The sequence below is a fragment of the Myodes glareolus genome, chromosome 13 (assembly GCF_982192425.1).
Source record: "Myodes glareolus chromosome 13, mMyoGla1.1, whole genome shotgun sequence".
Lineage (NCBI taxonomy): Eukaryota > Metazoa > Chordata > Mammalia > Rodentia > Cricetidae > Myodes > Myodes glareolus.
In genome coordinates this window covers 23986934-24131112 of record NC_142038.1, presented here as the reverse complement: position 1 = coordinate 24131112, position 144179 = coordinate 23986934, and the positions used below count along the sequence as shown (strand labels likewise).

General features: G+C 42.5%; 1 protein-coding gene and 2 long non-coding RNA genes across 3 annotated transcripts; 1 reads left to right on the top strand and 2 right to left on the bottom strand.

Annotated features, from left to right (window-relative positions):
* The first annotated feature begins 72579 nt into the window (after positions 1-72579).
* Positions 72580-84072, top strand: St8sia3 (ST8 alpha-N-acetyl-neuraminide alpha-2,8-sialyltransferase 3). The gene is made up of 4 exons (XM_048419616.3): positions 72580-73132; positions 74466-74588; positions 76981-77538; positions 79004-84072. Exons 1-4 carry the CDS (start codon positions 72954-72956, stop codon positions 79284-79286), a joined length of 1143 nt encoding a protein of 380 aa, XP_048275573.1. The 5' UTR covers positions 72580-72953; the 3' UTR covers positions 79287-84072.
* On the bottom strand, positions 76937-139700 carry LOC146891704 (uncharacterized). The gene is made up of 2 exons (XR_015734689.1): positions 139580-139700; positions 76937-77510 (listed from the first exon to the last, which is right to left on the bottom strand). It is a non-coding gene; the product is annotated as an uncharacterized LOC146891704 (long non-coding RNA).
* Positions 109748-121367, bottom strand: LOC148119976 (uncharacterized). The gene is made up of 4 exons (XR_015734766.1): positions 121249-121367; positions 120033-120097; positions 115744-115908; positions 109748-110496 (listed from the first exon to the last, which is right to left on the bottom strand). It is a non-coding gene; the product is annotated as an uncharacterized LOC148119976 (long non-coding RNA).
* Positions 139701-144179: the final 4479 nt, after the last annotated feature.

Sequence of the window (144179 nt, the reverse complement as noted above, 5' to 3'; positions counted from 1 at the left end):
CTAGCTCCATTGAGGTGCAGGCTTTCAACAGACACTCATTCAAGTGTACACGCGCTGAGGAATGGGAAATTGGGCGTTTGTACGGAAAATGTAGCGGAGAGCAAAATCTTATCTCTCCTGAAAAACCTTTCCACTGCCGAAGGGCTACTTCTAAGCCTGATAGAGCCTGGGAACTGTAGGAAGGTAGGAAACCCAACTGTAGCCTATGCCATCGCTGGACCTTCTGATGAGTCTTCAAACACAGGTTTAGCCCTCGGGAGCCTGACCTTATTCTTGAAATGTGTCTTCCTACCTGTATGTTGTCCAATAAATCTTCCATACCTGTTTATATGTGTCTGGAAGGGACAAGGAGCACAGGATTTGTTTGTAACTAAAATATAGACGCAGGTTGTTCTCACTATTTCATCCATTTAGACCTGGGCCAAACATTTATAATAGGCTAGATTGTATCCTCAAAATTCATACACTCAAATATTAAGCAACAGTAAGTATCCCATAATATGCCTACATTTGGAGATAGGACCTTTAAAGTGATCGTTAAATGAATGAGGCCATTTAGCTAATCCTTAATTCAATAAGACTGCAGTCCTTGAAAGATGAGATCAGGATGAATTGTACAGAGTGGAGATGACATGAAGACACAGGGATGGGATTGCCACTCACAAGCCAGAGACAGAGACCTAGGAAGACACCAGCCCTGCTGACAGCTTGATTCCCAGCTACAGAACTCTATGATGAGGAGAAAATTAATATCCGGTGTTTAAGCCGTATTCGGTACTTTGTTGCAGGTGCTCTTACACAGTACTATGTAGGATTACTGTGCACCAGGTACATGGTTCAGCATTGGACACATGAGGCTGAGGAAGATACCTCACCCACCTCAGAGGGTTCACAATCCAGTGAGGGCTCGAGTACTTGCAAACATAGTGTGACCGAGAGCTCTGAGAGTTTGCGCACTGGAGTAGTGAACGGCGTGGGAGCTCTTGCTCAAACAAGTCAAAGCTGACGCTGCAGCATGACTTAGCTCATTCCTCAGCACCACAAGTTTTGTGTTGGTCAATCTTCAATCAATAGATCGCATCTGTTTGTGTGCTGGCTAGATTGCTGACGCGCCAACTTGTACTTTGGGATAGTAAATAAGCCCTAAATTCATGGGGCTGCAATAAATTGTTGAGGGTGTTGAGGGGTGTGTGGATGTGATTGTATATTCTATATGTGTCTGTATACATACATGTATACATGAAGGCCAAAGATCGATGAGAGGTGTCTTTCTTAATTATTGTCCAATGTAAGGTTTGAGATGGGACCACTCAATAAACCTGGAGCCTGCCAATTTAGCTAGGATATCTGGACAGAGAGCCCTGAGGCTCCACCTGTCTCTACCTTCTCGGTGCTAGGATTAAAAGACATGTTACCATGCTCATCTTTTGCATATGGTTTCTATATGGGATCAAAATTAGCTCGCATGCTTATGTGGCAAGCTCTTTACCAACTAAGCTATTTTCCCAGCCCCAGGATCCATGTTTTTAATAAGTACTAGATAATGCTCGCAGGCCACACTTGGAGGCCTCTACCCAGCAGATGAGAGCATTCAGGCTGTAAAAGCTGTAGTGATTTACCCAAGGTCACAGCACTGTCCACAGAAAGTCCAGCAGACCTCTGTCACCTGAGCAAAGCAGTGATGACATTAACTCAGGATGATCAGTTTGGAGCCCCATAGGACTGCCCACTTCCAGAATCCTCATTCTAGACCTCGGTCTCTCTTACGAAGTGCACAGACTAAGACAGAAACTCAAACATGGAGCAGGATTCCTTTACATGAACACTGGAACCATTCCAAACCCTTACATTTTTTTCTGTTCAATCGTTTTTGCTTCTTTTCTTTTCTGTCTTCTGCCCATCACATGTGTGTTCATGAAATATGTTGTAAGTGCAGCTGTTGGGTCGGACTGAGCCAACACAAATAGTCAAATAGCTAAATAGGTTTCAAACTTCAAATCAAATGCAAACTGAAATTTTGACCCAAGTGAACATTCTACGTAATTAATGCTTATATTTCTGCCCACCTTCATTTATAGCCAGTCAGTACATTAGCTTTATCTCAGAAGGACAAAGGACAAAATGGACTTATACATACCCATTTAAGGCTAAGGAAATAACCTTTTCAGGACTATCAGAGAAATCCAAGTGAGAGGTGATTTCCCCCTCATGGGCTTGAACTTGGGAAGACTTTCAACATAATGGTTGACATATAAAAGACATTTATAATAATTACTTGGGGACTAATGACAGTTCAGACAATAAGAAGCCTAGTTCCAAACTTCCTTGATCAGCAGTGTTTGCTGTGACTAAGAGCCAGGTAGACGGCGGTCATTGACTTTGCCTAACCTTTGGCTTGTAATAAAGATGCAATAAAGCAATTGGTTAAAATAGAGACATGACTGATAAAGAATGTTTGCTTTTTCAAGTAACTGGCGAAAATAGAAGCACACCTGATAAATGAGTTTCTGAGGAGTAGAAGGCCAGGGTGTGCTAATTAGTGGGGGGTTCTGTTTCCTACATGGGTTCGCTACTTTTCCTCTTTGAAGAGAAATGAAGCCACGGGAAGGTTCCGTGGTGGTAGCCGTCACTACACGAGAAGAGCTGGTTGCTAATGCGCTGCAACATGTCTTAAAACATGTTTACTTCCAGCAATGTAGAGAATGTGGAATTCTACTCCACATTTACTCACAGGCCTGTGGCTATCATCAGGAAACCAATACATTCTGACCGTCTTTGCAGAGAAGAGGAAGACAAACACAAGAAAGGGAGACTTTGTAAATCCTCTCGGCTCTGAATTCTCTACAGTCTATACCAGAGTGAGGGCTCATGGGGTGGGGAGAACCTGTGACTCTCTCCCTAACTTACTTCCTTACGAATTTGTTCTGCATTAAATTCCTTTTACCAAGTGCCAATTTTTTTAATTGAAAATTTATTTCTTTACTTAAGTGTCTGAAGGATGACATTTAGTACAATTATGAACAGGTCAGAATGTATCATATATCACAACCATAATAAGAATGACACGGAAAAGGGCATCGTGAGTAACCACACATTAGTCGCTCGCTTTTTGTGTCCCCTCCAATAACAGCTAATGGAGTTGGACGGCAGCCATGTTGATTCTGGGCACTGGATAAGATACCCTCCCTGCCCCTCACAACCCCACGACCTGATGGGTCCTCAGCAGTTCTTATCTTGCCCCAGTAACTAAAACTTCAATTTCGGTTCCTGGAGTTCCAATCTTTTCCTGCTGGGATAAGCTATCTCAGAATAAGAACGCTGACACCCCCAACCGACTCGGAGAGCGAGCGTTACAGCCGGGGAAGCAATCCTTAGAACCGGGCTCTCACTGCAAAAGAGCGATCCTTTGCAGAACTCAGCAAAAGCCCAGGGGAAATTACCCTTTGTGGTATAGTTGGCCTTGCCGACTGAACCTGAGAGAGTCAGGTAACAACTACGGGAGGAGGAAGGTTTTTCCATCTCTCACCAGCCAGTCAGGGCTTGGGGCACCCTTCTGTGGGCCTGACACCTCTGGAAACACCAGGGTCAATTTTCTTTAGTAATTTTTTAATAATTCTTTTATTTGTTTGAAATTATAACATGATTACATCATGTCTCCCTTCTGTTCTCTCCTTTCAGATTCTCTATACCCCTCGTTGCCCTCTTTCAAAATCAGGGCCTCTTTTTTCAATAATTGTTGGAGTTGTGTGTATATGTGGAGATTGGTTACCTTAATGGTCACCAACAGCTCTTATCAGACTTAAAACCCACTCAACAAAAGGAAATTGAGGGCAAACATTTAAATGTCTGATGCTTTCAAGGCTGACTATGCAGTGTGCTGTCTTTCCTGAATGGTGAAAATAAGATCTTGTTATTTAAAAGACTTGCCTATTATATGAATACGAAGTCATTTCAATTAGCCAGAATCCACCTAGTTACAGTCTTTGATGCCAGGATATTCCTCATGTTGAAAAAAAAAAAGTTTCATCTGCTCATCATTTATTTTAGGTCAGGAATATTTACAGTATATTCTTTCAGCAAACTTCACGTGCTCGGTCACTTTTCAAAAGTACAGATCACTATCCAAAAGTGCATGGTTACTAGATGCAAGTACAAGGTCACTAGCCACTGTACAATAAACACATCCCAAGCTTGTTTATGTTGAGCTGACATCCTTTGATCAACATCCCCCAAATTTTACTTCTTTTATTAACCACTCTCCTTCTCTCTTCTTCTATGAGTTCAAGTCTCAGGTTCCACACATGAATCCCATTGCGCACCGTCTGTCTTTTTATGCCTGGCTGTTTCACTGAATTCAGAATTCAATTCCCCTGGATTCATAGATACTGCTGCAGATGACAGATATCCTTTTCTAAACTCCAAATCGTCCTCCATGCTTGACAGTTCTACAGACATAGCCCTGGGAACACTTAGGCTGACTTCATGTATCTTGCCTGCTGTAAATGCTCTGCTGCAGCTCTCTTTTGTATACATTTGGTTTTACTTCCTTTGGATATAGACTCAGTGGTGGAATTTCTAGTTTATGTGACAGTACCATTTGCATATTATTTTCAGTCTCTTATCTTTTATACATTTTCATTAAAATGTAATTGCACCCCTCTCTCCTTTCCCTGTCCTCTCTCCAGCCCTTCCAAAATCCCTCCCTTCATCTTTCAACTCCTACCATGTCCCCCAAACTCTCAAACTGATAGTCCCTTCTTCCCCAGTTACCATTGTTGCATGTGGCATGTGTGTACAAATACATAAATATGATCTGCTGACCCCATTTTTGTTTTGTGTATGTGGTTTCAGGGCTGACCCCTTTGTGTTAGAAACAACTGGGAGCTTGTCTCTGGGAGAGGTTACCTCTCCGTCTCTCCGCAGACATCAGCTGCCTGTAGTTCCTTATCTAGGTCATGACCCTGTGAGGGTTTCCACTTCTGCATTTGCTTGTCTACTGATATTGTCATTGTTCAGACCTTGCAACCCAGGTTTTCACTGCAGACTTCCTGGTTTCCTGTCTCTTATAATCTTCCCACCCCCATTCCATGGATTCAAGACCTGTGATATAGATGTATCCACTGGGACTGGGCTTCCCATAGGCTGATCTCTGCATTTGAATTACCATACCTAATAGAATCTTTAGCGAACTGGATATCACCCATAAATAAGAAAATGTAGAGTTTATAATAGTTTATAATTACCATGTGCCCAGTACATTTAAGCCACATAGTAACTATTTGGGGCAGGTTTTATTATTCTCCCAGTTTTACAAGTTGGGCTCAGAGAATCACTGTGTCCGTGCCTGTGGGACTGGAGGCATGGGCCTAAAATCAAAACCACTTAAGTTAAATATGGTTCATTGGTCAAAATTTAATTCTGGCCACAGGCTAGACTTTTCCAAGTCTAGAGAAGACTTAGAGGCCCGGGACACTCTAAATGCATCGTGTTCATATGAATTGAATGATGATACCTTGGGATGTCAGGATGTGTACTACACTAATCACTGGGTTCTGTACATTGCCTGTATGTGGCAGCCAGCCAGCTTCATCTACTGCTCCACATCCAGAGTGACTTCTAGTAGAATATTCCCACTTTCAGACAGTCAGCACAGGATGTTTATAGTGGACACCGAGAACTCCAGACATCCTTTCCAGCCCTTGGAGCCGTTTGAACTTAGTGCTGAAACCAAGCTGGCCTGAAAGTCTCAACTATTACTTTAATAGAATCCAGAGGATTACAATTGAATTCTATTGTAATTAATATTCTATGACTAATTTCAAGATTTTAGTTTTACATTGTGTGACCCTGTGTGTATGTGTGCATGAGAGCACGTGCACATGAATCAGGTGTCTACCGAGGCCAGAAGTAGGGGTTACAGGCGTGGAACTAGAGTTGTGGGCACTCCCCTGTTGTGGATGCTTGGGATCAAACTCTGCTCCTCTGTAAAAGCAGTGTATGTTTTCTGAACTTCCAACCCTCCTCTTAGTCCCAACCCACTACTAATGTTAGAAGAGGTGATCTGACCGCTATGGAGCCATCTAGTGCATCACCAGATCCCAAAGGACAGATGGAGCTATTTATCACAAGTGAAAATAACTGAAGTCCTGTGAGGGAAAACTGAATCCTTCTCTACTTCATCTGACGGTCCCACTTTAAAGCCCACTTTCCATGGCCATGAATGAGCAGATAATGTAATATCACAAGGCAATCCTACCATCTCTGTTGAGAATTCACTATGAATGGAACGGGTTTCAGTTCTACACCTGCGCTCTCCCACCTGCCCCTCATGATAACCTCTGAGGCACCAGAAGTTTAAGTGACTCAAATTTACTTACTGATGAAAGATTTGGGCTCAAGGAGATGAACTGCAAGTCTAGGATAAAATTCCCTGTTTCATAAATGAAAACAGACTTGATCAACTGAGAGATGAGCAAGCTGCTGTTAATGGCCCTTGGACTATAAAATGTAACATCCTGATGTGTGTGTTCCCACCAAATTGGTATGTTGAAATTGATACCCCATTGTGGTGGTATCAGGATGCTAGGCTTTGGGGGAAGTAGTTGAGGTTGGGATAAATCAAACTCAACTTTGACAGGTGGCATATTAGTTAAGTGTCCATTTTCCAAATACAAATTTGTGTAGCTGGCTATGACCAAAAGGTAAGAAGTACATTAGAGAGGTGTTCTGTAATCAAATGATTGTTTCTATGGGGTTGCAAATAAAGACTATCTCCATTTGGTGATAAAGCTAAAAGAAATCATGATCTTGACTCACACTTAACTTAAATATTTTTAATTTTTTATCAGTTCTTTGAGGATTTCATATAATGTATCTTGATCATATCAACTCCTCCCCCAACTCCTCCCAGATCCCCCACTCCCTCCCCTACCCACACAACTTGCGTCCTTCTTCTTCTTCTTCTTCTTCTTCTTCTTCTTCTTCTTCTTCTTCTTCTTCTTCTTCTTCTTCTTCTTCTTCTTCTTCTTCTCTCCTTCTCCTCCTCCTCCTCCTCCTCCTCCTCCTCCTCCTCCTCCTCCTTCTTTTTCTTCTTTGTTGTCTTCTTCTTCTAAAGCCCGCTGAGTCTAACATATGCTGCCCACATACTCTTGGCTATGTAACTATCCTCTGGAACTTGGGTAACTTACAGGTTCACCTCCTTAAAGAAAAATCTCTTTTTCTCCCAGTAGCTATAAAATGCCAGTAGTTCCTCAGCTAAGGGACAGGACTTGGTGCCTAGCTCCGCTCTCCAAGTCAGGATAACATCTGGCTTGACCTTATGCAGATCTTTTGGCATGTTGTCACAACCATTTTGAGTGCCTATGTGCAGCTGCCTTGTTGTTTCCAGAAAACTCTATTTCCTTGTTGTAATTTACAGTCATTCCCCCCCAACACACAATGATCCTAGAGCCTTAGGAGGAGGGGTGTGATGTAGGCAGCCCATCTAGGGCTGAACTTTCTGCAATTTCCTCCTGCTCTCTGCACCTTGACCCCCTGTGGCTCCTTTGCTAATTGCCATCTATTGCAGGAGGCAGATGAGGGCCGAGAGATGTACTCATCAATGCCTTTTTAAAAATAGGTATTTCCAAGTTTATGAACTTGAGAATGTATATCTTTGTTGTTTTCTCTATGATGCATTTTTTCTTAAAATGCCATCGTACCAAATTCCTCATTTCTTCCCCAAGTTCCCAGTTCATAAGTGAAGTTAAAGATAGGGGTCTCACACATGGCCCCTGCATGAGTCTAACTCGAGTTGAAATGAAACCACGGCTTGCGTCTGCCAGGCCTCTGCTTTGCTCTACATCACAGAATTACCAGCTTTGTTGATACGGTTTACTAAATTTAATTGACCTCACACAGAATTGCCCTGCTCCAGCAACAACCGGGGCATGAAGAGTACATTAGGAGGAGTTCTTGTCCATAACTAGGTTAGGTTCACCCAGACGTTATCAGACCTCAGGATGGAACAGTCCCAGCTGTAAAACGTTTAACCCAACCATTCGAAATCATGCCCTTCTGCGACTGCTCGGAGTTGGTAGGGCTTTTAACAGCTCAGCTGTTCCATTGACCTATTTATTTCTGGGGTTTGGCTCCTCTGGTAGTAAGGGAAGGAACAGTGTCTCGGCGTCCTAGTGTGTTCAGACCGAATCCCTCCTGAAAAAGAAGCAGTAATGAAGCATTTCATTTCATGTTCATCTGCTCCTGGGCACAGGGAATCAGCGGCAGCCCGCAAGAAACAGAAGGACTGCTTCCTCTTTCTAGTCCTCCAATCGGAGACTGGTCTCCTAGGGATTCTCCAGGCTCTCAATGAGCCCTGGGAGAGTTTGCAGAAGTCCCCTGGAATGCAGAAATGGGTGGGGAGGCCACAGTTAAGGCTCAACTTTTAGTGCCAACATCAAGATATTTGGAGTTCAAAGTGCTACCCCGCCCCAACAGTTGCTCCGGTGGCAGCAACTATGCCAGGTGTCAGGTACCTGCCTAATTAGGTCAGGCTGAGCTGGGGGAGGGCAGCTGCTGGGGTGGGAGGACAGGGCATCTCCTCTCCCCAGCAAAGAGCTGCTGCGTGTTTTTTAATAAACGGTGGGGTGACCACGTATCTGAACATGGATTCAGAGGGAAAAGTAAAGCGGGGGCAGGCATCCCTCCTCTTGCCCCTATCACGTGCAGCGGGCTGATTTGGAATAATAACTTGCTTTAAGCATTATGGGATGGTACCATACTGAGACATGTAGAGAAAGTGAAAGAATGACATCCCACCATCACCCTGACACAACCCACCCAGGCTCCACCTGTAGAAAGAAGTTTCTCAGATGAACTGAGCCGTGCGCAATTCACGGACTGAGCCTCAACTTTTGTAATAAATACACATTCTGAGGCTGGACCTCCAAATGTAATTGCTCATCTCTTTCCATTTTAATGAGTACAGGAACCATACTGTTCACACCGCCATATATCTGTGACAGGTGACCCCGAGGAGGGAGAGCCAGTGTTCAGAAAACAAGGATCCCCAACTTTCCCAGCTTTCGTTCCTCCCTTGCTACCTCCTTCAGGAACCATCTCTCATGTTTATTTCTTTCAGTCTAAGACAAAGTAGGCACCATTCATTTATTAGGAGTCCTTGACTGATTGATTCAGGAAAGTTAATCCCATGGAAATGGGCTTGCCCTGTGCAGTTCAGCTATTGGTAGCTGGATCCTGAGGAAGTTATAGTGCATAGCCTGTACCAGCAAGCTGAATGCAGACTGTGCCATGTTTTCCTTGCATCCTGGGCATATGAATCTGATCAGGTTTGTCCATTATTTTCCTTGGCCTTAGTCCTCACAGCTTCCAAGGTCCTTAAGGGAAGAAGGAAGTATAAACTTGCTTGCTTGGTAGCTGAACCTGGGGACACTGGCACATTGGCATATAAGAATTTGAACGAGGAGCTGAGGCTCTGGCCCAGTTAATTAAGTGATTGCCACACAAGCAATTGGACCTGAGTTCAGTCCCCAGAATCCTTATGAAAAACCTGGTTATTGGAACCTGTGCTTGCAATCCTAGCACTGGGGAAGTAGAGACAGGCAGCTCACCGGAGCTTGCTGGTTAGCCAGTCTAGATGAAGAGGTGAAGGCCAGACCAATGAGAGATCCTATCTTAAAAGGTAAGCAAATAAATAAATATCAAATAAACAAACAAGGTGAGTGGCACCCTGAGGAATGACATCAAAGGTTGAACTCTGACCTCCACACACACAGGTCCCATCCACCACAGGCATACACATGTGTACACACATACAAAAATTTAAATTTAGACCATAAAGAAAGGAATCAGAAGAGATGGTACATATAAGCCCTTTCCATATTGGCATTCCCTGATTCCAGGGTCGTTTAAAACATGCATAAAAAACCCTTAAGGTATCAGGATTTGGGGGTTTGGTTCGGAACCAAAAACAAGGGTTCCAAAGCTGGTCAACGACAGAAAAATCAAGAGCAACCAACAGACAGCAAACATTATCTGAAGCAATTATCGTGTATCTTCTGATTCATCAGAGACCCAGCCATCCGAAGTAAGACTTCAAAGGGAATTTTAGATTGTTTTGTTTAGATGTTCATGTATAATATGAAATCAGAGAGACGAATTGTCATCATATCTCTATATCCTTGCTACTACAAATTAGCAGGTGCCCTTTTCTCCAAATATCCAAGGCTTTTCTTACAGAGTCAAAATTGATCAAAGGTTGCAACAATTGAAAAACAAAAGAAAGGGAGAGAGAATTCTCCAGTTGCCCAGTTGCTAAGCAACCCTGTCTGTCCTGGTAGCTGGGTCCCAGGGTCTTCCCTTTCACCTGCTGGTTTTGACTCCGTCTATAATATATACCAGCATGTTTATTTTCCTGTAAGTGTCCCGCAAACAGAAAGCAAGGCAGCCCTTTCACTGAAATTATTCATGTGCTAAAACCTTTTATCCACATCGCTGGTGTGACTGACAGTATCACACCAGCGAGCTTCCCAAATTAGTTCTTGTTCTGGTATTGTACTCCTGGGCTTTCTTTCTTTAATAAAAGAGAAAAAAAGAGCTACAGTTTTATTTAAGCTTTCTATAGTCTGGCATTATGGCTTCTTGGTACCAGTGATTAAGATGTTGTGCCTATTCTAGGCACTTGTTTCTTCTCCTAGTTGCTGTCGATTGCTAGAAAACATACCTTTGAACGATTCCAAAGCCCCCCCCCCCATTAAAAACTTTCAGCTTGCCTTTAGAGCTAATCTCACAAGAGACTTAGAATGAGTTGTTTGCATGTTCTGGAACCTTCCTGGAAATCCAAATGCAATGTGGCGATGACTTGTCCTGGGAGCTAAAGAGGATGACTCTTTTGGGTTCTTAAGCCATCTTTGTCCTCTGCTTCCCTGACTCCATCGCCCCCCTCCAGGTGACCAGGTGATCATGGTTTTAGCTTTATGAACACTTTGCAGGTTGCCCATCTCGCTCTCACTGGCCCACAGAAACCCAGACACTTGTTTAGTCTTCTCTTCCCCTCTCACTTCATCTCATGTCATTGCTACTCTGCTACTGGAAGGACTTATTCATGACCCTGAGTTCCAGGGCTTTGCCTCTCGAGAGACAGAAGTCTCGATCCACCCTCAGATTTCCAGACCTTAGCAGGAGCTCAAAAAAGGAAGAACCAAACCTCCTGCCATAGAACGAAAGTCTTCTCTTTCTTACTGACTTTTCCCCCTCTCTCAACTCAGAAGTTTCTACTTCCTTCTCTGGGTGAACATGGCATGGGAGTGGGATTGGGGGAGACACTGCTAAGCCCACAACTGACCGAGACTCCCTTGGGACGTTTAAAATTTAAAAAGATTTATTATGGAACAAGAAAACAATGACTATAGTTAAGAAATTTTAGGAATGACAATGGCCTTCCACAAAAATAGTCCTTTCCTTCTCATAAGGCCATCTATGTGCTGAGTCCCTAGAGGCAGACAAAACAAGAATACACAGCATATGTAATATGAATAGCAATATCTTTACATTCACTAAGCCTTTGGGAAAGACAGAAAATGCCCATCCAGGTGCCTCCGCCCTGCAGGTCAACGTTTTACTTATGTTGCTGTCAGCTTGTAATCATCATTAAAACTCTGAAATTGGCTCTTAATTGATTATACTCATCAAGGCTGACATAGCACTGTTCAAAGCCTACCCCCAAGCGACTTAAGCTAAAGGAGAGACGCATTAACTTGCATAATGGAGACTTGTGGGAGCTCCAGGCACAACCAAGACAGCCAGGGACACAGTTACAGCTCCATTTCTCCACTTGTCAGTTCTTCCTGTCCTGTCTGCTTGTTATACTGTGCAAGGCTGTTGCTGATCACTCCAAGTTGATGACCCCTTACTGAATAATCAGAGTAGAAATAGGTTCAAATAGACACATCCCTGTCAGAAAAGTTCTTGGTTTTCATTGGCTTAACCTGAGGCATATTCCAAACTCTACTGCATCTTAGTGGTCAGAGATGTGGATACCTGAATCAAAAGGACTAGGTACCACTCAAGGAGTAGCTCTGTGGCCAGATGAGAAGAGACACTCTGGGCAACTAACAGTAACAGCCACCTTGGAAACCCCTAGGGTTCCGTCAAGCCTTTACTTCAACAACCTCTGTACTAAAGCTCTAATAATAAAACCCATGTTATTTCCTTTGGAAGCTTTCCCACATCTGGTATTTATCAAATATTTATTGGATGTTGCCATGTTCCAGGTGCTCACTGGGTTTTGAAAGCAGTTGTGAGCAAGCAGGTTCTTGTTTAAGGGTACTTCCATTTATCACAGACTCTTCCTTCCACCAATTCCTGCCTTCTGCAGTGTCTTCAGCCCCATTTCCTCCTCTGCTCTACCAATCTGCAGTTCCAGCCTTAGAAGATGGCCCCGCCCCATGTCTGTCTCCAGTTCTTTCCATGCAGTTCCGTGTGACATCATTAGTCCAGGTGGGTTGTCCCTTCCCACCTGCTCCACCTTCCACCCGTCTCATCCTCTTGCCTCTCCGAAGTAATTGTTCCTTCCTCTGCACTCCTGCAGCACTGCACCACACACATCCCAGGTCCATTGCTCTGGTCATTGGCAAGCCTGCATTCTCTAAGGAATCCCCGGATAATGTCATGTCTCTTTAGCCCCTCCGCCAAGCTCAAGCAGATAGTATTTGCTAAGTGTACAATAAAACAAGAAAGACTTTTTAAAAAATGTTTAAAGTTATCTCAGTGGTATGTGCCACGGCTGAGTTCTCTCTCATCTTGGCCCCTGACTGGCGCTGAGTCAGCAGTTTGTTGGGTGACTAATTAAATTACATCACTGAGCTTCTCTGCTAAAGCAAATGTAAGGGTCATCATCACCGTCCCCTCTTGCAATCACTCTGTGTCACAATGGGGCAAGGTTCCTTCTGTTGTCCCAGAATCTTGATGAGTATCCAGAGCTGAGGGGGAAATATTAAAATAATGAGCATTCCATGGAGGGCTGAGAGGCTCTATTTTAAAACCCAGCCCTCCCACCTTCACGTCTATGGAAAGAAGTATTGCCCTAGATGAAGGGGTCAGCATCTGAGATGGCGGGCTTTCTACATTACTCAGGAAGGAAGGAAAATTCCATGTTTCACTTCCTGAGACTTCCTCAGGGGAATTTGAGGCGTCTTCAGGAAATGGGAATGTCTTTGCACAACAGTGATGTGGAAACACTCTGGAAAGTCTCCTGGAAACAAGTCTCCCCAGGCAATCCCATACCACCATCTCCCAGATCCTCTGCTTCTGGGTCCTTTTATGAAGTTGGGCACATTTGAAGATCTGGTTTCCCTCAACACATGAGAGGCTGACCTGGCCATGATATCCCTCACAGCCAACACTTAAATAGAAATGTGTATTTCAGAGGCTTCCACAAGAGCTGCCTATTTAATTCTCAAGTTAAATCTAACATACTCTAGATCAGACAATTTAGGATGGAGCACACTGGAATAATAGTGGGTCTAACTCCTGGGCTAGTAGATATTCTGACAACTAGAATATCCTCATGTGTTTTAGGGGATCTTTGTGTACTAAGATCATCTTTTTGGACTGGTATGGAAACAAAGCCAGGGTACCCACCTGTGCTTGACTGGTAGAGAAACAATCAAGATTTAGGGTTTTTTGTTTTTGTTCTTTTTTCAAACTTTGAATTTCTTTTTCTTTTAGCTTGCAAAATATCAAGTTTTCTTATGTCTTCCTCACACAACCTTTGGCTTGTTTAGCCCTTTCATCCTCTTTCCTATCTTTGTAGGAGGAGGGCAGCCCCATGTTGGGCACCAATCTGCAGTGTGAGGAGGGGTCACTTGTTGGTCCTGGCTGCCCGGCTAACTTAGACCCAAAATAATCACCCAGAAACTGTATTAATTAAATCACTTTTGGCCCATTAGCCCTAGCTTCTTATTGGCTAACTCTTACATATGAATTTAGCCCATTTCTATTAATCTGTGTATAGCCACATGGCAGTGTCTTACCAGCAAAGTTTCAGCATGCCTGACTCTGGTGACTCCATGGCATCTTTTTCTCTGCCTTCCTTCTCCCAGCATTTAGTCCAGTTTTCCCCACCTACCTAAGTTCTGCCCTATCAACAAGCCAAGGCAGTTTCTTTATTCATTAACTTATAAAAGCAACACATAGACAGAAGGACCTCCCATACCACTCCACTCCCTCATCCCCACTTAAACATTCCCATCCTTAGTACTCCTCCTTCACTCTTATACCACATGGGCTCTACCATCCTCTTCAGTCATTTTCATCTCTGCTACCCTTTCAACCAAATCTGATGACTTTATAAAAATGGCATGTCTATAGGCAGGATGAGTGACCTACGCAGCCACAATTTAGATACAAAATGCATCTACTTCATTCTAGGCACAAGACTGAGCCCGTGGCATTCACTGTTTCTTATTCTCTTCAATCCTGAGCAGTACAGATCCCAATTTATCATTCATAAATGAAAATAAATGGTTATTCAAAGAGGTCAAGCAAAATTCCCAAAAGCTCATGGGAAGATGGTGGTAGAATTTCCAACATGAGACCATGAAAACTCTACTTTAAAGCCCAACATTAAGCATGCTGTGATCACAGAGAACTGCTTGTTGAGCAGTTATAATTCCTCCCTATGAGCCACAGCTAACCTTGCATTGTTCTCTGCACAAGGTTGCTTTTCAGTTAATAAAGTGAGAAGTAACATAGCACACACAGAAAGATTCATGTCAGCGCGACCCTGGCAGATCCCCTGACTGGTGGGTGGGAGACCATGTGGTTGGGAGAAAGACAGACAGACAATGCAGAAAGAGCTTAGGTATAGAGTTTATTTAATGGGTAAGGGGATTATAGAGTGAAGAGATAAATAGAGAGAGGGGAGGGAGCTGGCAATAGTTACCTTTTCAGAAGAGGGGCGAACTTAGAGAGAGCATGGACAAGGAGATATCAACTTGCCTGGGTAGGGGGAGATTGGGGTGGATGAAGCTTGTCTCTTAAAGAGACAGGGTACCCCAGGTGACAGGGACGGTCAGGAAAATGATAACACACGCAATTCACAGTGATTAAGGTCTTGAGAGTGTAGGATGTGTTGGAGGGAAGAAGATAGACAGAAAAGGTGAGACTTGGCCAAAAGTGAATAGTATCAGAGGATGGGACCACGATGCTTGGAGGTTAATACAGGATGTGTGTAAACACAGGATACAGCAGAAGGACATCCTGGAAGATGCTGATGCTAGGAGTTTCCACTGGCTCAAGTTTGCCTTGAGACAGTTTTCTTCCCAACAGTCAACCCTTGAATCTGTAGCTTCCATGTATTCTTTTCCGTTCTAAATGGCTTTCGTAGTGCCAGCTTGGGAAAAAAGAAATCTTCTTCCCCAATGGGACCCTATTATAAGTGTTCCCAAAGAAAGCTTTGGTTGGTTTTCAGGTATCAATTAGTTGAGACAGTCATTATACCCATATACAACCCTTTTCTACATCATCTTTTATGTGGCATTAAATATTTTTTCCATTTCTTTCATTGAAAAAGCCTTCAACCATAGAGAATCCTAATTAATTTCAGACAAGAATTATTTTTCTTACATTTTGATGCTTCCAGCGTATGATTAAAAGGAGCAATTTTCAAACAGCCATCATCAAACCTCACTTGTGATATTGGTGGATCTGCTAAATAGCTTTTAGATGTGCTGTTCCCGTGGTATTTGATGATGCTGTTAATTTGTGATAGAATCCTACAGAATGTTGATGTGGGAGTCCCCTCTGTGTACTGTAATTACCATTAATGAATAAAGAAATGCTTTGGACCTATAGCAAGGCAGAACTTAAGTAGGCAGGGAAAGTTAGGCTCAATGCTGGAAGAAAGAAGGGCAAAGTCAGAGAGAAGCAATGGAGCCATCCGAGACAGACGCTGGAAACTTTAGCCGGTAAGCCACTGTCATGTGGCAATACACAGATTAATAGAAATGGGCTAAATTAAGATGTAAGAATTAGCCAATAAGAAGTTAGAGTTAATGGCCCAAGCAGTGGTTTAATTAATACAGTTTCTGTGTGATTATTTCGGGTCTAAGCTAGCCAAGCAGCCGGGAACCAACAAGTGACAAGTGGCTCTCTCTCTCTCCTACAGATTGTAAGTTCTATTTCTGACTAATCTATCTCCATGCAAAAAGAAGGCCTCCTGGATCAGATGGTTACCTCTTCTGCAATAGAGCTCATGACCTGTTTTTTTTGTTGTTGTTGTTGTTTGTTTTGTTTTGTTTTTTGCATACTCTTTTTGCAAACCATCCTGGGATGCCTTCCTTTCGACAGGCACATGCTTCCTCCCCCAAACTAGTGTAGAGGGGATAGTCTCCTTCAGAGTGAGGTTGGGCTCTCTTGATCAAAAAACTACTGATTCTGGGATAAGAGATGCCTCAGCATAGGTAGAGCGTTTGCTGTGTAAACATGAAGATTTGAGTTTCAGTTTCCAGAACTGGTGTAAAAGTTGGGTGGATAGTACACCTGTAATCCCGGTATTTCTTGACAATTAGGGAGGTAGAAACAGGAACATCCCCTGCAGCTAATGGATGCTAATCAGCAGCAAACAATGAAGAGAATCTGCCTCCAATAAGGTGGGGAGTGAGAACCAACATCTGCGTTTGGTCTCTGATCACAGGCGTGTGCACCCCACCGACACAATGCTCATAACGTTTTCTAGAGTATTGTATCAATTGACTAGCTTGGATAGAAAAGGAAGGTTATTTAATTTTGCAATGGATTGCATGTATTCTACAGCCTTTGTGGGGGACTGATACTACAAATGGAAAGTGATTCTGACCCTGAGAAGGGAGCGTGTACGGTCTGTCTGTGAACTAACCCTGAGTGTCGCTGATCCATCCATCCATCCCATGAAATCTGAAGACTGATCACCAGCCTCCTACATCCTGCACTTTCTGTTTCTTGGGGGCAGAAATCCTACAGTCAATTTTATGGGGGACTTTGCACCAAATATTTTGTGTCTGTTCATATGCATTTGTGTGTATATGTGCTCATGTGTATATATGCACATATGGATGGCAGAAGAAATTCTCAGTCATCATTTCTCAGGTGCCAATAGTTTACAGCTCCCTGAGTAGGACAGACTGAGTGACCCTCAAGCCCCAGGGATCTACCTGTTTTCACCTCCAAAGCTTTAGGTGTACAAACATGCATCACCACGACTGGCCTTTTCAATGTAGGTTCTCAAACTCAAACTCAGGATCCTACCCCTGATTGCAAGACAGGCACTTTATCAACTGAGCGGCGATCCCAGTCCTATACCAATGATTTTTAAGTCAGAATTTTGATTGTAATGTATGTTACTAGATCCCATGTCTCCAAGGCAGGAAAAGACTCTTCCCCCAAAATAGATACATTGCTTTAATTTCCCTGTCTCTTAATGACACTACCTTCTTCTTGGATTCAAAGAGAATTTGGGTTTATAAAGCACAGATAATTTAGTTTTCTACACCTGTACTGCGTCCGTGATCTATAGAGAAGGCAAGCAGAAGCCAGAGAACATGAGTGACTTTACCCAATGCACTTGCTATAAACCCAAGCCCTCCTCTGCTCAGATCGGCAGATTTGTCTGCAGTACACATGGCCATGTGTCACTGACAGGTTTCACTGTGTTCTAGTGGCCTGGCAGAAAGGAGAAAGGCCTCAGAGACTTGAAATTACCCAGTGTGTTCCCTCTGGAGAAGCGCTATGCGTCCCGAGCTATAAATATTGAGTCCTACGGGGATGCTTCTCAGAGCTGAAGAACAGCTAATGAAGTTTCAGTCCTGGGCTGACTTTGACCTGGAAGAAAAAGAGTTTGAACTCTCAGGCCCATCAAAATGAGAAGCGTTTCCTTCCCCTGATGCTAATGAGGCAATAGTGTTCTCCAAGCAAACCTTTGAGTGAAATTTGTAGAGGCATGAGTAGCTGCTTGTGGTCACCATGGAAAACCCCAAAGAACCCACCTGTTATGAGCGCCACTGCAAAGCCATCTTGCCTTCTTCCTTCAGCTTCTCCAAAGAAGAGCTGCCCCTGAACCTGCCAGTTTTTCTAACCCTGCCCCAGCACTCAAAAGTCATTTGTCCATAGTTCGATCAACTTGGTTCCTTTGTGCCCTTCCCTATGGCTAGGACCCATTTTCCAACCATCTTAGAAATTTCAGTCAAGACCGACATTTCTTTTCTAACTCCGCCCCTTGGTGGTCAGTTGCCCACTGTCACCTGCCATCCTATCAGTGAGTCCCACCCGGAAAAGTTTGAAGCACAGTTTTAGTTTCTGTGGCACCTGGCAGACATAACTCCTTGAAGTGCCTCCCTCTCTGAGGCCACTTCCACGTCTTAGATCTTTGTTTAAAGATTTCAGATACAGGCAAGGGAAGGGTGGCTGGGTACAGCGACCCTGCTCGTGTCCTTTGGGCCAATAGCTCTGCATCTTTGCTGCCTTTCCTGCCCCCCGAAAGCTTCATACTCTGCTCCGTCATCGTGGCGGTCTGTCACCATCACACTAACTGAAACGGGATTCCTTAAGGTCACATCTCAAGCGCTTTATCTAACCTCTCTGCCCACGTTTTCTACGGCATTTGACACATTTGACAACTCCCTCCCACCGTCATGTCACACAACGACCCCCCCCCCCATACCCACGCCCACACTTCTTGGAAATTCTCTCCTCCTGCCTCCTGCAGATTTCTCTGAAACCCTTCTACTACCTCTGTCTTCTTCAGTCGGAGCTGTTCACACCGCTCCTCTTCTAATTCTCTGAAACATATGTAGAACCACACTGTGGTCCTCTCTTCAGGCCCACTCTTCTATTGCTTGAATACCATTATCACTTCTCATGTCCCCTGGATTGGGACCCAGGAGTCCTCTGAGCCCTTCCTAGCCTAAACCCACACATGCAGCTAGTCTCCAGGTGCCACTGATTTTTCTTCCAAATATCCCGCAGGCTTATACCATCCCTTTGTTGCCACTCTGTTCTCTCTTTTCTAGCACCTTGGCTCATCACTGAAGAGCGAACCTCCTTCGCACACTCACTGAGCCTCAGCAACAGAGACTCTTACTTCTTGTGTGAAACCAAAGTTCTTTTCTTATACTATTAGCCCTGACCATGCTGGTCCCATCTGCTAATTTCTTCCAAAATTAGGGTCTGAATTACTTGTTATAGTCAAATTCTATCTGTTATGTTTCTACCCTAATGCAAATGAAAGTGTTTTGCTCACCCGGACTATTTACAGACGGGCATTACTTCCCTCCTCATCGGCAACTCCACTCCAACTTTTCACATTCGTTCCCCAGGGACCTCATCAAGCTTCCTTTCCTTCCTTGTGGTTACTTAGTGACATGTGACCACCACTGTTTTAGCTCTAATTCCTCTTACTTTCATTGTTGGTAGTTCCACATAAAAACATGGTGCTAATTATTTTACGATGGGCATAACCATAAATGCTATATATGTATGTATGTATGTATGTATTTTGAGTATACCACCAAACTTGGTATTACTAATGCTGGAGAATGTATTTGAAGATTGATTTTAATGACCTGTATTAATGACAAGAAGTATCTTCTGTTTTATTTTGGATTTATGTTTTCTATTTTAGTTTTGTTCTACAGTATCCTACGATGTTACCCAGGCAATCCTCAAACTTGTCATCCTTCTGCCTTGGCCTCCCAAGTGCTGCAACTACAGGTGTGGGCCACAATATCTAGTTCATCTTCCAGTCTTTAACACAAATGATTAATGAGGTATGCTAACCTAAAGGAACAGAACGGATAGAGTGAACATATATTTGTTTATTATTAAACGTGGCTCTATTAGAATGACTTCAAGACTGTGGTTCAACAACGACTGTCTCCCAATGGAAAGGTAGTTGTTCAGTCCATGAGAATGGTGGTCACAGCAGTCCCATTCTGGTGCTGGCATTCGAAAGGATTCCTAGAGAGTGGCTGGCCCTCCAGCTCCATTGCATCTGGAAGAAGTGGGTCCTAATACCAGTAAAGGAGTGCCTCAGCAACGGGGCAGATGAGCCTCCTAGGGAGAATGAGGGCAAGCAGGCAAACTTCCTTCTTCCGTGTCCTTTAATATAGGCTGCCACCAGAACTTGTGGTCCAGAGTTAGGGTGGGTCTTCCTGCCTTAAATGATCCATTGAAGAACTCCCTGGCATGCATGCCCCACTGCTTGGGACTTTGATTGGTTCCAGCTGTAGTCAAGTTGACAACCAAGATTAGACATCACAGGGAGTTTTATTTCCCTATTAAAGGTCTGTGGACAATAGAAACGGAACATTTCTTTCAATCCAGATGGAAGTTCTAGAAGCTCCCATATTCTATGAGGGCAAGGAGGATATTATGTAGGATAGACTTACTGGTAACCATGTGGTACACATGGAAATCTGAAACAAAAAGACAAAATAAATCTATACCTGCAAACTTTCAGATAGATTTGCAATGGGCTCTTAGGGCAAGCTTGTGAAGAAACACAAGCAAACCACAAACTATGTATGACTCAACAACAGCAGTCGTGGGATGAAGTCAAGGTGGTGCTCAGAAGTCAAGGAACAACACAAAACTCTAACAGCGCACCAGCACACACTCACACAATACACTCACACACACTCACTCACACTCACTCACACTTACTGACACTCCCACTCACACATGGACTCAAGTGCAAACTGAAGTTGAATGAACTGAACTCTCAAATGGGAAATGTAATAAAATAATCCAAGGAAAGTAGAAAGCAGAAGTACAATTTTTACAAAAAAAGTTTTAATTAATAAAATAAAAATCCAACCTTTAAGAAGAACCATATTTGGCAAATTTCACTAAGAGAGAAGTCAACTGAACACATGGTTCTTCAGAAAGACAGAAGGTTAAAACTTCACAGCCTGAATTTCAGTCGCAAAGCAAGTAAGTGTGCAGTCTTGGCAAGCTCCTTGAATTCTCAGCACAGACTTGCCATGTGCGAAGTGTAGATAGCAAAATAAACTCGCCTCACAAGCTGCTGTCAGAATTAGAGGACACGTGATATTCAAAGGAGACAGCCCAGTGCCTGGCTCACAGAACAAACAAAAAACAACCACCATTATAATGTCATGTTAATGCCACGGGCGTAAAGCGAGCAGTAGGCTTCAGTCTGGAATCTATGTTGGGATTCACTACGGGAATTTTCAGAATTCTGGTGGTTGACTATTTTCATTATAAAGGACAGTCAGAATTTCTCGTCATAGGAATCATTTTTGTAATTCTCTGAAACTAAATTGTTGTTGGAGTAGGCTGCTTATTCGTTCCTGGCTGCCCTGACAGGAAATAATCATATAGAAACTATATCATTTGCAATACTCTTTGGCCAGTAGCTTAAGCATATTCTGGCTAACTCTTACATCTTAAATTAATCCATTTCTATTAATCCATGTATCACTATGTGGCTATCGCTTACTGGCAAGGTTCTGGCGCATCTGTCTTTGGTGGCAGCTACATGGCTTCTCCCTGACTCTGCCTACTCTCTATATACATCTTTTCCAGCCTGGCTATATTCTATTAAGCCATTGGCCAAAAACAGCTTCTTTATTAGCCAATAAAAATAACACATATACAGAAGAACTTCCCACACCAAAGTGTCAACATAAGCATGCTTCATGATGCATCCAAACTTGGTGCTATCTGATCCTGTAACTTTTCTAGACAGTTTATGGATGTGTGCCTATGCAAGTTTTAAGTCTTTTCCATTGTTTAACTCTGAAAAAACCTTGAGACGTTTTTTCTTCTTTTTTCGTTTCTTATTTTTTAGGAATAGAAGTACATACTTCACTGTTAAAGCAACAAAAGATTTTAAGTTACCCTGCCCAATAACAATAAAAACAATAAAAAGTACTGTGCTTAGTGTGGGACAAGAGAAGGGTCTGGTACACATGGTTTACTTAAGAAGAGTTCTTAGGGGAAAGAGTAGGAAACTGAGACATGGAGGTGACAGGACCAATGAGTTATTTTAATAATGGGGTTGCCAGGAAACCAAAAGCTCAGTGCCTTTGAGGATGTAAGGTGCTGTGAAGAATATATCTCATAGTTGTGCTTTGAGACATGAGGAGGCTGAGTCATTAGCACAGCTCCCTTCCAGCCTGGGTTAAGGAGGGCTCTTTGGAAAGTCAATATAACCACAGAGAAAGCCTCAATCACACTTACCTGCAGGAGGAAGCTATTGGCATGTAGGTGACTAAGTGTGCCAAGGGGATATGGATTGTACTGTAAAAAAACAATAGTTTCAATCCAGCTCTCAAACTTTGGGTGACTTGTCCATACCCCCAGGTTTAAAATGAGTGAGAGGTGAGGTGTCATACTTGGGAAATTCTTTCTCATATCTGTTCTATTCTAGATGGCCTTTCAAGAATATATATATATAATATATTATAAAGTATATTATATATAATACAATACATTTTGATCATATGTTCCCCTCTCCAGCTCCTCCCAGATCCCTTCCATCTCCCTACCAACTTAACTTCATGTCCTTCTCACTCTTGAAAAAAAAAAGAACAATAGTAACAGCCAAAAAACAAAAATCAAAGCAGATAAACTAAACAAAAGAGAATCGATGATACAAAAAATACCAAAAGCAAAACCCAAATTGCACACACAAACACACACACACAAAGATAGAGTCCATTTTGTATTGGCCAAATGCTCTTGCGGTATAGGACCTACCCTGGAGTGTGGTTGACACATCCGTTGTCACTCCATTGAAGAAAACTGATTTTCTGCCCAGAAGGTATCAATTAGGAATGCTCTTGGTTAGGGGTGGAACTTTGTGATCACGTTCTTATTCAGAGCTGGGATTTTGTCTCTGTAAACCTGTGCAGGTCTCTCCTGTGCTGCCATATGTCCTGAGTTCATATGTGTATCAGCCTTGCTGTGTTTGGAAGACACGGTTTCTTTGGAATCATCCACAACTTCTGGTTCTTGCAATCATTCTGCCTCCTCTTCTGCACAGATCCATGAACTTTAGGGAACATATCCCATGTATGACTGAGTGCTTCAAAGTTTTTCAACTGTCTTCACATTGTTCAGTTGTGGTTCTCTGGGTCAATTCTCATCTATTGCAAGAAGCATCATCTCTGAGGAAGGTTGAAGATGAACTTATCCATGGGTATGGCAATGTCATTAGGATTTAGTTTATTGTTTTGTTCTTTAAGCGAAATAATAGTAGATTTTCCTTTAGGTCTATTACCTGTCCAGTCTTGGGTTCTTGGCCACTTAATGGTGTCAGAAGTATGTTCTATATCATAAAGTGAGTTTTAAATCCACTTTTAAAGAGTGATCGGTGTTCCCATAACTTTGTGCCACTATTACACCAACGTATCTTATAGACAGGTCTCTGTTGTAGGTCACAGGGTTTGTAGCTAGGTGAAACTGATAATTATTTTCTCCTTCGGTAATGTAAAAAGTACCTTCTAGCACTTTAAATGCTATTCAGTAGGGGATGAAGCTGCTAGCTGAACGCCAGTTTAATGTAGTTAGGGTTGGGCAGCCCACATTTACGTATTCTCTGAAATTTGACCAATTGTGAGTCTTTGTGATGGTCTCCATCTGCTGCAAAAGAAGCCTCTTTGATGAGGGATGAGAGATATACTTACCTGTAGGTATAAGGATTACTATTTAGAATTTGGTGGGAGAATTTATCAGTTTAATAAAATGGCAGTATTCTCCTTTTAGGGACTATTACAGGTACTTGGCTGAATTTATGATATCGGGCATGAATTCCCTCCCATTGACAACATGTAGTTGTGTGGGTTTAAAGTGCCAGGCATGAATTCTTCCCCACTGACAAGATGTAGTTGATTGGGCTTACAATGCCAGGCACGAATTACCTCCCATTGACCACATATGATTGGCTGGGTTTACAGTACCAGGCTTGAGTTCCCTCCCATTGATAGCATGTAGTTGACTAAATTTAAAGTACCAGGAGTAAATTCCCTTCCATTGAATGCACCTGAAGTCCATGTAGGCAGCTGTTAACCTGAGAGGAAAGTACCACTATTGCACCACTGGGCATATCTCCTGAGGTGGGATTCATAAACATTGCACCTGGGTAGGACTATTGATCCCTTTTATCCATTGGCAGCTTGTAGAGCGCCTTTGGATGAAAGCTAGTCTTCTTGGAGAAGACCCTAAGGTCATTTCCAGCTCAATTCTTCTAAGCCAGTGGTGCTTATTCTGTGGGTCATGACATCTCCAGGGGTCAAACAACAACACTTTCAAGGCGTTCACCCAAGACCTTCAGAAAATAGATATCTACATTATGATTCATAACAGTAGCAGTTATGAAGTCGCAATGAAAATAATTTTATCGTTGGGTGTAGGAAGATAAGGCCTACAAGGCTGAGAAATGAGCCAACCTGGAGTCTGCCTGAGGGCCTAGCAACAGGCTCTGTCAGAGGTCCTGATTGTGCCTAGCCAATGAGGGGCAACCACACAATGTCAACAAATTGGAGCACAGCCTGGGTGCTGGGAGGCAGGTGGATAAGGCTCTCCCCATTGCTGAGTAAATGAGTCTGCTCTTTGCCTTTTACCTGACTTCCAATGTCTGTGCTGGTGACATCACGCCTTCTCACCCCCTCCCCTGAGGAAGCCATTGGGACCCTACAATAGTTGGGGTCACCAGAACATGAGGAAGTACAGCAAAAGATCACAACATTAGAAAGGTTGAGAATATCTGTTCTAAGCCCTGAATCTGGATAATATTGTTTTACCGTCAAGTTTGGGGAAACAACTAAGAACAATGGCAATGTCATGTATTGGTTTAGGAGTCTCTTGTTTCCCTGTGACTTTTTCAAGCATCCTTAGTGTTATTTTCTCTCTGACCTCCTCTTCCTCTGTATTACCCTCATTTCTCCTCCCGAATTAAAGGTCCCCAGGTCTTACATTTCTACCTTCATAATACCTGTGTCCTACTAAACCACCTCACTACAGTCCCCACCCCTCTACAGTCCCCACCCCTCTACAGTTCCCACCCAACCCTCTACAATCCCCACCCACCCCCATTACAGTCACCTCTCTACCCCTCTCTTCATGGTTTTTTTCCACGCTCCTGGATTCTGTGGTTACTGAAGGTTATTTACTCAAATTTAAAGATTTGGAGCTAAGTTCCATAAATATGAGAAATAGAACAGGTGATATTTGTTTCTTCTGGGTCTGGGTTAGCTCACTCAGTACAATATTTTCTAGTTTACCTGAAAATTTAATTATTTCATTTTCTTTACAGTTAAATAGAATTCATTGTGCATGAATATAATCCACGGATCAATTGAAGAACATTTTGATTGTTTCCGTTTTCCAGCTACTGTGAATATGGTTGAACAAGTATCTGTGGAGTAGGCTCTTGAGTCCTTTGGTTAGATGCTAAGTAGGGGTATAGCTGGTGTGTATGGTAGATTCACATTTAGCTTTTCTCCATGTTGATGGCCGTGAATGCTGCTCTTTGCAGTGCTACCAATAGCGAATGAGGGTGCCTTTTCCCAGCGTCCTCTCTGGTATTTGCGGCTAGCTGTTTTTTTGACCCTAGCCATTCTTACTGGGGAAAGATAAAATCTCAAAACAGTTTTAACTTGCATGTCTCTAATTACTAAGAATTCTGAAACCCTTCTAAGATATTTCTTAGCCATTTTGCTCATTTTTAATTATATATTTTTAAATTTTTCGTATAATACATTCTGTTCATATTCTTTCTCCCCGGCCAGTCCTCCCCCAGAACCTACTCATCTCCCTCCCACCCAGCTTCAAGTTCTCCCTCTCCCTCACTCCCCCCCTCCATCGTTCTCTCTTCCTTCCCCCTCCCCCAACCTCTCTCTCCAGGATTATGGCAGCATCCCTGGATTTGCCTGTGACAGATGGAATGATGTTGTTCAGAGAGGGTTCGTGACTTGGACAATGTCATCCCACTGGTCACAGACAGAGGAAGGACTCCTGATGCAATCTGGTTTTTACTTACTGCATAGCAAATCCCTCCCCTGCCCTCTTTGCCATGACCTGTAAGACCTCAATGGTCTGGGAAGGAAAGGGTTAACCAGTAGCCACCTCTCCATCAAACAGCTGGTGTTCCCGTTCCAGAAGGGACCACGCTCAGGGATTCCTGAGCAAAGCAATCCTAGTTCTTCCACGTGGGTGAGGCAATTTGGGACATGTGATCCTTGGCTGAACAAAGGTCTGGTCCATATAGACAGCCCATGCAGTAACCTCTGAGCCTGCACCAACGCTGACTGACCTCGTCATCTGAGAGCGAGCTGGCAGCGTGGGAGTCAGCAGGCAGACAAGAAAATGGAGCAGGATAGGGAGTAGAGGGGGGAAAGATATTAACAGTTTCTATTTTTTACTATGAAAAGAGGTTTTTTTGACATGCTAAGTAAAAGAATTTTAATACATTAGCACACAGGGGGAAAACAGCTTTGCTGCTGCAACTCTTCCCTGCTCTGGGTGCTTCTTGGTGAGAAAATGGCTCACTCTTCACCCTGGCCTTTGTCTCCACTGAGCAGCTTAAAAACAGATTTCTTCTTTCTTTTTTCCTGTTCAAACAACCAAGATATGGCTTATGGGGCTTTCAAGTTACACAATGAATGTAGATGTCAGACATACTCACACACACACACACACACACACACACATACACACTCGCACACACAAAGACAAACACACACATACATACAGATGCACACGCACAAACACACACATGCACAAACACACGCACACGCACAAACACACATGCACACATACACACCATTATATATCCTTACTCATACTGCTTTCAGAACACTCTACTTTTGCCACTTTAGGAGATGCTGGTAACAAGCTTATCTCCGCTGTACCCATGCAAGTATACAAATTAAGATGCTCAACCATATCTTCGTTGTGTGGAAACTGGTTCTAAACCCAAAAGTAAGTCTGTCTGTCTGTATTTATTTATTCATTCATTTATTCATTTATACATTTATTTATTCTTCTCCAATACAATGCATCCCAACCACAGTTTCCTCTCCCTCCACTTCTCACAGCTCCCTGCCCCCGCCCCACCTCCCCTCTCCCCAGATACTCTCCTTGGTTCTCTTTAGCAAAGAGCAGGCCTCCCAGAGACATCAACCCAACACAGCATAACGAGTTACAGTAGCACTAGGCACAAACCCTCATAGCAAGACTGAGCAAGTCAACCCAACAGGAGGAAAAGGGGTTCGAAGAACAAGCCAGAGAGTCGAAGCACTTGGGAGGTAGAGGCAGGTGGATCCTTGAGGCCAGGCCAGTCTCCAGAGTGAGTTCTACAGGTCTTTTCCTAAGGAGTAGTAGAAGTTCAGTCAGAATAGATTGGACTACACCATTCTACTTTAGAAATTTACTATTTAAATTCTTCCTCCCATCCTATCTTTGTCTTGTTTGCATCCACTTCTGAAAATTAACTTGAATAAACTTAAAAACACTTGGCATGTTAAGCTAGAGGACAAATGCTATAACCTTTCAGATCAAAAGTTATCGCCCCACTTTAAAAATTTAACGTCGCCTATGACCAAGTAATTTGACTCTCTGAAGAGACAGACCCTCTGGAATCGTCACACGCATGTGCAAATGTTCATATACAGGGACTATATAGTGACAAAATAAAACAAACAGAAAAATAGGTATTAACAAATAAGCATAGTTTTCTGAGCAGTGACACACTTCTCTAAGAAGAAATAATGTGAAGTCAGTAAAGGTGGTGATGTTAACACAGAAAGTCAAGGAAAAACCGGCTGTTGAAATGGGATGCCAAGGATGTAAGCATTACAGACGTCTGTATGTCAACACCAGGAAAGGTCTGCCAAGACAAGCATGTTCATACATGGAAACACATGTGACAGAAATGCCAGTTGCTTATCGGTGTTATCTAATTTTTTTCATTAAACAAAGTATTGGTGCCTCAAAAGTCATGAAAAATTAACGAAAAAATTGAACTGAATTTTCCATCTCTTAGACCATTCCAACTCTTGGGCTGCCCACTCCCCACTCCCCACTATGGCAGAACCACTCACTACCATATCAGCTGCTTGGCATTAAGAAGAGCTTTCTGAACGGGAACCACCAGCTCCAAGCATGAGGTTAACACTGGAGATCCCTAGTGGTAGGCCTAAGCTTCCACAACTTATGATATTTTAAAAATACAGGCACCGTTATTGGAAGACACATCTATTCCACTCTTCTGGTCCATCTTTCCTGGGTAATAAAAGAGGGAGAGTCTGTACTTTATTTGAGGGGCTTTTCATTTTCATCAATTTTTTTTAAAGCATAGGTATAGGAAGAACACAGACTCATCTTTAGGCAGCTTGTCATTTGATGCCTGAGTCATTGGAGAGTGGCCCAGAGCCCCTTGAACCCTGGGAACCCAGACAACAGTTAACCAGCAAGCAGGACTCTGCAGCCAGGAGGTTAGGACCTGGGGCTCCCCCTCAGCAAAGGCAGAGGAGTAGTGTTTGTGAAGGGTTGCCAGACTCATTCGTTTAATCAGAAAGCTCCCAGATGATGCTTGGAGTTTGATATGGATCGGTCCAGCCTCTCAGATCGATCACTAAGTATTGACTGTGTGCTGACTGTTTGCTGGGCTTCGTGCTAGGCATTTGGGGAGATGCGCCATGAACACTCCGTCCTCCTCAATTAGCACCACAAGCCCGGGGGTAGCAAAGCAGGAGCTGTGTGAATGGAGCCATATGAGCTAAGGAAATGCAGAGAACCTGAGGGCAGCGAGGCCAGGAGGGTTTCAGAAAAGAGTCAGACATAAGCTGGAATTGAGGACAGGAAACTGTCTGTTGAAGAAATAGATGTGTATTAAGGAGGATACTAACTGCTACAGAGTCACACGGCAGTCCCTTTGAATCATAATGTATTCTGACACAGCAGTGAGGGTAGAGGCTGGGTTCCCCTCTCCATGCAATTGTTCAGGGTCCTAACTGCCATGGCTCCTACTGTCTTTAATACATACTCTTCAAGGCCACCTCGGGCCTCAACATAATGCCAGCAAATAGAGGGAAGATGGCCTAGAGTCTCAGAAGGATGCTTATGTGGTCCAGGCATGCCGGCAACTTGCATCACTTTTCACAGATATCCATGGACTAAAGTAAACATATGGCCCCAGCTAGGTAAATAACGGACCTGGTGGTACCCAGTAGGTCAGCCTCTTCCCAGTAACAATTCTCTTAAGGTATCTATGAAAGATGCTGGAAGGGCAGCCACAATAAACAAAGACCTATGCAGAGCAGGATGCCAAGTTTGCAGGGAAACAATGATGCTGACACGTCCAGCGACTAATATGGATGAACAAGATCCAGGATGGGAAGAAAGAAAGAGACATGAACACCAAGGATGAGACCAAGACCTCAACCAAGCTTCTAAGTCCTCTCCACACCGTCCTAGAAAGCTCTACCCAGGGTCTGCTTTGGGCCCTGGGATCCCCCCACTGACAGTCATTCACTCTGTCTCCTGCAGGGCCCCACACCCATCTGTACTGTAGGCTTGGTCAAGAAGGTCCTAGAGTGTGTGACCCCCTTCCTAACGTAACTCAGATGTTAGATAATGTTCGTGTGGCTGATACCAGTCAAGAAAAGAGCGAGAGGAGTCAGTTGTGACTGAGGCTCTGGGTGAGCCCTCAGCTGCCTTCTAAGATTCCACAGAAAGAGTTCCAGGAATGTGTGGATCCTCCTACCCCAAGGTCGTGAGAGCTGCCTGTGGATATTAACTCTAAGTCCCGCTGTACCCCAAATCAAGAGCACTAATGGGGTGGGTGCTTTCTTACAGGTTTCTCTAGCCAGAGCTTCATCTTTTGTTTTGTGTGTCTGTCTTTCAGTACAGAGGATAGAACCAGGGCCTAGCACACACTGCCACGGTGCTAACCCTTAGTCCTACTTTGTTTACGCTGGTAACACAGGGAGGGTAGCCCTTAGCAAGTCACCAGAGCCACCAGGCTCTGACACCACAACCCCTAAGCCCCTTCCCAGATGCAGTATCTTATGAGTATGTATTCTTTCCCTATAGAAAGCTAACATATTATTTAACAAGGTCATGGCAACTTTATAATTCAAAAGTATGCATGAATTGAGAAGAAGAGGGAAATAAAAGACACAATTACACAAATACTCCCTAAACTGTGTGTCAGGAAATTAGTGCTCCAATCTTCTTATTGGTCGTGTGTGTGTGTGTGTGTGTGTGTGTGTGTGTGTGTGTGTGTGTGTTGTGTGTATAGTATACCTCATTATTACATATTACTATATTAATGACTTTCACACGGCATGCCAATAGATACCAATCTCAACCCTCATTTCCTATATACAATAAAATTTGATATTTGTACAATATGTCAATATGCTAACCACTATTTAAAGACATGTCTTACTTTGTCTTTTTAATCTTCCCCATCCCCATTACATGCCTGAGAAAACTGATGCTTAAAGAGTTTGGGCACCTATCCAAGGACACACTGACTGAAAATGGAAGGGAAGACGGACCCAGCTATGCCTGACAAGACTCTACTTTTAGACGCCACAATCCCCTGCTTCCTGAGGGCCCTGTGCTCACAATGACTTGGGAATAGCTATTTGTTTGATGAAAAACTCTTCAGCACCCAGCCTACCTACCACATACATGCATGAAGAGTGGTACAGTGATCAAGAGTCCAGATTCTCATGCAAGTTTGCCTGGTCCTAAACCTCAGCTTCTTCTCTCACTGGCTGTATAGTCTCGGGCCCATCACTTCACCTCTTTGTACCTCATCTGGAAAAAAAAAAAAAGGATGTCAACATCACATGCTTGACAAGCTGCCTGAAAAGCTTAAATAAGCTATTGTATTATGAGAACAAAATCAAATATTCTCTTGATATTTGATAGTAGAACAGACAGCACTGCCAACTAGATGGATTGAGAGCCACAAATTCATGGGCATTCTAGATGGAATACGGCATGGCCAGGACTATCCTTCTCATGTAAAGATGAGAAAGCATGTGGTAAGCCTGGATCAGTGCCTCCATACAGGTTATTAGTGAGGGAGCCAGCCTGCAGATCCACCTTGCCTTTTTTCTAGCAGATTCAAATATTTTCTGAAAATCTAGTTACAGAATTCCAGATGATGGAAAACCTCACAGCTTTAGATACCCACCTCCTGAAGCAATCATGCGATGCTCAAGACATGGATTTGGATTTCATCAAAACCAAAGAAACTGACCTGAAAAACTTCTGCAGTAACCCCTGCCTTCCCAGAGCAGAGTCTCTTGAACAACCCTTTGAACTACTTTCAGTAAAATGGCACTGTCCACCAGGCATGCTGGGCACTTACAGCTGGGAGAAACTGGCACCCTAGAGCTGGGGTGGCCACCTCTGTCCTCACATATCAGAAGCTGTAGAGAACTGGACAGACAGGTCATCCTTCTTGTACCCCATGCCACCCAGAACAGCCTTTAGAAAACAAGATCAAATGTGACAAAGACCATGTACATTAAAAGTAAATTAGGAAGGAGATAGCTCAAGTGTGAAATCTACGTGATTCCCAGAACCTGTCAAAAGATGCTGGCTGTGGCAGTGTGTGCATGTAATCTCAGCACTTGAGAGGCAGAAATAGATGGATCTATAAGGTTCCCTGACCTTCTAGTTTAGCCTAATCCATAAACTCTACACACACACACACACACACACACACACACACACACACACGCACACACATCACACTCTTGTGAAAGTCAGCCCATTAGGATGATACTAATCTGTGTGATTTATGATACTCTCTATATCTCACTGCTCAGCTTTACATAACAGGAATTGAGAGACATAAGGGTACAGAGCCAAGAAGGAATCCACAGAACAATCAGATCAGAACTGTGACTCTTCATTGGGTCGAGGTATTGTTTCGCCTGCTCTCAATAGTACCATGATACCTGTCTGTTTAGAAACACTCATGGTAGCACCCCACTTGCAACCCTCTTTTCACCCTGACTATACAAGAGAGAACTCACTTCAGAGAGCATCCTTGCCTTGTGCTTACAATACGATAGCTTTCAACCATAGGTCATTGGTTACTGTTTGCTGGTTTCCAAGTACCACATATCCTGAGTACCTCCCTGAACCAAATGCTCAAATGGATATCATTTCTTCTGCAAGGCAGAAGATTCCGTGTGCTCACTAACTACTAATGGCCACAGGAATGGACTACAGACATTGGTTTTCTTAAAGGACTTGAGTAAGTGGAGTTTTATTAACGAGGTCTGCCAGATTGCTTCAATGTCTCTTTCCTTCCTGGATAAGACAAACACTTGGCAGACTTATACCAAAAAAGTATTTTCAGCCAATGACAATCTCTTAACTAGTATGACTAGCTAAGCATTGGCTTAGGTCCTTCTCGGGAGTTTAAATAAAGTAGTCTTAATTTATTAAGCAAGGAGAGACACTAAGTATGCATATTCTATTACTGCTTTTCCCGTATACTAAGGAACCTGAATTAAGTGATCTATCTTCTTAATATCTTGTGCTATAAATAAGTTCAGGCTGAGTGTATACAAGGTCTAGGAATGAAATAGATGAAAAAAGTGTCCAGAACATCTTCACTTCCTCAGTACAGTTCTGTCCACCTGCTATTCCTCTTCTTCCTCATCTCTCTCAAGAGGTGGTTTAGGCACAGCAGCAGCTGTCACACAGGGGCCATAACCAAAGCTGAGGATGCCCATTGACTTGTAAGTACCCATCCTCATCGAGTACCTAGTACCTGTTAGACACTGAAGATGCAGCTAGAAGGAATATAGCACTGTCTATGCCTCTCAGACTTTCCAGCAAAGGTCTTCAGAGCTGACACTTAACTCAGCTCCCTCTTAGACATGGATACTGATACCCAGAGAGGAGAAAGGTGGCCTGCAGCCACCTCACCTTATACGTCTGTGCTGGGACAGAAACCCACGTCTGCCAGCAGCAGGCTAGGTGGTATCAGGGCATACTGCTCTCTGGTTCCACTTGTTGGGTTTTCCCGGAGCTATGGTAATGGCTAAACAAACAACAGAGATGTCAGGAAGCTCCCATTGGAGAACTGTGATACTCATGGACCTTTGGCTTTTGTTTGCTATAGGTAGAGGTAGAGTAGCTCTCCAAGTACTTTTGGGCTTTCAGGGACATGTAGGAACTTCAAAGACAAAAATGGCCTCCAAATATTTAGAGAAATTGCTTGAGAAAAATCTTTTTTTTTCTAGCATGAGAATATATTCCACTGTAAGAATGTATAATTAAATAAACATTTATCTGGTGTAGGAGAATTGTCTGGAAACAATGTTGCAGCTTGCTTCCTGGCAAGGACCTTGAAAGGCCATAGGAGCTTTTGAGTGTTGTTTTCTCCATATTCCTTAGCAAATTAAAGACCCACATGGTCAAAAAAGAGAGAGAGAGAGAGAGATACAGTAAAGAGAGATTCAAAGAGTAAGAAAACCTCTAAATGGTTTATAATGTGTTAAAAATATATGCAGGCTTGAAAGAAAAAAGGTATAAAGCCTTAAAATAAAAAAGAAAGAAAGAGAGTAGTTGGGTGTGGTGGAATACACCTTTAATCCCAGCACTGGGGAGGCAGAGACAGACGGATCTCTGGGAGTTTAAGGATAGCCTGGTTTACAGAGGGAATTCCACGACAAAAATATACAGAGAACCTGTCTCAAAAAGCCAAAAGTTAAAAGTAAAAATCAAAGAAATAGAGGTTAAAATAAAGCCACAGAAAGATGGAAAATACACGGAGAATCTTGATACTGTTTGCTATTATGCTCTCTTTAAATTGTTTGACTGCGGAGGAAGGAGAAACATCTGCTAAAAGGTATTTGCTTATAAATGCTGCAAAATTAATCCAAGATAGGCATTTTGAAAATACCTTGGCTTCAAAATTGAAGTCAAAAGGTATGTTACTTTGGAGAAGAGATTTTGCTTTTGTTTCCACAGAAAATGAGAGGCTCTGGATTTATTCAGAGTTAAGAAAAATCATCTTTGACCAAGGGAGACCACCTGAGCAATCTCCAGTAGGAACAGATGGCCCAGATGTCTGAGTTCTTCATCCAGAACAGGTTCAAGACTGCTGCCTGAGATGATCAAGACTCACAGGATACTTCAGTCAGGACTTGATCATAACTCTAAATTTTCTTTAGGTCCCCATAAGATTATCAGCGCCCCCAACCAGCAGGAAGTAGCCTGGAATACTATGCCCACATTCCCAAAAAATGGACTATGGATATTTTCCTTTTTTAAAAAAAAAAAAAAAGAGGGGGGAAGTGGTGCAGGAGAATTGTCTGTATTCTGTCAATCATGTTTTAAATAAACGCTGATTGGCCAGGCAGGAGGTGTAGGCAGGGAAATCAGTCAGGAAGTGGAACCGATGCAAAGAGAGCAGGAGAATTCTGGGGAGGAGGAAGTTGATTTCTCCCACTCCTGCCCAGATCACGGAAGCGGCAGGATGTGATCTGCCCCACTGAAAAAGGTACTGAGCCACATGGCTAAAATAGATCAGAAAAAAGGATTAATCAAGATGTGAGAGTTAGCCAGTAAGAGGCTAGACCTAATGGGCCAATCAGCTTTATAACTTATAGAGATCTCAGTGTGATTTTTCTCTGGGACTAAACAGCTGGGGGGCCGGGCAGGACAGAAACACAAACAAGTAAGTCTCCATCATGTTACATTTATCTATAACTAACATACAAAAATTCTGAGTAAAGAAGCAGTTCAAGCAGTCCCTGGCTTTTATGATATAGAACAGATGACTATAGTAGAGGCCAGAAGCTTCACTTGTAAAAAATTAAGATTTTTACTAACAATTGATAAACAGTGAGAAAGTTTTTTCTTCTTGCCAACATAGGTTGCAGAAAAGCCTCACTGTAAGCAAAACAATCAGTTAGTAAGGGATGCTACTTAAAGAAATCATGGGTCTCGTTTTAAAGATGGTGTTGCGTCTTAACATCTTTTAAAAATTTGACTTTTCATAATAATGTTTTTAGGTTTTGAAATCATAATACAATTATATCATTCTTCCTTCTCTTTCCTCTCTCGGACTTCTCTCATGCACCATCCTTGCTCTATATTAAACTTGGGTCCTCTTTCTTTAGTGTTACATATAGATAGATTATTTTTAAATACATAAATAGAACCTTCTCACTTAGACACACACGTGAGAGTGTGTGTGTGTGGTCTCAGACATATGTATACAGTCTCAGAACTGACTACTCGGTATTAGATAACCGATTGGGAAGGGCTCTTTTCTGGGGAAGTGCATATCCCCCACTTTCAGCATTCCCCAGTTACTCGTAATTCTTTGTCTAGGGTTGAGACACCACAAGCTTCCCCACTTCCATGTTAGCATGTCCATTGGTGTCAACCGAAATATTTAGCATATTGTTAGTAATTAAGCTGGTTTAGTGAAGTAGAGGTTGTAGGTTCTCCTCCAAGATCTATGATTTCACTATCAACTAGTAGACTAGGTGTCCAGTACTGGACATGGTTTCCCTCTTATTGAACAGACCCAAAGACCAATTAGAGTGCTGTAGGTCACTGAGAAGGTATGCATGCCACTACTGCTGGTTATTGTTGTGATTCATTGGTTTCATATTTAGGTAGGATTGGTGTTTGCCTCCCTTCTTTGGAAGCTTGTATGGCACCTTCTGATATCATGAAAATCAGTGTTTACTAGTTCCAAGAAAGGGGCTTCTGGGCCTTGTACCCAAAGTGCATGGTATCTTAAACAATGGGGTCTTAACTTCCTTCTCTGAGAAGTAACCAAGGACAGCACCGATAGGACCTATGTTTGGGAAATCACTTGGACAACCCTAAGCAACAACTCGAAAGTGGTCTTCTCATGCCTGGTGTTGGGATTTTCATTTGACAGTCTTTGGCTCTTGGGAGGACCAATGTCAGCCCAGATAGGAGGAGTTTTATTTAATTGATGTATGTTTATGAATACATAGACTTATTGCATTATATGTGATTTTTATATAGATAGATAATAATATGCTCTTTATTACTTTTCCAGACATCCTCGGTGCTGTTCTAACGTCCTTCTTCTGTGTTCATTTCCTTTCCCTCTGTTTTTTCCTTTTCCCTCTTCAAATCATTTGCATTTTTCTAGTCCCTTCTGTTGCTCCCCACATGGTGCCCTTATACTTTTTATAAACTGTCTCTAAGGGGTTTTTTTTTCTAGATTTTTCTCTTTTTGGCGCCTAAGGAAATTACAGAGTTATAAGGCACGAATTAGCCTGAGGTAGGGGTGGGGGAAAACTCTTAGAGGAGAGATTGCGCTAGTTCAATTCTTAGCCTCTAGACATCCGTTTTGAAACTGAGATTTAGAAGTCAGAAAACCAGAGCCAGGTGTAGGGCACATACCTACAATTCCAGTACTTCATGGGTTGATATGAAAAGATTCCAAGAACTAAGCCATCCTAAGCTCTAGAATAAGACAGTGTAATAAAGAATAAGATAAAATATATCGTAAAAGCAAACAAACAATAGAGGACAAAAAAAGAAAAACTACATCAAAAGAAGCAACAGCAGCACTGACTTATCATTTATTACTCACTTTCTCCCTGGAGAGCCCCTGCATCCCACATGGCATTAAACCCCATTACAAGCCTAGGAGTGGGCATTATCACCTCCCTTCGTAAGTTACTCAGTCAGTGAGTGGCATTTGGCTCCACACCAAAGTCCATCTGAGGCTAATGATCATTGCTTGTCCAGCACGTAGCAATAAATGGCAGAGTGTTTCTGGGAAGCAGTGATGGAAATGAGAAAGGGGCCAAGACTGAAGCAAGGGGAAAGGAGAAGGACCAGGCAATAAAGCAGTGTTTAATGAGCACATTACACATGAGGCATTCTGGCAGGTATCCGCTATAAAGATGCCCAGTACATTGATTCTCCTGCCATCCCTCACCAGGATGTGGGCTCAGCTGTTACTTACTTCTCAAGCAAGGAGCTGAGGCAACACCTGTGCCTATTCCCTGACCCTCACCTTCCATGGCCAGTGACTTCCATACGATTTGCCTTACATGCCATCTGAGGATAGTTAGGTGCCTACATACATACATTTACATTATAAATTGTATGTAAAGCAGTTAGCATAGCCCCTGGTACATAGCAAGTTGTCAGCCAGTGTTAGTTCTCATTATAGTATTTGCTTTGCCGGAATATTGAGGTAACGGGGAAATTGTCACCAGAGCCCTCAAATAATTAAATCACATACAGGGAAGTTAGGTGGGTTTATGGGCAGCGGGACTACTGTCTGACCCTATGTATCGTGTGATGTCACATGTCTGCATTTTCCTTCCTGCCAAATTCCATTGTCCTATGGAACCATGTTTATAGGCCCTTCCACATCTAAATTTAACAGGCTTTCTGAGATTATATCTCAGGATAAGGTGTCTTTTAGAATAAGACTACACATTAGAAATATAATATGATCCATATGTATAATTTTAGTTTTACTCAGTATATCCCAACATTGTCGTGTCAGCGCATAATCAATACAAAATTAAAAGCATGGTTCTTTGTTTTCTTTTGTTCCACCAAACCTTTAACATCTGGTGGTCTGTGTTGTACACTCACTGTACACTTGAATTCGGACTAGCTACCGTTTCAGCTGTGCGGATAGTCAGATGGGACCAGGGACTAGCGCTTTAGCCATTCTGCCTTGAGAGCAAGCTGGTGCTATCCCTTTAAAAATCAAAATATCTGTGGCATCAATTGTAGTCAAAGGGTGACCATCAGAGTGGCAGGCGGTCCTGTGGTCTCTCTGCCCCCAGGGAATTTGGGAAGAAGGAGCCTATTTCTGCCCAAAGCAAATCACAGGAGGTCCATCTAAGGCCCTGCTGATGATACATTCATAGGGTTCACATCCCAGCACACAAACAGGCTCTGGCTAAACTGGCTTTTAAAGAAAACACCTTCGGGTCTGTAACCACCCCGCCCCCACCACCCACCACCGGGTTCACAGTCTACATTCTCAGCTGCATCCCAGCACTCCATCCCTTGCACACGAGCACCACACGGAAGCACATACTTTCCCTGATAATGGCACAGTTCTGAGGTTCTGAACAGTTTCTTCATTCTTTTCAAGTTTCCTGTTCACCCACTATGCTCTAAGTTGGAATAAAGGATGATCCTGACTGACTTCCAGAGGGACCTAGGAGTATTACACAGCATTTACTGGTCCCTTCTGGAGTTTGAATCAGAATCACCATGTACATATTCCTGAATGGGAGCATTGATGGCCACTTATGCCAGGAACTGCCTTTGCTCCTATTTTGTTTGGGTATCCATCAGCTGCCTGCATCCCCACAAAGGCTGAAACAAAAGGGCAACTGTGGCAGTCACACATCACACAGATGCTTGCAACTTCCAAAGTTCTAGAAATGATAGAGAAATCGTCCTTAGCTCACCCTTCCTTCCTTCCTTCCTTCCTTCCTTCCTTCCTTCCTTCCTTCCTTCCTTTCTGTCTTTCTTTCTTCTTTTTTTTGTCCCAAGGGGCAGACTGAAGCTCCTTCTGCTCTATTTATATGGAAATCACATACAGGCAAGGAGCAGCTCCCTTGGTCCTGACTGAGCTCTTGTATCAAAGGGTGGCTGGCTAACTGGGCTTGCAAACTAGCAAGAGGCTTACAGCTCCAGGTGCTGCAATAGATCTTAGCCTTCTGCAGTCTGTCCCTGGTTCGTCTCTCAAATGGCTTGGCGACTTTCTCACATCTGCCCAGGAGATATGCCCTGTTGACAGAGCAAGAAAGGGCATGTGACTTGCTTATACTCCCACTATAATTCCACCAATTACATATAGCCTTTCGAACACATGGTGCCCACTTCCACCATTCATAAGCCTTAAATATGCAACCATCATAAGCCTTGCTTGCCCCAGTCATGGTTTTTGGCTTCGTCACTGTGCAGATGTGGCTGGTGCCTCAAGGCGGTAATTGCTGAGTGGTAAAGGGGGAACCCTGTGTTCATTTGCAGCTATTTTAAGAGTGTGGCTGGGACAGAAGTTACTGGAAGAGAGGAGAGATCCAGAGTTGAGAAAGCGGGAACAGACAGTCTGGGTGTCTCTTTGAAGATAGCTGGTAACAGAAGAAAGGGGAGAAGCAATAGATTGCAGCACCCAGGAAAAAGGAAAACTCATTCAAATGCCCAAGTACTGAAGCTGAGCACTAATGAGGAGGAGCGGATGGGTGAAAATTAGACAGAGAAGAGGACCCAAACTCTTCCTCGGGGTGTCTGGCCAGAGTTCAATACTAGGAGAAGGCTAATTCTGTAGTAAGGAATGGCTGCCGTGGGCAGGGGCATCTACACGTTCCCAGAGTTTCCCGAGGCTGTTCTGCTAGGGACCTGGAGTGGTCATCGTTGGAATGAGGGCTCTGAGGCAGGGGAATCATGGCTTCAGCAACCTAAAAACAGAGGAAAACCCACTAACCTAGCACGAAGGCTGAGTTATTACAGGAAAAGTTTGGCAAGGACTGTGCTCCAGGAACGACTGTGAGTTCTAGCCCCTCTAGCTAAATCTGCTCTGCTAGACTGATAGGCTTGGTATCCTGGATCATAACCTGTTGTTTGGGTCAAGGCTGGGTCCATGGGTATAAGAGCCCCATCTTAGTATGCTGTGAGGTGACTCTGGTTGGGGCAGGAATGAGAATTATTATTATAGACTATCCTGACCTCTAACTGTACCATCTCGTCCAACATCCCAAGTTCACTACTGACCCTCTATCAACTCTCCTCAAGAATGGGAGGCAGGATAGGCAACCCAGACTGAGGCATCAATGACCTGGACAATGATTCTCAGACCAGGTGAGATGCTGGAATCTCCCACTTCAGCACCAAGCTTCTGGAATATCTACAACTGGATATCTGTAATTTTTTTCCATTTTATTATATCTTTTATTTTTTGGAATTATAAAACAATTGCATCATTTCCCACTTTCTTCTCTCCCATATACCCCTCCTTTCTTTCTTTCACATCTATGATAGCTTTTTACACACACACACACACACACACACACACACACGTAATTCTAAATACATAAATACAAACTTCTCAGTCTGTATAACATTACTCGTATGTATGTTTTCAGGGCTAGCCTTTTGGTATTGGTTAACAAACCATCTCCCCGCGGGCAATGCTAAGGTACTGCTAGGGTGGCAATCCTCTGATTCAGGGCACAGGAAGCTTCCTGGGAGGGAGAAATATTCAAGAAAGAAGACAAAGTAAAGAAGACACGGGAAGTTAAAAAAGAAAAAATCCTTCCCCCACACAAAGGGCTTGCCAGTATTGGCCCTGGCTGAGCCTCTTGAGCGACACTAAATCTTTTCCTTTCTAATTCCCACCACCCTCCCAAGTTCAAAGCAGTCAGCCAGAAAGGAATAAGCAAGTAGTCTAAACCAATTTTTCCTTGTTAAAAGTCCTCTATAAGGATTGTTTTATTGCTTTATTTGGAGTTTGATTTTTTTTTCAGCATGCCAAGCAGAAATGAGCATCAGTATTCCACACACCCACAAAGGTGACCTTTGGTATTCTAGGAAAATAGCGTAACAGACTGCTAACACTGGGATCGTGTTTGCTGCTGTTTCTTTCCCTGATAATGAGTCCATATTTCAGATCATTACATGGAAGCATTTGAGGGGCCCTTCAAGGCCATCCATCCTGCCCAGCACCCATGAGGGATCAACAAAGTGTCATTCAAGAGACATCAACTTGTCTTCTGATGAACTTGAGATTCTCCCTCAGGGTAGCCCCTTTCTAACACTAGGACTCTTATTTTACTGGTCCCTAAAATGTAAACCCTGAGTCTCACCTCCATGGTATCACATAACTGAGAAGGATAAAATGAGTCAACAATAAATGCCACTTCTCTTTATAGAGTCTAAAATCCTACAGATTGACATTTGACTTTTTTAAGCCATTACTACACACAAAAGCATTTTCACTACTAATGCCTGGTGTGCTCTTTGGCACCAATCTCATGTGGAAGTCGACTCAGGGTCCATCTTGGCAGGCATTTTCATGTGTCAAAATATTTTCTCCCAGCTGTTTGCTAGAGAGTCACAAGGTCATTATTGATATCCATTAAGGAGAAAACAGTATGATAAATTGGAAGGGGGCCTATGTTGTCTAGTTTTATGTCAACTTGACCCAACTAGCGTTGTTTTACAAAAGAGAACCCCAATTTGAAAAAAAAAAAAAGGAAACAGTAGATTGGCATGTGGGCAAACCTATGGTACATTTTCTTGATTAGTTATCTATGTGAAAGAGCTCACTTTAGATGGTGCCACCTATTGACTGGTGGTCCTGGGTGTTATAAGAAAGCAGACTGAGCAAGCCATGACGAGCTAGCCAGCAAGCGGCATTCTTCAGTGGTCTCTGCTTCAGTGTCTGCCTCCTGATTGCCACCTCGAATTCCTGCCATGACTTCCCTTGACAGTGGACAGTGATTGGAGCACACGAGATGCAATAAGTACTTTCCTCCCCAAGTTACTTTTGCCACGGAGTCTTATCACAGCAATAGAAACTGCAATTAAGACAGAAATTGATAGCAAGTGGGAGGAGCTTGCTGTGACAGATCTGGCTACATGTTTTGGAGAGGACTATGGAGGTGTTTAGGACTTTGGGTTGAAAAAGGCCATTGGGTGCTAAGAGCTCAATAGGCGGATCTGTGGGCGTTTGAAAGATAAACACTCTGAGGGCAATGTAGATGCTGGATACTTGGCTTGTGAAGTTTCAAAGGGAACTTTCGAAAGTTCTCTAAAGGCTCTATCAGGACCATGGATATTTTTACCTAAGAACCACCCACTCTACTTTACTGGAACAATGGGTCCTGGTCATCTGTGCCTGAAGAATCAGTTGCAACCAAGAAGGCAAAACTTTTTAGGAAGTGTTTCCTCTGCAACATCATACAAAAACTGTAGTCCAGAGTTGGGTGAGGCACCATCTCATGCCAACAGCCAAGTTAACAGTGTAAGAGTCAACCAGGTGGTTTGGTTTTGAAGGCATCAAGGGGTCATGGAGAGCTGCCAAGGCTTGGCACTATGTAGAGGATTGGAGTCCCTGTAGAGAGGCTTCAGCACTGTGAAAGTTCAGCCTCAGTTGCTGTAGAAGGGTCATGGGAGAGAAGTTCAAGCTTGGCACCACGCGGCAGGGACAGAGTCTGTGAAGAGAGTCCTGGAATGACAATTGGTCAAAGCACAACACAATTGCAGCAGGAGAACCAGAATTTCAGAGTTGCCAGTACCATGGGAGAAGCACCAAGGACAGCAGCGGATGTGACAATGGAGACATCCTGAGCCCAGGATACCATCTGTGTGTGTGTTGCAGAGGGCGAACTGGAGAAGCAGAACTAACTATACTGGTCTTGCTAGATGGGAGGATTGTGTGTCCCAGCCATCCAACACTGAATTTGGTAATACTGTTGAATTTTTATTTTGCTTTTTGTTTTTACTGTAATTATGCTCTGGTTCTTCCCTCTTTGAGTAAGAAAGTATGCAACTTATTTTTGCTTTACAGGAGTTCACAGTTAAGGAATATGGAGGTTTCAGAGAGGCTTTGCAGTTTTAGAAAGACTTTAAAAGAAACTGAACTTTAAAAGTCTGAGTTTTTAAAGACTGTGTGTGTAACACTTAAAGTTTTGAGTATGTGTTATATTGTGATATTGATATTAATAGGACATATTGGGGGCAAGGGGAAAGGGAAGGTTACAGCTGAACAAACAGTGATGTGTTTGAGTGTCAAGTTGACCAGGGGTCACTTTGCTGGCTTGTTTCGTGTCAACTTGACACAGGCTACAGTCATTTTGCAAAAGGAAACTTCAATTGAGAAAAAGTCCCCCACTAGACTAGCCTGTGCACAAGCCTGTGATGCTTTTTCCCAACTGACGATTGATGTGTAAAGGCCCAGTCTACAGTGGGCAGTGCCGTCTCTGGGCTGGTGGTCCTGGGTGCTGTAAGAAAGCCAACTGAGCAAGCCATGAGAAATAATACAGGAAGAATCATTTTTCCATTCCCCTGATTAAGTTTCTGCTTCCAGCCTTGAATTCTTGCCCTGAGTTCCCTTTAGTATGGATGGACCCTGACCAGAGCATGTGGGATGAGATGAACCATTTCCTCTCCAAGTTGCTTTTGGGGCTTTAGCACAGTAATAGTCTTAAGAGTCGTTCTGCCTACATAGGTATTACAAAGGTCAAATGGAATTGCTTATGGTAGAAATTCTCAATTAGTTATTGTGCTTTGCACAAACATTTGGCAACACGTGGAACTACTTTTTAACACGTGTGTAAGTGCACGCCTGTATGTTTGTAATGTAGGTATGTATATGTAAGCTCTTGTATATTTATAGGAAATCAGAGGATAGCCTTGTGTGTCAGTTTTTACCATTCACCTTGTTTGAGGACATGCTCTTGATAGTCACCCCCTATAAGACAGACTAGCTGGTCCATAAACTTCTGAGGATTATCCTGTTTCCCATCTCTCCAGAGAGCTGGGTACTGGTCTTACAGAAACATGCTACCACATCTCATTTTTAGATAGGTCCTGGGTATCTGAATTCTAGTCCTCAAGCTTGGGCAGCGAGTGTTTTATCCACTGAGCCATCCCTCCATCCCTGGAGATACTTTGGATTGTTACAAGGGACATGTAAAAGAAATAAACACTGCTAAATATTCTGCAAAACACAAGACAGTCTTCCACCACAGATAACTTTTTCACCTGAAGTATCAATAGTCCTAAAGTTAAGAAAGGGCTTGCAACTGGGAAGGACTCAGACATCATTCCTAAAACACAGGTCCTTGAGAGAAGGGCATCAGAGTATTTCAGAGCCATTGCTGTCTTCCTTCCAATGGTTGCTCAACCCTCCTCCCGATGGGACAGGAGAAGAAAACACCTCTCAGAAGCCTTGTTGGAGGCAACCTCACAGAACAAGGAGGTTGACCACTGTGGAGGGACAGGTCTCCCATAGCCTGAGAAGAGAAGGGTTAAGAATATGCAGAAACTGACCCAGTATCCCCAGCTCAGCATGGGGTTCATGCCACAGGGACCCTGCTTCATCTTAGTTACTCTCTCACCTTATTTTCCGGATTAACTTGATTTGTTTTTGTGAATTCCTGCTCGTTCTGTAGAGTGCAGATTCCAGTATCCAGGCACTGTTCTCTCGGGAAATTATTTCCTGGCCTCCTTAACTAAATGGACCCATTTTCTTATTTGTTCATCTTACCCTGTCTTCTGCACAGCACCTCCCAAACTGGTCATTTAACCTAAACAAACAGCAACAACAAACCACTCTTGGGTCAAAGTTAGTCTCCTTCAATTATGATGCCATTCCATCTGATTGGATGCCCACCCTTACATCCACCACACAAAGCACAGTGATGGGCACATACAGAACTCTACAGGTATCTGTTGAAGGAGGAAATATGGTTCCCAAGGTAAGTTAAAGGTATCTTTAAAGCAAACAAGCAAGAGCAAAGTAAAGACGGCAGAACTAGATGGAGAAGGATGAAAGCATCTTACTACATTGTGAGCCTCTCTTGGGCCGAGATCAGCTTTTGGCACATGGTGTCTTTCTGGTACATGTTTCTGGTGATTTCTGACTGTTTACCCATTCCTTGGAACACACACAAGTGTGCCACAAGGAGAGATTATCAGAAGATCTGTTCTCCAGAATCAAATCCAGCCTTCTTAGGTTTGGTCCAGCAGTCGCTGATAAGCACTGATAAGGCTTTTCTCTAATGCACAGCATCACTTTTTTTGTGCCCAGACCTCTCGAAGGCAGCCTCAGGCCATAGCAACCCTACGGCTACCTACAGAGGGTCTCTTGTCAAGGGACTCTTGAAAATTACAAGGTCAACCTCAGCTTTTCCGGACTGTGAAATCCATACCCAGCAACATGCCAGGGCCAGGATCTGCCTCTGAGGTCAGGGGAAGCTGACCTGCAGATAAGGAGGTGAAACCCATGCTCCCATCTCCTGCGCAGGGGATTCTCGGGAGCCCCTGAGGGGAGGACAGGAGTTCTTGGCATCACGCTCTTGTGATGTATTCTAGGACATGGCCACCTCGAGTCTGCTTTGTTTGTGCTTTGTTGTTTTTTTTTTTTTTCAGAAAAATACTGAGCTTTTGTCTAAATGATATTCAAGCCAACTTGAAAGGTGAAATGTGCTATTTTTTTTTTCTTTTCCCAAAGTCATCGATGTGACAGCCAGGTTCCACACACTGTAATATTTACCGTGCGTGCTTCTGTTTTGAAGTGGGGGTGGAAGGCACTGAGTAGAGAAAAAGAGGGAAGGAGGGGACACCAAGAAAGCAGAAAGAAGAGGGAGAGGAAGAGGAACAATGGAAGATTTTTTTTTTTTATTAAATTCCGACACCGGGAAGCTCTGTGTACATGGCTGCCCATTCTCTCTTGCTGAAGCCTGAAGGCAAACCGAGATGCTGTGTCAATTACAAAGAAAATCAATGAAGATGCTGTTTGGGAGTCCTTTCGCCATTCTGCACGGATGGTATCCTTCACTCTCCAGCACTGATTCATTTACTTTCGTCCTCTCTGGGGGCGACTGACATATTGCTGCGGTGAAAAATCGGAACGGAAATCACCTTTATTTCTTACCTTAACTTGTCTCTCTGAACAATTTGCTAAAGGAACGTCATATGACCTGGTTGGGACTACAGGGCAGAAGGGCAAGACCCCACTAGGCCAGCCTTAAGTACTTCCCTCTCCCAGCCTAACTTCTGCCTAACCCCAGGTGCCCCATGCCCATGAAGCCTCCAGAGTGGAGAACATCCATGAATTTCCACGTTTGTTCTTCTCTATCTCATATTTGTACAACTCTACACTAGTACCTGCTCCAGGGCTAGCAACTTCCTAAGTCAACAGTTTTGAGAGCAGAAACTTCTAGAAAGGTACCAGCTCCAATGCAGCAGTGTTGAGAGAGGAACTCCAGAAGAACACTTCTGAGCTTGCCCTGCCATCCCAAAAACTCAAGGAAAAGGAATGCAAATGAAGACAGCTAATAAAAACTCAGAAACTGGAACTGAAATTATACAAAATTGAAATGATTGAATAACACACACACAAAAAAAAAAACCAAAAAACTTCTGTAGTAGTTCCCCAAGATGGTGAAATGAATAATGTTTGTTAAAGCCGCTACAAAAATTACTGAATTGAAGAATGCAGCCACCTGCTTGTGAGGCTGAAACCCTTCCAATGCCGAGTAGTGTATTTGACGAAGTAATTCCCTTCTCCTTTGGTCCCCTGGTTGACTTCAAGTATTTCTAATAAGATAAAAAACCTTCAGCCCCTGTGTTAGTTTCCCATCGGCACTTCAACAATTTGACACAAGTCAGCTTAAAATAATAGAAACTTATTCTCTTGTAGTTCTGGGATGCCTGAAGTTCAGATGGGTCAACAGAACTGAAGTCTTTCTGGAACCTCTTGGAAATCTTATTCCTTGCTTTTTTCTCTTTTCTAGGAGCTGCTGGCATCTTTGCTTCAAAATCTTCTTCCATTTTAAAGAAAGAGAAGGCGCCTTGGGCCTCCCATCCTCCCCCTCCCAGTGTCTTCCTTCCTTCCCTATTCTCTTTCCTCCTTTCTGGCTCTTTCTTTTGCTACTTCTCTGGCTCTTTCTTTTCTCCTTCTCTGCTCTGACCTTCTCATGAGAACCTGGCATTTGCACTGGGCTCTCCCTGACTCTCCCAACTTCCAAAGTCTTTAACCACACCTGTAAACTCATCCTTTTGGATCTAAGGAAACAGGAACACTAAACGGATCACAGCCTGGAAACCAGAGAGAGTCATTTTCTGGTCATCACATCCCTTCACTTTTTAGTACCATAAATTATGGGATCAGATTCTTCCTGACTAAATGACTGGAAGAAAAGTGGGAAGCTGTTAAAAACTGGGTAGAGGGAATGGCGGTACCAAATAGGGATGGAAGAGTGGAATGAGAGGCAGGACTGACATAGGGCTGATTGCAGAGACTTATGTCCTGATTCCTGAGAAACAAGCCAGGGCTTTTGTTTGTGTCTGTGCTTTTCAGTCTCCCAAGCCCCATGCTTTTTATGGCTTTGCCAGGGGCTCTGCTGACACAAAGCTAAGATCTGGGAAACCCGGAAGAAGTAGACTTAGTTTTATAAATGCCTCCCAGGCTCAATGGTCCCTGTCGGGGCATCCTTAAAGTTACTGTGGCCTGAGATTCTTATGCCTACAATCCCTAAGCCTGGCATAGCTCACTGGCTGTGACACCCAGGCACACCTTTGTCCACATATCTGAAGACTCATGCTGCCTACACTACAATGAGTTCAATGTATTTTTCTACAATGAAAGACTATTCAGCTTTAAAGAAGGAATTCGCTATTGGCACATGTAATAAAATAAATTTATCTCAAAAGCATTTTGAGTGAAAGAGATAAGACTAAATAGATTCAGAATAGTCCTGTTTATAGGGCACTGAAGAACTGGGGAGCTACCATGGAAAAAATCGGAGAAGTTACCTGTGTGGAATGTCTGTGATTCTGAACATGTGCTTGACTGGGATTTCGTGGTCTCACAAGTGTCTGTGTACACCAAATTACACACGTGATGCCTATGAATCTCATTGGCAATAAATTTTGCCTCAATTATAAAAGCAAAACAGCAGTTAAAAATAGGATAGATTGACAGTCTTGTGTGCACATGTAGTCAGATTTCTCAACTGTGGGAACTGATGGGAAAGCAATTTTCAAAGAGAAAATAGCTAAGCATTGATGAGAGATGACAAGCCTCAGCTAGAAAGCATGCGCCAAGTGCCAAGAAGAATAAACAAAGATAAATTTCTGCTTAGACATTGCGTAGTGACACCGCAGAATATTGTCGATAAAAATATAAAAGCTGTGAGAAGGACAAAAGGAAAAAAATACCTACAAAGAAATGTTCATTAAACTGAACTCAGTCTTTTCGTCAGCAAAATCACCCATTCACTGATGTCAAGGCAACTGAACAGTATTTTCAAATTGTTGAGAGAAAAGGTAATAAAGCATATATACCCTGGCATATGATTGTTCAAGAATAAGGACCAAGGAAGGCATTTCAAATATGTTAAAAAAAAAAAACCCTTTTCTCACATACTCTCTCCTCTGACTGAACTACTGAAGGGTTTTACACAGAAAAATGATAGTTCAAACTGCACACAAGGAGGAGTGCTCCAGCAATCCCCAAAACTGAGCAACAGCTTGGGAACTTTTCCTAGTCAGTAACTATAGTCAACTGAAAACAACTTTCATTTTGTATTTTAAAAGATAAAATAGCATAGGGTCTGGGGAAACAGTTCAGTTGGCCGGGTGCTTGCTAGACAAAAATAAAGAGCTGACTCTAATCCCTAGCACTCACATAAAAATGCTGGACATAAATGTGTGTGCCTGTGGGGTTGGAGAGAGGGCTCAGCTACGGGTGGCTCACGACCATCTGCAATGGGGTCTGATTTTCTCTTCTGGTGTGTGTGAAGATAGGTCACTCATATACATAAAATAAATAAATATTTTTTAAAGACTCTATGCTTATAATCCCAGTACTAGAGAACCAGGTGAAAGGCTTGCTGGCCAGCAAAGTCTAGCCAAATCAGTGAGCCCCTTGTCTCTCACTAAATAAATTGAATTAATTGAATAAATTAAAATAAACTAATTAATAAGATGTAGACTGATTGGTTGAGAATATCAACCTCTGGCATCCTCATTAGCACCTGCACTTATATAAGAACACACACACACAGCATAAAAAAAATATAAAGTGAATATACCTAATTCTAAAATTCAAAATCCAGAATACTCCAAACTCAGAAACTTTTGGAGTACAGATATGAAGCTATAAATGGAAAGTTCTTTATCTGACCTCACATGCCAGATTATAATCAAACATAATCACACTAAAAATATATATAAATTTAAATTCCAGCCAGGCTATGTGTACTAGAAATATATGAAGCATAAAAGAATTTGTGTCCTATCCCCAAGATGTGTGTGTGTGTATTTTTCTCTCTCTAAATATACATGCATGCATATATGTATGAGTGTAATATTCCAGAATATGAAAAAAAATCTAAAACTCTTAGGGTTCTGAGCATTTTAATAAGAGGTACTTAACTGCTGTGGGACAGTGGTCTTGTACCCTGTAAAGAGTTGTCACTTGTGCTGGTTTAATAAACAGCTTCTTAGCCAGCAGTCAGGCAGAAAGTACAGGTAGGGTGACCAGCACAGGAGAATTCTAGGAAGAGGAAGGCTCAATCATCACCTAGACACAGAGGAAGCAAGATGAGACTGCCTCACTGATAAAAGGTACTGAGCCACAGGGCTTACACAGACAAGATTTTTGGGTAAATGGAAGATGGAAGATTAGTTAATAAGAAATCCTGAGCTAATAGGCCAACCAGTTTATAATTAATGTAGGCCTCTGTGTTTCTTTGGGACTGAATGGCTGCAGGACCAGGAGGGAGAGAAACCTCTGTCAACACTTGATGAATACAATGAGTGATCAGAGAAAGCAACTAGAAGTAACAGAAACTGGCAGGAGATTTCAATACCTAGCTTTTTCCAGGAGAGAGATTACCTGGGCAAAAAATAAAGAGAAGACTCTGGATTAAATCATATAACATGGACCTAACAGAATATTCCATTTACAAAGAACATGCATTCTACTCAGCAGCCCATGGAAGCTTTTCTAAAATAGATCATACACACACACACACACACACACACACACACACACACACACACACACACACACACAAATTGCAGCGCACAACACCTGTCTGTGCTCTATGCGCTACCATACAGTTTGCAAGCTTCAGGCAAGGGGCTGGAGGTTTAAACACACAAAGACACACCAACAGAGAGACACATAGACAGAGAGACAGAGATACAGACCTCTAGTCACTGGTAAGAAGCCCTTTATTCAATAGCACTACAGAGGCTTATAAACCTAATACGGTCAGGTGGGCCAACAGGTGAAAACCTTATCCTCTGATTCTCAAGGCCAAGACAACATGTGCTTGTGAAGCAGAGCTGGTAAACAACTTTGACACAGCTTTCAGTAACTCAAATCAGAAGAAAAGTAAAGATCTCTAGCAGGGAAGAGCAGCTGGAGGCCAGGACTCCAAATGGTCCCAACAACAAATATCTTAAATCCAGAAAATCTTGAATGACTTTGTGTATCCTATCTAACCACAATGAAATAGAGCTTAAAGTCACAGCAAACAAATCTCTACTAATAACCTGAACTCACAGAAATTAAACAACACACTACTTAATGAAGAATGGGTCAAAGAAAAAATTAAGATAGAAATAAGAATTTTTGTAATTAAATAAAAATAGCAACACCACATAACAAAACCTCACAGATACATTAAAAACAGTTCTAAGAGGGAAGTTTATAGCCCTAAGAACCTACACTAAAAATAAAAATAAAAAAATCACAAATAAATGACTTAATGATGCAACTCAAGAATTTGAAAAAAGAATAAACCAAAACCAAATGCAGCAAATGGGTAGATATAATTAAAATCATATCAGAAACTAATTTAGATGAAACAAAGAAAAACAATTATCAGATAAAAATCTAAGGTTCTTTGAAAAAATAAACAATCTTGACAGACCCTTAGCCCATCTAGTCAAAAGAAAGAAAAATATGACCCAAATTAACAGAATCATAAATGAAAGGTAAAACATTACAACACCACCAAAGAAATTCAGAATGTTTTAAGAGAACGTTTTTAAAGCTTATACTCTATTAAATTAGACAATCTAAAAGAAATGGGTAATTTCCTAGATTAATCCAAAGTTAAAACAAGAAGCAATCAATAACTTAGACAGAATTAGAACAAATAAGAAAACCTAAGCAATAATAAAATCCCTCCAAATAAAAAAGCCCAAGCTCAGACAGATTCATAGAATAATACTGAGACTGAAAAAAGTCTAGTCATATATAATATGTGTGTGTGTGTGTTTAAAAATGGAAGCAGAAGGAACACCACCAAGCTCCTTCTATGAAGCCAATACCAAAATTAGGAAACGACACAACGGCAAGAGAAAACTACAGGCCAATATCCCTCATATACATGGATATGAAAAGCCGCAATTCAATACTTCCAAGTTGAATACAGGCCTCTGACAAAGAGATCATTTACCATGATCAAGTTGGTTTTATCCTGGAAGTGCAAGGATGATTCAACAAATGTGTAAGTTAATAAATGCCAAATACCATATAAATTGATTTATAGACAAAAATTACATGACCATCTCAAAAGATTGAGTAAAGGGCCTTTGGCAAAATCCAAAATGCCTTCATGGTAAAAGTTTTAGCTAGAAGAGAATAGGACTGGAGGAAGCATATCTCAACATAGTAAAGGGAATCTTGACAAACTGAGAACCAACATCATCATAAATGGAAAAAAACTGGGAGCAATCCCATTTGGATGAAAAGAAAGAACAAGACAGGGTTGGGCACAAGCTTCTTTTCAATATAGTACTTGAAGCCTAGCTGGAGCACTAAAGAAAAAAGAAAAAAAACGAAATGAATCCAAGTGGGGAAATTATTCCCATTTGCAGGTGTTATGTTATACATAAGAGACCTAAAAAAATTCCACCATAAAACTTCTAGAAATGAACAACATTGTCAACAAAGTGGCATGATATAAAATTAACTTACAGAAGTAAGTAGTCCTTCTATATAGCAATAACAAGCATGGCGATGAAGAGATCCTGAGAACCCATTCACAATGGCCTCAAAAAATAGCAAGTGGAGTGAAAATCCTGGTCCTAAATGGAATAATGGGGTATCTAAGGATTTCTATTGCTTCCACCAAATACCATGACCAAAAAGCAAGTTTAGGGTGGAGGGGTTTATTTGTCTTACACATCAACATTGCTGTTCATCACAGAAAGAAAACTGAACCTGAACTAAAACAGGGTAGGATCCTAGATGCAGGAGATGACGCAGAGACCGTGGAAGGGAGCTGCTTACTGGCTCGCTTCTCCTGACTTGGTCAGCCTGCTTTCTTATAGAATCCAGGACCACCAGCCCAGTGATAGCACTATCCACAATGGGTTAGGCCCTTCCCCAACAATTACTAATTGAGAAAATGCCTTAAAGTTGGACTTCATGGGGGAATCCCCTCAACTGAGTCTCCTTCCTCTCTCATAACTCTAACTTGTGTCAAGCTGGCTCACAAAGCCAGCCAGGACGAGTGGTAACCTCAGAGCAAGACCTCACCCAGATAAGTTTCCAACTTGTGAAGAGAAATTAAAGAAAAACTTAAGAGGTAAAGGAAACAATTCAAAAACAGAAGGCTGGTGCAGGTGTAATTGAATGAGGGGGTCATGTTTCAGTCACAGAAAGCAGCAGACCTTGGCAGCTTCCATAACATGGTCTGGTTTTAGAGTCAAAAATATAAGAAAGGGGTTAGAATGTCCCTGCATGGAGGCTCAGAGAGGCCTTTGCATGAAGCTGTGAGGGTGGTCCTAGACTGCTTTGGAGACCCCAAGATGTTGGAGATGCCAGAGCCGTGCACTACCTGCTGGGAAAGCTGCAGCCTGGATGTGGAACCAGCCATAGAGAGCAAAGTGTGTTGCAGTCAACAAAACTGAAAGGAGCTGGAGATCCGAAGAGAGTGCTGGTATCAGAAATGGAGATGCAGAGTATGGAGTTAGCCCTGCTGGTTTTCAGTTTTGCTTCGATCCAGTATTTCCTCACTATCCTGTCTTTCTTCCCATGTGAACTGGTAGTGTATGTCCTGTGCCACTGTATGTTAGAAGTATGTGATCTCCTTTTTTTATTTGATTTTACAGGGGACTACAGTTAAGAGATTTCTGTGAGTCCCCAAAGAGACTTTGAACTTTGGACTTTTAAACAGTGTTGATATTGTCCTAGACTATAGATGATGACGGCTGAAGTTAGACTGCATGCATTTTTGGATTATGATATGGCTACAAGCCTATGGGGGCTAGGGAGTGGAATGTGGTGTTTGAGTGGGAATGGCCACCATCCGCTCACATATTTTTGAATGCTTGGTCATTAGCAAGTAGCACTACTTGACAGGATGATGGTTATTACTTTTCTCCTCAAGGGGCATGCATGACATCTTTCAGATCACAGAAAGCTAACCAGTAGAGATGAAGCTTCCAGATGAGTACCTACCTGAAAGTCCCATGTTCTGTGACCAAGTATGTGGTGTTTTCATCAGTAGAGCTTTGCTATCAGATTCTGAAGGGAAACCAAGAGCACTGGCAACAGCCTACAATGTTTGGAAGTCTACACAGCCCGCCCCCCAGCCAATAGCTCCTAAACAGGTAACCAGTTCCTGGCACTGAGTCTTTTATTTACTATCTAGTAAGAGCATTGCCCCCCCATTGTAAAGCAAACCTATTTAAATTCTTTTTAATATGTGTGTATATACATATTATATATATTATATATAAACATATATGTAATATATTATATTTATTATATTATATTATATATAAGCATATATGTAATATATTATATTTATTATATTATATATAAGCATATATGTAATATATTATATTTATTATATTATATTTATAATATATATTATATTATATATAAACAGATGCTTCTGTAGTAGTTTTTCTTTGAAGCTTTAGAAGCTTGGTAGAACCTTTACTGAATTCATTTGCAATGTTTTGTTTTGTTTTTTACTTAAAGAGACTTTGAATTACTACTTCTATTTAATGGATGCTATGGGTCTATTTAAATTATTTACTTCATCTCAATTTATCTTTGAAAGGACATATGTATTTAGAAATTCATCCATTTCTTTTTGATTTTTCTAGTTTGGTAGAATATAGCTTTTAAAAATATGTGTTTATAATCTGAGTGTCTGTTGTAAGGCCTCTCTTTTCACAGCTAAGTTTATTCATGTACATTTTCTCTTTCTTTTGGTGAATTTGGATAAAAATTTGTCAATATTGTTTATTTTCTCAAAGGACTAACTCTTCATTCCACTGATTCTTTGATTTGTTTCTTTTGTTTCATTAATTTCAGACCTGATTTTGTGATGTTTTCTCATCTACTCTTTTTAGGTGTTTATGGTTCTTGCTTCTCTAGGGCCATCAGGTACATAATTTATTAATTTAAGGTTGTAAATTTAGTGCTGTAAACTTTCCTTTCAGGAATGCTTTCATTATGTCATGCACATTTCGATATGTATCGTTTCATTTCCATCCACTCCTAGGAGTGTTTTAATTTCCTACTTGATTTCTCCCTTGATCCAATTTTCATTTGGTATTTTGTTATTTAGTTCCACGATTTTGAAAACTTTCTGAAGTTTCTATTTTTCTTGATATCCAGTTTTATTCCTTTGTGATCAGATAGGATGCAGGATGTATTTTGATTTTTTTCTATATCTGTTAATATTTGCTTGTGTCCTGATATTTAATAATTTGGGGAGAAAATTAGATGGGTTACAAAAGCGAAAGTCTATTCATTGGTGTTAGATTGAATGTTCTGTAGAAGTCTGTTAGGGTCATTTGATTTAGTTTGCATTTTTAACTCCAGAGGGTCTCTATTCAGTTCTTGTGTGGATGACCTGTCTGTTTTTGAGACTGTAGTATTAAACTTACCTTTATTCATGTTCTGTGGTAAATTATAGTTTAGGTCTAGTAGTATTTCTTTTATGAATTGGGTGCCCCTAGGTTTCTTATATAAATGTTTAGAATTGCAATATCCTCTTAGTGGATTTTCCCTTTAATGAATATGGACTTTCCTTCTTTTCTGACTAGTTTTGGTTTGAAGATTTTATCTGATATCGGAAAAGACACACCTGTTTGGTTTTTAGTTCCATTTGCTTATGATACCTTTTTCCACCCCTTGAGCCTAAGGTAGCATCTATGGTTGTTGGGGACGTGTGCTCCTAGAAGGAGCAAATAGAGAGATCTTATTTTCTAACCAAATCTCTTAGTCCATATCCCTGTAAAAAGGAATTGAGACTGTTAAAGTTGAAAATTGCTATTAAACAATGTGTATTAATTTCTGTCATTTTGTTGTGGTGGTGGCATTTTCATAGATTTCTTTTGATTAACTCTTCAGAAATTGATTATTCATTCCTTATGACCCTTAACGTGTGTTTAACCTCTTCAGACTGAAGTGGTCTATCTGTAGCCTATGTAAATCTGGCCTGGTGATCATAATTTCTTAAATCTGCTTCATCATTCAAAGTTTTTCTTTCTCCTTCAGTTACAACTGATAGTTTTGCTGGGTATGATAGTCTGGACGGGCATCTGTGGTCTTTAAAAACTTGTAGAGCATCAATCCAGGCTCTTTTGGCTTTCAAAGTCTCCACTAAAAAGTCAGATACTGTTCTCATTGGCCTACCATTATAAATTACTTACTCTTTCTCTCTTATAGCTTTCAATATCCTGTCTTTGTTTAGTATATCTATGGTGATATGCAAGATATTCATCAGTGTGGCTATGGGACAAGGCCAGTTCAGGCACCCTCTCCTCGACTGCCCAAGGAACAATCTGGGGACCTCTCCTTAGTCCTGGGAACCCCTCTAGAGTCAAGTCTCTTGAAAACCCTAAAATGGCTCCCTGAATTAAGATATTTACTTTCCTGCTCCCATATCCACCCTTCCTCCATCCTACCCATCCCATTCCCCCAAGCTCTCTCGAATCCTCCCCTTCTCTCTTCTCTCTACCCATCTCCCCTAGTGTTTTGACTACTATGTGATAAGGGAAATTTCTTTTCTGGTCATATCTATTTGCATTGACTATATGCCTCTTGAAACTTATTAAGCATCTCTTTCCTTAGATAAATTTTCTCCTATGATTTTGTTGAAAATATTTCTGTCTTTGACCAGGGTATCTTCTCCTTTCTCTATATCTGTAATTTGTAGGTCTGGTTGTTATAGTGTCAGAGTTCCTACATCTCCTGTTCCCTTTTTATCATTGTTGTTATTTTTAATTTAACATTTCAATTTCTCTACTTTTTCTTTAAGATCTGATAGTCTCCTTTCCATCTGATCCAGTCTTTTGGTGAGACATTTCCTCTGAGCTTTTTATTTCACTTCCTGGGCTTTTCCTTTCAAATTTTATTTCAGTTTGATTTTGTTTAGAGATTCTATCTTTTTACTAAATTATAATTTTGTATCTTGAATTATTTTCTTTCTTTCTTTTTATTAATATATTCATAGTATTCATTATAAAATTTTGCTTATCCTCTTTGAGTTTCTTGAACATTTTTTAAGAGATTTATTTATTTGGTATATATACAATGTTCTTCCTACATGTATGCCTGCAGGCCAGAAAAGGGTGCCAGATCTCATTTTAGATGGTTGTGGGAATTGAACTCAAGACCTCTGAAAAAGCAACCAGTGCTCTTAAATGCTGAGCCTTCTCTCTAGCCCCCCCTTGAATATATTTATAATTGCTATTTTGAAATCATTATTCTTCACATTTACTATGTTGTTTCTCTCAAGGAAACATTACCATAGGGGTACCAATTTCTGGAGTGTATTGTCTTGGTTATTCATGTTATGTTTTTGCAGTGTGACATAGGAACCCAGAATTAATTTCCTGGTATAGATAACAGGACTTACCTTTGTTGAGAGGGTGTTAGGATGTTAGGATCTTTGTTTATTGTTACCCCCAACTTATCTGACTGTGACCCAACTTAATATCACTGGGGGTTCAGTCTTGGGGCAGCTCTATGTTTATATGCAAATGGTGGACTCAGAAGTAGTCTGACACCAGCTAGGGATAGGTGCAAATTCTGAGTCCAGCAGCAAAACTTCTGTATCTAGAAGATTCTCACTGTTGATCTTCAAAAGTCTATGGAGGGCTCGCCTGATTCTACAGATGGTCCTTGAGTGGCAAGGGCTGGTGCTACAGTGAGAGTGGGTGGTAACTTTTGGAGGTGGGGCTCAGGATGCCATACCATCCTCATGTAAGAGTTGGGTGCGCTGGAAGTCAATCTGGGGGGTCCCTTCCTAGGGTGGTGAAGGGAAGGAACAGGGTACTATATAGTCCAGGGTGTCCAAGTGGGTGGGGTGGTGGATGGGCAGACAGTGAATGGACTGTCTTTTGAGGTTCCTACCAGGAAATAGGCTCAGCATGTGCCCTGCAGTCTGTAGGAAGCAGTGCAGTGGGTGGACTAAAGGTTTTTCTTTGTTTGTTTTTAATGGCCATATTACGGGAATTCTCAAAACATTATTCTGGAAAGCCTGTCTTCCTGAATTAACTATCTCTCCAGATAACTTAATAGTTGGTGCAAGACTGTATCACACAAAAGGAATATTCCAGGTAAGAAAGAAAGAAATATTACCTTCTTGTAACCCTTGGAGGAATCAAGGAACCTGGGCCATGGTCACCAATGGCTGCTTTCTCACAAGCGGGGGTGGGGGGACCAGTGCCAGAGGATTCTAGACACAGTGCTAACTATGAAGTGCTCCCGACAACCATGGGGGAAAAAAAAACCAAGACTGACAATAAAGGAGCCTTAAGGCCCAACTCTAGTCTGCAAGAACAAAGAAAGGTGTATTACATCACAAAGAGATGAGGGATAGACAGACTACCTTCACTCTTTAATGCTAGAATTATAGGTACAGGCAAGCCACGCATGACCTTTTATGTGGCACTGGGAATTCAAACTTAGGTCCTCACCCTTGCAGAACAAGTGCCCTTGCCCACTAAACCATCACCCTAACCCAAGAGCACAAAACTCTTTGGAAGAGTTCTGCTACAAAGGGAACAGAAAAACACAGACTGGCAATTTAAGAAGCATACAGAGCCAAAACGAATTTTCCTTAAGATGGGAGAGATTAAAGAGCGTTGGGGGAAGAGCCATCAGAGAGCACCAAGCTAATACCCTAGGACAGACACACTGCCCAAGCAAGATTTCAGAGAGCAAGGATAGGTGACTTACTGCACAAATACAGAGCTGACGATACCCCTGTGTGCAGAAGAGACAGCCGTTGATGTCATGCTGACACACTTATCATGTGGTAGAGCATGGGCAACTGCTTCTGTTTTATCTTTCTATGGAGTCTTCAGCTGAGGGTAAGATCAGGAATCAGATACATTCAGCAAGAAAGGAAGAAAAAGGTAAGCAAATCACCCATGGAGGTGGAATAAGGTGTGGCTCAACCAAAAGAACACAAAAAGAATCTCAGAATAATATCTCTACCTTCTTTATAATGTGATAAGAATTTGGTCTGATGACATCTAGAAAGAACTCAGATGAGTGCCTGATACATTGAGGGCTTAATAATTATCTACTCGAATTTCTTTCACTTTCCAAATTCCCTTCATCTCCAAGAGTTGTGACTATTCTACCATCGCAAGCTTGACAGAAGCACTGACTTGTCTCCCTTTGATATCTCTTGAAACGAACCACAGGAAACAACTCCTTTAGTTCACAACCATCAGAGACTTTACCTGCCAAGAACATTTTGCACCTGCCCTGAGAGGAACCATCCCTGGCAAGCAGCCTCTACTGGCAGCAGGCCTGACAGGAGAACACTGTGTCCTGTTGAAAGGCTGGAGGGCTTTCTAGATAGGTAGATTTTTATTGCTAATGACAAGTCTATGTGGGGTTTCATTAGACCTGGTATGACAGTTGAGATCCTACTTCCAAGCAATTTAGTGTGGAAGTGTGTATGCTACAAAGAAGAATAACAAGCAGCCACTTGTGGGTAGATTCCAGGAATTCTGTGCAGGGAACTCCTTATGATGAATTGTTAGCTGTGACGATGAAGTTGGCACTTGAGATGTAGCTCAGTTGCTAGAGTGCTCGTCTGGTATGCACCCTGTCCCCAGCACTGTATATACACTAGAAGTGGAGGTATGTTTCTATAGTCTAAGCACTGGAAGATGGAGGTTGGAGGCTCAAAGTTCAAGATTTTTCTTATCTATGTAGGGAATTTGAGATCAGCCTGGAATACATGAGACCTTGTCTGAGAAATAAAAAATAAAAAGCAAGAGAAAGATGAATCACCCATACAGATAAGAAATAGGATGTCTTGGGGAGGTGTTGGGGATACTGATACAAAGTAGTAAGCCTGTACTCCAGAGGTACCTAATGTGATCCTTGCTGCCACAATGCCCTAAGGTAATCCAAAACTTCTCATATGTCTCTCATGTAAATGAACATAAGGAAGAAGAGGAGGAGGAGGAGGAGGAGGAAGAAGAAGAAGAAGAAGAAGAAGAAGAAGAAGAAGAAGAGGAGGAGGAGGAGGAGGAGGAGGAGGAGGAGGAGGAGGAAGAGGAAGAGGAAGAGGAAGAGGAAGAGGAAGAAAAGAAGGTGGGTGCTGAATAGTTGTCTCAGTGTTTAAGAACACTGGCTGATCTTCTAGAGGACCCAAGTTCAATTTCCAGCACCCACAAAGCAGATTACATTGTGGTTTGTTTTGAGACCTGCTCACCAAGATGGATGGAAACCATACATAGCACTGTTATTGGGACCAAGAACCTATGGCTAGTCAAGTCATAGACTACAGGGAAGAACCTACTGTTATTATTCTTCTAAACTGACATAGTATTAAAACAACTCCTAATGATTTATCATTATAGCCATAGATTAATACATCTCTCAACCCTCATTAGATAAGTTTCTATTTGCAGTATATGGTGATTGACACAGAGGCCTACAACTGCCCAATATGCAAAAGCAAAACACTGTAAAACACCCAGCTTTAAATAGAGCATATATTCTGAGTCATCTTCTTCTAAGTCTCAGGAAGCTTCTCAAAAAGCAGGGTGGAAAGAGTTTTAAAGCCAGGCAGAATAGATGGCTACAAGGAAAGACTATCTTCTGGACACAGCAGGGCAGCTACACATAGGAACTTACAGTTGTTCTGACATCGTGCAGAAGACCTGTGCAAGCCCAGGCCAGACCAAATCTCAGCAGGAAGAGAAGAGCTGGGCATGAATTCCCACCCCAACTCGAGGAACTATTTGTCTGAGAGAGGAAAAGTCCGTTTTCTCTAAGAGTAGAGGCCCCTGTAAGTCAATCATGCTCCAATGGAAGGCCACATATCTAGGATATTTAGGCTGCACAAATCTGTTTTGATGGATTTAATTTTTTAGAGGGACACAAAGTTAAGTGGGTAGAGAAAGAAGTTGAGAGGGTAGAAATGATCAAAACGCACTGTACAAAATTCTCAAAGACACAATAAAGTATTTTTAAAGACTATGGAGTTCTCATAATGGAGCCAATGTGTTATCAGTTACTTGAGGAGGAGATGCATATTGGGGAACGTGACAACAGTGACGATGTGTTAAAAATTGCTGGGGGAGAAGATGCATGTTGGGGAGTTCTACCAACAGTGCCTATCACAGGCGCCGGGCGGGAGTGATAGTCTGTTCTAAGGTATTAACTACTGCCAAGGCTCCAGACAACCAAACTTCAGGGTAACGATCCCATTGCGAAACTCAAAATGCAAAGACTTAGCCCTAAGTCGTACGTTTTGGGAAGATGCACAGGCTGATGTCCTCTCTGCACAGTAGCTATTAGCAGCAAGAGGGAGGTTGCTTAGAGAAGGCAGTAATGAAGTGTGGATCAGAAAGGGCACTTCAACATGCACAGAGACGAGAGCATCGCAGACATTCACCCACTCCATCTGCTCCCTTACCTCTGAGAGTTGCCTCTAGCTCTCTTGCCAGGTTGAAGAGGCAGGCATGAGGAGGTCAGATGTCTTTTTCCCTTAGTCATCATTGTGTTCGCTCACTGGTCCTCAGGAAAGTTGACTCCAGATGCAACTTGACAACTAAATCTGTGTTCTATTCTTTATCTTAAGAAAAAAAAAAAGGTGTTCTTTTCCAAAAAGACAGGTTAAGGTCCCCTGATATTAAACTACTGATAAGAAATCCAAACAGAAGAGACAGGACAGCAAACAAGATGGATAATGGAAATAAGAATAAACAAATATATGTGCTACAAGGTTGTTAACTGATGTTAGCCTGGTCACTAGGGTTCTGGTTAGAAGGGACAATTAGAAAGAAAGAGGCATCAGGCATGGTGGCATGTCCCTTTAATCCCAGCACCCAGGATTAATTGAGTCTGTGAGTTCAAGGCCACCCATAGCCATACAGAGAGACTCTGTCTCAAATTAAGAGGAGGATGAGGAAGGAAGGAAGCCAGGTATATTAGCACATGGTAAAGCAGGAGAGTTTACCAGATCAAGGCCACACTGAGCTACATAGAGAGCCCCTGTCTCAAAAGGAAGAATGAGAGGAGTGTGGAGGCAGTCACAGAAACAAGAAGCAAATGAAAATGGCATTTTAAAGAAAAGAATTATTAGTACTATTAACACTGATATGAGTATGGATAGAGTCTCATGTTCAAAAGCTTGGGAAAAAACTTAGTTTCTCTAAAGAATTTATGAGACCTGAAAGTATGAATCTAGCAAGTTACTGGTGCCCAAGCAAGCAGGTTCAGAGGATATTCCTGTATATCTACCAGTCTATACACCCCAAGCCTTCCCTCCCTGTTCCAAAAAACTGAGCGCTTATAGCAACAACTGGTCCATAGGTATGTGAACACACCCTGGCCAAGCCACTGCCCAGAATACAGCCTACTACTCTATCAGGGGCCACAGGCTTAAGAGGGTCAGCTAAGTGGAAAGATCACAATATAAGGAAGGAAAATAAAACAGGAGACTCAAAGTTGATAAAGTTGAGACTCACAGAAGTAGACATGTGGATGCCAACATTTAAAAGAGCTGTGTGGCGCTTGAGAGGTGACTCAGTGGTTAAGAGCAGTGAACTGCTCTTCCAGAAGACTTAGGTTCAGTTCCCAGCACCCACATGGCAACTCACAACCCTCTGTAACGTCAATCCTGAAGATCTGATACCCTCTACTAGCTTCCACGGGCACTGCATACACTCGGTTACTGACATGCGTATAGACAAAACACTCATATACATAAAATTTAATTTAATTTAAAAATAAAAGAGTTATACCGTAGGAGGAAAGAAACTGGTGTGGTCAATTTTGAATGACCTTCATTTAAGTTGCTGGTACAACCAAAGGATGCTATTGGACAGAAAGGTCGAGAGTAAGGATATTCAAACGAGAAAGAGTGAAGCGACTGTCCGGTAAACCAGTTAGCTATTCCACAATGTGTACAATTTCCAAAACACCCTGGCCTACAAAATAAACGTATGGCTGTTTTAGTCATCGATTTTAAAAATTAATTGAAGGAATTTTGAGATACTTGCTAAAAGCCAGTAATTCTGGAAAGCTGGTAGAGAAGAGAGAGCCAAAAGAGCGGAGTTTTTCAGTCAGAGACGCTAGCAGTCTTAACCCTGGGCATGGCTATTTAGTCTGACTCCCGTCTTACTGCGTGATCTAACCTTTTGTGTCTTATCTGTGAAATCTGGATGGAAATGCTGGCTGTGTCCAACCCACGCTTTCCTTGGGAGGTCAAGATGGAATAGTAGATGTGCGAATGCTTTGGGAAAAAAAAGGATTGAAGAGCTATAAAAATGTAAGATTTATATGGCTGTCAGCTTCTTTTCCCCAAAGATGGCACTAAAGATAGTGATTAGCAACTGTAAAGACCTGTGAGGAGCCAGCATCCCCTTCCACACTGAGCTGGCAAAGACAGTATCCTTTGATAAGTGCTCACAGCTACCATCTGAAGGTCTAACGCTGCTTGCAACTCTGGCTTTTTCACAGCTAGCCTTGTACCCAATCTATAATAGATGCAGTTTCCAGAGTCTTACAAATCCTGCTTACAATGGCTAACCAGACCAGCTTTCTAACATGAAGCTGAAAAAAGTAAAAATTTTGCTGCTGTAAACGTTTTTTAAGAAAACGTAAGTTTAACGTCATGTGGTTCTCATTCAGCTGTTAATGTTGTGACATCGACATATAGAGAAATGGGAAGGCAGAGATCTGAGGAATATCTGTGAGCACAGGCAAGGCTGCAGGCCAGAGAAATCGAATTCCCCAGGCAGAAGATAAAGGAGTATCCCCAGATCTGAGCCAAAAGCACCATCAGAATTCGATGACTGCTTCGAGGTCTCTCTGAGTACCCGGATATGCCTACCTACATACCAGACACCATGCTGGATCTACAATAACCAGAGCAGAAGCCCTCTCGGTTACCTGTCCCCAGAAAACAGTAATACCTGCTGTGGTGGTTGCTGAAGTCCTACAGGGCTCTCTTTAATCATACATGACTCTAGATGTTCAGAGTTGAATTACATCTTTCTTTTGGTTTCATATTGTCCTTAGATATAAAAATATTAGAAAATATAGTTCTTTGTCAAAGATACAACATACCTAAAGCTTGAATATCTTTGTTACTAACAATTTGAGTTCGGAGAGGAAAAGAAAGGAAAGATGGATCAATTCTCAACTAGGAGTTAAGACAGGTGTCGGGTAACCAGTGCAAGCACCCCAGGGAAGATCAGTTACCTTCCCTGGTTGCTTGTGTCTGCTCTACTCTGGTTACTATCAGGGAGAAGGCGCTAATGCGTCCTTGATCTGCCCACACCTCCTCTGCCCTTCTTAGACAGAAGTACCTGGCCCCAAGACCAGCCACTCCTTCATCCTACACCACCTCCACAAGACTTGGATCCTTTCCTATGTAAGATAATAAAGCAATAGGAATTTTAAAACAAAGTTATCATGGATACTTCTGGAATTTTCATGGGCATTCTCATCCATGCATGAGTCACTTGTCTTGTTCACGAATTCTTTGGGGGAAGTTTGTCGTACTGAAGAAAGTGACCAGGGTTTCTCTGGGTACTCCATCCTTGGCTTCTTACCTAATGAAAAACATCCACATTGAAGAAACACCTTTCTCATTCCAGTGTATGTTGTTCAGGCTTCTCACATGGAAGGCAACCAAATCTGGGTACAATAGGAATAGTTTTGTAGTCATTCTAGTACTAAGGAGATAGAGGCAGGAAACTCAGGAGTTCAAGGTCGTTAGCTATATAGAGAGTTGGAGCTCAGCTTGAACTACATGAAATTCTATCTCAAAAATAAATAAATAAATAAATAGTTGAATAGTCACTGGATCTTGAACAAGCTATCTTTCCCCATCCATGAAAAGCAATTTTTTAAAAAGAGCATCTTTTTTTAGCACCACTAAAAATGTAATGGCAGGTCCACCAAATAGAAGATGGCATAGTTCATTTGTCTTGCTATTACTGCGACTGAATAGCTCGATATAAGGAAGTGCAGTGGTCTCTGTCCCCTGTGAGCAGAAGACAAGAGATCTCAGCAATAGGCATGTATGCATCCTGGCAACCCAAGCACAAGGAAGGGGATGCTTAGCAGGTCATCTCCAACAATTCCTACTCTCTACTCAGAGGAAACAGCACTCATCAATAAACCAGCGCGTAGCAGTGCACTTTTCAAAATTACATGGAAATTTTTGCCACTTTTATTCTGCTATAATAACAGGCAAACAAAGCAGTTGCTTCTTTCTCCTGTTCTCAAAGACATGCTGTTGACAATTACAGTTTCAGACGCACAAAGAAAAAAGCAAAAAAAAAACTATCCAAAAACTCAAGATGAAAGGTAAAATCAGATTTCTTTTTAAACCCCGCCCTCTCCCAGTCTCTTGGTAATGCTTCAGCCGCTTTAACGGTGGGAGATTTTCTATGCCCATAGTCACTGTGATGAAGAGACATAATAACAACCAAATAGCTTAGGACTTAACTGTAAGATTATTTTTTTCAAGTAGCCTCTCCAAACATAATAACTTAGCTTCCAAAAAAAGTAATCACTGCAAATATTTGAAAAGTCGAAACTGCAAGGGCCTGGGAGATTAACAGAATTGAACATAATAGCCCCTTCCAAACCATTTCCCAGGGACTAGAAAAGAAAAAACAAAAAACTTTTCAGTCTTAAGAGAGCATTCCAAATATATTTTATTTATTCAATGAAGAAAGAAGACTGTGAAGTTCTTATATTCCTTTCACAGAGACTCTTCTGAGCTTTAAGGGAAGCATTTGTCTAGAGGCACAAAATGAGTGATTATTTGGCTCCCAGAAAAAGTAATCTCTGAGAACATCTGAAATGTTAAAAGCTATGTAAAGGGTCTTTGTAGAGGTACAGACCAAAACAAAGTCTCAAAACAAGAATCATTTTCAATGGATCTCAGCATTTACCTGTGCCAAGTGGATATGTCTCCCCTGCCTCAGATGGTTTGTATAGAACACAAGTCAAGAACCAGTGTCTGACCGTCCCTTGGGAGGTCACTGAGACCCTGAGAGTGGGAGGGACCTTTCCTATCCATTGTCTATCATTCCTTTGTTGTATATATGTGCATGTATTAATGTTAACCTAATTTAGTGTAATTGCTTAGCTTCATTACCTATGGCCTCTTAGGCAATTCAGATGGCTCATGCATTCCAGGGGAGCTGTGGTCAACCTCCATGCTCAATCCAGGAAGCCAGCATTCTCCCTGACCTGGCATTCAGGCACGGAGTCAGGTAGAAGGCTCTCACTTGCTTTCTGCACTGAGATCTAGGCTTGGGGTGCTGTATTGGGCAAGAATGCGGGGAATGGATAGAAGGTACTGCTTACAGCCAGCACCACAGGAAGTTAGCCCAAGTTCCAGCTCTGCTTTCCCAGTCCCAGAGCAAGTCGCAGAGGGAGAGAATTTTGGTCTTTGCTTGACTTCCTTCATCTTCCATAGCTGTCTTCCCTCAAGAGCCTGGAGATGCCATAACTAAGGTAGTTTACTCTCCTCCCCTGGGCCCTGGGACCCCAGTGCAACACACCAGAAACAAATCCCGCTGAAGCACACTAGCAGACAAGTCTCTTTACTCTCTGAGCTTTGGGGCTTCCTTCTTAAAATGGTGAAAATCATTACAGAAACTCCTGGGTTCTAATACGGTTACATTCCTATAAACTCATTATGCAATGAAATTATCATGGAGCTAAATGTATTTAAAGTGTTCATACACCTAACTGACTAAGCTTCATGGCCTAATCTAGCCTACCTCAAATGCACTCAGAGCGCCTTCATTAGTGTCTGCTTCTGTAAAATCAACCAATATGAAGCTTATTTTAGAAGGAAGTGTTGACTATCTCCTGTGATGTATTGAATGTCTCAGCTGTTCAGCTATGACAGTGTCTGACTAGGGGCTGTGGCTCTCACTTATCACAAAGCAAAGCTAGCCTCGGAAACAAATCGGAATTTCATATACCTTCCTAGTGTATCCATAGCAATCCCATGCCATTATAAAGTTGAAAGTGGTAGGTTGAACCAGGGTAAAGCAAGTATCTTCTGTGTGTTCTCAAAAGGATGAACCGAGATTGAACAAGGTCAATAGTGGAAACGCCTCGTCCCACACCCAACACACAGTGAGTCAGAAATGTTAGACGAACCACCAGACCCATCACCTTCATCATCATGGGTAGTAATAGGAAAATCTGGTCTCTGGTTTCAACTTCCCTGGACTGCTCAAACTTCTAACCCTCCATCTGTCCTAGGACTTAGTTATAAAGAGTGGGCTTCGCAGCCAAAGGGCTTTTACCTAGAGCAAATCTTAAACCTCTGCTCTAGGTTTCTGTTGACATAGGTTCATACCTTATAGCTCAGGCTGGCCTCAAACCCGTGATCCTCCTGCTGAGCCTCCCAAGCACAGAGATTGTGGGAGTATGCTACCACACCCAGCTCTTTACCTCTTTCAAGATGCATTCTTTTCACCCATGAGGTAAAGATAATTGCATCTCCGACATAGAAACTGGACATGATGAACAAAAAGAGGTTGATGCATAAGTGTTCTGCAAATCTTGTTCATTCCAAAGAGACTCATCTGCTCCTTGACCCCCAACAAGCCTTTGTTTTCCTGGGTATGTATTTTAGCTCAGCATAGCTGTTCATGATGGCTCTGCCCTCTCTTACCATCCCATGTCTGAGAACCTCATTCATCCTTCCAAGCTCTATTCATTTCATCTTAGAACTTTTGTAACACATTCTCTGCCCTCAGTGATTCTTCTTCTTCTTCTTCTTCTTCTTCTTCTTCTTCTTCTTCTTCTTCTTCTTCTTCTTCTTCTTCTTCTTCTTCTTCTTCTTCTTCTTCTTCTCCTCCTCCTCCTCCTCCTTCTGTTTACAGTTTTTTTAATTAATTTTATTAAGCTCTACATTTTTCTCTTCTCTCCTCCCTGCCTCTTCCCTCCCTTTAGCCCTCTCCCATGGTTCCCATGCTCCCAATTTACTTTTTCTACTTCCCATGTGGATTAGATCCATGTAGATCTCTATTAGGACCCTCATTGTTGTCTAAGTTCTCTGGGATTGTGATTTGTAGGCTGGTTTTCTTTGTTTTATGTTTAAAAAAACACTTATGAGTGAGTACATATGATACTTGTCTTTCTGGGTCTGGGTTACCTCACTCAATAACTCCATCCATTTGCTTTGTGTATCTTCTATAGGGGAAATAAGAGCTGAAAACTCAGAGAATCCCAAGAACCTTCCTCTGCATCCACTGCTAGACTTACTAGAAACCAAGGTGTCAGTCAGTAACAAGAAGAACGAGTTCTAGTCACATGTTACGGAGAGTAGTTTCTCAGGAGACTTTCTGAGTCTCCCGCACTGTACTCTCTGTGGCCTCTGAGTACAGTCACTACTGGGCATCCAGGAAGTCAACTCCTCCTCCAGGCTTGTTCAGAAATAGTTCATAATGGAAACATGCACTTGTTCATTGACAAATAAAAACACACTGAGGCTTTGGCTGTGTTGACAGGCTAGAAAGCCATTGAGCATATCCACGGGTATCTGCACGGACAGTGAAATACACTGTCCCACAGTCTCTCCACCCACTCAGAGAAAGCCACAGTAATTGTTGTATGCAAGCTCTGCTGTACAAAGGGTACTTGCCAATGTAGTGTGCTCCCTAGGCCCTTCACAATCTGACCTCAACTCATTTTCTAGGCTCTTCTTTGGAGGTAACCGTCTCATGTTTCTTGCTGTTCCCAAAGCCTACCATAATCTTTCCTCTCTTCTTCATATTGCTTTATCTGGGGTGCCTTCCTCTCCCTTCTGGGTGGCCTTCAATATGAAGATCTGGCTGCCTTCAAACTCACAGAGACCCATCTGTCTCTGCCTCTGCCTTTGCCTCTGCTGAGATTAAAGGCATGTGCCACCGCACCAAGTTGGGGATCCCTTTTTAAACTCCTTCACTGGGTGAATCCTACATACCCTTTAAAACCCAACCCAAGGGGCTCAAGGGGTACCTCAGTGATTAAGAGCATGGACTGCTCTTCCAGAGTATTGGAGTTTGACTCCCAGTGCCCACATGGCAGCTTACAATTGGTTATAACTCCAGTCCTGGGGGATCTGGCACCCTCTTCTGGCCTCCACAAACGCTACACATGAATGGTACACATGATATATACACATGCAGGCAAACATTCATATATATATGAATATATATATCATATATATATATAATAAAATTTAAAAATCCCAACCCAAATGGTGCCTGGTAGAGATCTCCCCAATCCTGTGCAGTCATAGGTCAACACCCCACTCTCTTGTGAGGTCACAGCTGCCCAGCTTTTCACAGAGCACTACTTCAAGCATCCATCCTTCCCCCACAAGATAGTCAACATCATGTAATCATCCTGTCAAGCTTGACTATGAATAACTGATTTTATTTTATTTAGTGAACTGGTGAAAGAAAACAGATACAAATGAAGGAATGAATCAATCAATGAATGAGTGAATGAGTGAACGCTGGTATTTAAAATAAAAGTATCATCTTGTCAAGACTTTCCAATGACTTGGTGAAGAGACACAGAATCGTAAAGTCGTATTTTCAAAATGTGGGCAAGAAGAAGTCAATACTCTGTCCAAAGTAACAATTCCCCTAGAAAAGTTTAAAAACAAAGTATGCTTTTTTTTTCTTTTCACCCCTTTACTTCCAAATGGAGATGATTACCAAAGTGAGATTTGAAAACCTTAGTAGGTACCTTTATTGTTGTTGTTATTGTTGTTGTTATTGTTTTGAGACAGGGTTTCTCTGTAGCTTTGGCACCTGTCCCGGAACTAGTTCTAGTAGATCAGGTTGGCCTTGAACTCACAGAAATTCACCTGCTTCTGCCTCCTGAGTGCTGCTGTTAAAGGCATGCACTACCACCACCCGGTGTCTTAATTATTTTTAACTTAACAAAAAGCTACAATCCAAGACCGAAAAATCCTGTATCCAAGAGCTGCAACTGTTCTTTGAAGTTCCATAATTAGAAGGTTCATAGACCTCTGCTAAGCAGAAGTAATAGAACATTTTAAATTTTTTAATTTTTTTAAACTTTTTAGATTTTTGTGTGTAGGTGTTTATCTGCATGCATGTCTCTAAACCACATGTGTGCAGTGCCTGCAGAAGCCAGAAGAGGGCCCCTGGACTTGAATTACAGATAGTTGTGAGCAGCCATGTGGGTTCTGGGAGTTGAACCTATGTCTCCCAGGAGAGTAACAAGTGCTCTTAACTGCTGAGCCATCTCTCCAGTTCCTAAAACAACTGTTAGGGGGCATTTGCTTGTTTATTGCTATTTTCGGTTTGTTTGTTTGTTTTTTGATACAGGGTGTCTCTACATAATCCTGGCTGTCCTGGAGCTCACTTTGTAGACCAGGCTGGCCTTGAACTCACAGAGCTCCCCATCCCTCTACCTGCCAAGGGTTGGGATTAAAGGTGTGTGCCACCATGCCTGGTACCTAAAACAACTTTTAAATCCAGGCAGGGTGAATTTATATCCAATGGCCCAAGAGAAAAAGGGAGTTTCTTGGTCTTTGTCATTTTCTACAGAAAACTGCCTCTTGCCAGGTGCATCCTTCCCCATGCATTCTGTAACAGGACACTTAGGGGGTAAAGAAAAATGGTAAAAACTTGCCCCATTTGTTTTACTCATATTTAATAACCACAATTCAGACAAATGTCACTCTAATCCCTGGCATGTTCTTTCTTGGTTCTGCGAATGAAGAGCCTAAAGCTCAGCGAAGCTAGTAACTCAACCAATGCCACAGAGCACACAGATGCCAGAGGCAGCTCTGAAGTCAGGTGCCCCCTCAGCCGCCTCTCTATGCCATGCCTCCCTGCATTCATTAAGTGTTTTTCCAGCATATGGAATTTCTGGATAGCTCATTAGATCTTGGTCTTTTTGGCATTTTATATTCATATAACCCTCTCTTCTAAAAATACTGAAGTGATTATTTAGAATTATGATTTATTCATCCTATTCAGGTGTCATGATTTCACTCTGAAATGCCCCCCATTGCCTGATTTTGAACTCTTGTCTATTTTTGGGGGCTGGGGAACCTTTTGGAGGTAGGGCTGACTGGTAGAAGTAGGTGGCTGAGGGCAGGATTTTGAAGGTTACAGACTGTCTGTGAAGGCAGTGTTCTTTGATGCCTGACCTGGATCTAAGCAAAGCACCTGTAAGGCCATGAACCTGCCCAAGTCTTCCCAGCAGAGTGGACTGAAACCTGAGCAGCAACAAACTGAGCCTTTCCCTCCTCCGCTCGTTTCTGATAGGCATCCCATTCACAACAACACAAAAGTAACACGCACACAACACTTTTCTGAAATTGTGTTGTGTATACATGTGTCTATGGACATGTGAGCTCTCAGACATGTATTGTTCACGTGTATAAATTTCAGAGGTTGACATCAGGTGTCATCCTATATCATTTGCCATTTTAGTTTTTGGGACAGGCACTTTACCAATCGAGCCATCTCCTGAGCCCCTAAACATTAAATAACAAAAGGCTGCACTTGGAAAAGATTATCTTTGTCTTCTTGCCCCATGTCCTCATATTTTGGTATAAACCTCTTCAGGGGGTACTAGGTGGTCACCTTGTCGTTGGCAACGGAAGTATCCTGTGTGTCGCTGACTACAGCCAGACATGTACTTGATAAGAGAACTTGCCTGATTTTCAATAACATTCCCTCAAGATGAGACAGTAATTGCTCTGCAGGAGTTCACAGCCCAAGGGGCCTCCCTTTTGGTGACTTTACAGTTTCTAAGGAAGTGCATGCCATTAAATGATCCCACCTTCATAAAGGCCAAAGCCCAGAAAAGAAATCTCTTGGAGAAATCTCTACTTGCTTTATAGAAAAGGTTCTGGTCTTAGTTAGGATTCCTATTGCTGTGAAGAGACACCACAGCCATGGCCATGGGCACTCTTATAAAGAAAAAGCATTTAATTGGGGCTTGCTTACATTTCAGAGGTTTAGTCCATTATTATCATGGCAAGAAGCAAGGCAGCACGCAGGCAGATTTGGTGCTGGAGAAGGAGCTGAGGGTTCTTACATCCAGCTTCTCACGCAAGAGGAAGTAGTCTGAGACACTGGGCATGGCTTGAGCATATATGAGATATCAAAGCCTGCCTCCACAGTGACACAGTTCCTCCAATTAAACCACACCTACTCCAACAAAGCCACACCTCCTAATAGTGCCACTACTTTTGGGGGCCATTTTCTTCCAAACCATCACAGCTCCCAAAGACCCATTTCTCACCTTGACTGTCTTTCAGTAGTGCTTAGTGAGCAATACAGGGCTGACCAAACCGCAGGTAAAGCCAAAGTGGAAGAGACCATAATCCAACTGTAAAGAGCAAAGATGAAGAAGTAAGTAAACATCCTCTGAGTGTGACTGATTGTATTTCTAGTGGATATTAAGATAGACATTATGTGAAGAAACCACATGGTCAAGCAAAACAAAATGAATTTTCCTACCACCCTCCAGTCAAGCCTCTCTTACCTGGATCTTGAGATTCTGCAAAAGCCATTTTGTACATTAAAAATGGCCCTGACTTCTGGGCACCTTAGGTGACCTATCCCAGCCAGACGGCTAGCCTAGGTTAAGTCCCAAGAGTGAGCAATAGAAAGTCATTGCAGCCTAACTGTTCCAAGCTTGATGCTGGGGTACATAGATCAAACACTGACAGGAGCATAAGGGACACAGAGAGTCAAGCCTTCCACACAACTTTGTTCGGCAGTACCCATTCTTTATGGGCAGGTGTATAGCAAGGAGCACGATGAGACATTCTAGAGTGTGTTTAATGTCCCCAAAGCAGGCTGCTGGGCTACTCTTTGGATCTTCCTTGCAGGGATGCTGCAGCAGGTGCTGCCTGTGGGACCCGGGCTGATGCCTGATGGAGATGAGAAAGCCTTTAAACGTTTGCCTTCCTTTAAAAAAAAAAAAAAATCCTCATTGCTTCTCCGAGAGGTGCCCAGCTGGTGTTTATCCTCCACAGTAGCGCATCAGGTTATTTATCGTCCTATTTCGTGATGTATTTTATAAAGTCATGAATGGTTCATTAAACTAAGTTTGGGTATCAGTCTCCTGACAGCCACCTACTCAACTTAGCGAGTGGGGGAGGGGTCCTGGAGGCCATTGGCATGGGTTCCAGCCTCGCAGCCTCCTTTCTCCACCCCCTTCCCCTTCTGCCCTCCCTCCCCCGCATCCCTCCCCCTGGTTATTTAGGAGATTAGAGTTCATTAATTAAATCCTGTGCTTAGATCGAACTGTAACACTATTCCAATCACATTTATCTTGCAGGCGGCAGCGGAGATGGCAACCTCCCTGGAAACGCGCGGGGGAGCCTGAGTCGGCAGCTGGAGACGCACTGCTCTGCGTGCTCCATCGCCCCGCCGCCTCGCAGACCCTCCATCTTCCTGCTCAGTTCCGGGCCAGGCTCGCCCCTGACCCCGGGGTGGGGTGGGGGGGCGGCTCCCGCTTCTCCCGGGGCTCCAGGTGGTTCCCCACCCCCTGCCCTCCGCGACTCAACTGCCTGGGTCCCCCCTCCCCCGCCACACACACTCACACGCGCCCGCGAGCACACACGCACGCACACACACACACTCACACGCCAGCAGGCTGCTGGCCGCTCAATGGACCGATTTCCCCGGTTTCCCTGAACCCAGCCTAGCCCGGGATGAGAAACTGCAAAATGGCCCGAGTCGCCAGTGTGCTAGGGCTAGTCATGCTCAGCGTGGCCCTGCTGATTTTATCGCTTATCAGCTACGTGTCCCTGAAAAAGGAGAACATCTTCACCACTCCCAAGTACGCCAGCCCGGGGGCGCCCCGAATGTACATGTTCCACGCGGGATTCCGGTGAGTGTGGGCCTCTGTTTGAGTGCCCTCGGGTATCTCGGGTCGGTGGTGTGTTTGGGGGACAGTCAGAGAAAGGTGTTTGGGCTTCTCGTTAACTGCGTGGTCCTTTCTCTCTTTTTCCTGCTTCTCCCTTCCTTGTCTACTTTATTTTTTAACCCAAAGCCCCCTAAAAGCCTTTGTCCTAATCGATGTGATTGAATTTCTCCTATACCTCTGCGTTCCCTTCCCCCCCACCAATTTCAAAACTGAGGTGTTGGTGAGAGAAAGAGAGAGAGAGAGAGAGAGAGAGAGAGAGGCGATGATGTTTGGACGGCGGGAGGGTTTGTTGAACCCTGGTTTGTTGAACCCTGAGATGGGCAAGGCAGGAGGTGGGCGCCCTGGCTGTGCTAACGGCGGGCTCCGAAGGCCTGGCGGGGCGATTTAATGGCGCAGGCGCCAACTGCTCTTACACCCCTTCCCTCCTCCCCTTTCTCATCTAATGATGCGCAGGTTTATTCTCTTGAAGCCCCTAGGGCTTTTTCCTCGACCCTTCCCCCGCTGCCACCCGCCTCCTCCTTTCCTGGATTTCTGCAATTCTTCGGCCCCTGCGGGAAGCAAGCCTTCTGCTGAGGGCCGCCCACCCTCGCCCGGTCGAAGTCACCGCGGGGCGCAGCTCGGGCACAGCTCATCTGGAGCCCCACCCCTACCTGTGCCCGCAAGGAGCTCTCCCCACACAGCTTCCTGATGGGCGGGTGGTAACCACAAGCTGTACCCAGGGAGTCATGCTGGGCCGGGGATGTGGAACCTGAAGAAGCCAGGCCTGGACAGAAGAGCCTGGCTGTAGGCAGCCTCTTGGGGTCTCCAGCTAAGGGCTGAGGGTGCAATCAGACTTAGGCTCGGGAAGGAAAAGGTTAAGGCTGGAACCCCCACCCCCACCCCCTTTGCCCGAGTCTCGAATTTCTTCTGCCCTTTCTCCAAAAATCAATTCACAGAGACGGGGCCAGGGTAGCCAGGTCCGGCTGGCGATGGCTGCTGTCCGCGGTGCTGACTCAAAGTCCCCGCCGCGCCGCCGACAGCAGCCCTGCATCCGGCTCTGACCCTGGATGTCTGCGTGACCGCCATCTTTTTTATGGTCTCTCTTACACCCGGAGGGCTGGACAATGAGGAAGAGTTTCCCTTTTTCTTCCTTTCTTCCGGGTGTGTGTAAAAGCAGAGAATGTGCCAAAGGAGAGGGACTGTGCCGTGGGCCTGCCCCTATGCCAGCTGCCCCCTCCGGTTGTGGCTGGAGTTGTCACTGCTCCCTGGGTTTCCCTTGCTGAGGCCAGAGTCTATATGAACTCATGCTCCTCTTTAGGTCACAGTTTGCGCTGAAGTTTCTAGACCCGTCATTTGTGCCCATTACGAATTCTCTCAGCCATGAACTCCAAGAGAAACCTTCTAAGTGGACATTTAATCGGACAGCGTTTTTACATCAAAGGTAGGATAGGGAGAGAGGTTGGTTTTAATTTTGTTGTTGCTTTTAAGTTTGAAACTCAATAAAACAAACAGCACGAAAACAAAGCCAAAACCGTCACAAAGTAAACAAAAACAAGCTACACCTCACTTCACCCACCTGCACCCATATGGGCTTTGTCCTCTCCTAAAAGCAAGAGGAGATGATGAGTAGCCATCCTCACAAATGTTTGCTGTGCCCTCAGGAAGGTTCAGGATGGTCAGCATCCTTCCGAATTTGGTCTTCACTGAGCACCATGATTTCAAGTCTGGATGCACCAAAGTTGTCTATTTTTAAATATATATATATATATATATATATAAAAGGGTTCATTGCAAACAGATAATCCTCTACTTTTTAAAAAACATGTTATTGTACAATCTTATTGAAACACAGAAAATATAATGCAGCCTTATGGCATCCCTAGTGGAGATGCCGGCCTAAATATATGTATGGAAGCGTGATTTTGTTTGAGTTTTGCCTGTTTGTTTTCAGTAAGGCCTTCCCAGCTTTAGTGGTTGTAGTAGACTTTTTCCACAAGAAGAAGCTTTGTCATTATAGTTTGGTTTTGTTTGGGGGAGGGGGGAGGAGATTAATGAAATCTCAGTGGTCCTGGTTTTAGAACCATAGCCTCCCGCCCCCCATGGTGGGATTGCTATACCACTCCATGCAATGTGAGCCATCTAGTGTATTCATTAGCGCTGTGAAGACGTGCTTCACAAACCGGCGAAGGAGCTGTGGTTTTGCTCAGCTATTTATTGTCACTGTACTTTTTGAAAAATTATAATCTACTAGCAGAATCAGAAGAAACACATGGTTTCAGAAAACAAATGTTGGGGTGCTTCTGAAAAATTGTTATAATCATAGGATTATGATCACAACTAAGTATTTATGCTTAATTATAAACTAGCTTGTGGCCATTAATTGTAAACCACGGAAGTGCTTTTCAGCTCTGGCCTTTGGGATTTTCATCTAAATTTAATTTTGCAGACAGTCCAGATAGTTTTCATGGTAGAACACCTTACGCCAGTCCACACCAAACGCATCTCTAACTCGATTACAGTGTTTTTCTACACTGGGCCAGGTATTCCTAGCTATCAAGCCAAAGAACGCTGCCTTCTCAAAGCTTTCTGCTTTTCAAGCGATTTCGTAGGAAACCTTCAGTGAGTTTCAGCAGTATCATCTGAAGTTGCCTTTACAACCGCTGTAAGAACTGTGCTGCTAAGGAAAACTGAGCCGGCTGTGCCAGTCTGCCTTGTCCTAGAATCTGATAAGATTTCTTGTCCCCCTGCTGTGGTTTCTACAGAAGGCACGGGAGTTTCACTTTGTCTTCTTGACCCCGGAGAACGCGAAGCCAAGTGGCATGTTACCTGTCTCTGGACTACTTTAAGTACCCGAGACTTAAGAGGTAACAGTTATACAGGGAGCTCCATGTCAAATCCAGCTGAAGTCAATTCTAAGTATCACTTTTCTCTTGGGATTTTTTTTTTAAAAAAAAAATTGATTACCTTAAATTTGACTTAAATTGTAATTCCATATAACCAAACAGAAAAATAGATCCATGCTTCATTATTCAGCAGGCCTTAGTGAGATTATCATCTCGTTTCTAATAAGTATTTGGCCATACCTGTTAGGTTGGGAACGTAGGCCCCAGCCCCTCGCATCTATCCCAGCCCCCAGGCCTGGTCTGGACTTCAAATCCCAGCAGGCCAGGTCCTTACCCCACACCCAGAGCGCAGATCTCCCATTAAACCTGAATATTTCTTAATTTGGCTTGTTTCGATTTGGCTTGATTGGGAATTTTTGCGTTGTCAGGGAGCTAATATTAGGAAATATTCCTAACAATACCCACTGCTCGTCCAATTCTCATATTTTAATGATAGTACTGTACTATGTTCCAACCCGTATCTATTTAGTTTGTATTTGGACACTGTAGTATTTTATATTCCTGAGCACTACACTCCAATAGCAAACAAGTAGTCCCTAGTTACAAAGCCAAAGTCACCAATGTTTGTGCATTAATGTGAGCTCTTTGAGGCCTGTGTAAATTGTCTCCCTGCATTTTCTAACACAGTTTGGCATCTGCCTCCTCTTAATCAAATATGCTCTCTGAGTAGACCGGAATACCAAGAAACAGTGGTCAAACTGCACATTGAATTTACTAACATCCAAAGATTACCTTCAGAACTTGACAGATATATTGTCATGCCTTTACATTATAAAAAAACAGTCCACCCTTTGGAGTCCACAAATATGAATGTATGTTCATACTTGAATTGAGTGTGCTTAAGATTTGTGTCTGACTTAAGTAGAAGCATAAGAAAGAAACTTGGTTCTTTTGAATGGAATGCATTTAATGAATCTCTTTTTATTTTAGGCAAGAAATTCTTCAGCATGTCGATGTAATAAAAAATTTTTCTTTGACCAAGAATAGTGTTCGGATTGGCCAACTGATGCATTATGACTATTCCAGCCATAAATATGTTTTCTCTATTAGCAATAACTTCCGCTCACTGCTGCCAGACGTGTCGCCCATTATGAATAAGCGTTATAATATTTGTGCTGTGGTGGGCAACAGTGGAATCTTGACAGGCAGTCAGTGTGGACAAGAAATAGATAAATCAGATTTTGTTTTTCGATGCAATTTTGCCCCTACGGAGGCTTTCCAAAAAGACGTTGGGAGGAAAACCAACCTCACAACCTTCAACCCCAGCATCCTGGAAAAATATTACAACAATCTTTTAACCATTCAGGATCGTAACAACTTCTTCCTCAGTTTAAAAAAGCTGGATGGGGCCATTCTTTGGATCCCTGCATTTTTCTTCCACACTTCGGCAACTGTAACCAGAACATTAGTTGACTTTTTCGTTGAACACAGAGGTCAGCTAAAGGTCCAGTTGGCTTGGCCTGGAAACATAATGCAACATGTCAACAGGTGTGTATATTTTATTACATTTAACTCATATCCCACCAGATGGCAAATCAATATTGTAATCTCCTGGGCATGGGAGCTATCCAGTTCACTAGATGTTGCGGTTGGTTTAGTTCTTGAGGAAAACTCTTATCTTTTTAATGAATGAATGAATTATTCTAGTTAAAAAGTTCCATGTATCCCTAACTGGTAACCAAGTGCTAAATGAAAAGACTGTTTATCACTCAACCCATTTTATTTTTCCTTCCCCTCCTTAGTGTACAGTCACAGAATTGCCACAAAGCAAGAACCACCCTTGTGCAAATAGGTATATCCCGGTAACACCAGTGCCTAAATCGTACAAAGCAATTTTTAAAGAAAATAACAATTTAAAAAGAAAAAAGGATCATTGACTTTAAATATCATTTTTTATGTTCAGGTGTTTGTAGGATTGAGAACCCCCTGGATAAGTCATAAATGGCATAATCTGCTTTGTGATAAAATGTTTACATACTTAAGGAGCTCTGTGTTGTGCCTTATGGCTTGACAAGGAGATTGGGTGAAGATACAGCATTTTCATCTAATCCAGCAGCTTTCAGTTCTGGCTGTTTATAAAAATTGGTATTTTAAAACACACTCTTACTACCTTGACTGTGCTTGACACTCCCTCAGTGTGGTGAGGGGAGCAAGGGACAAGCACTTGGTGTGTTCTTAACAGCTTCTCAGATCATTCCAATATGCAGTCAGAATGAAACAACCATCCAGGGCCATTTTAAAGGAAAGATCACGTGTAGAGCTTTTTCTTTGATTTGTCTGAGCATTGCCTCAACTCCTATGCCCTCCTATGTAAGGAACCCAGGCATCACATCAGGCACAGATCTTATTATCAGTTCAAGTGGGTTCTAGAAGAACCGGTATCTAGATGGGCATGCTCTAATAGATAGTCCCTTCCTGTTATTTCCTAAAATCTTCCAAATTTATGATACGTTTAGTTGAACTTCCATTGAAAGAGAACTCGTGGTCTAGAAAATTAATGTCTCCACAAGGAAAGGCAATTGTACTATCTATAGCCCAAGCTGAGGCCTTCTCTTTGAGAAGGTGCGTGTGGAGAATAATTGCAAGGGTAACATACACACCCTGGTACCGTTTCCAAGAATGAAGAGGTAATAGAACTTGACTCCAATATTTAATGACTGAATACAGCCCAAGGTTGTTACTGAAAAATGGGGAGAACCCAGGTCATCTACCAACCTATCCCAAATATCTGACTTCATCGTTTTGTTCCCTTCTGTTCCATTTTTATTCAATTTTCATGACATTTCAAATCTCATCTAGAAGGGAACAGGCCAAGGTAATAGGGTTCGAAAGTGTTTCTCTCCATGAAAACTAAACAGTCTAGACAAATCTAGCTCGCAGCCCTGCCTATTAGCTTAGCTGACTGAAACCTTCAGCACCCGCCACTGAATCTACATGTACTTATCGTTTCCAGGTACTGGAAAAACAAACACTTGTCACCCAAACGACTGAGCACAGGTATTCTCATGTACACTCTCGCATCGGCAGTCTGTGAAGAGATCCACTTGTATGGATTCTGGCCCTTTGGATTTGACCCCAACACAAGGGAGGATCTTCCATACCATTACTATGACAAAAAAGGAACCAAATTTACCACCAAGTGGCAAGAGTCGCACCAGTTGCCTGCTGAGTTTCAGCTGCTGTACCGAATGCATGGCGAAGGGCTCACCAAGCTCACTCTGTCACACTGTGCCTAAGAACTCCAAACGGAAAGTGCCAAATGGCTGTTTTAAAAGTGCCCCCCCTAAAAAAAAAAACCAAATTGAATAGTCTCCAGAATAGAGCCCCAAAGACAATCTGGTTAAGCTTGTCTGCCTCTCACACGGAAGGACGTCTCCTCTCCCTCGTCAGCTCTTTGATCGGTCTTAGAAGACTTAGGACAGGTGCGGTGAAGCCACAGGCGTTAGACTTGATTGGTAAAGGTGAGGTTGTATTGGGAAGTATGCTGCACAGCGAATGACTTGAAGTAGTCCCACATTTGTATTTTAATAATAAACTGACTCCCATGTGGATGAGCTGCCCTCGTCCCATCCGTGGCTGCCGTCTCCTCAGCCCTGCTCCGATATAGTCCTCGTAATCAGAGAATTCTGGCCAGTTTCAGCGGGATCGCCTTTGCCAGGGGGATCAGAGACTTCAAAAACAAAAGCAAAAATCTGGTTTGCAGATTGTTCTCTCTCTCTCTCTCTCTCTCTCTCTCTCTCTCACACACACACACACACACACACACACACACACACACACACACATACACACACATTGTTCCTGTTGCTCTACTACCACTGAATTTAATAATTTGTTAGGAATAGCTCTGGATTATCTTTGCTTGTATATGTTTGCATCTGTACTTGATTGTTCAAGTCTCTGGGCGACTTAGGTGGTTCATGACAAACTGAACAAATTACGATGACTTCCTTTGTGATGAATCTTCTAAGAAATGCCTCTTATCAAGTTCTCTCTTGTCCACACTGTTATTCTATGGCAGGGTGGTCTATGTGGGTAGAGTGGCATGTGCCTCTTTTTCTGTCGCCAAGAAAGCCCATGCTGTGTGTGGCATTGCATCTGCTGGCATGAGTGCAGATATGGCAGGTCCAACAAGGGCTTTCTAGCCTGGTCCTTCCACTATCTTGGCTCAAGCATTGAGCTTGGCACTCTCTCAAAACAGAGAGGCATTGAGCTAACTTAAAAACCCGGGGAATGTGAAGGAAAGAGAAGAAGCCTATTTGCAAGTTATGCACTCTATAAAGCGGTGTGAGAAAAGAAGCCAGAGCTTCTTGTCTGTGTGGCTAATGTTAGCATTAGTCAGGTCAGATCCTTTCTGTGACATCCCCACCAACAGCCATCTAGACCTGCTTGCTTTCTTTGAGACCATTGTAGATACTATTCTCTGTTTCCTCTGAAATCAAGACTGTGTGCCTATACATTGAGTGTCTCAAAAAGAAAAGCCATTACGCAATGGCAAGACTTGGTCCTAAATAACCTTTGGAATCTGAGATCAGTTGGCCATTGTTCTCAGTGTCTCAGCTGTATCAGTAGAAATCACATCTCTCCCATCCCAGGCTTTTACACTGAGCAGCACTTTGTTCTTCCAGTTCAACCCAAAGTCTGGCCAAGTTGATGTTAAATTTTAATAGGAGTTTCTCTCCTCTTCCCAAGTGCCTGTGGAGCACATTTGTCATCGGCTCCAGCGGTACAGCTCTTTCTTTTCCAGAAATCTCATCTAGATTGCTAACAGTGTTGTAAACCCTTTTGAAAATTGTTGCTATGGTTCAGTCCTCGGTGCACCGTCCCTCTTTGGGAAGAAACAACCGGGCCTACAAAGAAGGGCAATAAGGAGGCACATAGTCCTTATGCTCCCTGGTCCTGAAGCTGTGTTGTTCTTTGGGAGAAGCTAAATCTGACGCAGATACAATCTAGTGAAAGAAAACCATTCAGATCCCAACACAATACCAACGGCGGCACATCTTACTCTCTGTGAATGGCAATCGTTCAGACAGATGAAAGGAAATAAGGGTAAATATTTTGAAATAAGAAGTGTTAACGATACACAGAATAGTAAAAAAATTAAAATTATAAGCCATTTTGATAATACTTTTAAATTCAATGATAATTTTATGGGCATGAAAACCACACCATGACTGTTTTCTGTCACTTTAACCACACCGTGGCTGTGTCCTTTCTCTTTAAACCACACCATGACTGTGTCCTTTCTCTTTAAAAAGCATGGGACACCAAGCAGCTACTCTCCAGCCATGATAGGTTTGAGTCATGGAGAGACTGATAACCGGCAGAATTGCATTCATTGTCATCAGTATTGAAAGACTTGGCTAGTTCTGAGCTCTTAGTTCATTTGGTTGGAGCTCAGGGATATTAATGCTGAGATTATCCAGGCCCAGTTCTGACTCCAGAGCTTTAATCTCAATGTGCCCATTAGGTCTTACTAAATATAAATTCAGACTCTTTGCACTGGACAAGATGAAGTACCAATAAACCAGAAAATCCCCAAAGCTAGTTCATCATTTCAAGATAGCCTATTTAAATTCGATCTCATCAGAACATTGTGGGTTTTGTTTGTTTTTAATTTGGGGAGGATTTTTAAATCTTACCACAGACTTGTTCCCTAAGTTTAGACTAAGAAATCCTTCCTGTCATCTACTGTTGCTTCCACTATACATTGAACAGGAGTACAAAATAGTAGGAAAATGGGCTTCTCTTCAGAACCAGAAGGGTTTGGAGGCTAGTGCATCCCTGCCTCTAAGAAGGATTTCTCGAGATGATCCCCACATTCTGTTTATAATATAACAACAACAATAATAGATCATCTGAAAAAATTCCAATATAACCTCAAATTTACAATGCTAAAGATTCCTTTACAATGTAGATCCCTTCTATTTAAAAAATAAAAAACAATAGGTACAAAATGTTGGCAAAATATTGCCGTTTTCCCTGTATGGTAAAGGCCTTTCTGGCTATTACTGTCAGTTGTACCCTTGGCCGCTGTCATGACGGGAAGGCTCCCTTATCAGGAAGGCAGTCAGCACTTGTCAGCGCTCCCACTGTCCCCAGGCTTGTAGGCTCAAGGGCAGTGGACAGAGCAGAGGGACCGATGGGTTTTCTGTCTGTGCAGCTACACATTCATACTCCATCCTCCTTTGTCGGCCTCACTTGGTTGGGTCTGGTTAGTATATTTTTCTATTAGAAACAGTCTCATTTTTTTGGCTACTTAGAACAGAGTACGCCATCAGATATGGGAATAAAGGTCACCACAAAGCCCCCAAGGATGTCTGAAAATGACTACGTTACAGAGGAGAAAGGGAAATCCACAAACCCCTGGCAGCCCGCTCATTGTTAGACCTGTGGTCTCATTCTTTGTTCTTTGTGTCGTGTGGATCCTGGGAGACAGGGTCAAAAGATTGTTTTCATGGCTCCCTCCCACACCCAGAAATTGGGGGTTTCTGTGTGAGTATATGGAGTTCGGGATCAAACCCAGCACCTTGCACGTAGTAGACAAATTCTCCATCGTTGGTCTGAGTTCCCAGACTGTGTTCTTATGCTAAGTAACTTTAACCATTATAAAATGCAGTGTGTTTAGTAGTACCGTGTGTCCAGCAATGCTGAATATGGCCATCTGTCTCTGACCTAAACATCAGACACCTGAACATAGGCTACCGCATGGATGTGTAAAGGAAGACCCCACTCACTATCCAGCCTCCTGATGCCAAGGCTATCAGTGCTGATGAATGTGAGTGCCTAGACAAAAACAATGTTTTAGGAAATTCGGTTGATATAAATACATGCTTCCCAACTTCAGGTAAGGCATCAGACCCGCAGGCAATCGCTCAACGGCCCCATGGAAACGGGAGTAATAGAAAGGGAGGGGCCTTTGAGCTTCACTAGCCCTTCTTGACTTTGCAAATATGAAAGTTGAGATGCAGAGACACTTAGCAATTTTCCCCAAAATGTACATAGATAATTATTGAAGAGGTTATAATTTCACATCTTTAACTTATTGATATGGAAAATATACTCAAACAAAAACAGTTTGGATCTAGTATCTTTGGAGTACAAATGTAATGGATAAGGCCTGTAAGGGAGGAAAGTGAAAGATCACTAAATGTACCTGGCTGGGTACACAGCAGCAGCAGAGGACGCAGTTGCCCAGTCCATAGCAGACTGCTGAAAACCACCCACTCGCCCTTAAAATGAGAGAAAAGCCACTTGCTCTAGCATTGTCTGATAAACCCCAGTTCCGTTATTGATGATATCGCGCTGACAGCTGAAAATGTACCTGATAATATATTCATTTTAATAAAGTCTTGTTTTAATAATGTGTATGCATGATTTAGAAGACCAAGGCTGGAAGTGACTGTGCACTCTTCCTTGTATATAACTTTCAGCAGGGGCCCCTGGAGTCAAGAAATATTTTCCACGTTGTAACTGCAGCAACAGACTTCGAATTATCGCATTGGTTTAATTCGCTAAGACTGTACAAAGCGTAGTGAAAAACTTTGGTGGTTCTTCATTCCTTTCCAGTGACATTCTGAGAACGTTTCTGTATAGTTCTGGGTCCTCAAAGCCTTCTTTCTCATAACTGTTTGAATGCCTCAGGCAAACATTTGCTTAGCTTCTATTACTTCCCAGATGTGTATAACTGACCTTTTGACTACCGAGTCAGGGCTGTGTATGTGTGTTTGAAGAGTTCTGATGGGACATCACGGGTGCTGAGGATAGAGGGCATCTTGGCCAGTCTGTCTAGGCCACTGTATCTGTGGACCATTTCATCAGGGCCACTGATGAGTTGATACCAAGGACCAAAATGGCTAATCCTGCCTCTCTCACCCTCTGACTGCTTTGCCACAAAATATAACATTTCAAATGGAAAATGTTGTAGAATGTTATTATTTGCTATGTAATATTTCTGAACATGTATTTTTATTGTGAAGATTTGTTAAAGATATGTGCGGCTGAATAGATGTTTTAATCCTTGGTGACGCCTCTTCTCTTATTGTCAGAATCAGCGAGGAGTCTGCTGCTGAGTAGCTGACTCTAGTCTCACATGACAGTGGGGTGCTAGGATTAGGACCTGGTGGGTTCCAATGATGTATCAACAAGGTACCTATTGAGAAACACCTTGAGATAGGATTCTTGCTCCTCAATCCTCATTTTGAATCATTATATCCTGAGATAAGTCCAACCTAAAAAAAAAAAAATCCCAGACTGGTTCTGATGTGACATATGGAAACTAAAAGAGTATTTCACAGTCAAATATACAACTTTGACCAGAACAGCTGACTGCTAATCATTCCTTTCATCATTAGTATCAAATATTCCTTAAAGTGATGGCGGCACATGACAATATAGACAAAGTCTTAATGACTCAACCATCCACTTCTAGTCAAGCTAATTTCTGCTCATTTTTAAGTGCATAGTAATTTTTCAGTGTAGTCGTAACAGATACAAACTGGCAGACAAAGTGAGGAGTCTGGTTTTAGTACTTTCCCCCAAGGCTGGTTCTTTATATTTCACTCTGTTTCAAACAAAGAGGCAAAATCTCAGGTTATTCATCTTTATAAATGGACAAACCAAAAAACAGAGAAGCTAAATGATACATTCAGATTCACTTTGGGATTCATTCCCAGAGGCTAAAGTATTACCCAGGTAGTCTGATTTCTCAGACTCTGAACGATGCCTCAAATGGAGGAATGCCTTCAGTGCTGTGATACTTGAGCGAAAACGAAACCAGCCCCCACCTCCAAACAGAAATTTGTGGAACTAAAAATCTAAGAGCAAAACACGTAAGCAAGGCGTTCAGGCATGGCCAGCTGTCGTGTTCCAGGCCCTGCCAGGGAAGGGAGCACCGACTTTATGGAGTTTCAGGCCTTGCTTCTCTCTTCGCACATGAAAAGCCCTTGATCGCCACGGGTACCCAAGAGCACCTTTGATTTCTCTCTGTGGGTTTGAGAAAGCGGTTTCCTCTCTACTGTGCAGCCGGATGTTTTGACAGCTGCTCTGGTAAACTAGTATTTACAAGTTTCCATGTGTATGCAACCACACCAGCTCCGACTACCTTAGCATCAGCCAGCTCAAATGTGCCAAGGCTCCCAAGAGCCAGCATGAATTAGCTTAGACATATGAGCTGGTTCCCGCACAGCACTGCCTGAGCAGTTCTGAATCAATGAGTACCAGTTAGAAGCTGGTAGCAGTGGCTTTGAGGGATGTTAGAATGCCCATATCAACAAGACAGCAAGTCCGCCTTGGTCAGTTCACTAATTCCTATTTAAAAAAAAAAAAAAAAGAGCACGTTATTATGCCCTTTAGGTTAAGGCCCAAAGATGTCCAAATATTTCTTAGCCATGTGGTGATGAGAGTCTCTCAACAGGTCCTCAGCTTAGGAGATTGTCAGCCATGGCTTTCTTAATGTCAAAGTGTGACCTTCTAGGTAAAGATTCTCTAATTTAATTGCCATGTTTGGATGGGTTTTTGCTTGTCCGCCTGTCATCCTTCTGACAACACAAAATTCACAGGCGTTCATCAAGCTGCATTGAAGCAGACAAACAAGATTCTGTTAGGCTTCTCCATCCTCACACACCAGCAAAGGCTCCCCGGTTCATAGTCTGCCCCCCACCAACGGATGCTCAGCCTCGTGCCTGGAGCTTGCATAAGTAAACAGATGAACCCTTCTCCAAGATTAAGTCATAATTATTCAAAGGCATCACTGTGTTGGATGACATCTGGACAACTTCAGAGGCCGAGCCAACAAGACTGGCAGAACGAGGTGCAGGGTGCTGCTGGCTAGTCCGGCCTCTGAAAAATAAATTCTACCAAGCATCATGTTGCTCTGTAGTTCTGGGACACTGAGTAGCAGAGATGCTCTCCTTCCAGACCATTAACTATGAATGCACTCCCTACAGAGGACCTAGAAGTCAAACACGGTGATGAGACAACGAATAAGCTTGGTTTACAAAGTGAGAAATTTTCTGGTGGGAATCATTTTTGGGTGGGTTTAATTAAATCATTTGAAAGGCAATGATGGGAGAAAATGAACCTGATTCCTCAGACAGTGAATGGCCGTAGATTTTCGTTCTGCACAGAGTGAATCAAAGTTAAATCACAAAGGACCAAATCTACTTTCCTCACATAATAAAATATCCACTAGGTTCTGTAAGACACTTATGCACAGAAGATGTTTGAAACTCATGTTGGACATTTCCCACATTGCTTTTTAAAAGGTCAGAGTTTATCTATATATAGGCACCTGTTATGTCGTGTACCCACGATATAAGCACGTGGTTAACTTCTAACTCACAGAGGTCCACCTGCTTCCGTCTCCTGAGTCCTGGGATTAAAGGTGTGTGCCATCACTCTGGGCACTGTTTCCTACTTTTCTTAATCATCGTTGAAATGAGTTTGTTTTTTACACTGAGCAAGCTAGAACATATGTGTTCTGGTGGTTTTTAGTCCTTCTAACAAACTGTGTGCTGGCATAACGAATGTCCTAATCCTCCATCTCTTTCTGACCAGAGGAGAAGCCCATAGCTACAGGCACAAGGGTCTTGACCAGGAAATTCTATTTTGTTGTGAACATAGTCACTGCTACCCAGCCTGTTGAATAGGAAGGTGGAGGAGAAAAGTGGGTAGACAATGGGAGAGATGTTTACACAAGAACAGGTTGAATGTAATCTTTGAGGCACTTACAAAAGGTCAATAGTTTTCTCTATGAAATCTGGAATCTTTGTGAGACCCCATGTTGGAAATGCTGTTGAATCACATTTCAAGACCCAGGGCTAAGCACAGCCCTGCCACCAGGAGCCCTAAGAGAGTATACATATGAGCTGAATTTTGCCTCTAGAGTGAATTCCACTCCAGTGGAGTTTAAGACCAGTTGAGGGATACTCGTCAAGCATCAGTAACTGGCCCTGAAATCCTCCCAGGGTCTAAGACAGTGGTTCTCAACTTTCCTGATTCTTTGGCCCTTTAATACAGTTCCTCATGTTGTAGTGACCCTCTACCATAAAGTTATTTTCAATGCTACTTCATAACTGTAATTTTGTTACTGTTATGAATCATAATGTAAATATCTGATACGCGGGACATCTGATGTACGACCCCTGTGAAAGGGTCACTCAACCTGCAAAAGGGTCACGACCCACAAGTTGAGAATCGCTGATCTAGGACAAGCAGATCAAAGCACCACAGTGTAAGACCACCTACTCAGATGAGCTGGTTTCTTACTGCCATACGAGGATTCACGGATCTGGACCATGTCTGCTTCAGTGGAGGTCAGGATCCTCAAGGCCAAGCTTCAGAAGTGACATCTCTCCCCAGGGAGAATTAAAATCACAGATGTTATGCTATTCTCAGAAGTCTGGACACTCAACTGGGAAAACATGAATCGGAAGTAAAGATGGAAGAACGCGTGACAGTTTCTCGCACTTCTTACTTTGCTCTCACCTTTAATTTCAGAACCATTTAAAGCGTGGGATAGAATGATGCAGAACAAAGCCTTTTATATTGAAATGCAAAAACTAAAAGGTTAAAATGTGAGTGAACGGCAACTGTAAGTTATTAAAGAAATAAGCAGGATGAGCATGTCAGGTGAAAACCAATGCCTCTCATTGTTACCATAGCAACCCTTCCCCCACCCCTGCTCAACCACAGTGAAAGTTATGTGGTCTTCAGAAGAGGTAGGGGCCTTTACCAATCGGAGTCACATCTGTCTTGTGAGAAGCAACTTTACCTGCCCTTGGGAAGAAGCTTCTAGAGAGTAAGGGCCACAGAGGCCTGGAAGAAGCCAGTGCTACTGGGCTGAGCACCATGTAAATATCTCCTGCCTTCTAGGTGAACAAGGATGATGACCTTTCACAGAGATAGCTCGTGTGTGTGTGTGTGTGTGTGTGTGTGTGTGTGTGTGTGGTGACTGTAGTTTGTGAAGAAAATGAAAACGTTTGCTTCAACAGCTACCCAAAAGTATCTGTTAAGTATGAATGTGCCTGCCTTGTTGCCTCATGTGCCAAACGCAGTCCTGGATGCATTGTTTTTAAATAAAGCGTTTTCTTGTGCATTGGAAAATGCTGCTGTCTGTCTCTGTCCCATCCAGAAGGCCCATACATTCACCAGCACTAACACACACTCACGAGCAAAACAAATGCAACGCCCTCCTTTCACTCCCAGTGAGGCCGTTTCCTGGAAGCTGGTGGGGCAAGTCCACACAGGTTGCCCCTGGCTGTCTTAACAACCAATGAATGCCAAAAATGCCAAAAAAAAAAAAAAGATTCATCATAGGACCCTTAAATGATATGACGACTAATAATACATTATTCCTGACAATTGGCAATTATAGGCATCATTTTATTTAATCAGTAATTGAATGAATCACAAGGCTGAGGCAGCAGCTCAGGAGGTAGAGTTCTTGCCTATAGTGCACAGAGCCCTGTGTTCAACCTCAGGCAGCACATAAATTAAGTATGGTGTTTTATACCTGTAATCCAGTACTCTGGAGGATGCAGCAGTACCAGAAGGTCAAAGGCTACATATCCTTGGCTACATATTGAGTTCAAGGCCAGCCTGGGTTATATGAAACTCTGGCAGGGGAGGGTGGAGTTGGGTGAGCCAAATATGGTGGTGTTCGTCTATAAATCCCAATAGTTAGAAGCAGGAAGTTTAGAGTTTAAGGTCATCCTCAGCTACCTGAGATCCATCTCAAAAATGAAAGAATTGAGTGAGAAGAGCCCAATCGTAGCACGCTGGTCTAGTGTTCACAAGATGTTGAGTTCAGTCTTCAAGAGGGAGGAGAGGGAAGAAGAAAGAAATACTGAGGGAGGGGAGGAAGGAAAGGAGGGAGAGAGGAAAGAAAATTTAAAAAGGAAACAGAGAGAAAAAGAGTTGAGGGGGGAAAGAGGCACTTAAGAACTTGGTCTCCGCTGCGCCTGGTGATGAGGCAAAGTGAGGGTTCAGTCTGACGCGTAGCCTTGTGCCTGCTACCCCTAGAATGTCATCGGGTCACTCTTCACAGCACCCCTTGGCCATCGTCATCAGCCTCTTCTCTCTTTGTGTCATTTCTACCCTTTGTGATTTTTTTTCTCATAACTAGAAATGATACATTATCTGGCTACGTTTCATACTGTGTGATAAGTTCTACCTTATCTAAAGCAAGTAACTTGGTCTGTCTTATTTATGCTATGCCCTTAATGCTGAGAACAGTGCGTGGATCTCAGTAAGCTAGCAGGCACTATCTACAGGGTAGCGGGACAGATGTGCAAATAGGTGGTTAGTGGGACAGCACGGTACATGCACTGGTTCAACTCTTCCTTTATCATCTCCTCTACGTCTTAGAACCTCCACCCCCACTGACACCAGAAACCCTGGCTCTCCTCTGACTCTGCTGTCTCAGACAGCTCTGTGAGCAATACTCAGTAAGAAAGTATAAAGGAAAGAAATGATGGAGAGAAGGGAGGGACCGGAGCAGAGAGGAAACAGGACACAAAATGGGCAAAGACAGTAAGAAGAAGATGTCTGTAGCCTGGAACCATCAGTGAATACCAAAAAATGTCAAAAAAAAAAAATCTCCATAGGACCCTTAAATGATATGCCTGCTAATAACAGTCTTGAAGAAATCAGAAGTCTTGTTAGGGAAATGCCTCCTCATATCACAGGGGATGCATTTTATGACCCAGGGGGTGCTGGAAAGGCAGGTGCGGATGCACAGGGTTCGCCATCCCACGGAAAGCAGAGGCAGAAGTTGTGGGCCTAGAGTACGCAGTCTTGGGAGAGGAGGGAGGTGGAGGCGGGAGAGAGAAAGGGTCAATTCAAGTCAAGACAATAAAAAGTTTAGAGCAAATGCAATGCAATACTTGGAGTTTTTTTTTTTTTTTTCCTGAGAACCGTATTTGAAGACTTACCTCCCACTCTACACATATGCACACTGAGAGAGACAGAAAATAGGGAAGGTGGGGCAATCCTAAAACAAACCACATCACAAACTTCAACAAAACATGAAATTGACATCAAGTTTATTGCAGGCTCTCTGCCTGGGGCTGATGAGTACAAATTAAATTTTTTACCGGACTTTTTTTTTCATAAGAAAATGCATTGCCGTGGCTTGATCAAAACAGAGGACTTTAAAAAAAGAGAGAAATCCCCTTCATCAAAGAGCCAGCTTGACCCTCCGGCCCCCAGACCAGGAAAGAAGTAGAGCTTAGCTCTTGGCTAAGCCGGCATCCTCGGGGCCCAGTGGAAGAGCAGCCATGGGCTGGTGCCCCTGTGAGTGTGGGACTCCGGGGAAAGAGGAGAGCTCACAGACCACACCTCTCCTGACCCTAGCTCACCAGGAGCTTACGTTCTCTGTGAACTCCATGTTCTTGATTGCAGGTCAAGAAACTGCAACTTGGGGTGAGGTTGGGAGGCGAGGAACACCTCACTGTTCCAAAGTACTGTCCTGACAGGCTGTGATTGAAGCGCTTCATCAGCTTTCAGAGAAAGGGAACGAGCTTTGCTTTTATGTCAACTCATAATTCCCCACTCCAGATGAAAATATTTAAAGGGACAGACTGCTCACTTTACCTATTTTATTGTGATGAAAAAACATTTATAAAACATTAGAAAATGAAGATAAACACAAAACTATCTTCCTCCTACTATTCTGAGTGTGTGTTTATTAAACACCATATAATTCCATCTTTTCTGCGTTTTACATTTATAAAATGACATGAAGAACATTGTTCTGAGTTATTAAATTTTAAAGGATAGGCTCTCAGAATGAGCATTAAAGTACTGTAACTTGTTTAACCAATTCACTATTGCTACTTCAAATTTAGGTGATTTGTAATTTCTCATGGTTATAGACAACGCTCTGATAAATGTTAAATATTTCATTGTTTCCTTGGGAAAAATGCCTTGAGGTAAATTTTCAAGAACTTTAAACAAATTTTGGCAAAAGGAAGTTTTTAAGGGTCTGGGGAGGGGTCTTGACATGTAGTCATAAGGACGTGAGTTCAGTTCCCAGAACCCACACTGAAAAGCTTGGCATGGGGCCAGCAAGACCAGCTCAGTAAATGACTGCACCAGTCTGTGGACCTTAGTTGTGCCCCTGGGACCTACATGGTTGGAAGCAGAGAGAACCAACTCCAGAAATTTGCCCTGTGATCTTCATGTGTGCAACACACACACACACACACTGAATGAAGAATGAATGAATGAACGAACAAATTTGGGGGATATGTGTGGAGGGCCGGACCACATTCTCCATTGCTTCTAGGAACAAAGGTAGAGATTGACCTCTGTGACCTCAAGGTGTGGCGGTACACGCCTTTAGTCCTGATGCCTGGGCGGCAGAGGCAGATTGACCTCTGCAACCTCAAGGCGTGGTAGTACACGCCTTTGGTCCCGATGCCTGGGAGGCAGAGACAGGCAGACCTCTGTGAGTTCAAGGTGATGTAGCACACGCCTTTAATCCCAGCGCGTGTGCTTGGTAACTCTCTACTGCTGCGTCCCTGCCTACTTCCGAGGCATCATCTGGGATAATGGGCAGCGGACCAATCCAAGAGTGACACGTCAGAAGCGAGGACTGTTTCCTTTATAAGGGCTGGGTTCCCCTCATTCTGGGTCTCCGCAATGTAAGCTTATGCTCTCCCTCTCAAGACGCATAAAAGCTTTGCTGCAGAAGGATCCTAAGTGTCCCGCGTCGTTCTTGCTGGCGAGGCCGAGCGCGGGGCAGATATGGTAGCATGCACCTGTAACCCCAGCAGTAAGGAGGTAGCAACAGGACGAACACCTGGTTCTTGCTGGTCAACCAGTCTAGCTAAATTGGCAAGCTCCAGGGCAACAAGAAACCCTATCTTAAAAAAACAAAATGGACAGTACCTGAGGATGATACCTAAGATTGACATCTGTCCTGCACATGCACACATACGCTAAGCACACAAACATGCTTGTCCACTTCCACCCTCATATGAACATAGGAGTGAACACACACATCTTTCCAGAGCTAGGCAGAAATGTTCAAATAGAAATTCAATGATCAAATTTCTAAATGTTCTCCTAGAACACATGCAAAAAGTTAGGAGAAAATCATATATTGTCATAACTTCCTTAATGGCAAAATCATGAGTTTTATACCAAAACTCAGGTAAGTAGATAAGCTATTGGACGCTTCTTATATTCAGTTTTTATGTCTCTCTTTCAGGAACTGGGAGACCTTCACACTCAAGGAAAAACTCATCTGCTTGCATTCTCATTACTAATCAAATAAGAGGCACCTAGATCATGTGGGAAAGACAGCCCTTCAATACAATGACAAATAGTTCTTTTCTTTATTCTAAGACTATGCTTATTGCTTACTCGATCTACCAACCTAATAAGGTTTCTAATTTACATTGAGTCCAAGAAGTCAAAATGAGGAGGTTGAACCAAACAACCTACCTTGAGGCTACATAAAATGTACAGATGAGTTGATTTTGTTGAGCTTCTTTTAATCAATATCATCAGTTCTATGGAAGAGATATGCCTTAACCAAATTCAGAATGTGGCATAGATTTTTCGAGGTGGATATTATTAAGAGCAGCTAAAGTCGCCATCACCAAATTCCAACCACAATTACTCTTTTTGTTTTGTTTTGTTTTTTGATTTTTGAGATAGGTTTCTCTGTGTAATAGCCCTATTACATAGCTATCCTAGAACTCACTTGGTAGACCAGACTGGCCTTCTTCCCAAATTCTGGAATTAAAGGTGTATGCCATCACACCTAGGAGATTGTTCCTTTTATAAGTAAATTTGTATCAAAAAAAATCAAGTAACATATTCATCTCTGTGTTCCTTGTAGTTTCTGTCCAGGTAGCTCAACTCTGCTGTTTCAGCACAAAAGCAGCCACAGTTGATATAAACAAATGACATGGCTCTGTTCCAATAAAACTTTATTTGGGGTATGAGATAACAACTAGACTCAGGCCATTGGGTCCTAATTAACAAATTGTGCTTAGGTAACAAACTCCTTAATATATGTTAGAAGTTTAATTTGATTTTCATCATACTGGTTTCTAAAGATAGCCATAATTAATATCTATACTCGTGGTGACTTGAAGCAACACATAGTTCTGGAAGACAAATGTGTGAGGTCAAGGTATCAAGCAAGGCTGATTTATTGAAAACCCTGGAAAACAATTATGTGTATTTCTCCTTGCTTCTGGCAGCTGCCAGAGCCCTTGGTATTCCTTGACTTATAAATGCAAATTTCTACCTCCAGTTTCTACTCTGAGGACCCAGCATGGAACTTAGAGTACAACTGAGTCCAGGATGATCTCATCTCAAGCTGTTTGCCTAGGTACTTTTCGGCCTTGACTCTTATTATAAATAAGGTCACATTACAAGTTTTCAAGTAAACATATTTTGAGGAGCCACAATTCAGTTGCCTACATCCATTTAAAATCCACACATACAAAGCAATTCAAGAAGCCAAAGAGAGCCACAGAACACCACCAAATGATGCACACAGGCTCCGGTACACTCTGTATATGATTACCCCCTTCCATGGTATCTCATCATTCTACAGAGGCTCAGCAGTAGTATTGGGTGATGGAAGTTATATCTTCAAATTAATTAGATTTTTGCAGAGCTCTCCACCGTCTGTTGACAGTAAATGGGTGTTCTCGTAACAGACTCTAAGACAAATTACACAACACCAAACCAAAATCAACAAATTCTAAAGACATTCCTAGCAGACAAGATCTCATTTCCCACACCAAAGAGGTGTTCAGCACCAGTGATATTGATCTTATGTGAGTGGGTTTTCTGGCTGGGGTCCATGCACAATGTTTAGCAGAAAAACACATGGATAAAGAAAATATGAAAGTTGACCAACCTCTGACATGAAGTGATAAGTTTAAAAGAAATATCTAAAATGTTTCAGTGGACGCATTTGTTCAACACCTTGAAGATCAATTGAAGGCCCATTCTCATCTCCGTGGCAGATAACACAGACACACAGATATAGATCTAAGCAACTTTAGTCACGGACACTAACACGTCTGATTTAGCGTTCTGAAACCTTGTGACCTAATCAGCAAACAGAGTCTATTGGGAAGAAAAGTGGAAATTCAGTTGGAGATATTTTTCTAAAATAAAAAAAAAACAGGCTACAGTGGAGTCAACAATGTGTAGCCAGTAACAGGGGCTGATTGAGTGACTTAAAGAGCAGGAGAAACAAGTTCTAAAGGAAATGGAGCCCAAAACTTGCTGCCTTCCCTGGTCAGCACCGAGTCCTATCTGTAAGAAAGCTTTCTCCATTCGGGTATGTCCAGACCAGAACGAGTGTGTTCAATGTGAGACTCCATGCCTACTTTTTACACAAGTAACAAAGGGTATCCAGATAAGACACACATCCTACCACACACCTGCCCAGCCTTGTGTGTCCAGAGTGCTATAAATAAATGGCTTTCCCCTTCTCTTTCTTTGTTCCAGCTCTGAGACAGGATATTTTCCACACGACAGGCCTAGCCAACAAAGGAAGGCCTACTGGAAGAGGTAAGTTCAGAGAGCCTTTGGAGAAAGGAGGTCGGATTAATCTGGATACTATATAGACATTCATGACCACCAACTAGGGACAAGGGACAAGAGGGATTAATCAGTCACCCGCATCTTTGTCATTCTCTAGGTTCTTTCTGGTGGGTACCTAGACTCTTTCCATCTTACTGGTGGGGTTCACCCACTGGTAACCCTTTTGGATGATCTGCAGTATTCTGAATATTTGGTTCTTCAAAATCCGATGTTGAAAACTAATCTCCAATGAGATTAGAAGATGGGGGCCATTGGGAAGTAATTATAGATCATCAGGTTAAAGCCACATTGAAGGTGCTCCCTGAGAACAGTCCCTTTCCACCACATGAGGACATAACTGAAGTGTCCCATATGTGAACCGACAGGGGGGTTCTCTCTAGATACTCAACCTGCCAACACCAACCTTGGACTTCCCAATCACCAAAATCGCTGTTGCTCATAAGCAACCAAGTCTACAGTACTTTATTATAGCAATTCAAACCCACTGCCATTTTTCTGAGGCTATCAGGACACAATCCAGCATTGTGTTTCAGAGAAAGCCCCCTTGTTTTCATTCTTCTATTTACACAGACCTTTCTTGTGTATCCAACCCAGAGTCCTTCTCCTAGTCAGTTCTCAGGGTTGTATCAACTTCTCTGTGCATATGAAAGGTTAAGCAGTTACAGCTCCTAATCCCACATTGTTTTTTAAAGTTTTATCTATTTATTATACATAGTATTCTGCCTGTGTGTCTGCCTGCGTGCCAGAAGAGGGTGCCAGATCTCATTACAGATGCTTGTGAGCCACCATGTGGGTGCTGGGAATTGAACTCAGGACCTCTGGAAGAGCAGCCAGTGCTGTTTACCTCTGAGCCATCTCTCCAGCTCCACATTATTTTTGTAACCAGACTTCTTCAATATGCCTAAATTTTGGCTTAGTGTACCCCTCCAAACCAAAGCAAAGCCCCTAGAATGATTCACCCAGCCCATCTAAAGAAGACATTCAGCTCTCATACTGTCTGGCTGAGAACTAGAAATCTGGCATCCTTGGAGTGGGAGGCCCAAGTGGTAAATGGGAGGTCATAGTTGGATGGAAAAAAAAGAGAGAGAAATAAACCAAGTTCCTATGGCCAGGGGCAAACTTCCTATGAAGACAGAGAATACATCCATAGATTGATTATGTCACAGAAAAATGTTATCTTCAGTGGTTGTAGTCATGACTGTTCGTTCCTAACCGCACCTGAATGAGCCTTGTCTACTTCTGTTGCTAAAAATCACTGATAGTTGGTGTTCATTTATGATCAAAGCGTGGCCTGAGTTACCTAGATTATTGTAATGTCTTAGACTTCAAATTCTCGGAACTAAATACAACCACAAGACAGCATTCATCCAGAATGTGCTCCAATTTACATCTTGGTGTCCAGTGATAGACCCTGCCTGCCCCAAATAAACTTACATTCTCCATTTGTATTCCCTCACCCTGATGAGGAATTGTTTGTTCTGACCTAAAAGTTTTTATGCTAAGTGTATTCTTTATATTTTTACTTCATTGACTATTAGATCTTCTTGTTTTGTCTTTCTGTTCTATATTTTACAACCCAATGGATATAGGTTCCTTAAGGATAAGAACCACATCCCATATGTAGATGGAAGTTTCTGTCCCACTAAGTCCCACAGTCATTCGGTCCCAAAGAAACACACACAGAGGCTTATATTTATAATAAATTGTTGGCTTGTTACCTCAGGCTTATTATTAACTAGCTCTTACAACTTAAATTAACCCATAATTCTAATTAGCCACTTGACTTGGCACCTTTTCTCAGTAAGGCATTCTCATTTTGCTTCCTCTATGTCTGGCTTGAGACTAGGTCTCTGTCTTTCCTCTTCCCAGAATTTTATTAGTCTGGTCTTCCTGTCTAAACTTCTTGCCTGGTTATTGGCCAATCAGTGTTTTAAACTAATATGAGTGACAGATCTTTACAGTGTACAAGAGCACTATCCCACAGCACCCGTACCCCTCTATGTCCTTTGCTCCAACTCATCAAGAGCAGGCAGTATTAATTGCATAGCTGCTCAGACTTAACCTGTGTCTCTTCTTGGAGTCACATCTTAAGGTCCCTGCAGTAGCCAGTCCCTGGGCAGCATTATTTATTTTAGCTGATCGTGTTTTGTGTACATCCAGAGCTGAGAAGACAGCGGGTGTGCCTCAAAACATGGTCTTTCACTATTGACATAGTAAAGAATTTACTTTTCTTTAATTTTTTTCTTTTTGCTTTTTTGAGACAGAGTTTTTCTGTGTAACAGCACTGGTTGTCGTGGAACTACCTTTGTAGACCAAGCTATCCTTGAACTCACAGAGATCCTCCTGCCTCTGCCTCCTGAATGCTGGGATTAAAGGTATATGCCACTTCTGTCCAGCTGAGAGCTTACTTTTCATTAACTGGCTTTCCCTAAGCACAGTCAGAACATTAGGTTGTGGTTATTATTGTCCACCCTCAAAAGTAAAGTCCTCTAAAGAACTTTAGCGAATAATAGTCATTTCATGGTGAAATTACCTTGTAGTGATAATAGCTCCTTGTATTAGGTAATCTTTTTATCCCAAAGGTCAGATACTAGCATGTTAACAAACAATGGCTATCTCTTTATGTTAGAATTTAGCACTATTCTCTAATTTTCTGAATTTTCACCAATGGAATTTATTTTTAACATCTAGGGGGAAAGTTCATTACCATTATCATCCTCCTCCTCTTTCTCCTCCTCCTCCTCATCATCATCATCATTTTATCTACAATTTTCTCCATTAAGACTGACATCTACATTCAGAATATACTTAAAAGCATGATAAAATTTCCTCAAACCTTCAAATAGGTTTTAGTACCATTTGCAAGTGAGTAACCTGACTAGGATCCAGAGTGAGGAATCTTAATCCCTTAGTCAGAATATTAAGCAATCAGAGCTAAGTTTTAAAAAAAAAGCCAATAGGTCAATGCTATTTTGTAGCTCCAAATGGGACTATCAATCTCCACAGAGAATTGTCCATGATTGGTTGGATGGTCTTCCATATTCAATGGCTCATCATGAACACTCTATAGGGTCCCATGTGAGGAGCCTGAAAAGCAGAAATCGGCATCTCCCTAAGTCACAAGTGATTGGCACTGTGACTTCTAGTTGGAGAAAAAAAATGGACACTCATACTTCCTTCCCTCCATGAGAAACAGCAAAGCATGGTGGAGCAAGTCTTTAATCTCAGCACTGGGGAAGCAAAGATAGGTAGATCTCTGTGAGTTCAAGGTCAGCCTGGTCTTTATGCTACAGAGCAGCCATGACTACATGATAGAGACCCTGTCTCAAAAAAGAACTTGAAGAAGAAAAGGAAGAGAAAAGAAAAACTTGATGGCAATAAAGCACTCTCTAGGTGAACAGGCCCCAGAGTATGTGCTTCCTGTAAGAGGTACAGCTCTAGGGGGAAGGTATCCTGGCAGTCCAAAGTCAAGACATACCACAAACCATACCACCCAACACACCTCACTAAAGAGATTCATTGGGAGGGAAAAAATTCAAAAGGGTGGATGCCTCTGCTTGGGCAAGATGCAGCAGAGAACTGAAAAGACAGGGTTTATATAAAATTTCAGAGGAGAGGGGCTTTCCAGGGTGAAGATTTCCAGGGTAAGGATTGATGGAATTTCAAATTCAGAGCTTGGGGAGAGCCCAAGAATTGGTGGGATTTCAAGTCCTGAGTTTGGGTTTTTTATACTGTAGGGAGGGCCCTGGCCACTTGTGCGCCTTGAGGTATTTACTCTTCCCAGATGGAAAGTCAGGGGCTAGCAGCATAAAAAAATAATCTCAGGGGGCTCAGTGGTTAAGAGCACTGGCTGATCTTCCAGAGGACCCGGGTTTCATTCCCAGCACACACATGGCAGCTCTCAACTGTCTGTCACTCCAACATTGACAACTCTGATGCCCTCTTCTGGCCTCTTCAGGCACCAGGCACACATATGGCATAGACATACAAGAGACAAAACACCCATGCACTTGAATGTTTTAAAAGAAAGGAACAGAATGAAAATAGACCTACTTCTCCTAAATTACATAGAGTGTAAATGGCAGAGGAAAGGCTGAAATGCAGGTTTCCTGCCTCTGGATCCTAGCACAGGTTTACTGTACACAGCACAGAGCCTCATAAACAAAGATAGCCTTCCTCCTGTGTCCCTGATGCCACCAACTCCTTCACTTCCTGCTGCTACTATAGCCTACCAGGCATTTCTAACGCCAACCCCATGTTGTACTCTTACTCCCTGGATCAAGATGAAAAGGCAGCAGCTCAGAGCTGAAATAACCCCCATTGTGCTGTAATTTGTAATTAACTTATCGATATCACAGCAGCAGCAACAATGGATTCCACTAAAACTTAGAACAGTAAGACAAAAATAAACCAGTGCAGATTTAAAAGAAATACATAACTTAGCAAACGTGGTCATTAAGACTGATGCTGGTTCTTTGTTAAAAAAAAGGCAATGGTGAGGAATATACTGTCTTCGACAAAGGCATTACATCATACCACAGTGCTCTTGGAACAGGACCTTAACCTGGGGTCACTGTTGGTCTTCTGTCAGCTGAAAGTCCCAACTGCTTGGAAATCCCTGACCCCCAGTAAACTGTGACAGTTGATCACCTCAGGTGGAATCACCTCAAATGATCCTTGAGACTGTATTGGAAAGGGGATACATCTTTCTTTTCACCTGCCCCTAACTAAATTGACAAAATTCCTGTAAGTATAAAAGTGGGCCACAAACAGACCCCGTATCAGCCATATCTGTGACTTCATCACTGCAAGTGTCCTACTTGTCTCTAAGTCACACTCAAGTGCCCCTGGCGTCTTTTCATACTCTGCATGTATCACAACTTGGACATGAGTTCAAAGCCACCACCAGATCATATTTAATACATTGAAAAAGTATGTATTACTATATCAAAACCTCAGTATATACCATGTAATTGCATTTAAAGAATTCCTGACTCTGCAGGCTTCACCAGAGTACTAAAGAGATCCAATAACACACACACACACACACACACACACACACACAACTGAGGTATTAGGCAGAACCTTACACTAACTTCCTAGTGATTAAAATTATGTACCAAGGATTATGATATAGAATTTAAACATATTACTCATTTTATCATCCTATAAAGTAGTAGGTAAGTGTATGGATTTTATCAGTATGACCCTGGGATGTTAGCCAAATAAATCTAGCCTTTTCAGGGTGGGTCTAGCACCAGAATCATCTCCCCTGGTTTTTAACATAGGATAGATATCCATAGAAATTCTATTTGGAAATACAAAAGGAGAGATCTGGGACAAGGGAGATGGTTTAGTAGATAAAGTGTTTACTGTCCAAGCATGAAGACCAGAGTTCAAGTCATAAATGCTGGATGAGGGGCTGGAGAGATGGCTCAGAAGTTAAGAGCACTGACTTTCCTTCAGAGGTCCTGAGTTTAATTCCCAGCAACCACATGATGGGTCACAACCATCTGTAATGAGATCTGGTGCCCTCTTCTGGCGTGTAGGCACACATACAGCAAGAACACTGTACACATAATAAATAAATAAATCTTAAAATAAATAAATAAACAAATAAATGGTGGATGAGTATTGTGACCTACCTGTAACTCCACTGCTCCAAAGGCAGAGACAGGATTCCTTGAGCAAGCTGACTAGTTAGACTGACAATCCCATTATCCAACTCTAGGTTCCAGTGAGAGACCCTTCGACCCTTCTTCAATGAATTAGGTCAAGAATAATTAAGAAAGGCTCCCAGGTTTACCTTCTTATTTAGCTTCTCTAAGATCACGAATTATAGGCTCAAAGACCTTTAATTGTGGCTAGAATCCACTTATGAGTAAGTACATACCATATTCCTCTTTTTGGGTCTGGGTTACCTCACTCAGTAAAGCGTCTTCTATTTCTATCCATTTGCATGCAAAAACCGGATTCTCTGAATGTGGCTGACATCGGGGCTGTCTGAGAAGCCATTGATAATGGCACTGGGACTTGTTTCCTCTGCATGTACTGGCTTTTTGGGATCTTAGTCTGTTTGGATGCTCACCTTCCTAGACCTGGAGGGAGAGGGGAGGAACTTGAACTTCCCACAGGGCAGGAAACCCTGACTGCTCTTAGGACTGGAGAGGGAGGAGGCGAGGGAGTGGGGGGAGTGGGAGGGTATTGGGAGGAGGGGAGGAAGTGGAAATTTTTATAAATTAATAAAAAAAAAGGCTCAATGTCAACCCAAGAACTGCGTACAAAGCCAGGAGTAGGGGCACATGCCTTTAAATATAACACTAGGGAGGCAGAAGCAGGCAAATTTCTGTGATTTCAGTCTGGTCTATAGAGCAAATTCCAGGGCAGGCAGGACTGTTGCACAGAGAAGCCCTGTCTTTAAAAAAAATAGACCTGCACACATAAATATAAACACACATACATCACATGCATGCATGCACACACTGACACACACTTCTTTAAAGTGGAAAGCTATCTCCTGCCCTAACTATGAAGAAACTGGGTATATTGTTCTGTCTTTCTAACTATTCCATCTAAATCTCATTTCCCTCCCTTGACCTCAACCCTAGGTAGCATTTCCAAGTGGTCTTCCTAATACTCTCTGTTTGCTTCTTCTCTCTGTTTGCTTTGATGCTTAGATGTATATTACTCATTGGATATTCTCTGGGACTAAATTCCAGTCATCTGCATATTTTAGTAATGGGGACTCCATCAAATTTATGTTCTAATACTTTACAATGGCCAGAATCTTGTCACTTAGGACCTGTACTAACCCTTTAAAGGTTTGGCAATGACAGGTAATTCTGACAGACTTTGTGACGCATAAACACAGGGTAATTGTCTTCAACATTTGGGAAGAAGTGCCGGTTGTAAAGTAGACCCATTATTTTCATATTATCAGGGCAACAGAAAGCAGAATCCATTTTTCATCCTGTTGAAAAATTAGCTTCATCACAATAGTTTTAAACCTAGAAGTGTCAATATTAGAAAGTGTGAATTATTCTACCAGTGTGGAAAGCAGCAACCCATGGGCTGCTGCAGGCCGTTGTACTCTCTAGCTAGCCTGCACGCAGCTGTGATGACCAAATATAGCAAGGCATCAGATCAGACAGAATCCTTGAGATCACTCGGAACACCCAGCTTCTAGGTGCACACTGCAAGAGCACCGCACAGACACTGGGAGCACAGCACAGGCACTGGACACACACTGCCAGAGAACCACACAGGCACTGGATGCACACTGCCAGAGTACCACATGGGCACTGGACACACACTGCTGAAGCACCACACAGGCACTGGACACACCACCAGAGCACTGCACAGGAACTGGATGCACACTTCAGGAACATCACACAGGCACTGGGAGCACCACAAAGGCACTGGGAGTACCACACAGGCACTGGACACACACTGCCGGAGCACACAGGCATTGGATGTCATTCAGGTTCTTATTGACAGGACAGCTGTTCATTTCCATTTGCCTAGGGCAGAGATGCTTCACAACATTTCTCCGGGTGTAATTTTCCCTTGAACTTCAATTCATTCTCTAGAATGCCATGATTCAGATGACATGCAATGATATGATCACACTATTTATTGATGATCTGGATCAGCCATTTCTTTTCATAGAGAAGGGCCCTAAAAACCAGAAACATGACTGAGAGATGCCAGCTCAGTAGGGCAAGAGGATGACACTTGTCTCATTTCCTTTTCTGTTACTGTAACAAACACCCTGGCAAAAGCAACTGAATAGAAATAGAGTTTATTCAGACCCACAGTTCAAGAACAGCATTTCCTTACAACAGGGAACTCACGGCTGCCGGATCTTGAAGCAGCTGGACCTTTGGACATGCCTGTGGGGGATTATCTTGACTGCGTTATTTGAGATGACAAAGCCTGTTCACCGTGGATAGCGCTATGTCTGGGATCCTGGGCTGTGTAAATGGAGAAAGGCAGCTGAACAGCAGCAAACATTTATTGACTTCAGCTTTGGATTATGAATGTGATGTTAAAGACCCTGCCCATCACTCTTACACTGGTCGTTCTCTATGACTAATTCTATCTAAATTCCTTCTCCTCACCACAGAGAGAGCCTTACCGCTCACATATTTATAATATTTGTGTATGTCAAATGGCTTAGTTAGATTTCTGTTGCTGTGATTAGACACCATGGTCAAGCAAACTTACAGAAGAAAGAGTTTATTGGGCCTCGCAGTTTCAGAGGGTGAGTCCATGGCCATCATGACAGGGAGCACAGCCACAGGAAGGCAGACATGTTGCTAAGCAGTATCTGAGAGCTTACATCTGATCCACAAGCATGAGACAGAGAGAACTAACTGGGAAGGGCATGTGCTTTTTGAAACCTCAAAGCCCATCCCCAGGGACTCACCTCCTCCAACAAGGACACACCTCTTGTGGTGGTTTTAAAGAAAATGGCCCTCAAAAAGAGTGGCATCGTTAGGAGGTGTGGCCTTGTTGGAGGAAGTGTGTCGTTGTGGGGTGGGCTTAGAGGTCTTATATATGCTCAAGGGTCACCGTTCACTTCCTGTTGCCTTCTGATCAAGATGTAGTCTGCATCATTTCTGCCTGACACCACCATGCTCCCCGCTATGATGATAATGGACTGAACCTCTGAAACTATAAGTGAGCCTTCCCAATTAAATGTTTTGTTTTTAAGAGTTTCCATGGTCGTAGTGTCTCTTCACCGCAATAGAAACCCTAACTAAGATACTCCTAACCCTTCCCAGGTAGTTCACCAAATGGGGACCAAGCATTCAAAGATAATGAGACTTTGGGCGTCATTTTCATTTAAACCACCACACCAGATACTGTGTCTTTTAAAATAATGTATACTGAATCAATATTTACCCACAAAAGACCATAAACTTCCCAGCTAAACTTTGGGAAGCAAGGCCATATAAAGCTAAACTGAGTGTGGGTTTTATTCTTGCTCCTGATGTTTTGTGGACAGCATCCAGACATTCATCTTATCGGGACTTTGGAGCTCAGTTCTTGAACGATGCTTAAGATTTCTTCATGCTTAAAACTTCAACTACAACTTCTCCAAGATGATGGAGATAACACTCTCTGTTTTATAGCTCAGCTACCAGATAGGGAAAAGGGAATGACTCTGCTTCCCAGGCCTGACCTTAGCTTTATGTACTGAAATCTCTCAGCCGGTTTCTCTCTGTCCTCTCCTCCCTTCTCCTCTTCTCTCAACTTCTCTGCCCTCTTCTCTGCTTCTCTCCTCCTCTTCTCTTCTCTTTTGCCTCCTTCTGTCTCTTGCCTCCAGCCTTCAGAAGGTCACTTTGAAGATCCTAATTGCCCTTTGATGCCCACTTTTTATTAGCAGATCTTACCTGATAAAAACCAGAATTCCTCCTCTTCTCTGCCCACCCACCACCAAATTTCAGTAAGACACTGTAGTATGGAGCAAGATGCCCAATGCTCAAGTCATTTTGTTCTCTGCTGTTCTCTCTCTCTCTCTCTCTCTCTCTCTCTCTCTCTCTCTCTCTCACACACACACACACACACACACACACACACACACACACGAGCGCACCCAGCCTTGCACTTGGGCAAGCACCAATAATTTGGGGGATTTTTTTTCCTTAGCCTTCCCACTCTTGGCCTTAAATGTAGGGATTTTGTTTTTTTGAGCATCTAATAATGGAAATGAAGTCACAGCAAGTATAATTTCTTGAGGTCATATTAGAGTAATGTGTTCCTCTAATTCAGCACACTTATGTTTTTATAAAAAATATTAACTGGGATATAGAAAACATAGGAGCTGTGAAGATGATCAAGTAGTAGGTGATACTCCTGTAAGCCAAAGAACATCAAAAATTGTCAGCAGTCAGAACCTTGAGAAGGGGCCTAGACCACACTAGTTCTCCCCGTCCTAGAAGGAATCAATTCTGATGACACCACTATCTTAAAGACTTCTGGCGTTCAGAACTAAGAGACAATAAATTCGTGTTGCTTATGCCCCTCAGCCACAGTTCTCTGTCCTAGCAACTCTAACAGACTAACAGGGTTGCTGACCTTCCTGGCCTCGATGGAGCCCACTAGAAAGAGTGAGTACAGACTGGACCTTTAGCAAGGATCCTTAAGATGCCTGATGGTGTCAGACCACATGTGGCAATAGATTTGGAACAGATACTTTATCCTAGGAGATGTATAGACTGTGGACAAGCATGTTAAAAGATGATAGACATTGTTGTCTTGGCCCAAACTCATGGTGATCATGCTGCCTTAGTGCAGGGATGACTTTGGTAATTGATTACACCTAGCTAACTGTTGGGCAGTTTCTTAAAAAGATGAGTGTGTGTCTCCCCTGGCATCTACTCAAGAAGATAAAGAATATGTCACATGAAGGCTTGTACTCAAATGCCTACAGAAGCTTCATTTTTAGCCCTCCCCCAACTAGAAACAACCAAAAGATGGATTAAGGCAGAAACACAACCTGTGGTATAAGTGCTGGGAATGTAGCTCAATGGTGGGGCATTTGCCTAACATATATGATGCCCTGAGTTCAATTCCCAGAACCCCTACACACCACACCACACACACACACACACACACACACACACACGACCAAACAAAACAAACAAAAAAGGTAACTATACAATAAAATATTATTCAGCAATTAAAAGGGGTGAACTATTTGACTATTGATATACTCAGCAAAAGTAATGAATCTGAAAATAGTACTGAGTAAAAGGAGGAAAACCTAAAAGAATACATACTGCAATATTTTAAAATGCTAATGCCAGGTGTGCAGGTAAATACCTTTAATCCCAGCACTCAGGAGGTAGGGACAGCCCAATGACTTGAGTTCAAGGTCAGGCTGATCTATATAGCAAGTTCCAGAACAGCCAGAAGTACATGGTGAAGCCTTTCCAGAAACTTTAATGTTCTTATTAGTAAATATCAATTATATATAATAATGAGTTTCATCTGCTTTCTGATGATAACATTTTTGAAAATTGAAATTGTGATGAAATTATAGAAGATCACTGATTTTGTGGGAAATGAAGACTTCATAGGCTAGAACTAGGGCATGGCACAGAAAGAAATTTTTAGAGAAAATCAATAATTCATTGTTTTGATTTTGTTGCTATGACTTGGATGCAACATAATCATGCCCAAACTCATACTTGTGCTTAATTCTTAATGTGGTGGTTTGGAAAAGCATAGGGTAGCTCATGACAGGATTGATGTAGCTCAATGAGAATGGGTTAGTTACTACCACGCATTGTTTAACAGTGAGTCTTCCTCACAGATGAACAGCATTGAGGAAAGACAGCTAATTATACTGGGATAAACAGTAAGAGAGTTGGTGCCGGCATTCAAGTTCCCACATCTAATGAGGTGTTGTTGATAAACGTTAAAGACTAGCACTGCTTTTATATCATTAGCTGCATTAGAAAACCCCCAGGTAGGGCTGGAGAGGTGATGCCAGCAGTTACGAACACTTGCTGCCCTCGCAGAGGATCCAGAATTTGGTTTCCAGCACCCACATTCACAACTGTCTGTAACTCCAGTTCCAGAGAATCAGGCACTGTCTTCTGACTGTTGTGAGCATCTGTACACATGTGGCACACACACACACGGTGAATATATGTGTATACACACACACACACACATATTCAATGCATGTATACATGTACATTTAATTAATTAATTAATTAAAATAAAACCCTGAGATAAATTTGTCAGATATTTCCGAGGCTAAAAAAAATAGTTGCAAGATTTTAGTGAATGTAAATTAAAAGCCACTTTCAGGGTCATACAGGTCATACAGGGTAACTTAAGGTCAATGTCCCATGAGCATATAATGTACTGGAGCACACTATTCCGTCATGCATTCTCTTTCCCTCCCATTAGTCCCTTTTGCTCTTCACAAAATTTCACATCTACTCTTGTGTCATCAATAGAGGACACGCATGTCTACAGAGGATTCTATGCGTCTATAATGTCTAGACCTACAAATGAAAGAAAAAAAATGTGATGTTTGTCTTTCCAAGACTGAGTTTATTAAAAATTAAGCCCAAGAAATGTTTGAGTTGTCGAGGACACAGAAATGGTGAAGGCCTGAATTCATCTTTAAAGTGCTGCTATTTAACCCATCAGTTCAGACGATAAGCAACGGCTCTTCGTTTACTGTGAAATCAGATCATTTAGTGATAGTGTGGTTCTAATCATGCAATAACCAGTTTAAGGCCTAAAAGTCCAGGAAAAGTCTTCAATATAGCCTTTGCCTAGTAGAGCTCTTTTGAGGTGAAGCAGAATTGCTGGAATGAGAAACCCGGGTCTGAGGATGCTCACTCTAGCAGATTTGCAGAACAAGATAGATCCTCCGTCCCCTGCACCCCCATCCTACAAAGCAGCCACAGCTGGAGGCGATATCACACAGAGGGCAGAGCATCCTCTCCCTGAGCAAATCTGACAAGCTCACTGCATTAGGTTGTGACATACAAAATATGGCATAATTGCAGGCTCTAATCATCACGATGATAGCTGCCTTGATAAGAGAGGTCAAATCCCATTTTTATATCCCGAATTTCTAAAATATTGTTTCGTCAAAAAAAATCAATTTCTCATTTTTCTAGTGTTAACTTGAAAAGGGTATAATTGATCAAGCCTAAATCCCTTACATCACCCAGGACTGTGTGAAAGGCTCACACACCCAGCAAGCCACTTGAGTTGGGGGCAGGCGAACAGCAGTCTTCAGCATCTAACACCCAGGGGCCCAAAGGGCTGCAAAGCAAGAACACATTTTACATCCTTTGGTTAAGACTGTGGCGAAACTATCGGCTCATGTAATATGCTCAGCTGGCTCATTGGGGTTTTGTGGTCCAATTTGCGGATAAGATATTTATAAAATCCGGTGATTACAATGCTATCTCATTAACATTTGTTAAGTGAAAACCACAGAAGGCAGCATTTGAGCTCCAGCCCGAGAGGAGAGAAGATGAATAAGGAAGCTGACTCTCCTGCCTCAGCACAGCAGAAAGACACCCTGATGGGCAGGCACCCTCTAGCTTCCTTATAGTTTGATTTGCTCCTTGCAGAAGGAAAAGTCTGTGCAAAGAAGCACAGCTTTTGTTTCCTTTGTTTGCTACCTAAGCACCACAGAATTCAGTCAAGACAAATCCGTTTCCCCACAAACTTACATTCTCCGCTGCTTACGCTATTTTTCCCAGAAAGTCACTTCCTCCAGGATGTCTGCCTAGATTAGTGATCACACTAGGTCTTTGCAAGCTCGAGGGAGTTCTAGACTTGACTGCACTCACAGGAAAGACAACGCAATTGCTCTCCCTGCCTTCTGCGTTCCTGTCCCTAGTCCTAGGAGGAGTTCCGGTGTAAAAATGGCTAGATTCCAGTTTCCGTTCTGGCACATGCTGGTTCCAGAATCTCTGACAATGCCTTCTGTGCAAGAGTGTGGCCTGGTGGGGGTGGAGAGCACATACAAATTGCACAGGGAGCACTCGGTCAACAGTAGAACAATTACTGTGGTCACGTTGATTGCTGACTTTCTCCTCTAGTCTGTCTCAACTTCACAGGCGGCTTAAGTGATGCGTCGTGCAGAGAACCAGCCCTAGGGCTATCCACATGGTGGGAATCCTGTAGCTACTGACAGCCTATGCCGTGTCCAGAGCACTGGGAAGCTGGGCTCCATGTTCAATGGCTAATCAAATCTGGTGATTATTACAGTGATGTATACAGCGACGGTACATGAGGACTCTGCAAAAACCTACAGGCCGCTCCTCTTTCTTTGTCAATTACAAATGAAATCTAAACTTCTGGCATCCCTGCTGTCCTAATGTCTACCATAATTTCTACCTCATCATGGACATGTGTGTATGTGGACATGCATATGGAGATGGGAGAGAAGAAGAAAGGAGAAGGAGGAGGGGAGAGAGAGAGGAGGAACAGGAGCAGGAGACTTTCTCAGTGGTACTTAAAGTCATGACAGAAACTCCAAATAAAGATCTCAGGCCCAGAGCAGAGTGCTAGGCTTCACCACCCAACTGAAAACTAGGATTCACATTTGTGGTTCTTACCCTCCTTGTGTGTCTGAGAGCCAGGAACAGAGAGCCATTGGCTAGCAAAGACTGCTGTGACAACTTTAATTCCATGCTACCTTTTGTACTAGGCTCTGCAAGCCAGAGATGCAAAGCAGTTAGCCCTCTTCAGGTCAAGTACAAAGCACCAGGTTATTACGCCATTTCCAACACGAACAGAAGACTGGCTCTGTCCTGAGAGCCAGAGACCTGGGGTGAGCATTCCCATGAAGACAGCTGCCAGCCTTACTGGCCCAGAAGCCATCAAATGGATGAGAATGAAATTCTTGGGATGATACCCCAGGAAATATCACACAAAGAATACACAGGCATAGCCAGTTTCCAGGGCTCAGTCTCTGTCTCAGATCTACAAGGCAACACTGTAAAAGGCTAGAAGGGAGATGAAGTGGTAGCTTCGGTTGCAAAATGCTTGTTAAAAATTATAAGGACCTGAGTTTGGATCCCCACATAAAAAGCCAGGCACAGGAGCACATGCCTATAACTCCAACACTGGGGAGGCAGAGACTGGCAGACCCTTTGAGATGGCTTGCTGGCCAGCCAGCCTAGTTGACTCAGTAAACTCCAGGTACTCCAGATACAGTGAGAGACCCTGTCTAGAAAACGCAGATTTCCAGAAAACCTGAGCTGTAGCTCAGTAAGAGTGCTTGACTAGCGTGCCTGAGGCCCTAGGTTCAATGCTAAGTAGTTCTCCCCAAAATAAATAAATGGTTATTTGAGAAAGACACACAACTTTGAAAGCTGGCCTCTGCATACACATTCACATCCTTGTATATATATATCATACAAAGAAAGAGAAAGAAATGGAGAGGAAGAAAGGAAGGGAGAGGGATGGGGAGGATGGAAGGGAAAGAAAGAGAGGGGGGCCAGGGAAGGAAGCCAGGGTGAAGTGCTCTCGACTTACGGGGATATACCTCCTTGCTTACAGTGAAATATACACAAGATATAGTAGGTGTTATTTGTAAAGACATTTTTGTTGTGTAGTTTTTAATAGATTTTATTGAGTTTATTCTTTGACAATTTCATACATTCATAAAGCATATTGTTGTTATTGTAACTCCCCATGTTCTCTAGCTTCCTCTCACTCCTATTACCCCCATCCCTTTCCAGCATCATGACTCACTGTTGTAAGTTTTCTGCTTTATTTTGTTTTGTTTCTGAGATCTACTAATTTAACCAGGTTCAGTAGCATGACTGTGATGAGCTCCTCAATGGGTTCACAACTGATGACAATGGCTGCCCCTCCCCCAGAATCTACCAGTAGCCAATACTTCAGCAGGGAGGGGTAGGCCCCCATACGCTCCTCCTCAGTCCATGATTGATTGCTAATAGGCCAATGCTTGTGCGAGTTCAGTGCAGCCAGCCACAGCTACTGTGAGATCCTGACTGCATTCATTGTTCCGCATACAGAATGCAGTGTTCTAAATTCCTCTCCCTTACCTTCCTGCTCTTGCCTTCCTTCTGCCCCCTCTTCTGCAATGATCCCTGAACCCTAGAGGGTCAGGGGCACATGCTGTTTAAAGGATAGGAAGACAAAATCTCTATTCTACCCATTAAATTCTTTTCATCAATAGAAGTTATCCAGAGGAGATGGTTTCCTGGTCACGTCAAGCATCAGCACTTGAGTCCTTGTCCTCGGGTGGCTTCTTCCCACAACTGTCAATCTCGATTGGCAACTTAATCAGATTGGGAGGCACCAAGGAGCTCACGGGGCACATTTCTGGGTACATCTGTGAGACTATTTCCAGAAAGAAAAAAGAGAGGGGGTGGGTCAAGAGGGCTCTGACTCAGTAAATGTTTTGATCATGATGGTTACAAATTTGGAAAGGATAGTGGCAAGGTGGTGGATCTGTGGACACCGGGCTTAACTGGACATATTCCTGGAGGCTCTGTTCTTCCAAGGCTCCTTTTGGCTACCATCTTGCTCCACTTCTATCTACCATAGTGTGAACTGCCCTGCCACACACCCTTGCCATGACGGACAGAAACCTACGGCACTGTGTGCACACTGTTATCCCTGTTCAATGTTCGGTAGCAGCAAGAATAAAGCTCACGCTTTAGCATGGCTGTAATACCCTAATTTCCCCATTCCCTTTCCCAGACACACACTCTTCCTGTGCGTAATTCTCACTCTCAGCTCCACAGCACACTGTATAATTAGAAGGAACAGCCGAGAGCCTACGGTGATTGGAAAGACATTAAAATTCCTTCCCACCAGAAATCTAGCTCATCTAGTTATTTGCAATTGTCCTTGCAGCAATGACCTTCAGAGGCAGAACTCTGGGTTAAAGCAGCTCTCCCAGAAAGTCCTGGGTAAGTGCAAGATGACCACTGTAAGTACTGAGACACATGTTGTCTCATGAGCTTCCAAGCAAGTGCGGAGTCAAGAAAAGGGAAGAAGAAAGACCAGAAGATCTGGATGGGTAGAAAGCTGAGTGTGCAAATGAAACAGGAGCCACGAGGAGAGAAGGGCAAATCCATGAGAAAGCATCAAATTCAGGGAGCGGCATGAGTAGCCTACAGTTCTGAGGTAGAGTAGAAAGAAAACACCCAAACGTGAAGGGCACAGAGAAAGGCTTAGTTGATAGTAGTTTGTCCATTCACGCAGTATGCATTTCAGAAGTTTCTATCAAGTCTCAGACACTCTGGGCACTGGCTGGTTGAGTGAGAAAGCCCCGATGTTTGGTCAACCAGGTCTATATTCAAACACTATCTCAGTCTATTCTCTGGTGTGTATTTGAACCAATGAGCACTGGTTTTCTTCTTTGTTGTATGAAGAGGCTGAATAAGATCATTGTCCTGACACAATCTCTCATACATGCCCACCATTTCTACCCACTCTCAGCTGATGCAATTTGGCTCAGATTTACTCTTTCAATGCTAGAATTCCCAGTTGTTTCAGGAGACTGCCCTACCCAAAGCGTGTAACCCGAAAGCGATACTAAATTCCAACACCCCTGGGCCTCAAACACGTGGCCATCAGCAGCACTGTGTTCCTTCCACGACCTCAGGAAGCATGATCTGAAGCTTACTCGGTGGATATTTTTCTTTTAAAATACAGATGAAATAAATGACTATATCACTAAGCCAACAATCTGTTGAGAGATAATGTAACCCAGGAGCCAGCCATTGTGAGATGAAAAGGAATCAACTGAGCTGGCTGCGTTGATAATCTATATTTGCTTTGAAAGGAAGAGAAGACTGGTCCAGATAGCATCCGCATTTGAGTGAGCCCTCAAGTCATTGCACCAGGCTGGGGCTAGCTTGGACCTGGGGCTACGAGAAGCCAATACACTGACACAGGAGCATGGACAACATTGCAAAGGCAACCACTAGACTGAAGAGCCTGTAATACTTCACACTGTTTAGCCAAGCCAAGTTGTGTCTGAGTCTACCTACTGGCAGAATATCTAGCTTACCAACAGTCCAGCAATGGTTGGATTTAGCCAATTGAAAATACCTCATTTACTTATTGAACAAATGTTTATAGAGGATGTATTATGTGACAGAAAGCTATGGTATGAATGACACATGGAGATCTTGGGGCTTGCATATAGTGAGAGAAGACAAGACAATAAACAAAGAAGAAAAAAGGAGGGGGAGAGGAGCAGTCTTCATCTATTGTCTAAAATAAAACACTGGGATCCTTTATGAGAGTTAAAAGATGTCACACAAAGATTTGAGTGACAGCAAAGGTATTGCCTCATACTCCATAGACTCATGTATCCTTCTTAGTGGAAGGGACTTTATTTTTAAACACTCACTGTACATATGATGGAATTGAGAAGTAACAAGATATCTCTGAAATCACACTGAGGATTCTCTACATGGGGACTTTTTTGTTTATTTACTGAATAGTAATTATTTGACAAATATTAATTGAGACAGTCGTCTACATTCTCAGGGTACTGTAACAGCTGTTCTCTAGAAACCAAACTCCCTACTGTAATATAAAAAGCAAGAAGATGAAGAAAGCTGAGGTCCATCCTGAGCTAACTATGGCCCTGCCTGTTTCACATAAATGACAAGGAGAAGGGAAAGGGAAGAGATGTGAACTCACCCAACAATACTGAATGGAAGAGACAGAGATAAACAAAATCTCAGAAATGTCAAAAGGGTGATTGAAGCTCAGCAAACACCATGCAGGAAGAACGATGGGAGGGGGCTTAAAGGAAACTAGAGAGTAGCCAGGGTGAAGTGGGACATGGTTCTGTCTACCATACTCAAGAGTTCAGACTCCCGGGAGCCTAATTGCAAAGGACACAGTTTGCAATGTTAGACACAGTCAGGATCCCTTTACACTCTAAGCGTTGACACTCTACTGCTGTCAAAGAACCTTGGGGACTTCATGCTAAGACACCAACAAGCAAGAAGGAAATCAGTCGATCTGGTAAGGGTAATTTGGTCCTGGTTGGCAGGAGGGACTTTGTTTCTGTTGTTATTCAACACTGACAGAAACTAGCTGCCCTCTGTCAGGTGCTCTACTGAGGACCTCTTGATGCTCCCATGCTCACTATTGAATGTCAGGTGGACAAGAACAGCAACCATAGCCTGAGATGGACATAGGCATCTTGGGCTCAGAACCTAGGCTAGGGGCTTGGTTGACTCCAGAAGCCAAACCACCTAGACCAGTACAGAGACTAGTCAGGTTTAGTGACCTCACTGTGTAGTGAAGAAAGGCAATAATGTCCCTTGAAGTCAGCTGGCAAACCCTGAGATCAGTGTAGCAACAGCAGTTACAGTGTGCCCATTAGATCAAAGATGTGTGATCTAAGACCAACTCAAACTCAATAGTAAGTATTCTCATAGGGGATTTCATGATAAACAACAAGGAAGTTTGAATACCACTAAAGTGTTCCACCGAGGGTCCCTCCTCATAATAACGCTCATGGCCCCGAGCTGATAAGAATTCTAGGTGCTGTTGATCCAAGATGAGTGCCCTTCATCTCTAAGCTTTCTTGTGATAAACTCTCCCAGGGAGATGCATATGACCAGGGATTGGTTTCTGTGGAGACAGAACAACCCTCAGGTCTTCATGCTTTGGTATGGGACATCTCTGAAAGAGCACCCTAGCTCCCTGCAGAACCAGCAGAGACTGCCCTGCTACAGAAATACAAAGAATTTTCTCAACCAACCCGCTCCTTTCCTCCCCATCACATTCCAGATACCCATCCTGAAAAGACTATAAACTTTCCGATGAATCGCTTGCCTAGACATTTATTTCTGAGCCCATAAATTAGGAGGACCACGTGTGCACAGCAGCCACATGTCGCTAGACAAATGGACAAAAGCAGATATCTGTGGAGCCTTCTGTCTTGGCTTCATCTCCATTTCACCAGAGGTAATAACTATCTCAGAAATCAAGACGGACAACCCCGCATGCCTTGCTCGGCACTGATGAGACTATACTACAACTTGGTCAATGAAACGTTCGATGCAGCTTGCTTCTTCTAACACAGCTGGCCAATAAAGAGGAAGTGAAGGGCATTTCAGCAGCAGAAAGTTAATGCCTTGGTTTCACCCCTGGAGACTGGCCCATGAGAAATGGTTAAGAGAATATCACTGAGGACATGTGACTCTTGATAAGTCCTTCAGCTCCCATCAGACTGCTTCCTAACCTATTTTTTTAAAGGTTTATTTATTATGTACACGGTGTTCAGCTTCCATGTATGCCTGCAGGCCAGAACAGGTACCAGATCTCATTACAGATGGTTGTGAGCCACCATGTCATTGCTGGGAATTGAACTCAGGACCTCTGGAAGAGCAGTCAGTGCTCTTAACCTCTGAGCCATCTCTCCAGCCCTTCCTAACCTATTTTTTAAAATTTTTTTCCTAATCAACTTAAAAAGCGTCTTCTGACCACACTCAGAACTTTCTCTTTCAAGGCCTATCTCCTGGGTTACTGAGAACCATTAAATGAGGTCTTGTAACACGGATTCTCTGCATAGTACACACTAAACCTATGTCCAATAGAAATAAGATACTTGCAAACGCACCTTGGGAACTCTAACAGGTAACCAAAAGTGCAGTTATGATTACAACATAACACATCTGGTACGTAACATGATACATTTTTTTCAGAGCTTTAACCGCATCTCCTTGACAAAAACAGGAGCTTTCTCTCCCATTTCACTTAACTTCAAAGCAACTAGTGATTGTTTGCCGTTGGTCAAATGCTATAGTGTTCTCCCTCACTTACAGGGCAGCAGACTAGTGCATAATACTGTGTCCTCACCCCTTGTGGCGGCCGGAAAGTTCAACTGCTTCTGTTGTGTCCGTTAAAAGTGACACTGAGCTTTTGTTTTGCATCAGACTGAAAAAGGAGAGAGAGAGAGAGAGAGAGAGAGAGAGAGAGAGAGAGAGAGAGAGAGATCTGCCTTCCCTCAAAGTCACCAGAAGTGTCATCCTGAGGTTTCAAATGCATCCCTCTGCCTGAATGGGTCCCCACCAAAACCTACTTCTAAGTACCCAGTATCTCAGACTGCTGGTGTGTGTGCCCCCAGATCCATCTGTACCTTATTAAAAGAGGAATTGGGATTGCATCTATCCTACACTAAAACTTTTTAATGGAATAGAAATCCTTTAAGGATTATCTTAAATCTGGGCAATATTGTTAAGTGGAACCCGAATGTAGCCAAATAGCTGCATGCTTAGAAAAAAAAGTCTGTCTTCCTCCTCACAATGATCCCACGAATCAGGGCTTCTGTGTCGCTGATCCCCTTCAGTGTTGGCACATGTACGATGAGGATATTAATTGATGGAAATACAAAAACTACTCAGAAATGCCAGTATGTCTCGAAACAAGAATGGTTTGGAAACTCCATCAGCGTAATCTATCCCACCGAATCTCATCTTTAGGAGGACTTAAATCATGACCACCTTTGAGCTGAACAGAGCTAACTGTTTCCCTTGTTCACACCCTCCCCTGTTCTGCACCAGGGTCTTGTCCCTGCTGCAGCCAAGTGGCTTGCTTTCCCAGAGTTACCTCCACTCCTGTTTCTTCTCATCATGCAATTAGTTCTAGAGCCCGATCCATTTCAGAAACTTTGAAGAACACCCGCCTCAGATGAAAACAAGCCGGGAAATGTGACCGGTCTTTGCGCCTCTGTGTAGGCTATTCGCAAGGCATCGGCAGCTACGCATCATAAAGCTGAAATCATAATAATTATTTAATGCACTAAGTAGGTTTTGGTCTCTGAGTGACAAGTCTTCATTTTATAGAGAAGATATATTGCCAAATATTCTTTATTCATTCCTATTACAACATGCTATTTCTTCCCATTAATTATCTGCATTGGCATTGTGCTGGAATGTGCACATATAAGATGTGCTCAGAAGTTGAGCACAGATGCCCTTAAATGACAGAAGTTGGCTATCACCTGACTTATACAGCACCTGAAAACATTTCTGGTGAGTTCTACTGCTGGAGGAGGGCCTCTTGTTGGTTCCCGGCTGCCTAGCTAGCTTAGACCCTAAATATCTACAAAGAAACTGTATTAATTAAATCACTGCTTGGCCCATTAGCTCTAGCTTCTTATTGGCTATTTCTATTTCTATTTCTATTAATCTGTATATCACCATGAGGTTGTGGCCTACCAGCAAAGTTTCAGCACGTCTGTCTCTGGAAGCTCCATCACTTCTCTCTGACTCCGCCCTTCTTTCTCCCAGCATTCAGCCTAGCTTTCCCTGCCTATCTAAATTCCGCCTTGCTATAGGTCCAAAGCAGTTTCTTTATTCATTAATGGTAATCACAGCACACAGAGGGACTCCCACATCATTCTACACCTTTAATAACTTCTCTATGCTAAAATAATGTGGTTAAAACAATATGCAGGGGTCTTTGTGGCTGATCACGTGTGTCTTTTCTGCGTCATCTCAGTTTTTACACAAGGCGCACACTGGCTAACCTTAAAGAACTAAGAAGAAACTGGAATGTTAAGACAGGGAAAGAGCCACATTTGAAAACTAAAGTTCAGAAATGTTACCATGTCGATGCCATGTAGATGGTCACTTTTTAGGTCAAGGAAAGCCTTCAAAGTGCTCAGACGCAGTTTGTCACAAGGTGTAAACAGTACAGTTGTGTGAATATACAGGGGCTCATGAGAAGGGTCCAAGCTAAGGAGCAGCACTCTTCTGGTTCCTCAGACCGAAAGCTAGGATGAACAGTTCATTTAATTTGCCCACCGTGCAGCTGTCCAAGGTACCGTTTCTGTCTTCTCCTTTTGCCACAAGCTTCGATATGGATATCACAATGAACACCAGTGCTTCTAAATAACAAGACTTGCAATATGCTGACCACATTGAGTGATAATTAAATACATAGTCAGGAATACCTCCATTATAATTCCAGCTTCACAACTTACTGCCAATATGATCAAAATACTAGATCTAATCCTCAGTTTTTCCTTCTATGAAATGGGAGGGGCGGTAGCACTTCCAATTTCACAGGCTTAGTTAAGAATAAACGAGATAATGGGTAATCATTAAAAGAACACAGCCCACAGGAAAGGTTCAATCATTACATTATTTTAGCCAATATTTGACTGCCTAGAAATCCAGCCCACTACCCAAACATATCAGGGGCAAAAAAACATCATTGGTATTTTCTTCTCTGACCACAATTGCAAGAGCAGTTGAGGGGGTGAGGAGGCAAACACCTCTAAGATAGAACTAAGAGACTGAATATGTTCCTGTCCTTGCTTTGTCAATAACTGGGTGAGTTCATGAAAATGGCAGGTCTTCTCCTAGGCTTCACATTCTTCCTAGATAAACCAGGAGTGAAAATATCACATCTGTGCTCCAGGGAATAATGTAGATAAGTATGTGATATCTATGATAGCACACTGATGCTACAGAATGATGAGAGGGTGTGCTTATTGCATGAAACCTACTACAAAAAAAGCAATCAAAGCAACAGTCTATAGGATGCTATTCATACCTGGAGTCCAACCCTCATCCTCCCGCCTCTCTGGATAAACAAAAGCATCAGTTCAACTGAAATAGAGATTCTTTGTTGATGTCCTTTGTGGTGCGAGTTATAATTGCCTGTCCATGTTTGGCCACAATAATCTGCAGGGGTGAGTTTTCATTCTTACTGCAAGCCATTCACACAATTGCTGTGTGGGATTGTCACAATCAAATCTGTCTTGTCTCCCTCATCTTTGTGTTCCAATGATCAGCAGAGTTACATGAAGTATTTTATGTGATAGTTGAATCAATGTGTAAACAGAGGAGAGGAAGAGAGAGCAAACAGACAAGACAGCTGGCCCATGTCCAGTTCTCTTCCTGAGCAACACGCTCTAAGCCGCATGACATGGAATGCTATCCCATATGCCTTATTTGTGAAAGATGGATAATGATATATCATCTCTTGACATAGAAAACTGGAAGGAATAAAATCTTATTTTAAAGACTAAACATGGGAGCTACTAACATCTTGTCAGTATGGGGTCAAAGCAGGGTCCTAGGTCTTAGTCTACACAAGGACTTCGGATTCACTCTGGGATCCAAAACCCTCTGAAGTATGTAAGACAGCACAGCCCTTTTTGATGAAAAGCTGCAACTGGAGCATGGGGAAGTTGTGTGGTTCTGACTAGGACCCAAACGTGCTGATGTTTAGGCCAGGGCTCCTCTACTAGATCAGTCTGCTGCACTCAAACTTGACCATTTCTCTCTGAGAATAAACAAAAGCCTTCTCAGGAATAAATATATCTAAAGATAGCAAACATCCTACAAGGCCAGATCTGAGTCCTTTTTCACTGATCTCTTTTATCTTTATGATTTCACTACTAATTTGAGCTTAATTTCCCATTATTTTTCCAGTCTTGAGATGGGTGTATAGATTTGATTATATAAATATATAGAGATACGTATTGCTCATTTTCATTCTTATCTAAGACTTGCATTTAAGCCTATAAACTTATTTCTAAACAGAGTTTATCTCTATTCCCCTAAACTTTTGGCTAACAACATTTACATTAGCATTAAAAATAGTTTGTGATTTGACAGAAGGATTATTTAATAGCATACTGCTCAATTCCAAAGCATCAAAGAATTTTCTAGTGTTTTACAGTTGCTTTCTCTCTAGTTTGTGTTTTTATTGCTGTGAAGAGACAGTATGACCACAGCAACTCTTACAAGGCAAACACTTAGTTGAGGGGTCTCATTTACAGTGTCAGAGGTTTAGTCCATTATCATCATGATGGAAAACATGGTGGCCTGCAGGCAGATGTGGGGCTGGAGGAATAGCTGAGCATCCTACATCTTGTAAGCAACAGGAAGTTGACTGACTGTCACACTGAGAAGTTTGAGCATAGGAGAGCTTAAAGTCCACCCCCACGGTGACACACTTCCTACAACAAGGCCACACCTCTAAAACTGCCGCTCCTTTTCGGGGCCATTTTCTTTCAGACCACCTCACTTTCATCTTAAATTCCTTGTAGTTGTAGGAGATGAACACTTTGAAATCAGTTAAGATGTGATTTTTGTCTTAGCATTCAATTCTGGCAAATTTTCTATCAGCGCTTCAAAATAAGGTTTGTTTCCATTATTGTTGCTTACAAGATTCTCTACATGAATAGAGTTTGTCTAGGTTTTCCATGGTTTTTATTTTATTATACACATATTGCTTTATAGTTTATCACTGTTCAGTTATTAACAAAAGCATGTTAAAGTTTTCCTCTACGACTGTTTGTATATTTTCCTTCTGCCTTACTTTTATCAATCTTTAGAAATGATTGTGGTGTTTCTGGTTGATTGATTGATTGATTGGTTGGTTGTGCATGTGTGTGCAAACACGCACATGTGCACACACATATGCTGTTTGCATATATGTGCACCCATGCACATATATGAAAGCCCAAGGAGGGTGTTGTTTTTTGTCATTCTCCACACTATTCCTTTGAGACAGGGTCTCTCAGTGAAATCGGAGTTAGGCTGGTGGCCATCAAGCCCCAATGATCCTCTTGTTTCTGTCATCCACAAAGATGGAGTTGCAGTTAGAGCTATGCCTGACTTTTTATTATAACTCAGATCCTCTTGCAGTATAGCAAGTGCTCTTAACCACTGAGCCACTCCTACGCTGTTGTAAAATGGAGCAGTGGGCTGTGTCCCACCACCTGGCTCCCGGCTAGCTTTATCCAAAATAATTACACAGAAACTGTATTCTTTCAAACACTGCCTGGCCCATTAGTTCTCGCCTCTTATTGGCTAACTCTCACATATTAATCAACCCATTTCTGATAATCTGTATATCACCACACGGTCATGGCTTACCGGGAAGATTCTAAAGGTGGGTCTTCTGTATTTCTGTTGCTTTCATTGGTTAACCTCGTGGTGTCCTGGAACCATAAAGAAAACCTCAACAAATTCAAAGTAACTGAATCACAGTGAGTGTTCTTTGTCCATGTGGAATCAAAGTAGCAATCAGTAACAGATAAAGGGAAATTTTTAAATACTTGCACACTAAACCACACACTTGGAAATAATCCACCAGGAAATCCCAGAAAGCTTTAACCAAGCACACAGACACACAACTGAATGAAAACAAAGCACCTAGGATGTAAGTGAGGCCGTGCATGCCAGGAAATGTGTATCACTTACTACATACATATGAAAAGATGAAAAGTTTCAAATGAACAACATAATTAACTATGTTACAAACTCAGAAAGAAAAGAGCAAATCATGGGGCTGGAGAGATGGCTCAGAGGTTAAAAGCACTGCCTGCTCTTCCAAAGGTCCTGAGTTCAATTCCAGCAACCACATGGTGGCTCACAACCATCTGTAATGAGGTATGGTGCCCTCTTCTGGCCTTCAGGCATACATGCAGACAGAATATTGTATACTTAATAAATAAATGTTTTTTAAAAAAAAAAGAAAGAAAAGAAAAAAAGAGCAAATCAGCCAGAAGAAGGAAAGATGAAACGGGCAGAAAGCGGTGGAAATGCAGGCTTTTTGAAAAACGGATGGACAGAACTGGCCATCTCCAATCAACTACAGAGAAAAAGACCAAATTAATATCAGGAGTGAGACAGGGGCTATCCCTTAAGACTGTAGCTACCAAAAGGATAAGAGACTATTCTGAAAAGTTTTACACTCAGAAACTTGACAACTTAGATAAAATGTACCCGTGCTTCAAAAATTATGTACATATAACATGAGATAAACTAAATAATCCTCTTGTCACAAGGGAAATAGATTTTTTTTAATTTAAAAACACCAACCATAAGTCAAGAGGAAAAGGAGTTGGAGAGAAGAAAAGCACTAAAGAAAATGCGAGTTAAGTATGGTGTGCAGAATACAGACTACGAAGATGAAAAAGCGTCGAAGAATCCAAAATATAAAGACAGAGCTGGAAAACACAGGGAGCAGGTTGGAAGCAAAGGGACTTTCCAAAGAGATGATTCCCCTGCATTTGTTCACTCTGAAATTACAGACAGCAACAAAGGCCAGACGATGCTGGAGAAGATGGGTTGGAGAAAGGGAGAGGACCTGGGAAAGGATGGTGGAGGAATGAAAATGCTGATCCAGCTTCAGCTTCGATGGACACATGCAGGCTTGGGTACAGGGAAGCCGTCCTCAATTGATGATCTCCACTTTCTCTAGAACTCTAGAATAAGAGCAAAAAAAAAAAAACAACCTGGGGCAAAGCACGAGCAGAAAACTTCACGGATGCTGAACCTCTGAAAGATGCATCAAGGGCCGTGCCATGGGTGAAGGGGACTGCAGAGTGAAAGTCTGTCACAGGGAAGACTGGAGCTTTGAAAAGAGTTTGGAAACTTTTATTGTACAAACTTGGGTCCCCAAAATGTCAGTGACAGGAGGGGACTCGTCAGATGGCCCTCCTGCGCCACACACGTGTGCTTTACAGTTTGTAGAGAGCATTTTCCCTGGCAAGCAGGCGCTGAATGATGTCATGCCTGAAGTGGACTGAAGCTCACAGAGCGCAGGCAGAGCTTGTCAGACATTTGCTGTTTTACCCTGTCATTTCCCACACCTGTAGAGGGCCACTAGCCATGTCAGCAAAACCCAAGTGACCAGGAATGACTTCAGGGAGCATTTGTCCTGTCTCGCTGTGCCCATTGTTATAAGATGCACAGGCAAGAAATTCTATGTATGTACTTGTTTACAACTTTAGAACTTAGGTTTTTGTTTGTTGTTTTTTTTTTTAAGTTGAGAAACCGTGAGTTGTGGAGCATAATCTTATCTTTAAAATAACTACAGTAAATTGAAGAACTGATGAGCAGGTAATATGTTATAGAAAATTAGTCTCAAGCTGTCTTCTTCCATGAAGAATGTTGATTTGTACTATATATTCAGCATTTGCCTTTGGGCTTTTCCTAGCTGATGAAATAGTTGACAGAGACCACTGGGTGTGTATTGGCGAATTCAATGTGCTAGATTTTTAGTTTTGATAAACACCATTGCAGGCAATGGGATTATGCCAGGGAAATCTGACAGCTAGTGCAGATGGTAACTTAGCCAAGGCTTCAGACACAAATATTTCCCGGAAATGCCTTCAAATGCAATTTAAAATAATTTAAGAAAAATAAATCAATACATAAAAACACCAACCAAAAAGTAATCTCCAATTCTATTCAAGATCATCCCGTTAGATAACTCTACCACTTATAGAAGAATTGGTGCTCATCATTTTTCCAATTATGTGTGTTTGGACACACGTACTTATACATGTTTGTGGGATGAGGCGCACACACACGTGTGTGCATGTAGAAGCCATAGTCCGTGTCCTCGAGCACTATACAGATTGTTCTTGGGGACAGGGTGCCTATTTGACCTGGGGCTCACCGGTCGGCCTGAGCTGACTAGACAGTGAGCTCCAGAACTGCGCTTGTCTCTCTCTACCCAACGCAGGGATTGCAAGTGTGCCATTAGGCTTAGCTTTGATCAGTGTGTTCTTCAGATTAAACTTGGGTCCTCATGCTTTTACAGAAATCACTTTTCCAGCTGAGCTATCTTTCAATCTTTTATTTTTAATTCAAAAAAGTGTCTATATTTAACAGAAACAGTGTGATATTTTGATATATGCATCTACTGCAGAAAAGTTAAGTCAGTCTAACAACATACATATTGCTTTGCATATATGTATGCTAAATGTAACAATATAATCTATTGAAAATATTACACCCATGCATATACACATGTGTACACAACATATATATACACACACATACACAAACCTATGCACATATACATAAAAATTTAGAAATCTTACTCTTTAATGATTTTTCAGAATATAGTATCTTATTAAATATAGCCTTCAAGTTGTATTGAAACCTTGCATTATTTGACAATATCTCCCCAGACCTCCCTTCCCCAGTCTCTTAGTAATGGCTACTTAGATTTTTTGTCAGCTTGACCCAAATTGGTCATAAAGGTTTTCTTGCTAATTTGGCAAGAGTAGAGTCATCTGGAAAGAGGAAACATCAATTGAGAAAACACTTCTCGGGATTAACCTGCAGGGTGTTTCTTTGATTAATGATAGATGTAGGAAGGCCCAGCCCACTGAGGGCAAGGTGGTCCTGGGTTGTATAAAATTTTAATCTGAGCAAGCAATGGAGAGCAGGTCCGTGAGCAACATTTCCCCTGATTGCTGTTTCGGTTTCTGACTCCATGTTCTTGAATTCTTGCCTGACTTCCCTCAGTGATTGGCTGTGACCAGGATAAGCAGGCCAAAGGTACTCTTCCTCCCCTAGTTGCTTTGGTTCGTGGTCCTTACCACAGCCATAGAAAGACAACTAGGGAGCCGGTCTATTCTCTGTTTGAGCTTCAAGGATTTTGACATTTTTGGATTCCACTTATAAGTGAGATTATATGGCATTTGTCTCTCTGTGCCTGGTTTACTTAACATAATAATTTCCAGATTCATCTTCATTGCTACAGATGACAAGATTTCCTCAACTTCTCAGGCTTAATTGTATTCCATTGTGTGAATACGTATGTGTGTATAGGTTTGTGTACATATGTATGTTTCCATGCACATATATGTGTGTTGTGAGTGTGTGTGTGTGTGTGTGTGTGTGTGTGTGTGTGTGTGTGTCACATTTTCAACCAATTCATCTTCTGGGCAATTAGGTTGAGTCCATTCACATCTTAGCTACTGTTAATTATTGTTAGCAATGAGTGTTTAGTTTTCAGGTACAATGGGTCTTGTCCTTCTCATACTGATTGCGTGTCCTTTCACTGTGTGTACAAATATGGTTTTTAACAACTTTAAAAACCCTCCAGATCATTTCCCTAAAATTTGTATTAATTTACACTCCCGCTAACAGTACCTAATTGCTCCTCTTCCTAAAATCCTCTCTTGGGCTGGAGAGATGGCTCAGAGGTTAAGAGCACTGGCTGCTCTTCCAAAGGTCCTGAGTTCAATGCCCAGCAACCACATGGTGGCTCACAGCCATCTGTAATGATATCTGGTGCCCTCTTCTGACCTGCATACATCCATGCAGACAGAATGCTGTATACATGATAAATAAATAAATCTTTAATAAATAAATAAATAAATAAATAAAATCCTCTCTAAAACTTAGCTCTTGATTTGTGTGTGTGTGTGTGTGTGTGTGTGTGTGTGTGTTGTGTAACAGTCATTGTGTGAGTGATTAGTGCTAAATCTGTGTAACATGAAGGCCGGCTTGTTGAGGTATCTGTCCCACCCGGTACCCCAACAAGCCAGCAAGTCCCAGAGAAAATCAACCACACAGAGATCTCTATAAGTTATAAAGCTGATTGGCCCATTAGGTCAGGCTACTTATTAGCTCTTATAACCTTTGTTACCCCATTATCCTTATCTACATTAGCCACATGGACTCAGTACCTTTCTCAGTGTGACAGCTTACATGTTGTCTCTTTGGTGGTCTGCGCAGGAATGAAATCTGTCACTATCTTTAAGAATAAGAGAAGTCTTCTCAATTTATTTTACAAAACTAAGATTATCCTGATATTAAAACCAGACAAACACAACACTTTAAAAAATAGATCTGTGCAGCATTATTCCTCATAAACATAGATGTAAAAATCTTTAACAGAATATTAGCAAATAGAATCTAGTAGTATACAAAAAAATTTCAAACTATGACCAAATGAGTTTTATTCCAGGAACACAAACTAGTTCAATACTAGAAAATCAATCAATGTGGCACACTACATTAACAGAATAAAGAAGAAAATTATACGATCCTATCAGTCAAAGCATAAAATGCATTTTATAAAATTGAACACCTATCCAGAAAGTCTTCAATTTCCAAAAAAAAGCTACAAAGCCTTTCAGCTAAATTATAATAACTGATAAAATAAATAAATATGTTTCCTGCTAAGATTAAGCGCAAGGATGTCCATTGTTACCAATCAGTGTGTTAAACACAGTAGCTGTAGTGAGAACAATCTGAAAAGGCAAGTTGTGCAGACCAGAGAGGATAAAATAAAATCTGTCCTTATTTCAAGATGACATAAATATCTATATAGAAAATTCAAATAGATCTACAAATAAAATAAAGTAGAACTAGCAAGTTGCAAAAGGCAAAAATATCGATTATGTCCTACACAGCAACATTACGTGGATATCAAAATTTTAAACATGATGTGATTTATGATTCTTATCACCTAGAAAAGTGAAGTTCCTAGGAAAGATAAAACATAATTTTCGCATAGAAAACTAAGTAAAAGTGGTAAAGAAATCAAGCAAGATATAAAAGAACAACGTGTGACACCCATGAAAGAGTAGAAGTAGTAAAGATCTCAGATGCCTCCAAAATGATATATGGCTTAACACAATTCTTATCAAAGGCTCTGAAAGATTTTTATAGCTATAGACGTGATTATCCTAAAACTTAAATAGAAGGTTAACCAAAGTAAAATGAATAAAACCAGTATTTAAATAGAATAAGAAAGGTGTAATAACTAATCCACCTAATTTCAAGACTTCCATAGCTGGAGTAACCAGTACCATGCAATAGTAGTGGGAAGAAACTTAGACTAATGGAGAACAGAGAATTTATCAATAGAGAGCCCACATGTTTATGCCAAACCAATTTTTCAAAATGGCACAAAGACGATTCACCGGAGAAAAGGTATGCTTTTCAATGTTTGGAACTGAGGCAATTAAACACTCACTTATATGCAGAATAAAATACTAAAAAGCATTATAAATTTTTGTTATACAAAAATTAGCTTAAGCTGGATCACAAATGTTATATTAACTACAAAGCTATCGGGAAAAATGTGTGAGGATATCTTCAGGATCCAGGTCCAGGGAAAATTATTCTTACCCTTGAAGCAAAAGTAATAAATTGAACTTGATGAGCATAGCCTACTGGGGAGTTAGTGCTCAAATATGGGAGCCTATAGAAGACAAGTCTCCTTCAAACCCCTACAGTGTGGCAGTCCACTGTTTGGGAAAGCTTAGGAGGTCTTGCTGGAGGAAGTACGCCACTGGGGACTGGCTTCGGGAGTTTATGGTCTCACCCAGCATGCAGTTCACTCTCTCTGCATTGTGCTTGCATTTGAACATGTGAGCACTCAGCTTCCTGTTCCTTCCACAGTGCCTGCTACTTCCTGCCATGCTTCCCGGCCTTGATGGACTCCTAGCCCCCTGGAACCGCAAACCCAAACAAACTCTTTCTTTTGAAAATTTCCTTTTTTCTGGTGGTTTAGGAACGGAAAAGTAACTAAAGTAATTACTGAGCCTTTGTCCCAGAAAAATACAGGCACAGAAGAAGGAAGACTTTCAGTGACTGCCTCGCTGAAAAAGGTACCAAGCCATGTGGCTACCATAGATAAGAATAATGGGCTAATGTAAGTTACAAGAGTTAATAAGAAGCCTGAGCTAATGGGCCAATCAGTTTGTGATTATTGTAGACCTCTGTGTGACTTCTTTGGGTCTTAATGATTGTGGGAATCTGGCAGGACAGAAAACCAAAGTCAACATCTGTTCACATAAAAACATGTGTGTTCATACCGCCTATATTTATAATGCCCTCAGACTGGAAACTAGCTTTAAAGACAAAATTAGTCCAGGCAGTGGTGGCACATGCCTTTAATCCCAGCAGTCAGGAGGAAGAGGCAGGCAGATCTTTGTAAGTTCAAGGCCAGCCTGGTCTACAAGAGCTAGTTCCAGGACAGGCTCCAAAACTACAGAGAAACCCTGTCTCGAAAAACCAAAAATAAAATAAATAAATAAATACTGAATGATTACAAAGTTAACATCTATGTGCATCTTACTATGAAATATTATTTATCAATAAGAGAGAACATGCCGTTCATACACATAACAACTTTGGTGTGTCTTCAAATAATTGAATGGAGTGAAAGTATATTGGTGATTGTACCTTTAAAACACTCTTGATATTCTAGAATGACAGAACTGAAATTGATAGAGAGTTTGGCTCTAAAGGGTAACACTTAAAACCCTCGGGAGGAAGGAAATGCTCTGTGTCTTGACTATCAGTGTGACGATCCTGATACTGTGCTTGATTTTCTAGTATTTTCATCGGTGCAAACTGCGTCAAGGATACAGGGAGTCTGTGTGTATTATATCTTGTACATATATGTGGATACACAATCTTAGAAAAGAATCTACTACTGCTGCTTTGCTAAGCCAGCTTCATTCCTTACTACATTCTGAACCTTATTCTTAGACTCACAGGTAACTATGGCTACCACCCCTCGTCGCAGAAGCCCCTCTTTACAGCATCACAGAAAACCATACTGGACACAAGGGACCACTGAAATCAATGGACCCTGGGGAGTCCAGCTCCAAAAGATACGTCTATATCACAGCTCCTGCATCTATGCTTCAGAGAACATAAAGGAAATGGAGGCAGAAAGATGGGAAAAGCCAGAATACAAGGAAGTCTGCTGGGAAACAATCGCTCCTAGAAACTGCTACACAAACCAAACCAGAACAATGGCAATCTCAGTGGACATATTAACATGGGAGAAGGAAGGGTTCCTGGGGTCCCACCCCTAGACAAAGAACTCCAGGCAGTTAATGATTGCTGGGAGAAGGAGAATTATCCACCCCCAGGCCCCTCATTACCTGTCCAATGCAGAGTGATCGATCAGTACGGAAAAAATATACACACCACCAACAAAAATAGACTCGTCGGATTGCATTTATACACATTTGCATACACACACTCATATGCACATAATTAGGTCAAAAAGAGACTCTCAACTTGGGGGGGATCAGAGGAGGTCAAGAGGAGATAGTTGGGAGGGGGTGGAAGGAGAAAAAAGAGAAAGAAATACTGTAATTTGATTTCAATTAAACATCTTAAAAAATGGCTAGTCATGCCTTTAATCCCAGTACTCAAGATTTTATATATATATATATATATGTATATATATATATATACATATATATATAATGAATTTTTAAACAAATCTCTAAACACAAAACATAGGCATAAATTATTCTGAGGAATCACATAAAAAATGTCTACACTAACAGGCTGATAAGAAAGTCAGTCACTTTTTGTGTCAAATAACAGTCTTAGTAATGTAGGTGTGACTACGGTAAAAATGTAACTAGAATCTGAATCAAAGCCTTGACTCCAAGTCCCACTGTGACACTTGCTAGATGTATGGTCCTTAGTAAGTCACATAAATTCCAAACTTCACTTTTCCACCTTTAAAATGGGAGCAGTAAGGACTGGAGAGCCGGCTCGGCAATTAAGAGAACTTAGCTACTTTTGCAGGAGACCTGAACACACAGAACCCATGCGGGTGGCCCAGACCACCAGCTGCTCCAGTTTCAGTGGATCTGAGGTCCTATTCTGGCCTCTATAGGCACTTGCACATAAATTCACACAGGCACATACATGCACATGACACACACACGTGCACACATGCATGCACTCACACATGCACACATACAATATTAATAAGGAGATATTTTCAATTAAAATAAAATAAAATGGGAGCAGTAGTATTTTGCCTGCTCACTCCACATCTCCCTGAAGCCCTGATGAATGTCTGATTCCACTGAGGAGCAGCCCCGGCCTCATTCATCTATGTGACACTCCTGCCCAGCTGCGGACCAGCAGGAACAGGTATTCCATAAATATCTACTGAATGAATAATAGTTTTAGGAAGGATATGTAAAATGAAAGCCATTAATTAAGTGTGATACTAAATCCTCCTGCTCAGCCAGCAAAGTGTGCTGCTGTCATCGAGAGCCAGCTGCAGACAAGATCACCTATTCCTTGGGAAAAGACCCTCAACACTGACCGTTTTGCCCAATCTCTTTATTTAAAAAAAAAAAATACAGAAATGGCAGAATGACTCACTGCATCATTATATAATATGACTTTATCTGATAAATTCTTTCTGTGGCAATTTTTACAGGCTTATTTATCCTGTAAATAATTCAAGAATTGTTCTAGATTGAGGAGGCAGTACTGTTTGGTTTATTATCTAGATTTCGGGCCAATGAATTCAAGTCACTCTGAGAGAATAGGAAGTATCTAGTTATATGACTACTAATACTATATTAGGACACAATCCTTAGGGCAGACTTTTCAGGGATAACACTTGAAGTTTCTCAGATACTTGAAAGCTATTCATGGTAAGTATCATATATTACTACCTTCCAGCAGAGTCTGGGTCAGTACCTGTTCACTAAACATAGAACCATGTCTGCAGACATATGTATATGAGTGTTGTCTTTGTTTCGTTTTGTTTTGTTTTGTTTTGTTTTGTTTTTGAGACAAGGTTTCACTATGTATCCCTGGTTGGCCTGGAACTCACTGGGTAGACCAGGCTAGCCTCTACCACATGGATAGCTGCCTGCCCAGCTTCCTGAGTGCTGGGAGGGAGTCACAGTGAGTGCCAGCATGCCCACTTGGGTAAATATGACTTGTAAAGTGGAACAGAGATGATAAAATATCTCATACTGGTTAAGGTTATTTCAACATATGAAATCCAAGAATAACTGGGTTTTTAGAGCTTTATTTAATTGTAGAAATCCAGGCAACAAATAAATAATGAATCATACTTCTGAAAAGAAACGCTCTTGTAGTGCTCTGTGACAGGAAGGTCTCAGCATGTGTATGTCAAAGGTATAAACTTGGAAATATTCGGAGTTAGTTTATTTTTAAAGCTATCTGAGTCAAATCACTGTCACTGTTTACTTTTTTAATATTCAATTCAGGAAATCCTATGGTTCGCTTAGAGATGACTCATTTGGACCCGTTGCCCGCCTCTGCTGATACCTACTAATGGCTCCCTCACCCAGCAGTCCCAGAGCCTTGGGGGAGCATTCTGTACAACTAGAAGCCCTATTGCGTGGCAACCCACTGTATTGTCCGGCAACCGCAACTGCTAAAATCAAAAGCAGTGTTACCCTTTGCTCCTCAATCTGAACTAGAGGCAGGAAAAGCTACGTGGCCTGTCTCCACCATGTGACAAAGAGTCAAATATTTGAGAGGGCAGTCATGTGCCAGGCCACATGCCTCTCTTCTAGCTGAACTTCTGCTCCAGGTTTTTTTCTCCCCTCATATCCTGAGGGTCTGTGCTGGGCTCTAATTAATCAACGTCCAGATTAAGGTGAGGTTAAAGGACAATTAATAAAAGCTCAGTGACAGATACCAGGTTCAACCAGAAGATCTGAAACGCAAAACAACCAGCCCCTGGCTCTTACCTTGACCTCAGTCTGAAGTGGTGATCCTGCCTCCAAAATCTCAGAATGAGACTGAGACTGCAAGCTGTCTTCTCCCATTTTATAATCCTGTCTAGGGCTGGGATTAAAGCATGCACTGTCCGGTTTCTATGACTACTAGTGTGGCTACTGGGATTAAAGGTGTGTGTTATCACTGCCTGGTCTGTATGGCTGACCAGTGGTGTTGTTTTACTCTCTGATCCTCAGGCAAGCTTTATTTATTAATATACAAGTGAAATGCCACTACATGAGGTGACTACAGTTGAATAAATTGTCAGCCTAGAATATAAGGTACCCATTGTCTGCCTTATAAGCTGTACATCATATTTTTCTTTTATTTTTACTATGTCTTTGTACATGTGTGAGAGAGAGACAGAGAGACACACAGAGAGAGACAAAGAGACAGAGAGATATGGAATGTGTGTCTGAGGATGGCTTTATAGAGTTGGTTCTCTCCTTCGACCATGTGACTAAATTCAGATCATCAGGCTTGGCAGCCAGCACCTTTATCAGATGAGCCATCTAGCCAATTCAGTATATCCTAGTTTTCATAATGCAGTCTAAAGTATATTGTTCAGCCAAAGATAACTATTTCATAGTAATGCAGATTAAGCATACTTAATCTAAAAATCTTTGAGCACCAACGTGGTAGAAAATTCCACACTTAAACTCATCCATCACAGACTCCCTAAAAAGACTGCATAAGATTACTTTCAGGTTATGTGTATAAGACGTCTGCAAAGCATAAATGAATTTCCATTTCATGTTTAGACAGGTAGATCTCATTAGAAAATAAAATTCCAAAATTGACACACCAAACATTTCTGGCCTCAAGCACTTGAAATAAGAGCTGTTGAACCTACAGCAAATTGCCACCATTGTATTTTATTTTTAATTAATTAATTAATTTTTTTAAACAACCTTTTCTCGTTTTACATACCTATTCAAGTTCCCACTCCCTTCCCTCCTCGAGCTCCCCCCACCTTCCCCCAACTCCACTTCCTATCCAGTCTTCAGAGATGATACAGCTTCCCAGGGGGGAGTCAACAAAGTCTGACACATCACTCTGAGGCAGGACCAAGACCCTCCCCCCCTATATTTAGGCTGAGCAAGTTATCCCTTCAAAAAGAATGGGCTCCAAAAAGCCAGTTCAAGCACTAGGGATAAATCCTGATCCCATGGTCAGTGTGGCCCCACAGACTGCCCACACCACACAACTGTCATCCACAGTCAGAGGACCTAGCTTGGTCCCATGCAGGTTCCCCCCCACTATCAGTCCGGAGTCAGTGAGCTCCCACTAGCTCAGATCAACTCTTTCTGTGGGTATCATGATCTTGACCCTTGTACTCATATGATTGCTTGTCCTTCTCTACGACTGGACTCCCGGGGCCCAGCCCAGTGCTTTGCTGTGGGTCTCTGCCTCTCTTTCCGCCGACTGATGGATGAAGGTTCTGTGATGACATTTATTGATGACAGGTAGTCATCAACCTGATTACAGGGGAAGATCATTTCAGGCACCTTCTCCTCGATTGCTAAGGGTCTTAGCTGGGATAATCCTTGTAGATACCTGGGAATTTCCCTGGTGCCAGGTTTCTCACTAGACCCATGATGGCTCCCACAATCAAGATATCGCTTTCCTTGGTCTCCCTCTCTGCCCTCCCATCTGGACCATCCCATTCCCACACGTTCTTCTCCTCCCTTCCTTTAGCCCCTCCTCCTCTTCTTCTGCCTCCCTTCTCCCCCCCCCCACTACTAACATTCTCAGAAGATCTTGTCTATTTTCCCTTCCCAGGGGGATCTGTGTATATCTCTCTTAGGGTTCTCCTTGTTCCCTAGTTTCTCTGGGGTCGACTACAGGCTGATAATCTTTTGCTTTATGTCTAATATCCACTTATGAGTGAGTACATACCATGTTTGTCTTTCTGGGTCTCAGTTACCCCACTCAGGATGGTCTTTTATGCAAATTTCAAGATGTCATTGTTTTTCACTGCTGAGTAGTACTCCATTGTATAAATATACCATGTTTTCTTTATCTATTCTTTGGTTGAGGGGCATCAGGATTGTTTCTAGGCTCTGGCTACAAACAAGGTTACTATGAACATGACTGAGCAAATATCCTTGTGATATGAGTGTGCATCCTTTGGGTATATGTCCAGCAGACTTCATTGCCACAGCCCAGGTTTATATTGATATCTTTCAACTTAAATGAAGGGTGTTCAATTGTTCATTGCTAAATTATACCACATTGTTTGAGTCCCAACATTGGTATTTCATGGTGAACCCTGATTTTCTGCCCAGCGTATTGGTTGTGACTACTGCATTGACTCTCTGCTTTCTGAAGCTTTGGTGAGCAGGCCTCTAGCCTGCGGCAGAGACTTTATTGAAGGCATTATCCAAAGTAGAATCAACAGTTCTGTGACTTGCCACTGGAAGCTTCTTGGCAAGGCAGCATCCTGAAGCATCAACTAACAAAACTGTCAATACTGCATATGCAAACAGCAATGCTGGGCCCAGCCTCAGGCGGCAGGTACTGAACAGGATGTGAAGATGGAGAAAAAAAAGCAGGCGAGCAAAGAGTGTGTCCCTATGTCATCAGAATTAATCTAAAACATGAGTTTCACACTTAAAAGATGCATTTTTTTTTTTTAGAAAAAGTAAACTGGGTGGTAGTGGCACATGCCTTTAATTCCAGCCACTCAGGAGGCAAAGGCAGGGGGATTTCTGTGAGTTCAAGGTCAGCCTGATCTACAATGAGAGTTCCAGGACAGCCAGGGTTTTACACAGAGAAACCCTGTCTCAAAAAACCAAAAAAAAAAAAAAAAAAAAAAAACAAGAAGGAAAGATAGAACTAACTACCAGATGTCCCAGAAATTTTCAAAGAACACGAGATCACCATGTCAAAGAGATATATTGTTAATTCTTCTATGTTAACTGCAACAATATTTTTTATTTATTTATTTATTATGTATACAATATTCTGTATTCGGTATGCCTGCAGGACAGAAGAGGGCACCAGACCTCATTACAGATGGTTGTGAGCCACCATGTGGTTGCCGGGAATTGAACTCAGGACCTTTGGAAGAGCAGGCAATGCTCTTAACCGCTGAGCCATCTCTCCAGCCCTAACCGCAACAATATTAACAGTCAAACAGGGCATCAACCTCAGTATTCACCACCACATGAGTGGATAGAGAAAATGTGGTAGATACACAAATAGTTCATGGTGTACATAAACACACTATTCAGCTTCAGGAAGTTTTATAGTCTTATACAGATGAACCTAGGGGGGACCATTTTAAGAAAAATAAGTTGCACACAGAAAGACAAAACTGCATGTTCATACTAATATATGAAATCTAAAAAAGTCAAATTTATGAGAACAGAAGGGTAGAATGATGGTTGCCAGGGTCTAAAGAGTAGTAGCTTGGAAGTTTTGGGGAAATCTAGTCAGGGTTACAAACTTTCAGTTGGAAAAGGTAAACTCAAACTTCCATTGTGCCACAGTGGCTCAATATTCTTAACGCACTCAGAGTGAGTTAACACTTATGTTAGTGAGCTGCATCTAGGCATTCCATTTCACACACCTTTCAAACTAACATGCTGCACACTGCAAGTATATACAATTTTTGTCATTTGAAATATTTTTAAAATTTTTTTCAGGTTAGCAAGATGGCCCACATCAGGTAGAGGTGCTTCCCCCAAGTCCCAACTGCCTGAGTTCCATCCCTAGACCCACTTAGGAAAGAAGTAATCCCTTCATGTTGTCCTCTGACCTCCACAGGCCTGTACACACGCATGCTAAATATATAAATGTCCTTTAAGGGGGGATATTTTAGTAAAAAAAAAATTATTGAGACAGAGAAAGAGAGAGAGAGAATTAATGTCCTAGGATGGCAACATAAATTCATTTTCTACTATGAATCTCAACCAAGAAGTTGACAAATTTGTTATCTAATAAGAAGTAGAAGTCAAAATAGGTTAGAGAGGGGGTAAACAAGCCAAGGGGAAGAAATCTGAGCCCATTAAGAATTAAGAAACTCTTAGCACCTCCTGCTGCCAGCTTTGGTCTATTCAAGTCAAACCCCACCCCTGTAATTAACTCCATCAAGCAGAAATCAGTATTTTAATTGTTTATATCTTTATATGATAAATAGCTAAAGAAATTATTCACTTTTAAAATGGGTCAAATAGGGGACTAATATAGAAGACAAGTAACTGGCTTCACATATGTCGCTTGATCCATGGCCCAGATTTTAGTGCGGCAAGGATGCAGAGATATCAAGGACTGCTGTTGTTTGCTCATGTTGGGCAACAAACCTAACATTAAACATGACCCTTGCAACTGTTCCCTCATCTTTCCCAGTCAAGGCACTTTGATGCTAGAATAAATATCACTATGGCTCCATGCTGAGGAAACTGGGGTTTTAAGGGAGGATTTTACCCTGTCAAGTTGGTTTTGTTTTTCCACAAACAGCTTAAAACGCCCTTTGAAAGAAAAGTGGCAGGAAGGAGACAATCACTTTAAACTATGACAGTCTCTGGGTCTCTCGCAGTCTCTACTCATTATGTCTGCCTTTTTAGTCTAAAAATGCAGAAAAGAGTCAAAATGTCATAACTGGCGACTGAAAGCAGCAGCCCATCCGCCAACATAAATCATGTGGAGCTAGAAATAAGATGCATTTTTGAAGAAACAATTCTGAAGGCTTTCCAAGATATAAAGTAATTTCTTACTTATAATTTATTCATCAGAATTAACTTTTTAAAAGAATTATTTTAAACCGGTGGTGGTGGCACACCCCTTTAATCCCAGTGCTCAGGAGGCGGAGGCAGGCAGATCTCAGAGTTTGAGGTTCAGCCTGATCTGCAGAGCAAGTTCCAGGACAGGTGGGACTACACAGAGAAGCCCTGTCTTGGAGTGGAGGTGGATTTATTTTATTTTATGTGTATCAGTGTTTTGCTTGCATGCATGTAAGTGCACACATGTGCCTGAAGCTGGAGAAAGCCAGCAGCAGGCATTGGAACCCCTGGAACTGCAGTCATAGATGGCTGTGAGCCAAGATGTGGGCACTGGGAACCAAATTCAGGTCCTCTGCTAGAGCTGTAAGTGTTCTTAACTGCTGAGCCAACTCTCCAGTTCCCCATAAATAACTTTCTAAGTCCAGAAGTTCTAAAGCCATTTGGATTCAGAATCAAGACACCTAAAGGACCAACAAAAAATGAGTCTAGACCCCTATTTCGACTGCCCGACTCCTAAGACCAGTTAGGTGGCACTCACTGAATTGAATGGGCAAAAGAGAAGGATATTACAGGAAAAACTGGGGGAAGGAGTGAATGTCCTCAAAATACACCATATGAAATTTTCAAAGAGTTAAAAAATGTTGTTATAAAAGGTAAAAATATTTTAAAAAAAAAAGTAAAGACCAATTTTTATAATAGTTGACCCATGCCAATAAGGCTTTAAATGCAGAGGACCATGAAGACTCTCAAAGCCCTTCATCAACTAGCTAGTCAATAATTAGAAAGGACTAAAAATTCAGGTCCCTGTCCACTTTGACCTTGAGGTTTAGGGTCATGGACTAGATATAAAGGCCTCCTGAACCAATAATTTTTAACTTCTCCTCACCAACAGCCAATCATACCAAAAAGAACAAAAGATAAAATATAAAACATTTTATGAATAGGATCTGAATAATTCTTTGTTGTTTTTAGACTTTACATTTTAAAAAGTGAGTAGCTATCATCTTATTGAGAATACAAGATTCACAATAGCAGGAGCCACATTCAGACTGCTCCCCGTTTGATCCACAGCATTTGTGTGGTTCCGTGGTTCCTGGTGCTCTGTTTTGTTCCCACTCTCCAAGTACTCTCCCATTTGAAGAGAATATCCTGATGTGTGCACTACCAGAGGGAACACAATGCCCTTCTTTCCTCTTTCCCTAAAACCCTAGCAGCTAAGACTCTGATGTATGCATCAGGGGGCAGGCACACACACACACACACACACACACACACACACACACACACACACACACTGCTAGACCTTGTAAAGATGACAGAAAGTCAAGCGGTAGGATGGGAGCTATTCGTAAACAGCAGCAGAGATGCAGCCTAAGACTTGCCAAGCAGCCTATGGTTCTTTCCTGTACTTTGTTCTCTGTGGCCTCTGCTTGGCTTTCCTTTTGTTCTGTCAGTTGTCTGGTTTAGTCCACTGAACTTTCCCTCTTAAGTTAGTGGAAGGCAGCTTCTGTTACTTACAAGTAAAACCAATAGGAGACAAATAGTAGACACTCAAATATTTCTTAGGTGAAAAGCTAGGCTTGGAGGATTAATTAGCTATGATAATTTTATATCTAAATTACAATTTCAACGCTCCCACAGCCTGTATTTTGCACCGACTTGATTTACATTCCAGATAAGTCAAGTTCTTCTTGATGCAAGAGTTAAGTTAAAAAAAAAAAAACTTTTTAAAGTCTAATCTAAACTAGGTTTGCTGTTCTTTCTCCAAGGATGCTGTAAAATGTCTTAACTCACTGTCTCACTGTGGATAGTGTCACTAAGGAGACTGACACCAAAAAGGAGAGAAACTTAGAATACTGTCTGGAGAGCTAAAATCAGCAAGGGGCGGGGGGCATGAGACAGAGTTAAATGTTTTCAAATGGAGCTTCTGAAGGTGTGCTAGGTGTGTGGATGGGGAGGAAGCTGGAAGAAGGGAAGAGGGGAAAGGAAGCTAAGAGAATCTAGAAATGAAGACTTAAACTTTATGGGCTGACATTCACCCTGTGCACTGAGGTGAAAGTGGTTCAGTAGCTTAGGGAACAGCATCTTAAAAGACAAAAAGTATTCTCTCTCTCTCTCTCTCTCTCTCTCTCTCTCTCTCTCTCTCTGACACACACACACACACACACACACACACACACACACACACACACACACACACCTGCTTTTGTCATCTGACTCTATGGAACCAGGACAGAGTGTTTTGTCTGTAAATTCACCCGTCCCATTCTGCCTCCCTCAACCATAAAAATCTCCTCGGCTCCTAAAAGAATCTACAGGGGATGTCACAAACTTCCGCTTCTATAATTTAAAAGACTTCTTCAGAATTACTTCAAGAATTCTACTATCTTGCTATCCATTTTACATCACGGTAAAGAATTTTCCAGAGTGTGTCCTGCTTGGTTTGTGTAAACACAACTCCCCCAAACTAGGTTACCCCAAATTAAAAACCCATTAAACCAGTTCAAGTGAGGAATAAAGGAAAGGGCTTTTTCTGAAACCTGTGCTTGAGCAACAGGGATTCAGAGCGAGCCACCGTACCCCCAACCCCACCCCTGCTATGTCCTTTCTCCAGGGAGTTGGTGCTCACCCCTATCCAAATAGAACCTGAAGAAGAACAAATTTCACGAAAGAATATCGCTAATACTTAAGAGAAGTTTTTAAAAGAGTGGGCGGGGTAGGGTGGGATGAAATACTTAAAGGAGCGCTTAGTTAACTGAATAGCCTGCTTACCCTGTCTGTGTGTTTGCTGCATAACGCGATTTCTATAAAAAATTGAAGTATGAAAATAAGCTCGAAATATAATGAAACCCCATACACATATTTCAGTGGAGCAATAAAGAGACATGAAATCTTTACATGGGCTTCCGGTGCTTTTCTGCTGTAGATACGGAAGACAAAAGCCTTGGGTCAATGGATTCAGTAAACGCCTTCTCTGGTGTTGCATCAATTACACATCTCTAACTGTACGGGCCCTTTAGCATGCACTCTCCACTCGCGCTCCCTTGTTCTGAGGACACCGGCATTTCTCCCCAGGATTTACATTCCTCTCTCATCCCTGGGACAGGGGGACTGGGCCACCCACTGTCCTGGCGGCTGCCAAGACACGGGAACTTGTTGCTGGTGGCGAATTTTCTTGCGCTGCCAGCGCAGGGCCGGGAGTCCTCCAAGCTCCCTGGAGCTCCTCGGGTCAGCCCGAGGGTGGGGCCGGCTGCTTCCGCGTCCCACAGTGCCGAGAGCCGGTCCGAGGGGAGGGAAGCGCTCGACTGGACTCGGTGCTCCGAGCCCAGCCCTCCTGCCCGCTGAGGTCGCCGGGTCGAGGGCACCCGAGGGTCCAGGCTGCTCCTGCCTTCCCCCGCAGCCTCCCCACCCCCATTCGACCCTGGAATCAATAGTGGGCGCTGATTTTTCACAATTGCAGCTGTCTGATTCATCAGTGAATAATTAAATCAGAGGCAGCCAGGCCTGCCTGGCGTCGGAATATAGGGGGCCCCTCCTCGAGCCCTTCAAACTGGGAGTCAATGGGAAGCTGAGAGGGCGGCCAGAGGACTCTGGCTGGGAGAGCTACCTGGAAGGGGCGCCTTTCTGTGTGTGGCTGCGGAGCCAGAGCCAGATGTGGGGAGCAGGCCTGACTTGCTGGGGAAGGTGAGAGAAAACGGGGCGCTTCACAGAGACCCAGCTCAGATTCGACAGCCCCTTCCTGTGGACCACAGGCTGCAGATCCAACCACCACACTAGAGTACCTCGCCCCCAGTCGCAGCTGTGATTTGTGCAGACAACCTTCTCAGGCTGGCTTTCCGAAGGGACAGGAAATCCACCCTCGGAAAGCCAGTTGCCTTTGAGGAAGATAGAAGCGCCTAGAAACGGCATTGATTTAGACATCAATCCTGACCTACTCCCTCCTCCTCCCCACTGCCTGGGCCGCGCCGCCCCCTCCTCGCAAAGAGAACCTTCGCCGGCCCCAGGGCCACCGGACTCGGCTGGCTGGTAACCAGTACCGCTCACTCAAGGCCCCGTAGCCAGCTTACCTGCCCCCAGGGTCTCCAACCTACCTCTACAGCCTCAATACCTGCACCCACCATCCACGTCCACCCCTCCTCCATGACCTGCACACCAACGTTCACAACCTTGATACCCACCTCTGTGACCTCCAACCCACCTGACACAGCCTCCATCCAGTCTCAGTCTGGAGGCCAGCACCTAGGGCCTCCGTGCCCAGTCCCTACCGCAGTGGCCTTCCTCTGAAGTCTACCCCAGGGTGTGGAGCCTCTGATTCCTCACACACAACCTGCAGCCCATACACTCAAACAACAAGGCCTCCACACCAACCCCCAGAGCCTCGACGCCCTCCTCTAAGGTCTCCACACTCACCCCGACCGGCTGGACTCCCTTCCCACGTTCTCCACCACCACCTCCAGCCGGTTCCCCGCGGTAGGCCTCCAAGTTTGGCCCTCCCAAACAGCCAGCCCCACACCGGGGCCGTTCCGCTGCCCTACAAATGCTACTTTGGGGGGAGGGGGGGGGCAACAGGTCTTCCGGGTTCTCCAGGTTGCCGGGTGGCTACTTTGCTCTCTCAGGTCTGGATCTCAGTTTCCTTCTCCACAACCGGAACAATTCAGTCCGGCCAAGGAGCACACTGGTACACAGCGCAAGTCCCTCTTCGAGAATGACTACCGGCCCCTTGGCCACCTGCAACTCCCGGGTCGCTAGTCTTGATTTCTAACACGCATTTGCAAACAAAACGATTCAGAATTCGTAAAGTGACATCGAGACAATTTTGCAGTCATGAAATTCTCCTAAAACAACCTTAAAGTGTTTTGTGCCTTTTAATAGTGTTACCCCGAAAGATCGACTCAGAATGACTTAATTTCTTAAATTTCTTTGAGAGCAGATAGTCGAAAAGCCTTTTTAAAAATGTGCGAGCTTAATAAACGAACAGAATGCACATAAACATTTTTAAACCCCTGTTATATTAGTTTCCGACTAAAAATATCTATTCTTAAATCGAAAATTCTATTTCTCAAGTTTCAGTTTTGGCCAGGGTATAAAATACGTCATGCTAAAAACTTCTCCCGTGGTACTTACAACAAATGAAAGATATTTTAAACTCATTTTCATTGAGAAAGTGCTAGGCATTCGTAGAAATGAGTAAATAATGTTAAGTCCTCAAAAATCGTGATTTCTAGAACAAATAAATGATGATTTTTAGAGGATAATAAATTTTTAAAAAGTGACACCGTACTTAGCGTCTCCAGGCAACCTAAAAACAGCTCCACTTTCAAGGAGCTAAACATGTCCTTTTTACAACCAACTGCAACTTTTGCCATTCTTTAGAAAAGACAACAAAAAGATTTCACGCGCAACTTGACCAGGACAAAGGGACCTCACGCCCGGTCTCCTTTTGTAAGGTGACAACTGACAAAAAGAAAAACTTCATCTTCAGCCCATTTGAGTAGTGCATCTGGAAACACTCTAAAGAGAAAGTGCATCAGAAGTTACCCGCAAACTCTCCAAACCGAGGCCACGGAGCTTTGAGGTCAAGGTGACAGGTAATCCTGCGAACTGAAAGTCGACAGGGAAAAATGCCTCGTCCTTGGGCTTCAAGTTACTTATTTATGTGTGCCACGTAGTTTTAGTGAAAATTAACCTCCTTCCGTCTCGAAAAATGCCACAAGCTTCTCCCAAGGAAGTCCTCAGTGTTTGAGTATTCGCAAATTAGAGCCCTCAACTTCCCCACATACCTTCTTATTATTACTATTATCATTATTACATTTTCTACAAAAAGAAAAATGTTTCTCCAGGCAGCTTCAGCAACGTTAGCAGCCAAGAAAACAGACCAGGAGAAGGGTGGGGGCACAAATTCCAGACAGGAAAGGTAGTGCTGGCACAGCCTATAGTATCTAGATTCAGCTAAGGTCTGTCCAGCTCAGAGGCTTCACTGCCACAGGAACTCCTCCAGCCGGGAAAAATAGGGACTGGGAAGAAAGAGACAGTAACACAGAGAGATAAACTGGGCACCAAACTTCAGCTGTCTTCAAATCTACAAGGAGAGAGAAAGATTAGGGTTGGTGACCTAGTTCCTGACTTTCTTTACAACTAAGCAGGTGGATCCGTTGATATCTCTGCTCAACTGAAGTCTAGTTTTGGCTGCCTCTGCAGGATTGTCAGGTCCAGTAAGCAAGGACCTATGCTCTTTAGGTTGGTGGCTGTCCCTTCTCACTTGTTCTCAAACATCCCCAACCCCCTACACACACACACACACACACACACACACACACACACACACACCCCTTCAACTTATAGTTAAACTTGTCATTCCAAGAAAAAGCTTCTTCTGGAACCTGGCTTCTGGTAGCTCCAGTTTTCCCCCCCTAGGAGGCCAGATAAGCTGGAAGAAAAGATTAACAGACACCAGCTCTCTGTACCCCTCAGCAAAGCATCTTTTGCAAATCTTATGCAGTTAGGGGCAGCCATTTGAAGCTTCTGTTCACCTAGAAATACTTTAACATGATCCATAAGAGGAGGCAGGAGTTCTCTCCCCCCTCCCCGCTCCAAGAACTGATTTGACTTCAACCACTAGAAAACTTTTTTAAAAAATTATTATTATTATTATTATTATTATTATTATTATTATTATTATATTTCCTAGATCAACAGGACATTTGAAAGGTGTCAGTGGATTTACAGGGTGAGAAGCTGAAAGGACTTGGGCAGGGATTCGGCTTTAGTTTTAGTTTTCTTCTTCCTGTGTTCAACCAGCCCACGCTTTCAGACAGAAGAAAATTGAAGCTAATGGAGATATCAAACAGAGCCACAATTCTGAAGGCTCCCTCTTTGCCACAAACACCCACCGTGCATCTGCACGTGCAATCACAGAGACTTGCCGGGTCTTCATTACTCCAGACTCTGAGAAAAGGGAAGAAAATTCTCCAGCATTAAAAGGAAGCCTCTATTATCACTATTATTACTTGTGTACAGCAACATAAGAATTTCTTTCTCTTCTTGAAATTCCCCCACAATATTAAAACGCCATTTGTTGTCCGATTCATATAAACGCTTGAGGCCTTACTGGAAAACCATTACCATTCAATGGCTGGAAAATTGCTCTCCTTCCTTTAAGAAAAAAAAATGAAAGACAGAAAGAAAAAAGAAGAAAAAGGCTGTCACAGCAGCAGCAGCTACACACAGACAACAAAAACTTTCTCCTGCATAATCCTCCTCGCACAATGACAAAGAAATGATATTGACTTACCCAGAAATGGATGATGTGTTTGATAAGGGGGGGGGGCTTTTTGTGTGTGAAGATTTCTGTCCCGGAGCTACACAGACAGCTGCAATTCATGGGCGATGCTGATTGCTAGAAACGCTATGGATTGGCATGGGGTCTGCAGCTCACACACCCTGATCAATACCCCTACACTCACACGCCAGATGGTTTGGGGAAGGGCAAAAATAAAATAGTCCAAAACAGCCCACCATTATCTCTCCCCGCTTTGGTACTGCTCTGATCAACCTAGCTGTAGCACAAATGTGTTGGAACCAACAGAAAACCTGGGTATATACTGAGCGTGTGAGTGTTTTTCTAGACCAGGCTTTGGCTGCTGTTGGTTTCTGTCTGTTTGTTTTGTTTTAAGTTAAAACAAAGCTGTTTGTATCTTATCCAGATTGTATTGATTTAGGGTCTGTTTGTATTTTTGTGAATAATTTATGGAGTTCCTGTTTTAATTGAGTCTCCCCAGTTTTAATATAAAAAGTACAAATGGAAAACTGATAGTGAATATTTTCAGTGTTCTCATGCCATTTCTAACTGAAGGTTTGAATCTTTTCTCCTCCAGTGTGCAAAGATCTAGTTGTCGAACATTTTATCTATTCTCATTTACATTTTGGACTGTGAAGGATATGTGACCTGCAGATGTGAAACACCGAGAAGTGGATCTCCGAGTCCTGACACAAAGCCTGACACAGGTCCCCAGATTCTAACAGAAATGGCTGCTGGGCATTACAGTTCCATAGACTATTTGTGAATCAAATGCTGGAGAGGGAGGGAGAGCAGAGTACAAACCCCTGACCTAAAGAACTTGTTAAGCTTTGACCAGAGCATGGGGCTAAACAAGGGATGATTAAAAAGTAGCTCTTCCCTTTTGTTTTATTAAAGACATAATGAGAAACATCACAGTGTTTCAAAACATATTTCAAAATCTCATTAGTATTGTTACTGTTCAAATTATCTTGATGTGGAAAATAAATAGTTTTTCCTTTTTAGAAAGGATGGGAAAGGGGCATCTAAAAACCCAAATCAGTAATAAAAAAAAATTAGGATGTTGACTAAGCAAGCATTTTCATTATCCCTTTAATTGGGTCTGAGTTGGAATATAAAACGTCAAAGCTATTAGAAAAACATCGTGGAAAAAATCTGCTTTAATTTAACCCAATGAAATTATATACAAAGAAGCCCAATGTGATTTCATCATTTTCCTGAGATCGTCAATATTGATTGAGAGGAGGTGGAGGGGGGGGGGAAGAGGAGTGGAGGGAGAAAGGGAGGAGGGAGGAAGCCAGGCAGTGAGTGGGGGAAAAAATGCAGCTCACCTTCCCGTTCTCAGCACAGAAACGCAATTCCCAGGAGCGGAGATACCTCGGTGGTCTGGCAAATGAGTTTATCATTTTGAAAAATATTTAAGTGGAAATGTATATGCTTAGGGTTCTGCGTGTATGCTGCATCAGCCTAGGGAGTCACTGGTTACCACTTGAGCCTGAAGCCAGGGCAACAGCAACTTGAGCATTGGAGTCCATTAAAGAGATCTTTTTCCAGCCCTGCCCTTCCCTGTTGTTTGGGGTCCTATCACTGAGCACTAGTGAACCAAAGCAGGTTGCTGTCCGGGGGAACTTTTTTTTTTTTTTTTAACTCGGTGTGTGTTTCAAACAGTAGCTGGTTCAAATTCTCCTGTGCCCAACCACCATAGATAGTGAA

Excerpts from the sequence above, each read along its gene's own strand:
- St8sia3 (XM_048419616.3), top strand. The coding sequence starts at position 72,954 with ATGAGAAACTGCAAAATGGCCCGAGTCGCCAGTGTGCTAGGGCTAGTC. Across the intron at positions 74,589-76,980 it reads ACAGCGTTTTTACATCAAAG|GCAAGAAATTCTTCAGCATG; the intron begins GTAGGATAGGGA and ends TTTTTATTTTAG. Across the intron at positions 77,539-79,003 it reads ATAATGCAACATGTCAACAG|GTACTGGAAAAACAAACACT; the intron begins GTGTGTATATTT and ends TATCGTTTCCAG.